General features: G+C 38.1%; 5 protein-coding genes across 12 annotated transcripts; 1 reads left to right on the plus strand and 4 right to left on the minus strand.

The window, feature by feature from the left end:
• Positions 1–20414: 20414 nt before the first annotated feature.
• On the minus strand, positions 20415–49138 carry opa1 (OPA1 mitochondrial dynamin like GTPase). 5 transcript variants are annotated; one of them, XM_087783559.1, is made up of 31 exons: positions 48958–49138; positions 48057–48381; positions 47218–47314; positions 47036–47143; positions 45888–45941; positions 45088–45170; positions 43859–43984; positions 42608–42661; positions 41949–42053; positions 41785–41871; positions 41454–41567; positions 41248–41328; positions 41109–41183; positions 40964–41035; positions 40763–40862; positions 40543–40673; positions 40316–40388; positions 40112–40184; positions 39925–40040; positions 39320–39384; positions 39014–39090; positions 37426–37591; positions 36212–36364; positions 35983–36091; positions 35763–35842; positions 35555–35695; positions 35369–35485; positions 35193–35286; positions 34954–35064; positions 21287–21354; positions 20415–21210 (listed from the first exon to the last, which is right to left on the minus strand). In XM_087783559.1, exons 1-30 carry the CDS (start codon positions 48984–48986, stop codon positions 21290–21292), a joined length of 3081 nt encoding a protein of 1026 aa, XP_087639685.1. In that variant the 5' UTR covers positions 48987–49138; the 3' UTR covers positions 20415–21210; positions 21287–21289. The 5 variants fall into 5 exon arrangements, with proteins under 5 accessions (XP_087639685.1, XP_087639684.1, XP_087639686.1 ...); XM_087783558.1 differs by having other exon boundaries at positions 20415–21354; XM_087783560.1 differs by lacking the exon at positions 45888–45941 and having other exon boundaries at positions 20415–21354.
• A 917-nt stretch (positions 49139–50055) lies between these two features.
• On the minus strand, positions 50056–74548 carry atp13a3 (ATPase 13A3). 2 transcript variants are annotated; one of them, XM_087783563.1, is made up of 34 exons: positions 74362–74548; positions 65711–65782; positions 64023–64109; positions 63772–63945; positions 63333–63566; positions 63175–63245; positions 63017–63100; positions 62547–62616; positions 61854–61988; positions 61676–61748; positions 61380–61511; positions 61000–61176; positions 60746–60903; positions 60091–60279; positions 59932–59993; positions 59525–59675; positions 59277–59396; positions 59184–59201; positions 58924–59077; positions 58693–58813; positions 58477–58601; positions 58089–58249; positions 57750–57878; positions 57572–57651; positions 57393–57435; positions 57205–57314; positions 56573–56669; positions 56399–56471; positions 56119–56296; positions 55843–56021; positions 55678–55766; positions 55479–55559; positions 54778–54870; positions 50056–52481 (listed from the first exon to the last, which is right to left on the minus strand). In XM_087783563.1, the coding sequence occupies exons 3-34, from the start codon at positions 64071–64073 to the stop codon at positions 52284–52286; spliced, it is 3810 nt and encodes a 1269-aa protein (XP_087639689.1). In that variant the 5' UTR covers positions 64074–64109; positions 65711–65782; positions 74362–74548; the 3' UTR covers positions 50056–52283. The 2 variants fall into 2 exon arrangements, with proteins under 2 accessions (XP_087639689.1, XP_087639690.1); XM_087783564.1 differs by lacking the exon at positions 54778–54870.
• A 1848-nt stretch (positions 74549–76396) lies between these two features.
• On the minus strand, positions 76397–86426 carry tmem44 (transmembrane protein 44). Of its 3 annotated transcripts, none has more exons than XM_087783565.1 (10): positions 86169–86426; positions 85971–86088; positions 85818–85902; positions 85430–85587; positions 84512–84598; positions 84241–84411; positions 84009–84170; positions 83071–83121; positions 82880–82990; positions 76397–78554 (listed from the first exon to the last, which is right to left on the minus strand). In XM_087783565.1, the coding sequence occupies exons 1-10, from the start codon at positions 86345–86347 to the stop codon at positions 78414–78416; spliced, it is 1263 nt and encodes a 420-aa protein (XP_087639691.1). In that variant the 5' UTR covers positions 86348–86426; the 3' UTR covers positions 76397–78413. The 3 variants fall into 3 exon arrangements, with proteins under 3 accessions (XP_087639691.1, XP_087639693.1, XP_087639692.1); XM_087783567.1 differs by having other exon boundaries at positions 78495–78554; positions 82870–82990; XM_087783566.1 differs by having other exon boundaries at positions 78495–78554; positions 82870–82990; positions 84009–84411.
• An 893-nt stretch (positions 86427–87319) lies between these two features.
• On the minus strand, positions 87320–94837 carry lsg1 (large 60S subunit nuclear export GTPase 1). The gene is made up of 14 exons (XM_087783568.1): positions 94644–94837; positions 94351–94477; positions 92398–92518; positions 92237–92323; positions 92086–92172; positions 91953–92013; positions 91703–91879; positions 91276–91593; positions 89872–89973; positions 89649–89792; positions 89366–89489; positions 88267–88346; positions 88027–88197; positions 87320–87963 (listed from the first exon to the last, which is right to left on the minus strand). Exons 1-14 carry the CDS (start codon positions 94743–94745, stop codon positions 87784–87786), a joined length of 1881 nt encoding a protein of 626 aa, XP_087639694.1. The 5' UTR covers positions 94746–94837; the 3' UTR covers positions 87320–87783.
• A 3645-nt stretch (positions 94838–98482) lies between these two features.
• Positions 98483–100288, plus strand: fam43a (family with sequence similarity 43 member A). Its single transcript, XM_087783569.1, has one exon. It carries the CDS (start codon positions 98625–98627, stop codon positions 99681–99683), a length of 1059 nt encoding a protein of 352 aa, XP_087639695.1. The 5' UTR covers positions 98483–98624; the 3' UTR covers positions 99684–100288.
• The last annotated feature ends 43891 nt before the right edge of the window (positions 100289–144179 follow it).

Here is a 144179-nt window from a genome sequence, read left to right on the forward strand (position 1 = left end):
CAGAGACTCTGTAGTGTTACTTTGAAAATCTTTGTAGTATTAAGCTGCAAGGCTCCATGGAATTACTTTACGAGGCTCCGTAGTATTACACCTTGATGTTCTAAAGTATTACTTTACAATGCTTTGTAGTATTACTCCCAGAGATTCCGTGGTATCGATAGGCTCCATAGCATTTCTCTTAGAGTACTATAACAGCAGCCCGTAATGCTCAGCTAGGCTATTACAAAGCCACTGTTTCTTTTGATGACTCCAGAAGTCTGTCGGAGTAAAGAAGGAGTGTGTGTGTGTGTGTTGTGTCGTCTCATAAATGAGTCTGGAGTGTTGTGAGTCATGAGGAAGTGTGTGTCGGTGTGTGTGAGGAACGTGGCAGCAGGCGGCTCTCCACCCCCCCGAGGGTCCTCCACTCATTACCCAGAGGTCACAGCCCACGCCTGGCCACTTCCTGCCCGGCCTCCCTCAGGAGACCCCGGCCTGCTGGGCCGCGGCTCACACGTGCGGGTCACAAACAATCCGGCTTCCTGTCCCGGGTCCAGCCGGAGACACGGAGCACGTTCTGGCTTCTATCTGCCGCTCGCTGCGCTCACTTCCTGCTCTCTCACGCTCGCATTCATCAGAACCTTCACCCCAAACCCGCTCGCACAACACTCGCCGCTCGGTCCAGAGCTTTCCTCCCACGCTCCTCCATGTCATCACATGACTCACGGCTTCCAGGATCCGCCGCGGAAAACGGACGTTTTAAAACACTCAGACTGTTGAGTTCAGACAAACCATGACATCTTTGAAGAACAAAACTCCAGAATGAGGAACGTTTGTAAAATAAACCTTGAAATGTTTCTGACAACTTTTTGTTCTTTTGTTAATTTTGAACTTTTGTACTTGTGCTTCATGTTGTGTCTTTCGTTCTGTCGGAAATGTGATCTACTACTCAATTCTTTAAAAAAAAAAAAAGAGTTTAAATTACAAGATAATTACCAGCTAAGCTGACATTATTACCTCTGCCAAGGAGATTTTTCCCCCTTTTTTTAATATGAATAATCAAAAATGTATTTCAAAAAAATCTTCAGGAAATGTTGATTTTTCCATTTAGTAGTTGCATCAGGATTTGAGGAAGTTTCGTAGGTCGTTCACTAGGATGGTTTCTCACTCGCTGCTGCTCACACATGATGTTCAGAACAAAACAAATGGAACCAAACAAACACAATCTAATCAGGAAAAATGAAATCAACTTTTTGTTGTTTGTTTAAGGGTTACTGTGTAAGATTTGGTAGAAACTTATGATAACCTGGGAAAGATTCTCAATGCATTATCATTTTTAGATTCTTGTTTCTTTATGAACATGTACTTTCTCAGTGCTTTTCTACTTTTGATTATCATGGTTCGTTCTTCTAAACACACTAGTATTACTTTGCGAAGCTTCATAGTATTACTCCCTGACACTCCCTAGTATTACTTCGCTAGAATCCATAGTATTACTACACGACACTCGGTAGTATTACTCTTCACCGCTTCGTAGTATTACTCTACAATGCTCCGTAGTATTACTTCGCCAGAATCCATAGTATTACTACGTGAAACTCCATAGTGTTACACCATGATTCTTCGTAGTATTACTCCACAGAACACCATAATATTACTCCCAGACACTCCCTAGTATTACTTCGCTAGAATCCATAGTATTACTACACAACACTCCGTAGTATTACTCCGCAACGCTTCGTAGTATTACTCTACAATGCTCTGTAGTATTACTTCGCCAGAATCCATAGTATTACCACATGACACTCCATAGTATTACACTATGATGCTTTGTAGTACTACTCCAGAACACTCCATAGTATTACTCTACGATGCTCCGTAGTATTACTCCGCAACCCGCCATAGTATTACTCCATAATATTTCTCCGCAACGCTCCTTAGTATAACACCACAATGCTCCCCAGTATTACTACACGACATTACGTAGAATTACTCGTGGCGCTCCGTATTATTACTCCACAACGCACTGTAGTATATCTCCGCAACGCTACATAGTATTACTCCGCAATGCTACATAGTATTACTCCGCAATGCTACGTAATATTACTCCACGACGCACCGTACTATATTTCCGCAACGCTACATAGTATTGCTCCGCAATGCTAAGTAATATTACTCCACGACGCACCGTAGTATATCTCCGCAACGCTACATAGTATTACTCCGCAATGCTACGTAATAGTACTCCACGACGCACCGTAGTATATCTCCGTAACGCTACATAGTATTACTCCGCAATGCTACGTAATATTACTCCCCAACGCACCGTAGTATATCTCCGCAACGCTACATAGTATTGCTCCGCAATGCTACGTAATATTACTCCACGACGCACCGTAGTATATCTCCGCAACGCTACATAGTATTACTCCACGACGCACCGTAGTATATCTCCGCAATGCTACATAGTATTACTCCGCAATGCTACGTAATATTACTCCCCAACGCACCGTAGTATATCTCCGCAACGCTACATAGTATTGCTCCGCAATGCTACGTAATATTACTCCACGACGCACCGTAGTATATCTCCGCAAGGCTACATTGTATTGCTCCGCAATGCTATGTAATATTACTCCACGACGCACCGTAGTATATCTCCGCAACGCTACATAGTATTGCTCCGCAATGCTACGTAATATTACTCCCCAACGCACCGTAGTATATCTCCGCAACGCTACATAGTATTGCTCCGCAATGCTACGTAATATTACTCCACGACGCACCGTAGTATATCTCCGCAACGCTACATTGTATTGCTCCGCAATGCTATGTAATATTACTCCACGACGCACCGTAGTATATCTCCGCAACGCTACGTAGTATTACTCCACGACGCACCGTAGTATATCTCCGCAACGCTACATAGTATTACTCCATGACGCACGGTGGTATTAATCCAGGACGCTCTGTAATATTTTTCTGCAATGCTCCGTGATACAACTCCAACTCTGCGATGCTCCATAGTATTACTTTACAAGGCACTTTTACACAACACTTGTTTGTAATCTTGGAGACACACATCTGTCCATAAGATCAACTCACGGGTCAAAGGCGTCTCGACTACATGTGTCTTAGATTTGAAACCAGCAGCATCTGTCACTAGTGAGTTCAGGACCAGTCGTGAGCTCAAGCGAACTCAACACGTCTTATTGACGGCAGATGGTCTTTGTGAGCTCGGATTCTAACCCCAAAAAAAGGGACCTTACACAAACATTATTGTTTACCGACGACTCGCTATTGTGCGACAACTATCCCGGCAAATTAGAGCTGAGCTGCAGGGGTGTCGCTGACCACCAAGTCTTTCACAGTGGGCCACAATGTCTCCCCAGGAGACTGACCCCGGGGTCCGAGCCAAGAGTTCTGCTGGTCTGACGTGCCGAAGGCTGAGGCCCCGCTCTATGGTTGTTGGTCTGACCCCGGCCCGCTCCCCTCTGACGGGGTCAGTCCCCGGACGACCTCAAGTCTCCCGCTGAGAGCAGGAGACGAGCAGCCATTCAAGGGGGACCCGGTGTCCGGCTCAGCGGTGACCACCGGGGACCAGGCGGGTCAGCCGGGCCAAGTTCCTGCTGCTGGCCCGGGATCAGAGCGTCCAGGCATCTGCGCTCATTAGAGGCAATGTTCCGGGGATAAAATGTGTGAAAAAAGTCCCCAATTAGCTGGAATTAGACTGAGGAGCGAAGATTGATCGTATTGATCAGAAGCTTCACAGCGATTCCTGGCGAGCGGCGAGGCGTGATGCGGTCGAACGACAGGAGCCGTGCGGCACCAACACCTGAGGGAGGCGCAGATGGAGGCTGGAGTTCCTTCACATTCACGGAGACACACTTCCAGATGCTCCCCGAGGACGTGCAGGTGATGGATGAGGCTCCTCTACCTGAACACACCTTTAACCCTCCGTGTGTGTGTGTGCGTGTGCATGCCTGAGTGTGTGTGATTGTGTTACAAGCCGTGATATCAAGTGTTAAGAATAATATATCAAACTTTTTTTTTGTTTTTTACATAAATTTGATATTTTGGATCATTTTCACCAAGAAAATTGACCATTTTCTTCAGGTAAGAATAGATTTATCTCCTAATATAATCATTAAAAATAATTTTCTTTAAAGAATATATTTTTTTTATTATTTAAATGGTACTATTGTCACAATAATAAATGTCTTTCATGTCTTTATGACCATCCCTGCAACACAGACCTGTGAAAAGTGTATTTATGTGGTATTTACCTGGTAATAATTCACAATTTTAACTGTAATTATTTATGTTGAGAACTTTAAAGAGATTTAAGTGAATATAAAATAAAAATATTTTAGGGAAAAGGTCCTTTATTATACATTTTTTTAAACTAACAGTTATGAAAAATACAATTAAATAATCCTTTTAGCATGTTTTGCCTTATTTTATTACTTGATTTTACAGTTTTTGCTACTTTGTTTTTGCTTGACGGCCCCTAAGAACAGCCACTGTAAATAACATGTGGCCCCTGAGGAAACGTCATTTTCCAGAGGGATTAATAAAGTTTAATTAACCATCCATCCGTCCATCTATCCAGGCAATAGCTCATCCATCCATCCAGGCAACAGCTCGTTGATCCATCCATCTATCCAGGTAACATCTCGTCCATCCATCCATCTATCCAGGCATCAGCTCATCCATCCATCCATCCATCTATCTATATATCCAGGCATCAGCTCATCCATCCATCCATCCATCTATCCAGGTAACAGCTCGTCCATCCATCCATCTATCCAGGCATCAGCTCATCCATCCATCCATCCATCTATCTATATATCCAGGCATCAGCTCATCCATCCATCCATCCATCTATCCAGGTAACATCTCATCCATCCATCCATCTATCCAGGCATCAGCTCATCCATCCATCCATCCATCTATCTATATATCCAGGCATCAGCTCATCCATCCATCCATCAATCCATCTATCCAGGCAACAGCTCATCCATTCATCCATCAATCCATCTATCTATCCTGGCATCAGCTCATCCATCAATCCAGGTAACATCTCGTCCATCCATCCATCTATCCAGGCATCAGCTCATCCATTCATCCATCCATCTATCTATATATCCAGGCATCAGCTCATCCATCCATCCATCCATCTATCCAGGCAACAGCCCATCCATTCATCCATCAATCCATCTATCTATCCTGGCAACAGCTCATCCATCCATCTATCTATCCAGGCAACAGCTCATCCATCCATCTATATATCCAGGCATCAGCTCATCCATCCATCCATCCATCTATCCAGGCAACAGCCCATCCATTCATCCATCAATCCATCTATCTATCCTGGCATCAGCTCATCCATCCATCCATCCATCTATCTATCCATCTATCTATCCAGGCATCAGCTCATCGGACCATCCATCCATCTATCCAGGCATCAGCTTATCCAGGCATCAGCTTATCCATCCATCCATCCATCCATCCATCCATCCATCCATCCATCCATCTATACAGACAACAGCTCATAAGCTTCACCTTGACACACCGGAACACATTAATGATCAAGAATTTCAAAACCATATTTTTCTATATCTTTTATATAAAGTAAAGGACATTTTCAGTGTCTTACTTGCTTCATTAGTCGATATGTACCTGAAGACATTCTGAGAATGAACCCTGAAACATTTAATAGATGAAAATCTTATATTTTTAATGTTGGTTGTTTAATTGAGGGAAAGTGTACGACAGGAAAGTGGATAAAGAACATTTAAAAAAAACAAAATAATTAGGTATAAATATGAAGTCACAATTTAATTTGTAATATTGACAGATTCGTGCTTCAGAAAAGGTAAATATACGTCTTAAAATATTTCTTAAAAACATTTAGTTAAAGAATGAAAAAAGGAAAGTGGACTGGATTGTAAGAATGAGCAGTAAGATAAACTTCTCCCATGATGCACTTGTTGTTGATGATAAAACTTATTATCCTTGTTTGGTCGAGTTTTCAATGACTTCCTGCTATGCCGCCAGGTTTCCTCCGGGAGCTCCAGTTTCCTCCCACATCTCAAAAACACACATATGACACCAGAGTATTTCCACTTGTTTTGTTACTTCCTTTCAAAGAGTTTTCCTCCATGAGTCCAGTGATCCCTGGCTCGCTCGCACAAGACGCTTTTTTCCCCAACAGATCGCCTAAGTTTGCCCTCCGGACCCAATGGGCCACAAACACTAGATTTTTCCCCCCGGGGGTCAAAGGTCAGTTTGATAACACAAGAGGACAGTTCGAGTCTTGTTCCAGCACAGAGCCTCGTGTCCATCTGCCTCTCGTCCATCCATCACTCGGCGGCGCATCCGTCTCCCTCCGTCAGCGCCGTGCGGTGACCTCGGGCCCGGCGGAGGAAGCTCTTGTCAAGATAGGGTCCTTATCACGGGGACCCCCTCACCACCATCCATCAGGAGGGCGACCAGCTGGACGACCGTTGACCTTCGTAGAACGGCGAAGAGATAACATTCCGTCGCTCCATCTACAGGGGGTTCTCCGTGATGTCCGCCGACCTCTGGACCCGCTGACGTCTTCCTCGGAGACGCCCCACCTTTCACTTTTGCCCACCTGAGCCACGTCACCTGTTCGTGAAGATCCCACGAGCCCACATTATGGATCAACCGAAGCGCTTCCAGAATAAGTGGCCAATTAAGTGTCCGGCGACCGTGCGCTCTTGTCCCCGTCTGACTGCAGATTAATGACCGGCCGATGGTTTCCCTCCTCGGGCCCATTTATCAGAACCGGCAACTGGGTCAGCCCCGATGATTAAACGTCCGCACCACCGGGGGCCTCCTGGGGCCCGGGTTCCTCGCACCGCCGTGGCTGTGAATTGGATTTAATTGCCGGTCGGTTCTTCCGACTGTGAGGTGGAGACGTCGGCGGTGTGGTGGGGGGGGGGGGCTATTAGCGCGCAACGCTAGCCAAGCCGAGATGTCACACATCTGCACGAGAACCCCCTTTATTAAATCTCACCCACTTAGGTGGAATTGGACTCGGAACGTCTCGTGTGAAAGTCTTGACATGAGACCGAAAAAAAAGTTCCATCAATTTATCTTCATTTATTGCAAACGCCTCAACTGTTATTTTTTCTATATAATTCTTGGTCCCACACTATAGACGGTGGCGTGGTCAGGACTGCAGACTGTCAGTCGAACTGTTGCTCCTCCCAATATTCTTCTTACTTATATGGCCTTGGGGCCTGGTTGCTAACATTAGCAGCTAATGGATGTGGCATGACAAACACACGTACTGCTGTTGTTGATGCAGCTGTTGCATTCTGGGAAGCGTGGCGATACTTGTCAAAATAATGGATTCTGACATAAATGTGAGGCAGATTTCAAAACTTCATTTTGGTTTCATTTCCATTTCCCTAATGAACGTTGAATTGCTTTAACATTCTGAAAAATACAGACTTTCATAAACATATGATTGACGCTAGTGATGTGTTGATGAGGCTTCATGAAACAGCTGTGTAGTGAAGAAACTGTATCATGATACAGGCCACCAGATGAAGCTCTCTGCTTTATAATCTTTGACTCTAGTTGACTTATTCAATGAAACATGATTTTTAAACTAAGAATGCCATCTAGTGGCCTATCAAAATAATACACTGTATCATGAAACAGTTTGGTAACTGATTCATGAGGCCTCAACAACCATCACTAGTGGCTAGTGCTGATACCTCATCAGCTGTTTCATACTGTATCATGATACTCTATTAAACAGCTGATGCTGTATCATGATACAGTATCTTAATTTTCAAAGGGAGCTAGATGTCACTGTATCATGATACAGCATCCAACAAATGATCCTGTATCATGACACAGTGACTTAATTTTCAAAGGGAGCTAGATGTCACTGTATCATGATACAGTGTTTTAATTTTGAAAAGGTAGCTAGATGCCACTGTATCATGATACAGCATCCAACAAATGATGCTTCATCAACCCATCACTACTAGTGGCCAGTGAGGCCGATTCTGGTGCTTCATTTCTGTGTAATTTCCAATTCCCTAATGATTTTTTTCTTAGAAGAATTTTCCATTAACATTAGGAAAAAATAGACTTTCACGCAGTGTTGATGTATTCACTTTGCCCCAAATTAATTCTGGCAGAAAATTGAAAGTTGAAACGTGCGCTAACTTGAAATATCCACTGATGGTCTGATGAAGCTTCATGAAACAGTGTCATGTTGTTTAGAGGTCAGTAGGTGGTGCCATCAGTTTAACAATGATGTTTCATTAGAACAGTTGTTCAAAACAAAGGAAAACAGTGCAGAGACCGCCATCTAGTGGACTCTGAGAATAATGACACTGTTTCATGAAGCTTCATCAGACCATCACTAGATATATTTAAGTAATATTGTGGGCTTTTTCTGCCCAATTTGCGTTACAAATGTGAGAGAAACGTCTCCAGAAGGAATTCAAAAATATTTTCCACAGAAGTGTTGATGTCTGACCAGAAAAAGCTCAGACAGAGTCGTGAGTCCAGGGGCCTCATGATCTGCTGCCGAGTCAGTTTGTGTCGACTCAGTGGTCAAGAACCAAGCGTGGACGTGACCACTTCATTGATCGCTGAGAGTTTTCTTGCTAAAATGTGATTAGTTTTCGGGGTCAATGAGGAAGGTTGGAGGCGGACGGACGCCCGTAATAGAATTAGAGTGTGTGGTGGGACTCGAGGGGGTCACGGAGACTCGCCAGTCTTTAGCGCCGGTAATTGAGTTTCCAGCTCACGAGTGGAAGCGCGTGTTTGGACTGAGGTGCGAATTACTCGCCTGCACACGACACATAAATCAAAGATTCCTACAGATTCTCTTTACATCAATTAAAAAAAGTGCTTGTTTTTTCCATGGGCCCGGTGACCATTATTTCAACTGTAGCCATGGCTCCCTGGGACGACGACGGGTATCGATGGCATCTGAAGGCTCCGGACAAAACCGATCGGACCTTTCCGTCCTCCTGAGCCGATTAGAACCCGAGCCTGACGCCACCCACGTTACACGACAACCCCGGCGACAGGGGGGGGCGTCCCGCGGTCATCGGTCAGGCCCGACCTCTGACCCCTGGCCATGTTTGGACACGTCCGCACACAAAGCGAGTCCAAAAGCATGTGATTAGAATATGGATGGATGAAAGAGGGCAAAGGGCTCCGGACTGTTGCAGGACTTTGTTATTGTGTGTCGTTGTCATGGTGACATGGTCAGTGTCCAGCGACCCCCCCCTCACCTGCCCAGATGTAGAGATCCAGTCCCTGGTCTCTTTGTCGGGGGGGCAGGAGGGAGGAATTACACCAGGGATGATCCCGTATTACTGAGCCGGGCCGCCTTTCAGGTCCAGCTTAGTTTTGTTGCTCTGGTGTGACCCCCCCGCCCCGACTCCCCCCCCCCAATGTCCACTCACAGAGTCCTTTGATCTCCTCAGTACTGACCACAGACTCATATTTCCCTCCTCGCTCCAGTTCTGACTGTTAAACAACATCAACTCTCATCGAGTGACTCAACATGTAACTAGAACCTAGAGGTGTGTATCACGATACGTATCACGATACAGGGAGGATGATATATCGAGATACCGTAGAATATATTTGTAGTATTGCCCGATGAATTTGTTGCAGATTCAAAAAAATCAGCTTTAAAAGCTACTGGAGTCGGATGCATCCTCTCGTCCTCAGCCATTGCCAGACTTGTGTTCCTTTAACTGCAGAGAAAGTCGGAAGATTTCCGCAAAAAAAAAACAAACAAACAATATAAATATTTCCGTTTCAATGGTAAATGAATCCTTTTAAATTATACACACTTTATTGAAATATAACCTATAAAATAAATAATAGATCATTCAAATCAATAATGTTAAAAAGATGATATGATTTGAAAACACATTTAAAAAAATGCTTGTGGGTCGATACACTTATACACTGTAGAATATCGATGTGTTGCCAAGAATATTGAGGTGTATCGATATTTTCTCCCACATCTACTGGTAACAGTATTATGATGATCTTAAAGTAATATTTCAGTGTAATTCTCAGTGGTTTCAATCTTTCACAGAGTTGCAAATATTTCCAAAAATTCCTCAAATGTATTTATATTTTAGGACTTTAGTGAAGAGATGTTGAATTTCACGACAAATGAACAAGAAAACACCTTAATATTGGAAGGAAAAATCAAAATAAGAATTGAGAATAATTATAAAATAAGAAGCTGAGATATTAGAAATGTGTGATCATTCATCATAATACTATTAATTACATCATTTTATATGATTATAACGGAAAAATCTCTTATGAAGCTGTACATTTTTTATTTTACCCAGTTAATATTTGATCATGTTTAAAGTATAACATTTTAATTAATGGTATAACTATTTTAAACCTTTCAAAAAATTGTCAATTATGTGAAAGAACACATAGAAATAACACAAAAAAAAATAAAAGAAAGAAAAATGAAAAATACATATGAATACCTATATTTATAACGGCTACAAACTAACTAATAAAACTAATAACTAATATAGATATTATTTACGACATTCTTGCAGGGTGAAGAAAGTTTAGTGTCCAATGTCCATGTGTGTTTGCTGCACACCTGCGAGACCCTCAATGTATATTAATGTCTTCTGCTTCAACGACACAGCGCCCCCTGTTGGCCTGCAGCTGCGCACTGACCTGCAACCTGTGACTAACCTCAATGAGCATTCGTGTGTGTGTGTGTGTGGGTGTGTGTGTGTGTGTGTGTGTGTGTGTAGGAATATGGCCGGGGGTCTCGCTCTGACGCTCCTGTGTGGACTCATTCTGCACAAAGGTTGCGTGTCAGGGGTCAAAGGGTCTCTCGGGCGGAGGACGAGGTGGTCTGCATGGGGGGGTGTATATGCCTTAAGGTAGACAGACTGTTTTAATTGGACTCTGGAGACCTCAGAGTGTGTGTTTGGTTGTGTGTTTTTGTCGACCGTAAACTGTTGTGTTGATGATGATACTTTTACAATTTACTTAATTATTTTACTTAAAATTCCCCCCAAATCCAGTGTGTGCGTGTGCGTGTGCGTGTGCGTGTGCGTGTGCGTGTGTGTGTGCGTGTGTGTGTGTGTGTGTGTGTGTGTGTGTGTCTTGACTCGAGGACAGTCGCCCACATCAAGCGGTCATTAAGTCGACGGCGTATTTGCCGTCCCTCTCTGGACGTTGTGTGTCCAGCTGATGAAAGGCTGCGGCTCCACTACAGTGCTGAGTGTTGGCAGAGCAAACATTCCTGATCACACGTGTACGCACACAAACACACACACACACACACAAACACACACACACACACTTTAGCATTCATGATCGTCAGGCCTCTCACGCGCAAGGAAACAACAGAAGGAAGAGTTTCGGAAGGATTGAAATATTTATTTGTTTGAAGGCGATCATGAAAATATGTGTGTTACACAAATGATATTGTCATCGTCAGGTCATGATGTTGTGTTGTTTCATTAAATGATTCCTTCACCTACGAATGGTTTAACAGGAAGTCGTTAAAAGTGTGCTTTTATTAATGGAATAATGAGGTCAGGAGGAAGAGTATGAAGAAAAGGATATACTTAAATGTATATAACTATATGTATATAAGTAAAAAAAAAGAAATAAAAAAATAAGAAAATGAGTCTAAAAAATCTGAAACAGGATATAAAAAGGATATAAAGAAAAGTAGATGTAGAAAGACCAAAACAAAAAGGCAGAAGAAACAAAGAAGAAAAAGATGGCGAAGAAGATCTAGAATAAAATATGAAAACAGAAAAACATAGGAAAGAAGGAAAAAGATATAGAAAAGAAAATGGATAAAAAGGAGAAAGAATATCAGAAGAAAAGTAAGAAGAAAGAAGAGGATGAAAGAAGAAGATGTCGAGGAAGACGCTGAAAAAAAAGTCAAAAACTAAAAACATAGGAAAAATATTAAGGAAAATAAAAATGGAAAAATAAAGGAGAAAGAATAACTGAAGAAATGAAGCAGAAGAAAAGTAAAGACAACGAAGAAAGATAAAAAAAGAAAAAGATGCAGATTTTTAAAAAAGGAAAGAAGGAAAAAGTTAAAGAAAATGTAAAAAGGAAAACAAAAGAAATAGAAGAACTGGGAAGAAAAAAGCAGAAGAAAAGTAAAGAAGAAGAAAGAAGAGGATCAAAGAAGAAAAATAAAGCAGACATTTGGACAAAGAAGCCGAAGAAAAACAGAGAAAAAGATGAAGAACAAAGAAGAAAATAGTCTGCGAAGAGGAAAAAAAGTAGTTTTAATAAAAGAAACAAAAAGAAAAATAACAATAAATCTGTAACTTTTTTCCTTTATAATTATTCAAGACAAATTACAGAATTATTTGTTTAATTGACACGAGCGTATATTCCTGCAAAAAAAAAAGAGAATCAATCAAATCAAATGGTTTGCTTGAGACCTTGGCTCCGGCAAGAAAAAGTGTTTTCTAACTTTTAAAATTTGGATTTTCTTCTGGTGAAAAAGTGAGTCGATGTTTTCGTGAAACACAACAGCATCACACACACACACACACACACACACACACATGCTAGTTAATGATATACACACACACACAAACACACACACACACAAGCCCGGGGTTTTGTCCAGACCTGCTGCTGTTGTCCGCGTCTCTGGCAACAGGCGCTCAGAGCAGCCGAGCGTGACTGACTGACTGCTCCAATATTTGCTGCTCCAGAGAGGAGGCGTGTGGAGGCTGCAGCGGGTCAGCAGGTCAGCAGGTCAGCGGGTCAGCAGGACGCCGGTCTTTCAGCGCCGACACCGCTGACCAGCAGGTGAGCAAACATGGTGGGAGGACGACGCACGATCGGGTGTCAGTCGCAGGACGAGGGTTTCATTGTGCGTCTGATCGTCCGTCATCCGAGCGAATCGTCCTCGACGATCAGTAGATGAACCACATCGTCTCCTGTGGACGAGCAGGAAGTGATGAAACACAAACATGTGACTATGAATCTACTGGAGTGGAGGTGCATAGTCGCTCCCTCATTTGACCGGGTTTAACTTCTTTGATATCCTCTCGCATTAGTCGATACAAGTCCATTAGAATTCAGTTCTTTATAGTTCTTTGTTACTTTTTCAAGCCTTTAAAGTCGACTAAAATGTAATTTAATAGTTTTTTACTTGATCACCTGCCAAACCATTTCATTTTCTAAACATTTTTATATACAATGTTTGACTTTAAGAACTTCATTTTCCTGTTTCTGTTCTTTTTAATTTGACTTTTTTTGCTGTTCAAAGATCCACCTGATAACAAATACCGCATTGGTGGCTTTTTTTATCCTAGCTGTTCTAATTGTTTATTTAGTCAGTTTTTCAACATAAAACTATGTGAGATTAGCACCTTAACGTTTCAATTTAGTATATAAGTCACTTATTTAATTATTTTTATTAGATTTGTATTTATTGTTTAATGCTAAATATTGTTACATTAGCATCTATTTAACATACAAGTCATTTATTGTTTTGAATTTTATTTTATTTATTATTTAATGCTAAATATTGTTAAATTAGCATCAATTGAATATACAAGTTACTTATTTTATTGCATTTAATTGTTTTGCATTTTATTTTATTTATTATTTAATGTTAAATATTGTTAAATTAACATCAATTTAATATACAAGTCACTTATTTTATCAATTTAACTTAATTTATTGTTTAATATGCAAGTCACTTATTTTATTGCATTTTATTGTTTTGCATTTTATTTTATCTATTATTTAATTCTAAATATTGTTAAATCAGCATCAATTTAATATACACGTTACTTATTTTATTGCATTTAATTGTTTTGCCTTTTTTATTTTATTATTTAATGCTAAATATTTTTAAATTAGCATCAATTTAATATACAAGTGACTTATTGTATTCATTTAATTGGATTGTATTCATTGTCTAATGCTAGATATTGTTAAATTAGCATCACTTCTCACTTTCGCCCACTTTAGAGTCATGTTTAAAATTGTATTAATGACATTTAATGTTTTTTTTAGATTAATGTCAAAAAGTGTTTTCTGATGCTGATTTTAATCATCCAAGAATTCAAAGTTGTGCGAGTTATACATTTATAAAACCTAATAATGACAATAAAAGTTTAAAAAAAGATCAATATTTTTGTTAATAATATATCACACGATAACAAAACCTTCTGTCTAGAGTCATGGTGAGCATTTCTGGTGAGAAACTAAACACATGGCAACATTCCTGAATAGAAAACAAGGAAATCCTTTCTCTGGGAAAGAAAAGTTCCACATAAGCCAGTTTAGACTTTCGGGTTTTCCCAAAACACGTGTACAAAAACCCTAAATCTCATTAAGCGAGCGACGAGCCACGTATCAACGTATCAACGTCACACATTTCAATCACAAAAACTCCTCTGAACGACACTTTCACACTCGACTGTTTGCTCTGGTGTTAGCGTCGGATCAGGAACTATTGACGACGACGAGTCGCGTCACCAGACTGTCGGAGCTCCGGCCGGTGCCACTCGTGGCCCTGAAAGCGGGTCCTCTAGAGGGTCCTCTACCCCCCCCCGTCCAGAGACGTATCTGAGGACAGATACTATTTCAGAAACACATCTGTGTTGACCCAACGGCTCAGGCAGCAGGTCCTGGTCCTCAATGCATCCCATAATCCCCGCGGATCCGGCTCGTTTCCAAACGCTTTCTGTCCACGACAACTTGAGACATCGGAGCGACGCTGATACAAACATGTACGAGTACTTTTATGAGCTGAAAATATGTATTTAAAAGTTTAAAAAATAATAATTTAAGTGTCAAGAATTACATAAATTGTATTTTAAAGTCATTATTAATATAAATCTACACTTTTACTACAATTACTTTCATAGGTACAGACGAGCAGTATGGAGGTATTTGGATGTTTTTAAGTGTCTTTTTGGACGAATATAAGATGAAGAAAACTGAGCTCCAGTCGCTACATTAAAATGAACAAACGTTTTTGTCTATAACTCTAAAAATGTACAGATTACACTTAAAATAATCCCAATCCTTAGTCAACATGAGGGTGAGTAGAACATGAGTAAAGTTTGTGTGAACTCTTTTTTTAAAACAAGTTTAAAAAAATGTTTGAAAAAAGATACAGGTTCTGGCTATTACAAAGACACTGTTTCTTTACTCAAAACCAAGCCAGGTCTCAAGTAGGCGGATTGATGAATCAAATCAATTCGCCGTGTCTGAAAAAAAACGCTTAAAAAAAAGAAAAATTTGACAAAGGTGGAATTTACACATTGTAGATTAGTTGATTAATTCCATAGATATGAGATTAAAAAACAAATAATATTCAATATTGAATTCTGGAGTTTTTAATGACAGGAAAACATTAAATATTTTGAAAATAAAGGCATGTTTTATGTCTCGAATGGAGCACATTTGGTCCGTTATGGAATCGTAACCCTTGTGTTGTTTCTGGGTCAAAAGTGACCCAAAGGCCTGAAAACAAATGTGTTTGTGGTATCCTTTGTGTTTTCTCCGTGTCAAGGTGACCCAAAAGCATGAAAACAAATGCGTTTGTGGGATCCCTTATGTTATCTCTGGGTCGAGGTGACCCGAAGGCCTGAAAACAAATGCGTTTGTAGTATCCCTTGAGTTATCTCCGGGTCAAGGTGACCCAGGGACCTGAAAATAAATGTGTTTGTGGTATCCCTTCTGTTATCTCTGGGTCGAGGTGATCCGGAGGCCTGACAGAAAATTGTGTTTGTGGTATCCCTTGTGTTATCTCTGGGTCAAGGTGAACATACGCCAGACAATAAATGTGTTTGTGGTATCCCTTGTGTTATCTCTGGGTCAAGGTGAACTATACGCCTGACAATAAATAGGTTTGTGGTATCCCTTGTGTTATCTCTGGGTCAAGGTGAACCATACGCCTGACAATAAATAGGTTTGTGGTATCCCTTGTGTTATCTCTGGGTCAAGGTGAACCATACGCCTGACAATCGATAGGTTTGTGGTATCTCTTGTGTTATCTTAGGGTTGAGGTGAACGACCTCCCTGGCTTCTATAAATACATATGTAGTGGTGGAGGTCGTTGACCTTGACCCTGAGATTTTTGCAGATCCTGTAAGTCTTATTTTATGTTTTTTTATTAAAAATGTAAAAAAAAATGTAAATAGATTGAACTTTTATAACTTATTATCTCTTTATCTCTCGCCCACAAATATATTGATTTAATAAGAAATTGAAAAAGAAAAGGTTTATTTGAGGATCAGCATAAATGGTCAAGATTTTTTAAGATGCATTGAAGGATCTAAAGTCAGATTTGAAGACGAGGTTAACTTCAATAAATAGTGAACGATATGTAGTTGAAGTCATTCTTGTGTCAAATATTTAAAAATGCCTCAAATGAATCAGACAAAGTGTTAAAATGAACCAAACATTACACTCGAGGGTTGAGAAAAAGCACAGAAGCTCAGACTCGTGATCTCGGCGTCAGATGGATTCACGCGTTCAGCGGCAATAAATCCGACCGCAAGTGACAAACTCATGAATGTTAATCAAGTTTATCGGCCATTATTAGTATTTCCCAGACTCGTCGCAGCTCTCTGAAGTCCGCGGCCGACAAAGAAAGTTGTGTATCGGGGAGGAAACGCTGCGAAAATACAGACGGAGCCGCGAGAGATTTACGAGCCGAGGCCGATCCGTGGCAACAAAGGACGGATTCATCTGCGACGTCTCGTGCTGCGAGACGATGAGGTCACTTTATGGATTCATTCAGGCTGGAGGACGACTGGGACGGTGAGAACGCCAGTGATCTTCTGCCCCAACACACACACACACACACTCTCACACACACACACACACAGATGTGTGACGCGTCAACACAAACAGGACCACGAGACCATTCACACGCTCCTGCAATGCCACAAATGTATCCTCAGAAATACTTGATAGCTGACGCTCAACAAGAAGGAGGCTGTTTGTGTGTGTGTTTGTGTGTGTGTGTGTTTTCGGGGTGTGACAAGGCGGGGTCACTGACCTCCGTGACTCGGCTGAAAATCCCTTTGGGCCTAATTCGGCGCAGGAATGGACCTCACAGCGCACTGGGAAGATGCCTCCGACATAATGAAGACAAAAGGCCAATTGTGGACGGGGGTCTCTGTGGGGCCGACATCAGCGGGCCCCGGGGACAGTAGCCGTGTTGTCCGGTCCGACCGACCGCCGCTGAAGCCTGTTGCTGCTGCCAGAGAGTGATAAGAGTGAGTCTCCTGCAGAGAGACTCGCCCTGAGGAGCACAAGATATGCTGGAGACTAAATTCATCAAACAAACTGAGTCTTAAATAATGTTAAATTAAATATATATATATTTAATTTGAAATTAAATGGAAGTTATTCAGGCAAATATTTAAACATATTTCAAAAGCTTGTTAAATACTTAATTATATTAATTTTAATTGATAAATAAAGGGATTTTATGTTAACTAAATGTGTTTAAAATAGATGTTACTGCAGGAAAATCTCTATGAAAATTTCCATAAAGCGTGTCTTCATTATTAAATAATGTTAATGAAGTTACAAGACAAATAATGTTTTAATCGTGTGTACTATTTGAGGCTGTATAGTACTTTATTGATACATTTTGATGATTTACTTTTTTAATAAAGTTTTATAAGTGATTTAAAAAATATTAATACATGTTATTTTACAAAGATCTATATGAAAAATTATTAAATATACTTTTTGTGTCTGTCATTATGCTATTACATAAAAATGGTCAAATAATAATAAAAAAAAAACGTAAATAATCAATGGATTCATCGTTTTTATGATTTGAGGCTTAACTTTATAAATTTGCTTCTTAAAATGTGTACATAAAAGTGATTTAATAAAAAAAAAGGTCATACATTTGATTTCATTTAAATTTCTACTTTAAGTGTTTGTCAGGATAAAAGTCCAAATATATAAATAAATAAAAAAATACACAAGTTTATGATCGTTTGATTTAACAGCCGTATTGAGGAAAAACTTTATGAACAACGTGTGATGAACAAATGTATAAATATTTTTTGATAAAGGCCATTAACTTATTTTTATTTTAATCTCTATGTAAACTCATTAAATGTATTTATAGCGTTCGTTGCGATGCTTGTTCTATTTCGGTGCAAATAATGGATTGAATGAAATAATGTTTCAAGTCAATATGTTTATACATTTAAATAAAAATTGAGACTAAACATAACTAATGGATGAATCCCGAGTATGATTTGATGTTTTTTAGGTGTAGTTCTGTTCATCAAAAAGTGTAAAAAGGTTATTTTCAAGCGTGAGACGGAGGCGTGAAGAGAAACACTTGTTGTGTCGCCGGTGACCTCCATCATCCGCTCGCTCCGGCCACCAGAACAAAGCTGGCAACAACAAGACGGCCAACAAGCGGCGACGCCACTGCTGCTGCCAAAAAACACGCCCGTCCCCTCAATTTATGGCCTTTTCCAAGTTTTGTTTAAGGTTTTCATCATACGGCGAACAGCCTTCCCCCCCCCCGACCCCCGCCGGGGATCCCCGGAATGTGTCTGCGACGAGATGAAGCAACAAGAGCTTTTTGATGGCGGAGAAAAGAGAAGGAAAAATGAAGCTTTGTGCGCGAGAACATTTGACAGGTCTACCAAACGCCGGCTTTTGTGTCTCCGACATAAAGAACACAAACTGGACCACTGTGCCGTTTGTGGCCGCCGCTATTAGTCAACGTGACGGTCTTTGCAGATGCTAATGGAGTATAGTGTGTCCCGGCCCCCCCCCCCCCACACCCACCCACACAGAACGTGTGCGATCTGATAACACAAAGGCTTTGTGCGGGAGGTTGACTTTTCCCCCGCGACGCTTTCACGCCGCTACGTTCTCATTAGCTCCTCCGAGAGGACACGAGGTGGTTCAGGCCTCGGGTGAGGTGTCTTGCCGCCGCTCCCGCCCCAACTCCACCACTCCCCCCAGGAGAGACGGAGGAGAGGACGCCCCGGGAGGAGACGACCTCTGGTCTCTCAGTCTGGGCTGGTTTTTTGCACCTGAGGCGGCAGCACTTGTGAAGTCTGGTCTGGCAGAGAAAAAAACAGTCAAAAAATACCTGCAGGTTCAGAACCAGAGGTGTCAGGGTCACAGCGTCAGGCACCGGCAGAGAAGAAGAAGAAGAAGAAGATCAACTGATGGAGACAAAGTGTTAGCCTTGAGGTGAACACAACAAAAAGTGTGACGTTACCTGCTTTTATACCACCTTGAATAAAAACCTTCAAATGAACAAGTCGACCACGAATGTAAATAAACAAACGTTAGATTATGGAAGCCGGGAGTAGAACCACGGGTGTGACACTGGCTAGCTGGGAGAAAGTTCTCTGTAAGAGATGAGCAACTCAATTTACCATCCATACAAATATATTTAAAAGGACAAAATATTTTCATGAAAGAAAAGAACAATCAGGATATTGGATCAGGATTATAAAATAGAGACCTGGGCCCTAACGTGGCCCTAATGAGGTTGAGAAACTAGTCTCTAAATATGGATGACATTTTTTGCTCCTCATGAAGATTAAAGTGAATATAAAAATATATTCGCTTTTATATCAGATTATTTTTTAGCTAAAGTATATATAAAATAAAAGGTGAGCATATTTAGCTTGATTTCACTTTTTACTTTAGGTTTTGCTTGACGGCCCCTAAAAACAGCTACTGTGTAATATGTGGCCCCTGAGGAAATGGACCTGCACACCACTGGTTGAACATAAATGATAAATTCTTAAATATGATAAATATTGGGATTAAACATGATTTTTAAATTATTTTTTAAACAAAGATACCATTAAAAATAAATATGAACTAATCAGTTGAAAATCTAGATTTGTAGATAAAGTTATCGTACTTAACCGAGACATTTAAAGTCTTCAAAAGAATATAAGAAAATAAAAAACAAGAGAAATGATTAACCCTTGTGTTATCTCAGGGTCAAGGTGACCCGAGGCCCGAACACAAGGGATACCACAAACACATTATTTTTTGAGCCTTCGGGTCACCCTGACCCTGAGATAACTCAAGTTTATTGACTTGTTTCAGTTGACATACATATATATTCATATATCCTCAAGATAAATTATATACATAATATATACAAATATAATTCTTTTAGTTAAAAAAATAATTTTAAAAGAAAAACCTGGAATGAAAAGAATAATAATAATATAATATATAAGGGATTAATCACCACGGTAAATTAATTAATAACAATAAGAATAAAAAACTTGATTAAAATATGATCAGGGGTCGATACTGAACGTTTGTGAGATGAGTGTCTGACAAGAAAAAGTTTGTAAAAAAGAAGAACATTCAAGTGTTGGAAAAAGAAGAAAAAAATCACATTTCTTTAATACGTCGATTTTATTTTTGAACTGTTTCTCTTCTGGAACACAATTAAATAAATAAAACATTTCTGAGGACCATGCAATCTTTCTACAACGTAAAATCTTCTACTTTTCTAACCAACACGCGGACGAGCTTCCGTCAACACTTCCTGTACACGGCATGTATACGTATTTACTCAAATGTACACAGAAGAGGAAGTGACGCACAGGTGCATTCTGGGAACGCTCGATGGGAACAAAACGTTGTTGGACGACGGACGAGATGTGTTGCGTGAGATCCAGATCCTTTTATTATATTACAATAGAATTAAGACCAGGTTTAAATGTTTCCATGGTAAGAGTCTTCTGAACATTATGGGATACAACAAGTGGAGGTGAATGATTTCTGTGGTGAGAATGAGCCACAACAGTCGTAAACCTGGAGGAGAAAGTAAGCGCTGAGGGATAACAAGTGCAACACCACGAACCTACAAATCGGAGGCGATGGAAAAAGTGCAAAAAGAAAATAAGCCGTCGGGATAAAAGATCTGTATTTTCAGTGTTCGGACGATAATATTTTCTTCAGGTGACTTGTGACGAGTGTCCATGATTCCACCCAAATGACGTTCCGCTCCGGATTGAAAGCGTTCCTCAAAAGTAAAAAGGGAGGCGCGAAGAAGAAGAAGAAGAAGCCAGTTTAAGATCCGCCTGCGTCCAATGAGGTGTTTGAAATCGTTGGAAAAGGGGCGGAGCCAGAGACTTCGACCAACAGTGCAGTGAACTGTCGCCAGAAACAATCAATCCATACCTGGGTCTGGAAAGAATCTTCTTGTTTTAAAACCAGGATGTGGTGACGGCAACATGTGGAGATGAAGAAGCCTGATAAATACCTCTCACTTCTCCTTGTGGAGGGCCTCGATGAACGCCTCCAGCTTCTCCTGGATCTCACGGACTTTCTCTGCAAACAAACGCATCTCATGAATGTCAGTGACGCGCATCCACAGTGCAGGGAGCTCATGTACAGAGAAGTCCATGGATTTACTACTGAAATTGAGAAAACGGTGCGAAAAATATGCAGACAAATTAAAGCACTTTTCCTTTGTTCATCCCCATGGATACTCATTTAAAAGAGTGCAGATGAGCTACGGTGTAAAGGTTTATATTTTACATACAGGGTTATTAACGAAATACTTTCTTTACAGACACGATCAGGGGCTTGTTTGAAACATCTTGAAATGGAGTTTAACAAGAATAAAACTGCTTAAAACACTAAGTATTGAGGAATTTGTGAAGCTGCATTTGACAAGATGTTGTTTCACAAGAACGTCTGTGGCTCTTGTAGAGAAAAGACTTTAAGCGATCAGAAAATGATCATTTTTTTTCATTACATTATAAAAACAAGCTCATAATTCCTTTATATTTTTTCTGAATAGCGTGAAATAACTGAGCTGAAATATTCAGTATAAAACAATCAATGTTGTCTTAATAAATACAGATCATCAGTTTGGTGAATGAGAACATATTTATAAGTTTATGAATAATTTAATATCCATTCTTGTAACTACAAACACTTGAGTGAGTGTTCATTTCTGATCAATATTGATCGTTAATGTAACTCTGATGTGAACATCTCAACATGACTGAGCAGTAAATAAGGAATTTTCGCCAACTTCAAACTTGTCTAGAAGTCTGAACTTTTTAAGACGCTTTCATTATTAATACATATGAACTTTGACGTGGAAAAGTATGTCAGCTCGTTTTTTTGTGCGTACGACCTCTTAGTACATAATACTAAAAGCACTTGAAACAACGCATACCTCTGCCAAGGAGCTAATTTCACACGACAAATCAATAGGACCGACAGCTAAAGTTAAGACACTGTCATGGGAACAATTTCTAATCGCAAGTTCTTGATACACCCGGGTGCATGATCGGCAGCGGAGAGAAGCCATACAAGTGAATAAAAAACCTGCAAAATGTTTCAAATATCCAGGAGGAACGACACCACCAAAAACCCACAGCAATTTTTGAAAAAGTATAACTCTTTCATGTTAAAACATACCTCATTGATGGAGGCAACAGGAAAAAAAAGGGAAAAATTATATCCGTAATAGAATATATATTTTTTAAACAATGCCAAAAATGAATTATTTGTTATTATCTCTTTGCTCAAAAAGTGCATTTTCATTGCGCCTTTACCCATTCAAATGTAAGCAAGTAAGTAAGTTATTAGTATTTATAAAGCGCTTTTCAAGACCAGGGTCACAAAGCGCTTAAACAATCAAAAAAAACCAATAAAATAAGTACTTAAAAGGTCAAGATAGCACAAAGAGACGAACATAAGAGTTTCAGAAAATCAAGGAAAAGCCTGCACGAATAAAAGTGAATTAGTTATTAAATGATGAACAAATTAAATCCCAATTTATGTCCAAAATAAATCCTATTAAGCTTCGTTTCTCTTGACCATGTCGTCACACCGATCTCTCTAATGATGTTTTTTCAGGACAACCTTTATTTTGTTACAAAGTTTTTGAATATTTCGTAAATAAACAAGTGATTTCATCACATAATACATTCTCGATTTTGGATATTTCCATCTTTCAGCTTCAAAGCCAAAACTAAACAGGACTGAGATCAACCTGGTGGATCTCGCCTCCACTAAGCTGTGGGTAAAGCAGCCACTCCGGATGTCCAGGTGAGGTTTCAGGAACAAAAGGACATTTATGGAGGGAAGAACAAACCCCTCCTCCTCATCCCCTCTTCTTCCCGCAGAGAAAATTTCCCCCGATATTTCTCGGCAAAACAGCAGATGGTCTGCAGTGACACGCCACCTCTACACCTCCGATGATGAAGTCTCGAGCACCCTCTCACATTTAGGCCACATCAAAGCCGCCTCTGTGAGGCGTGTAGCTGCCGGGCTCTCGGCTGCAGGACAGAAGGAGGCACCGTAACAACAACATTCCACATGAAAGGAGGGAATCCACTGGAAAAAAAGAAAAAGAAGGCTGAATCTCCAGCGAACATGTTGTGTCACACGAGGAGCGTCTTAATCGCTGATTAAACATCGCGGTGGTGGGTTTGGCAGCAGTTCCGGCAGCTTCTCAACGCCCCCCCCCTCCTCCTCAAGCTCAAACTCAAACAGAGCTCGATCAATCCGTCTCACGAGATTCTATTGACTATTGACGAATGTTTTTTTTTCTTCAAGAGGACCAATAAAAACAGCTTTATGTTTCAGGGGGGGATCAATCACGAGGGTCTGGACCCTCCGAGCGACGCCGTCTTAAGTGTCCGTTTCAAGGCTGGCATAAAGGTGACAAAAATATGTGCGTGCGTTAGGCTGAAACCGAATCTGGAAGCGAGGGTCTTTGAAGGCAGCACGACCGCCGAGGTATCATTTTCTTGACAGATGAAAAGCAGAGGTGCAGACACCCACACGTCCTGAAACATTAGTCACAGCTCCTGACCGCTGAAAAACCATTAGCCGCTCCTCCTCCCCCCCGAAAAAAAAAATCTCTTAACACACTCCTTTCGACGGTGTCAGAATGTTATGGCCAGATTATGATACTTAAGTGAAGGCCTTAAGACCTGCAGCCACGACCGACAAGTCACCCGAGCAGGTGCGAGGCCGCGTGAAACTGTAGTCCAGCACCTCCACACGCCCGGCGGCCGCAGGGCTCGACCGTGGCCCGGATTTGAAGGGAGAATCCCTTTAAGCCGATCGGAACATGGATCTCAACATCTGCCGGATGAAAAGAGCGACTGGCGTGCGTGTGAAATAGAGGAGGTTTCTGGGTATCACATCATTAGAACTGGGGGGGAAATCCCCCGCCTGGAGCTTCAAAGTTAAACACGCGGGATGATGAGGTGGTTCCGTGGAGCGGATCAAATGCAACCTGACCTGGACGGGTCAAACATTAATGATCCTGGTAAGTGGTGGGGAAAGTCCAGTTGAATCACCGGCAGTCGGAAGACATAGCTTCTCTGCAGTCAACCGCTGATTCGGTTAAAATTAAACCAGTCAAAATAACAATAGTACATTCATGAATGACTGAGTAAGAGTTAAACACTATCCTAGACAGGACCGTGAAGTTTATAAGCGTCATAATCAACTCACAAAAGCTTCTTTTACTGCTCAGGATATGTCAGGAATATAATCGAGAAACTGCGGCAACAATGACTTTCACACAATGAGAAGCAGGAATCAACAACACAGCCTACCATCACACATTCTTTAAGAAAAACAACAACATATCCTTCGATGAGAGCAGAAACAAACTCAGGTGATGACACAATGTGACTAGAAAGGCATGGAGTTGGCGAATACCTCAGCCAAAGAGCTTCTATCATATATATAGTATAAGATTTATAGAAACACATGAACCAATAAAACTCAATTTGAAAAAAACGTTTTTATTGAAAAAATGTAGTTTTTAATGACCAGAGAATCGTGCTAAAACAATTGAACAACTTAACAAAGCTGGGTGCGTGTGCAGCAGCGATGAGAAGCCACACAAGTGAATAAAGACACCATCAAAACCTTTTTTAAAATCGAGATTTAAACTAAGTGTAATTAAATGAAATATTACAAACTAATATCACAATCTAATTTGATCTTATTTATTTTACATTTTCTGTTTATCTTCCGTTACTCGAGCTTAAGGCTGTGTATTGGCAAGAATCTATCAGTTTAAGATAGATAAGAATCTGAAGAATCACGATACATGTGTGACGATACGATATATTGCGATACTGTAGGAACAACAATATATTGTTTCTTTTAAAAAAAACAAACACATTTTCTGTCTTTTACAACAAACAAATGAGCAAATACTTTGATCAAACACAAAAGTGCTTGGCGAATGTTGCCAACTAGTGGCCAGAGGTTTAATTGCGCCACACAAATGAATAAACCGCAAGAATGAGTTTTACTGAATTGAGTGTTACTGTTGTGTTTATTGAGCGTTTATTGTAAAATAAAACATTGACTGGTTGTCTATTAATCACAAACTATTTAAATATAAACCATAAAATAATTTTGGGTTAAAAAAAAAGGTTAAAATTTGATACAGCATATCGGAAATAAAAATATGGCGATATATCATTATATTGATATTTTCTTACATCCCTTCTTGAACCTTTAATAGAAATAAGGTTTGGGGTTGTTGGACCCTGAAAACAGTTAACAGTATGTAATCTTAGAAAATCGAAATCTATGTGAAGCTTAAAACTATAAATGAATTGCGACGATTAGGTACCAAACCTAATTTCAACACATGCATGTCAAAGAGAACATTAGACAAAAGAAACTCATTCCTAGTTGCACAGTTTAATCTCCATCTTGGTATTTTCCTCCAGGATCTCCGGGACCCTCGCAGCAAGATGATTAATGATTTTCAAATGAGCCCGAGCGGCTTTAAAGAGCACCGAGGGCCACGGGTGACGCCGACTGGCCCCTTTCAGAAGTAAAAAAAAGAGAAAAAAAGCCAATATCCTGTGGGTGAAAACGCTGAGAAACAGACAGTTATTTACCCGGCTGCCATCTGTTTGCCAGTTAAAGGCAGCACAGAAGGAGAAAAGGCCAAAACAAGGCTTTCTTTTGAGCGCGGCGTGGAAGTGAAACAGAAAACAGTGGACGGTCACCATGTTTCTCATGTGCAGTGGGAGCCCAGATCTAAAACTCCATTTAGACGTGTGTTTACCCAAGAGATGAGCCCCCAAAACACAGTCATTCAACCGCTCACCCCTTTATCTCATCATGAATATTCCCATAATCCCTCTGGGGGAGGCCCCCTTCTTTAAGATGTTGGGGTGCTGTGCGGGGTCCAGAAGGTGGAGGGATCCTCGCCCATTGACGGAGAGAGAGGGAGAGAGAGAGAGAGAAGCTTTTTTTCCCCTCCATCAATCCCTTCTTTCACTGCCTTCTATCGGCTGATCTCCACATGAAATGATATCTCATTCAGTCGGAGAAGTCCACTAAGCCAGAGAGGGACGAGGAGCTGGCAGGAGGAGAGCGGAGCTAGAAAGCTGTTAATTGACCTGTAATTAGACTGTGAAGCTGTGAAGCTGCCGGACAAGGAGGTGAGAGGACCATGGGAGGAGGAGGAGGAGGATGCAGAGCCTCACAACTTTACAGGCCGCCTCTAAATAATCCTTCACTGAGCAGAAGATGGCCACATTCTTACTGTGAATGTGAAAGAGAGTCAAAAAGGGAACATTTTCAAGTAGTCTGTAGCGAGAGACTTCGCAGGACTTCATGGCGACAACGACGCTTGAGTGCGGTCACGATGGACAAAGTGTTCCCGTCGGGGTCTGTCAGCGTTTGCGAAAAAGGAATTATTTATATCTCGTAGCAGCCAAGGCCACGGTGTGTGACGCTCTGCTGTTTCCATCGCTGTAAGGAGATCTGCTAATGTAACAAACAGACTCCGCCAAAGACTGGAGCTCTCACACGTTCGCATCCGACCACAGACTCACACAGTCGGAACATTTTTGGAAACATTTTCTTAAACAGTCTTGCGGCCACAGAGTCGCGGGGATGTATTTTTACCCCCAGATTCCAATACCTTGTGGGGAAGCGAGATATTCCCAAAAAGAGAGAAGTTAAAAAGTCAAAACAAAACTAATTTGAAATGGCAAGAATTTGGCGATACAATGTGTATCAGGATATATTGCAATATCTTAGGAAGAACAAGAATATATTTGTAGTATTTTTGTGTTGAGTACTGGACTGGGATGTTGCAGAATATACAGACTTGACGAAGTCGTAACTTCTTTCATTTGTGTCCAAACATCAGCTTATAAAGCCACTTCAATCGACTGTATCCTCTCGTCCTCAGTCATAGCTGAAACCACTCAGGATGTAATTACCATTGCCATCTAGTGGCCGGAAGTTAAATATTAACACAAAAATGAACAAACACTGGGAATATTTGAAAAAAAAAAAGAATTATTTGAATATATATGTTATTGAAATATAAACCATAAAACAACTCTGATACAAATTAAATTTGTTTGTATTTTTTCTTATAAATTTAAAACAATAAAATAAATCGATACGGCGCTGTTGAATATCATCACATTGTGAAAAAAGAAAACATTGCGATACATCATTGTATCAATATACAATGTACACATAGAAGACACTGTATCATAAACCATTAGCTAAGCTGTGGTGAAAGTCCATAATGAGCAAAAAAAAAGGCAACCAAAACCAAAAGACATCAGCAACTAATCCTCAGACCAGATACTGCATTAAAACTTCTGATTAAAAATTGTAAGAACAACAGATAAAAAAGTCATTAAACTACTTTAAAAATGTCAGTGAACGTCAAACAAAGCTTCATGATAGCAATATAGTGAATTGAGACGATATCCTCTCAGAGTTGACCTTATATTAAAGCATCAAACTTCTTTTCTTATTGGGGCAATAATAACAACAAATTAAATTATAGCAGAATACGCAGTTTCAGACACGCATCAGAAACATACGCAGCTGCCAGGAAGGATTCCAGACCCTACAACAAATGCGTTCTGGGCCTGATACTATTAAAAAATGTGACTTAGTTTTCTGCCTGTCAAGTTGTTTTTATTGTGACACAAAACAATTACCAACAAGCCCAACAACATCCCAGAACAAAGTCCTGAACCGGAAAAGGTTGATGTGTAAAACCGCACACGCCATGTTACTACGCCTGCTCGACATAAATCTGTGACGTCGCACCGTAATCCACCGAGGGAAAGACCCGAGGAGAGAAGTTGATGTCGGAAACATGGTCAGCGACACGAACCATAAATCATCACGGCCAGAAAACAGATGTGGGAGCGAGAGTCCAAAACCTGACGAGAGACACGCGAAGCCCGCGATACCAGAGTTAGAGGTTAACCAGAGGGGAAGATGTGGAAAAGAGATCCAAAACCGTGAAAGGTGACGAGCGTTGCCTGGATTTGTGAACAGGTGTCTTGAGTGTATTTGAGGAGCAGATGTTGCCGGGAGTTTGCTGGGAAAAATGTGAGTTCTCGGGGACTCAGCAAGGAATGTTTTGATCAAGAGAACGATGCGGTCGGAGCGGACCGTCGTTCTCATATTCCCAGGGATGTCCACAGTCTATTGATGCTCATCGAACACATGGTTTTCCCATCATGAAACCCTGAAGGATGACACCCTCACCTAGGATGTCATGGGAAAGTGCAGACTGATCCGGCTACACAGCAGTTTGCCTAATAAAACTTGACTTAAAGCCTTTTAATTCAGAGAAGTTGATGATGTCTCAGAGAGATACAAGTGAATGAAAGTGAATACCTTTGTTCTGACCTCCATAAGATTTGGATGACATTTGTATTCATTTAAAAAGAAATTGGAAAAATAACATGAAAAGCTAAATAAACTTCTGGTTAGCATGTAAGTAAGTAATTTTTATTTGTATAGCGCTTTTCGAGACCAGGGTCACAAAGCGCTTAAACAATCAAAACAATATTCAATAAAGTATATACTTTAAAGATCAAGATAAAACTGATAACACAACAGGAGTTCCAGAAAATCAAGGAAAAGCCTGAACAAATAGAAACGTCTTAAGATGTTTCTTAAAGGAGTCAGTAGACTCCATCAAGCGCAAAGAGAGAGGAAGATCGTTCCAAAGCTTAGGAGCAACAGCCTGAAAAGATTTCTCTCCTCTGGTCCTGAACCGTGTGCGTGGAACCATCAGTAGATTCTGATCCACAGACCTCAGAGCCCGAGCTGGGGTGTAAGGCTGGATCAGATCAGTGATGTAAAGAGGAGCCTGACCATGAATAGATCTGAAAGTAAGAACCAGAATTTCAAGTTGAGTGTGTTTGCACTCAACACTTTTACATGCATTTGTTTTCAGAGGAAAATTTGTCTTCAGATCCTGTATCAGGTCGTCGTAGGTTTAACTAAAATTCAATTTAATCGTTTCCATCGTACGTCAGAGATCTCATTTCTGGAAGCTCAAAAGTAAAGCCAAGACGGATCGCTCGCTCGAAAAGCCGATCGTAAAAAAAGACAATTGGGTGATATGAAAATGTTATGACATCTGAGAATCTTCGGCGCTAAAACCCGACAGTCTCCAGTCCTTCATGCTCTTGCACGAGGAATGAAGGAACGTGTCAGTTTTTTGGACGCCGTCTTCGCACGACGCTGAGCAGACGTGATTAGATAAAACACAGAATTAACGGTTTTCGTGCGTGTCAGCGAGAAGGCTGACTGTGGATCTGTTGTTTTTGTTCTCTCCCAGACACGGGAAAAGCGACAGTTTGATAGAAACTTTGGAAGGATGAAGTTTTCACCTCGTTGGGGAAAAGTGTAACACGATGACACGACTCGCAGCCAAAACTATCAAATTGGTCCAATTATTCTGCAGCAATTGAGAATGTGGTGAAGACGACTTTACATCATTTGGGTCAGACGGCAAGAAAACACACCAGAGTTTCTGTATGACTCCGTTTAAGACCGAGAGATGAAGAGGAAGTCTCCAGATCCTGTTACAGACGGCACATAAAACATAAGAAATGAAGAGGGAGAAGAGCAGCATGTACTGGGTGTCAAATTATTTCTTGACGTACATGTTATCTGGGTTTATTTTGAGGTTATAGCTGTAGAGCAAGATCTTAAGAATGTTATAAAAACAACAACAATAGTACACCATATTTCCAATACAAACTTAAATTGACTTCTGGCCTTTTATCATTTAGTTTTCTACAATATAATAAATAGAATTATCAGGCGTTGTTCTAAGATTGTGTGGTAGGACCGATCAACTCTTGACCCATGTGAATCTGCTCTGTGTTTGGTTGGTCCTGCAGCAGAAGAGCTTGGGGGCTAAGGTCACAGAAGTCATGTGATCTTTGACTTTCAGATTGAATCATTAAGATGGTTAAATCATTGGCGACAAGATCATTATTGGGTTCAGTAGGATAACAACAATGAAATGAAGGAAAACTACTGATGCAAATAACAGCTTTAAGACTTGTTGATTTAAAGAACATATATTGAATACATTTTTTTTTATAAAATAAAACAAAGATGGCCCAAGTGCTGGGAAAGTACGATTTAGAATTGTGGGAAGAAAAGAAAAAGAAAAACCAAAAACTGATTGATTGCGATTTTTTTTTACGGCACTGTATCAATCAAACAAAATAAATAATAATATAAAAATAATTTTCAATGTTTTTTTCTCATTTGTTTTAGCTTTCAAATCACACCTCATTTTTTAATTATAGTTATGTGTTGTAAATAAAAAAAATGAAATAAAATCGAATTACTATCATTTACACACAATTATTATTGTGTTGTAATTAAACCTCCGACCACAAGATGGCAGCAGTCATTACGTAGCTAAAGGGACAATGAAATTCAGAGAGATACCGGCAATGACTGAGCATGAGAGGATACAGCCGGTCCCAGCTTCTTTTAAAGCAGCTTTTTGGACATAATTTTGTCTTTCAGTTCTATTAAGTCAACCAAAAATGATTTAAACAATGACGAGATTAGACTAAATTCAATGTCCTCTAAAATCGTTCCGCAAATGATACAAGTCTAGTGAAATATATTGCTATGAATCCTATCGTGGCCTGAATATATCGTATCATGAGATAAGTGTATTGCTTCCTTAGTTCAGACCAGGATAGAGATTACATGGCAAATAAGAAAAGGGCAAAATTAAACGTATCAGTAAATATACTGATTATTTCAAAAATAAAAACTATTTGCTACCAAACTGACAACCCCACACCTGATAAATAAATCGTTCCCAGATGCTGCATAGAAACGTAACACTGCCACACAAGGGTGAAAAGAATGGCAAGGCTTGTGCAAGAGCAGACAACTCTCTTTGCTGCTCCTCCTCTTTAAACGCAGGCACGTGCACACAACACCTTGAGATGATGCGTCATCCCGGCACGACAGGAGCCAACGCGGCAGCACTCGCCGAACGCTCACTAATCACTCCGGGGTACGTTTGCTCAAAAGAGGATACGAGCGGGGCTGGAGATGAAAGGAAACGGTGGGAGAGCGAGGATGAGAGGGCATTCCAAGCAAGCAAGCCTAGACAACTCCGGCGTCATTGTGCTCCTCCGAGGGAGACGAGGGAAAAAAGGGAAGAGGAGAAAGTGATTGCGTGCGCAAACAGGCAAACACTTTACACATTATCAGTGATGTGAAGAGCTGCTGCTGTTGACAACTTAAATACCTTCACCCTCAGATAGCCTCCACTTGAAAGGCGCACTCACACACACACACACACTCAACTTAAAGCCTGGAGGAAGGATGGCGAGGATGTTTAAATGTGGGAAAGTTTCAGATCCAAGCTAAATAAATAGGACAACTGCTAAATAAGCGTGTAAAGACGGGGTAATCATTATGGAGATGATGATAAAGGGAAGAAGAAAAAGTGCCAAGAGGCAAGATTACTGTGGCGACAAAGACACGACCAACACTCGTAAATATCTAGCATTAAAAAGCATTTAAAGGGTGCAAACTACCTACACCTCAAGCATGTGTGTGTGATACGGCTTCACACTACAAAGACTCTCCATCAATCCAACGATCCACATAAACAGCATCCAGCAGGGAAGTGAGGGATGACCATCTTTGCTTCCCTTTCATGAGAGGCCGATTAATGTGACAGCGGAGCAAAGGTGGACGGCTGTGCATCACCGGCGACAGCAGGGAGAATATCACATGAACACACAGTCCAGGTATAGTTTCCACGCCGTCAATGAGGATCCTGAACTAGGGGTCATTTTAGCGATCACAGGTCAAACGCTTAAAACAACAGAAGCAAGTAGAGAGTTAAGTTATTTTGATTTTTGAAGCACAAAATCGAGTTAATCTCAATGACATTGTTTTTAGATTAAACAGTCTGTTTTAGTCAATAATAATCTACATTATTTTCAGTAAAAAAAATATGCAAATGCAAATAGAAATTATACAAATTCTCAGCATTAGTTATTAGCACTTAGCAGATACACAGTTTAAAAGCTTAATACCTTTTTTATTACATGTAACTCATTGAATTAAGAGGGAAGGACTTAAAGTGCATGTAAGTTCCCGAAAGTTTTGTTTTCTTTTACAAACATTTGGTGTTTGGAAAACTTAATTAAACATATAGAAATAATAATATATTATCACATTTGCTGTGTCACATAATTTCTTCTTTTTTGTAATGTACCATATTAGTCTGTGGTTTAACACATGCATAATAAACTCATTATCAAGCCAAGTAAAACATTATTCTTGCCTGGACTTTGGCAACAAAAAAAACACGCTACGCCACAGAGATTTTATCGTAAATTTGCCTTGATTTCATCCTTCTTAACTCACGCGGGACCAGTCCTGGTAACTTGAGCAAGACTGAAAGTGTCTGCCAGAAGAAGCAGGAGAAGCTTAACAGAGCATTGCCCCCGGGAGCACATTTCTGCCTTTGTTAAGTGTGTTTATCCATCTCCCACTTCTAATCTGGCTGTCATGGGCTTATAGGTGAGGACGTCAGGTGAAAGTGGACGGTGCTCTGTTCTCCATCTGTCAAGGTGGAGTAAAAGTAGATGGAATGAGTTGGGGGGTGGGGGGACTTTACAAAAGCGGGACTTAAATCTGGGTAATGCAGCTCGTGGTATTAGCTGCTGGTCACATCGGGTCAGGCTTAAGTCGGGCCCTGAAGCTATATGACCTGTTAAGGTGATGTGACCTTTGAGTCAGAGCATCTCTGTGGGAAGATGATGGATCCAGTCAAGACTAAAACAAAAAAAACATAAGACTTAACAGTTAAATTTAGAAATAAAAAAAGGTAAAGCAGCTATTTATTTGAAAGAAATTATGCTCTGTAGAGATTCTGGATGAACATGAACAAGTCAAGCAGAGTATTAGCTGTATTTGCTGCCAATAAAACGGACTAAAGACTGACTTTTCCAGGCGTACGCTCCCGACACAGCCACTTACACAGAAACTCCAATGCACAAAAGTAGATTTGACTCTTCCCCCCTACACTGAACTTTATTTTACAGACTTTGCTCTAAGTAGCGTCCACACTTTGAGGCGTGTCACCATGTCGAGCCATCAGCCGCCGTAGTTGGGTCTAGACTGACGAACCCTGGCGCTCACACCCACACGGGCCATATTACAGGATGGCCCTGCAAAGTGAAAGTGTCAGACGGCTAATGACCCAGATCTTCTGCTCCACCGCTAACTCAGCCTGACAGATTGACAAAGCTTTAACTCTGGAACTCCTTTTTTTTTTTCAGCAGCAGTGAAGAGAAACTTTGCCTATTCGAGTTCAGCTGACCAATGGTAGCATTAGCACACTAGCATGTTTCAAACGTGAAATAAACAAAACTGTCACGGAAATGTCAAATGTTTCTTTTGTTTTTTAAGTATAATTAAATAACGATTGAAGTCACTAAAATACAAAACCATCATACCTAAATACCTTCTTCCCATCTTCACTGATAATTAAAGGAACATTAAAAGGAAAAAACACAGACTCTTCTCTGTTTTTAGTTAGGATTAATGCCAAAGCGGAGAAGATGTCCCTCTGGGGGTCTGACTCATACCATCCTCATCCGAAAGTACAAAAACCGAGTTGACCAGCACTTGGAATATAATCAAGTGTTTGCTTGGATGTGGTTAACAAAATTAAGATCTCGCTGTGAATGGTGATTCATTGCACAAACAAGAGCTACTACAGTTTTCCATGTAGAGACAGTCAAACCTGTGCTATTGAGAGTCAAGTTTTCTTTCACACGTTGATTCAGCTGCAACTAATAGAAAACTTTGTTGCACGAGCAGATGAGCCGACATTCAGAATAATCAAAAACAGTAATCGTGTGTGTGTCGGCCAGTGCTTTGTTAAAACAGCCTGAAACTGTTTATGTGAATCATAAGAAGATTTTTAAAATGACCTTAAATGTTAACAAATTTAGATGAAGGTGTGGAAATATAGTAAAACTTTGAAGAGCTTAGGAACAATAAAATCGTATGAAATACCAAAAAAACTGTAAAATAAACAAAAAAAAGGTATTTAAAATTTCAAAAGTTCCACAATCCCTGATTTTCTGGGACGGTGTTTGTCTTAAGCGTCTTGACCTTTTATAGTATACAGTTTTAACTGTGTATTGTTTTTGATTGTTAAAGGGCTTTGTGACCCTGGTGTAGAAAGGCGCTTTACAAATAACTATTACTTACTTACTCACAATTAAACTTGCGCTATAGCACGTAAAACGCTACCGAGTTGAGCAACGGCGCCACCTGCTGGCACAGAACGGTACCAGTAAAGAATTTAAAGGGCGACTTCCCCTTTTAACTCAAAAAACTACCTGAAAACAACAGTGGATTCAAATAACTTTTATATAATGTGAGTTAGCCAGGAAATTTAACCCAAAAAAAAATTGTTATCAATCCTTTGCACATAGATTCAAGATTAAATGTTGAAAATGTTTCATGTTTAATCAATTTATGCAGTTTGTCCGGATGTCTTTATGCTACTCCAACGACATAGGTGTTCCTTAGTGACAGAAGAATGGGTGCAAGAGCTTAATAATGACTTACTGAGATCCTCAGCTAGCTGAACTCTACGGCCAGTGATAAGATGAGTCTTTTTCTCAGAGTCTTCACCGAAATCATCCAGCACTTCTTTCACGTTTTTCTCCAGTCGGCGGACTGTTGGCAAACAACACTTGCTCTTAGTATTGCTTAAAAAAAGTGTCATAGCATCGACTGAAATGATCAATTGTTTGCAAACTTAAATCTAAATCTAAATTGATTTATTTGTAACTGATTATAATCACCTTCTGTGTTGGTGAGCTGCTGACGTAGAGTGTTGGCTGTGATGACCAGCATCCTCTGGATCCTCCAAAACAGGACCACATCATTGCACTCCAACTGAGGGGGGGAGGAGATGCAGTAAGGACATCACATGAAACAAATCATTTAAAAAATGCAACAAAGATCCTCGTTTGTTTACCTCAGAGTCCACAAAGTGCCTCTGATAATAGTAGAAGCCTCTTTTGCAGAGGCTGCAGTGAGACAGAGCTTTCTGCAAAAAGTGCCGACGGTACAGCTGATGCCACGTGTCTTTGATCTGCACAAGACATGGACACTTTAGTTCAGTCCGACGATAAAACAGTAGCTGAATGAGTGTCAATCTTACCAGAACGGGGTCGACTTCAACGTTACGAGCCTCCAGGTTCTTCCGGACGGTGGTCACTTCGTCATTGGCCAGATAAGCCGTGTGGTCGTCGTGCAGCTTCAGCAGGCGCTCCAGCTCCGTCCTCGTTTCGTTGCGGATGTGCTGTCAGCGCGGAACATGAAGTTATTGAATCAATCTGCACCTTAAACATGAGGGAAAAGATAGAAACCTGGTCTGGTGTACGGTTGGTCCAGTTCATCCACCTCGACTTCCAGTCTGGACCGATCATGTCCTTGATCACCGACTCAGCTGTGGTCAAGTTAGATGAGTTAAATTTACTTCTTTATCTTTAAAGCTTTAGAACCAAGTTTCTCCATTATAATCATGTGACTGAGGACAGTTTTGGCCTCGTGTTGTAAATTATATTTTAATAAATATGTTTGACTCACTATCTTTGAGGCGGGAATTCAAAGTTTCCTCCATGAACTGGATGGCTGCGTCCCACTGAGGTTTGTCTGTAATGGAACGATCTTCCAGTGCATTGTGTTGGATCACCCGCTGTCACAAACAGAAACAATGAATTCAATATTCAGCTCATATGAACCAATTTTCCAAAGTTTTAAATCAACAAGCGAAACATTGTCTTAATGAAGCTAAAAATATAAATCACTTGTTTACCAGGCTGTCCATCGCCCTCTCGTTCCACTTGTGCCTTTTTATGCTCTCGTCCTTAACGGCCTCTTTCAGTTTGTCAAATATCTCGTCTTGGTCTTTGCCCTTGTATTCAGCCATGAAGCGGGCAAACTCTTCCTGCAACGTCTCCCAGGCAACCTGACACACATGGGAGGAAGAGGTTAGACAGAAGAATATCTAATGAATTATTCTACACATTAGAAATACATAAAAACTTTTAATAACTTTTTCCATGATATCTCCTGAAATTAATAAGTTTACCTCAATAGTAACAGTTTTTGTCATCTAGTTTGTTTCAAGTTTATTTAAAACTTTTAAAGTTATACAATTGTGAGACCAAATGTCTTGAAGTTAACATTCCACTATTATGCTATTCATAAACTATATTACCCTTTTAACTGAATTGTGTCTAAAAAATGAATGGTCCTGCATTATGCAACTTGTTTACTCTAACAGAACAAAACCAGGACAGCATATAAGGGAAACGTTTGCTAAGTATTTATGGAACTCTATATAAAAACATGGCTGAACAAAAAAAAAAAAGTCACTTAAACTTCGTTCACAGCCAAAACTCTTCCCAATAACTCCTTCACAGTCGACAAACATCAACTAGTAACTTAAATAATGTTCTTGAAACACAGTAAATCATATTAGACTGTAATACAGCAAAAAAAAACAAGTCAAAATAGCGTATTTTATCCTTACTCAAAAGTATTTAAATTAAATTCATGTTGGATTGGCTAAAAACAAGCTGATCTATTTCACATTAATTTCAATCTTAAGGTGATTTCGTAAGTAAGTGAGTAAGTAATACTTGTGGAGCGGTATTCTAGACCAGGGTCACAAAGCGCTTAAACAATTAAAACAATACCCTATAAAATATATACTCAAAGGATCAAGATACATAAGACAAACACAGGAGTCTCAGAGAATCAGGGAAAAGCCTGAACCAATAAAAATGTCTTAAGATGTTTCTTGAAGGAGTCAGTAGATCATCAAACACAGAGGAAGAGGAAGATCGTTCCAAAGCTTAGGAGCAACAGCCTGGAAGGATTTCTCTCTTCTTGTCCTGAACCGTGTGCGAGGAACCAGATAAAAGAATTTGACCCCAAATTGGAATAAAAATAAACTTGGCAAGATTTCAAGTTTTTGCTCTGGGCCAATTGAAGCAACACTAACAAACAGTAACTTGTTTTTACCTCTAGTGCCTTGTGTGGAAGCTGCTTGTCCGTCCACTGTTTGAGCTTGATGTCAACGGTGGTGTTGAAGGTACCAGAGTCCATAGTTTGGGCTGCAGGCAGGTAGATGTTCTCGATCACATGTGTTGAAACACGTTCCCACAGTTTCTTTTGCAGCATGGCTTCCCTGAGAGGAGATGGAACAGCATTCATTTCATTTTTTTTAACAGATATAATATGTTGCAAAACAAGTATAGCTTCATATAAGAGATTCTGTCCGACTCAATGGATGAACTTCCAGAAGGACAGAAAACAATTAGGAGAGCACGGATGGCTTAAGCAACATATTTGATTATAGAAAGCACAGCTGCAGTTGCACTTGACTATAGATTCCTCTGCAGATCCAATATCCGCCGCTCTCTTTACATACTCTGACAATGGAACAAAACCCCTCACACTTTCCCCTGGGACCGGAGCCGTGTTGCGGCGCTCTCATTTATCATAACCAAGCGCTCATATTTCATTAAGCGCCCCCTTTGTTCGGGGTAGCACTCCTCAGTGTCAATAAGCGTGATCTCCAATAGAGCACGCTGGCTGCTGCCCGGCTAACAGGGCCACCCCTGTTCCTGTCCACGGACCATTCATCAGTCTATTGATCTAAAACAACTGATTGCATACACACGGGACAAAAACTACACCACACACACACACACACACACCTCATTTAGCAATGTTTTCGGCCTTGAGTCAGGGTGATGAAGTATTTAGTTATTCGATGGACAAATAAATCTCAAAAGTGTTATTTTGAGGCTATTCTGTCTGCATATTAAAAATGTATCTTGTAAAGCTACACGTTAAATACAAATGTACATCCCCCTTTCCTCAGACACTCCCCCGTGGCCACGCCTCTAGAGCTGCACAGCCTTGGATTTTCTAACTTTCTCACAGTTAAGAAGACTTGTTCACAGTTAAGAAAATACATGACAACCTCATTATGAGCTTAAATAAATTAATATTATAATCCTTTCAAGTTACATTTCTCAGCATTTCATGTTAAACCTTGGACTTTTCACTCAAATCTTGAGCACATTTGATTGCCGCGACACTTTAAGAGGACAGAAGACAAATGCAATGGTGACGTTTTCATTCCACAAGTGACATCTTTTATAATTATCATAGTCTTATCATATTGATGGGTAAAAGTAGAGCTGGGTGATATGGCCTGAACAAAAACAAAACAGCTTACATTTTTGAATTTCCCCACATATCTGCGTCAAGGTGACCCGAAGGCCCCGAAAAAAAATGTGTTTGAGGAATCCCTTGCATTGCCTCTGGGTTCAAGGTGAACGACCTGTCTGGCTTCCAGAAGTACCGTTTCACCTTGACCCAGAAACACAAACGATAAGAAAACATCAAATAAAAATGAGCTTCATATTTATTTTTTAAAACTAATATCTATCAAATGTCACACCTGTCACATTGTCCTCAAATAAATTGGTCTAAAAGTGGAGATTAGAGAGTTTTGCTTTCTGGCTCAGTTGAGTAACGATAATCTTGTAATAGCTGCTCCAATAAATTTAATAATCTTACAAAAAGAATTTGACCTTACCAGTGCTGTGGGGTCACTTGGCTCAAACTTAAGACCTCGTCCAAGATCTCATTTTTGACCTTTTCATAAAGTTCATTCTGTAGAGAGAGTAAAGAACAGAAGCCATTTTAAACATTTAAACAGTTTGCACCAGATCTCGACCAAATGGCAATATTTAAAGAAATCCATGTTGAAGAAAGGAGGGGAAAAGAAGAATAATGCTGGCCACGATGGCCACCAGTGCACAGGTACAGAAAAACAAGTCTATTTAATTTATTAAGCTCAAATGTAACATTGTTTTAATTGACAATGAAACCAGTTTCTCACCCTGTCCAGCTCGCGAACACGAGGGTAGTTGTTCTTCCATTCCGTCTCCAGGTTGAAACGAGATGCTGTGAATTGAAATTAAAGGATAATATGATTATTTTATCACAATGACTTTATTCCCCCCTCTATACATTCATCTCGCCAGGCTCTCATACATGCTTTACTGCTCTCTGAGGGCAAGAAGGAAATCAAACATTCCAGATTAAGCTTTGTTTTACATGAAGACTTAAACACACAGCAGGTCAAATGTGCCTTTGCATGGTGCAGATGAAGCTAATTGTAGCACGCCCGGCACCAGGCAAGTATGAAGGCCAGCAGCGGGTGTTTTGATGGGGATACGGGGGGGAATCGATACGCCACACAATGGGCCTGTGGGAACTGAAGCCTCGCTGCAATTAATCTTTGCTTCTGTTAGCAATGGACCTGTGATCTGTGGTCAAGACTAATTGCAGCAGGAAAGTGGAAACTTCAACCAGGGAAAGAAGAAGTATGAATAAGGGCCATATGGCAAGTTCAAACCTCACAATATAAGATTTTAGGTAATTGCAAAACATTATTTATGGATTTTAAACTATGATTACAAGAACATAAATCAAAAAACTGACCTTTAAAAACATCTGCCTGCTGTTCCACAGACTCTCTGACCATCTTCCAGAAACAGTCAGAAACAGCCAGACTCAGGTTTTTTGTGGTCACCTGATGGGCCTTCAACATGCCATCCCTAGTTGCAAAGGCAAATTTAATATAAACAATGCCTACAATTTGGGTTTGCTGGGCTTCTGTGATACTTGCCGCAGTAATCTGGAGTTTTGGAAAAAGTTCTCCTCGTAGTCCTTGATGGAGTCTATACTTTCACCGCTACTTCCTGCAAACAGGTACGAGACACCTTTAGTCTTATGAACATAAAAGTCTTGAAAGGTTAAATTCACACAATAGAATAGAATAGAATAAGGGAATTATGTCTTGTTTTTTTAAATGTATGCAGATGACGTTTACCTTTTCCTGTAACTACAGCAAAGTAGCCGAGGGCCTTCATAGGAAAGAGCTTCCCTTCAACTATCTGCTGGATCTGCAAGACAATGTTTCAAAACGTTTTGAACATTTCCCACTTCTTTTCTCTTGATCTATCCAGGTAAAATTCAAGAACTGAGTTCCCTCTAGTGGAGAAGAAAGAAGTAGCAGAGACAAACAAATTCATCCTTATTTTGCGGAAAGAACGTTACCCTGTTTGGACTGGCCAGGTTCTTCTCAGCCAAGTCGACTTTGGTCAAAACAAAGATGGTCCTCTTTCCATGGGGGTCCATCTGGCTGACCAAGTCAGTCACGATGCTCCGCTCTGCATCGACACTGCCATCTTGGTAAAAATAAAGATAATGTGAGCCATAAGATGATGATTTTCTTCACTCAAATTCTAAATGTAAATAACATTTTTTAATTCCTTACCCTGAATACAGAGAATGATAGCATTTGGGTTCTGCATGTATGCCCTGCTGATACTGAAGATGGTTTCCTTTGTATCCGTCGCCATCCCTGCCGTCACCGTCTGGGGAACAGATAAATGTTATCAAGAAGACAATGACAACAACAAAAACACATTTTGAGAATTTATTATAATCCAAAGTGTTTTGGGCAAATTCAACTCACACTAATGACTCCTGGCAAATCAACCAACACCATCCTCTGGATTCCTGGACCTTTCACACTCAATGAAATTGTCTACAGGACAAAAAAACATGGTCATACGCAAATCTCAAAGTTTTTCTATTGAAGAGTAACAAGACAGCCGAACCTCTGAACTGACGGTCTGTCCATCCTTCACGCTCTTCCTCATCCGAAGTTCAATCTCATGTCTCAAAGCGGCCAACTGTTCAACAACAAACTAAATGTTAGTCAACAGGTCGTCGGAGAGAGTCACATATATAGCTTACGTCTTCCTCTTTTGTGAGGTCAAATTCTCGACCACTGTCTTTGAACATGGCAACGTGATGAGGACCTTCACTCAGAGTCACCTGCAGACAGTGGAGTTGAGATATACAGGTTTAAATAATTAAAACTGATTGAGAGCGTACAATCTCACAGCTTAATACTACAGTATGTTTCAATAAGTCTCTATTAAAAACATTGGAAAGCAAACCTTAACAGGAGAGCGAGTCATCATCTCTCCAGAGCCTCTGGGAAAGATTCTGGCCTGTGCGATCATCTCCAATACGCTCGTCTTACCAGCACTCTGATCACCGACCACAACCACCTGGAAGAGCAGAGAATGTTTTTAAAACTAAGAGATCAAAGGGATCTTCAATAAACCATTGGTTAGATCCTGACTAATTTTCAGAAATTGAGGGGAGCATCAGACCCTTGTGTTTTCTGCAAATTAATTATAATTACAATACAATTCTGCATGCAAAATCTAGCCTTTTTAAATCTCCAAAACCACAAGATAATGACTGACTCGACACCGTACTGACCCTAGGTAGGTGGTCCTGGGTGTTGTAGTTGGCGTCATAGTCAGACAAGATGTCCAGAACTTCAGAGTACAAATCAATCAGGGATTTCTGCAGGTGAGGACATCGAGACTCACTCATCAATGTGAACGGTTAACATTTTCATTCCGACTTCATTACACACCAACCTTTATTTTCCTTTGGTGAATTCCTTTATCGTCTTTCTGGAGAACTACTTTTCTTAACTCTTTGTTCTCCTTCTCCAGCCTCTCCAGCATGCGTTGATACTTGAGCTATAGAAAAATGTGTTTTAACAGTTTTATTTATTTATTTTTAATAATGCCAGTATAGCAGTTCACTAAATATAGCAAGTTATTGTAATATTTTCAAACAAATACATTTTATACATTTATATTTTTACTGAGCAACACAATCAGTGTTAGATGTATTGATACAAACTAGTGATGGGTTGATGAGGCCTCATGAAAAAGCTGTGTAGTATTTTGAAAGACCACTAGATGGCACTCAAAGTTCGAAAATGATTTAATTGAATTAGTAGGTTAAAGCCAACGATTATAATGCAGAGTGACATTTAGTCTGTATCATGATACAGTGTCTTTAATACACAGCTGTATCATGAGGTGTCATCACCCATCACTAATGGAAACCATAAAATCAAATGTATTTAATTGATAAATTTGATTATTAAAACTGCGTTGAGAAATATATAAAACACTAATTAAAATAATGATTTTTCATGGAAATAACGTAGATATGTGTTACAAATGATGAGATCTGGTTAGAATATGAATCTACGTGTACATGACCATCACAACATCTACTGTACCTGAGTTCGAAGGAGTTCTTCTTGTAGTTGGTCAACCTTTTCTTTGTCTGACGGCTGAGGAAATCACACAGAAACACAACAAATCAATTATAAGGTACAGTTCATGCATTTGGTATCCATGATTGACCATCAATAAATAAAACAGAACATGCGATTTCTGTTTTATTCATTGTAAATTCTGATTGGGGAAAAAAAAAAAAAAAAAAGAACTTCACTTCAATTCATCAATTCCGATTAATCATCACAAATGTTAACTCAGACCGAGAATGTCTTTCATTGTCAATTAAGAACATTATTTGCACACTTGACAGGACAGAAACAGATAATGGGATGAATAAAAGATGTGAGAAATAAAAGGAACAAATCAAATAACAACTTAAACTCACTTTTCTCAGCAGTTCTGAGGCAAAAAAAAGTGTCAGTTTTAACAAACCGCAGGCAACAATCGCAACAAAATGACTGTGCGACTTATTTATGAATTTATGACTTATCCTGCATTTTGTATTGATTGTTCTTTAAATGCAACATAATTCACGTTTATATTAATTTTGATACATTCCTTGAAGATTTGAACCAAAAACTGAGTGTTAATATTGTTAATTGAAAAAACAAAATCACATCATAACCAACACAATATGGGCAGGATAGTGAAATTGATTTCATAGATGGTGTAGAAATGTTGCAGCTCCACCCATGCAGCAAAAGTGCCATTCAACAGAGCATCATGCATCTACGAGTGTTGAGCCATGTGGTGAGGAAGAGTAACAACAAAGCCATTAAATGAGAATGATCGTAAAAAGCTTCCCTTAAAGTCTCAACTGTTTCCTCAAACAATCCTGTTGCTTAAAATCCTCTCAAGAACAAGAAAAACAGCAGACAGGTTCTAACATTTTAAAACCTGTTTGTGTCTTCACCTTCATCCTAACCAAAAAGAGAACCTCAACCATCACCTCTTCTTGCCCTTCTTTCCAGTGACGTTTCTTTTGCTTTGTCTTCGGCCATCGTTGTCTCTTGCAAGGCACTGTCATTTTTAAACTTTCCTTTCTTCACTCTTTCTTTCGTGTGTTCCTCATATTTTATCCGTCCTTCTTCATAAAAATGGATGAAGTTGTCACAGCTTCATGTTTCATATGTTCAGTTAAAACATGCCTGAATTCTATCATGTCCTTTGAGGGTTTTTTTCTACGATACAACTTCTAGTCGTCTGTGATTAAGGAGCATCAAAACAGGGCAGGGCTTTGCGGGTTTCACCTTGTGTCGAGGGGGGCTGGGGCTTGGAGGTGGACTGGGAGCACTAGTGGACGCAGCGGCCCGCCGGACCTCCTCCTCGTGCCGCTGGATCTGTTGCTGAATAAGAACGAGCTCGTCGAGCAGACCCTGCTGGGGTACGTCATAGTGAGAGAAGAGGAAGGAGCAGCGACAATGTGAACGGCCGGTCACTTCTGCTGCCACAACGACGCCTTTGTGTCGCAGAATTGTCTCGCCAAATGTTTGCCTCCCACATCAGTGTCACCCAACAAAGTCCGTCTCGCTCATTCACGAAAGACGAGACGCCAAACTTTGTTACACTGAGAGAAGATGAGGAAACTGATACGACAACCAGCTCCTCTCAGCACAAGGCAACGACTCTCATGTTTATCACAGTGTAACCGTCACCTCTGTAAAACATCAGTGGTTAGGGTCGGGACAGCAAGCAAGCAGAGGAAGATTCGTCTAATAGGAGCGAAGCACAGTGATATTTGAGCAGGTATAAGGTAACTTTTGAGAAGTATAAGTGCAGGTAAATGTACATAACTAAAGACTTGTCAATGCGTATGAACTGCCAAGCATCTGAAGCGAAACACACCTGTAGCTCAGCTTAGAATGCATATGTGGTAAATACAGTATGTATCAATCTGTGCTTCGTTTAAAGCCACATTTGTAACAAACAGACAGGAACTAAAAACATGGACATGACATGTAGACAAAAGTGCAAAGACAAAATAAAAATATATATTACTATGTCAAAGGGGGACGAGGACGATGAGAATGAATCATAATGATGAAAGTGTGCAAAATCTTTTGCAAAGCAAGCCTGACACAAATCTTATATCAGTATTTTATAATAGTTTCTGCAAGAATTTCTTTAATTATAACAAATTTTACTTTAATTCTAAATATCAATCATTCATTTTTACATTGTCATATCAAACCTTAATACGGAAACCTGCCGTTTCAAACATTATTTCAAGTGGAGTCTGTGTTTGCTCTTAACCTCTTGCTCTTTCGTTTCTCCATAATCTTATATCTTATCCATATCTTCCTCTCTCAAAAAAATGTACTATTTACCCACGAGCACCTCCCTTAACATTTACTTATTTTAAATGGAACAAGAGCAGTCCTTTCAAATACACGTCTGAGTAAAACTTTTTAACAGGTAAAAATCTAAAGGTTAAACCTCGATACAAAAACTTCCCTTGACATAATTAAATGTAACTTGCCTTTTTGTAATGTTTGTCGCCGGCATCTTGTCCATTAGTAGCAGAAGAATCTGTCACTTTCAGCTGAGGATCAACTGATGAGTCTGTTAAAGGAAAGACAGCAGTGATTTAGATCTTGAGCAACAAGTATGTTGAGTGAAAAAAGAAGGGAGAAAGAAGTTATTGCAATGTAAGCACAAACATGGTGAGAAGATTGAACGGGTGTGAGTAAAGAGCAAATGTTTGGAAAATATAAAAAGCGAAATATTAAGTTCTAAAGAGATTGTAAGGACATTAATAGAAAATAAATCAGCAGTGAAACCGAATTAGAAAATAAAAGAAAAAGGGACTTTTCTAAACATCTACAAAAGGAGCTTCAGGCAGAAGATAAAGGAAGAAACTGTGGTTTGTTTGCACTGCTTATGTAGACCAACAGGAGAGAGGGTGGAAGTCAAAGGAGACAACATTAACAAGAAGAATTAAGGTGAGAATAGTTGGGTAAAAAGTAATGGAAGCCAGATTAAAAGAGAATAAAGACCAACTGTTTCTTGTTGGGTTTTCTTAAACTAATGCTTAACCAAAGGGGGGGATTAGGGGAAGATCTTCGGACAAAAGGTAGAATAACATGATAAACATGCCCCACCTAAATAAGACAATCTACGATCCCAGTTACACAAAGACAGATTTGACTAACAAGTTAAGACACCACCATTTACAGTGTGACAGGAACCCACGCAATCCAAGTCACCAATACTACAACACAAGCAGTCACAATAGTGGACAGAAAGGGAGGGAGCACTTTGGAAAGCAGGTTTACACACCTAACAACAGATGCAGACCAGAAGCTCCTTTGACTTCACTACCCAAACTCACACCTGTGAAAATGTGGAGGACAGAAGGGCACGGGGTTAAGGATAAAGGAGAAATTATACAAAGTTTAAAAGAAGAAAGAAAAAAAAAAAAACATAAACAAAATGACAGATGCAGAGGGATGTGCTCAAGGCAGGAGTGAAAGAGCCAGTTATAAATATTATTATCAGAACGTATAAGAATGGACTTTTTTCAACATCACAAACAGGTTTTGAGTTTAAGTGAATTAAATAAAGTTGTCCCAGACTTCCACCCTACTCTACACATCGTAAAAAAAGCCATAAAATGAAATACATCAAGTGCACAACTTCAACTGTAATTTACCTGCAGATAAAATACCATGTTTCAAATTAATCTATGACTGTGATAAAATAAAGAAAGTAAAAATGTGATTTGTTAATATCCAGATAAATCCAGATTAAAACACACCTCAGGCCTACACAAAAAAATAAACAAAACACTTCAATCAAAAGTTTTTCAAGAGTTTATAATCCATGCATTTGTGTCTTCTCGTTTAGACTATTGCAATGGTTTGTTTTCATGTCTTAACAAGTAGGATCTGTCTCGCCTGCAGTTAATACAAAACTCTGCAGCGATAATTCTGACCGCTCTAGTAGAAGAACTCACATTTCTACGATCCTTAAAACTCTTCACTGGCTGCCAGTTTCTTTCAGGATCAATTACTTTCATCATTCATGGTCAGACCTTCCATCAGTGATATGATCCAGCCTTACACCCCAGCTCGGGCTCTGAGGTCTGTGGATCAGAATCTACTGATGGTTCCTGAACACGCTTCTGGACCAGAGGAGAGAAATCCTTCCAGACTGTTGCTCCTAAGCTTTGGAACGATCTTCCTCTGTGTTTGATGATCTACTGACTCCTTCAAGAAACATCTTAAGACATTCTTATTTGAGCTTTTCCCTGACTTTCTGGGACTCCCGTGTTTGTCCAAAGTGTCTTGATCTTTTAAAGTATATATTTTAACTGTGTATTGTTTTTTATTGTTAAAGTGCTTTGTGACCCTGGTCTAGAAAGCACAGTCTCAGAGGATGACAATAAAATGTAACTTTCTGTCACAAAGAAGAAAAGCTCAACTCACCGGAAGACAAAAGCTTTTTGAGGAAGGAGAAGTTCTCGCCAATCTTGTCCATGTCAGGTAGAAGTTTGGCAATTTCCTCCATTTCTGGTAGTGCTTTGGACAGTTTTTCTGTTAAATTGAAAAGAATGGATGAATTTTACAGTTGTTTATTATGAATAAACAGACCTCGTAACGTAACTTACCAAGATCTATTTGTTCAGTAAGCTCCCGGAGATAGTCAGGAATGACCCAGTCGTATTTACTAAAATCGGGTAGCATGTCCTTCCACTCATCGTAGGTCTAGAGGTAACAAGAAAATTAATGATTTTGTAAGAGAAAAAAATAAACAAACAGTTATTACATGAAACAATTTAGAATAATACTATGGGAAATGAGCTATGAAATAAGCTGTTTGTAAAATAAAAAAATAAAAAAAATGAAATAAAAAGAGATTAATTAAAACACAAGAAATTAAAATAAAATAAGAGACTTTAAATAAAATAGAATATAAATAAATTATATTAAAAAAATACATTCAATTTAATTCAACAATAGAATAAATGGAACAAAAAGAAATAATTATTTTATAGGTGTGATGGTTGTGCATACAGTACAACAGAAAACAAGCACTCTTAAAAATAAATTACTTTTATATAATTTTCAATTTAATATAATAGAACCCAGCCCATGCACTATGCACGTACCATGGGGACATCTCATATAAACCTCCATTTATTTACATAATTTATGGCGTCAAGCACCTTTATAGTTTCAATGTTTATTACTTGTAGTAAAATCACAACATAACCCAACAGCAGGAAATTATTTTTTCAGAATCTAGCAATATACATGTACAATAATGTCATTGAAATGGTAATCATTTCTACATCTTCTTCCAGTTTATGTACAAAATGAAGTATATTTGAGCTTAGTTATTAGACCTATAAGACCCTTTTAAACCCAAATCCCAACAGGAAGAAAAGAAAAATGTTTTAGAAGTACAAATATTTTCAAAATAAGGTTTGGTGCAGTAGACTTTTACCTTTTTAGCAGTGTATCCTCCTCCAACAGCACTGCCAAGTAAAATGTATCTCAGCTTCAGAAGTCTGGCTGCCAGGCGAGCCACCCAGAAGTTACGCTGCTGCTGGTAGCGATGCCCCCCTGAGCCCGGAGGTGGTTTGAGCTGTCGCATGGGCAACCGTGACATAGAGGTGTAGTACCGGGCGGCCGTGCGATGAGGCGGCCGCTGAGGGTTGGAGTTGGCCGAGTAGCGATGGTGGATAGCCCGGGAGAGTGGATGCAACTTCTGGAGAGGGATCCGGAATCTCAAGCCCATGTTGTTGGGTACCAAGCTCTTGCAAGCAAGGCTGATGTGGGAACAGAAGCAGACGATTCATTTCAAAGTCAGAACGATGTTACACATGTGATATTTTTTTAATTTATTATCTTTGCAGGACTTAATTACAAAATAAACAACCCTGTTTGAAACCTGTCATCTATTAGCAATTACCAATTTAAAGTGTAATATTTTACAAAGGCTGGGTGTTTTTGACAAGAGACGTATCTACAATTTATCATGAAATTTCCCTCCAGACAGTGGAATTAAACCTGAATATGTTTACCAGCGATAACGTCTAATAAGTGTAAAGGTCGTGTGAGCACATTTACAAACTGTTAGCTCATCATAAAACATGATTTGTTATCAAGAAGCCTTAATGGACTATCGACAAAACAACAAAACTCGGTGTCAAATAGGTCGACAGTGTTTCGAATATCTTTTATATGAAGTGGTGAACAGTATATTATATTATATATTATTTCAAAAACTAAGATTTCGTGTTGAAAATGTGTAAGATTGACAACATTTGTTGCCCTCGCCTGTCAAACTGCCGATCCCATAAGATGCTAACGCTACCAGCCTCTTGGAATAAATGCTAACTTACCAGGGAAATTTACTTCCGACTCGATACATGGTGGTGGGCACTGAACAAGCACAAGTATTGTTGTCTTTAGTCTCTAGGTACAGTTTAATTCATCTTCCGAGACGGTAGACATTTGCCTGCCTGGTCTGGCAGCTCAATTAGCTTGCTAGCTAACAAGGACAGTCAGAATGACAGTTGACTTCCTGTGCAACCGGTAAGTTAGTCCGGTTAGCCAGACAACTGAGGTAGTTCCGACCTATTTTTTGAACATCAAATATAAGTAGTAAACAAAATTAAAATACTTTATTCACCTAGAATGTGAAACTTAGTAGCTCTGTTAACGCTTTATAAAAAAAAGCACATTTATCGGGTATCAGATTAGTTACACCGTGTCGACGCATGTTTTGGAAAAGCTTTTAAATGTAAAAAAAAGAAAAGAAGCTGCACTTAAACCATTAGATATATCAATGCATTCAATTCTGTTAATCTAATAGCAAAATTTGAGCTTTGATTCCATTAGTTTGCTTTATTGTGTTCCCTCACCGTCTTTGATTTGAGGTTTATTTTTGCCTTTACTGCATCCTGTTATAAAGCATGTTGACCAGATTTAAAATTAATAATATTGGCTGAAACATTGATTGATAAACCTTATTGATCCCTCTGGAGCACTTGAACTAAAATATAGCATAATTGTGCATATGTCGTATCATTTATTATGAATTATCTATCAATGTATTAAACGTTGAGTTTTTTTTTTCTTTTTTTTAATATTCCTGTAATAATTTGACTCTATATATCTACACCTTTCTTTTTAAATAAAGGTGTTATAAAAACAACAACTATTTCGGTAATAGCAATATTTAGTTGGATTTATTTATATAGTGAATTTATTTTTCCCTAAAAAGTGTCCCCTGAGCACATTTCATAGATGCCATCAGTGAGTGTCGCACGTCTTATTTGACAAGATTGTTATCCATTAGTTACAGTTTGTTCCTTTTCTTTAACTTCATGCATCTTGACAGCTGTTCTCACAACCACACTTTATCCAGTAATTCTACTCCAGTATTAGTAAAATACATTGCATTCTGCATTCCAGAAGTCGTAAAAAGAGCAAACGAATGATCCAAAAACATAATTTATTGACAAAACACAAATCAAAATATATTATTTAGCAGGGAAAAACAATAAATTAAACCTTTAAAAGGAGAAATTGCACAAACACAATTCTGCTCCACTGTTCCCAAAGCTGTGAACGATGACCCAAAGATTATAGTAGTACTTTAAATTCCAAACCTCCTTTTAAACAATGTTGGAATATTTAACATTTCAATATCAAAAATGATCCCAATGGTCGTCTTTAAAATGATTGATTTAACCGTGCGTGTTTGACAGCAGATTGAAAACACATTTGAAATCACCAAATGAAATAAGAAACATAAGATGACAGTAGTATAAACAATCGTATTTCAAAATGTGAGCTCAGTCATGTTAACATTTTGCCAAGATCTACTTTTTTTTCCTTTGGCTTTTTAACAGCGGATAATGTGAACATGACAAACCGTATATGTATGCAAAGCATAAAGTTGATAACCAACAAAACAAAAGCTAGATTGATACAATGGGCAAAAGTGATGAAGCCAAAAATCAACAGCATGAGGTAAATTCCCTTGTTTGAGCAGTTTCTTCAACTTGTTCGAAACAAAACCAAACACAATGCCCAATTATATGCCCCCCTAAATAGCAGAATACAAACGCATTAAATAAAATACAATAAAAAATATATAAATTAGCAGAAGACAAGACAGTTGATTTTAACGCAGTACCAAAACTTGTAAAAAAGAAAAAAAAACAGCCCTTTGATAACCCAAAATACACATTTGTTTGGAACCAAATATTTTTTCTATTATATACAAACAGAAATGTACATCTGACATTAACTCGGTTGATTCTGTGGTGACAGAAATACAATACAGACTTTACTTTAACAAATACATGGGTATAAATCTTTGGAGTTTATAACGGTTGCATTTCATTTGGAGAAAAACTACAGTTATGTAACATTCAGTTCATCATTTTTCTCCAAAACATATAAATCCCTGAAAAATAAATAGAAAACAAAGGGAATTTGAAATGCATGTTTGTTTGTTTTTTTGCAAATTGGCACAATCGATGAGAACGGTCTTTGTGTTGTATTATTTAAAGGAAAATCCTCTTTTATAGTTTTGAATATTAAAAAAAACAACAATCGCTTTGTTAAAGCATGGTTCACACAGACTACAAGAGAAGATGATAAAAAAAGAAGACGTGTTTGTACGTCACTGTAGTTGCATTCTTTTATGGAAACACATTTGCAATAATATAGCACACACCTCGCTAATGCTAATAATGATAGTCGTTAATATAAAATAGTTTTGACCTTCAACATTAAACTGCGCAAAAAACCGACGAGTGATTCGAAGAGTTTTTGTACAGAAATCTTTCAAAGCAGACTTGAGAAGCGCATCTAAAGTACCGAGAAGTAAGAAGTTTTAACTTGCATCCAGCCTCAATGCAAAGACTCGTCAGTAATGAAGGATAATCTTTTAGAAGTGCTGTCGAATGAGTATTTGCTTAGAGCAGCAAGCCAGAGAGGTGCATTCAGCCTGGTCTTAGTACGAAGATATCGAGCCTTCCATGGGAAGAAATGTATTACGGAGCTCACCAATATTCTCATGAAAGGCCCAGAATTGTTAACACATTAAAAATTCTATAACAGACGAGCACAATTGCATTTGTAATAAAGCGGGACAATAGACGCGACACTGAAAAATCTTGCATGCTCATAACCTCGGGCGCGTTTTGACGCTATGGATTATCCTAAAGTTGTTTATTCATCACGCCATTGATTTTGTGCTTTGATATCTGGTAGATTTGCTGCGACTTTAGCTCCCAATATTATCCAGGGACGAATCTACGTTTTGACTTTGATGAGGGGGAAGAGTTGTACGATTCCTTCTCCAACTTCAATAAATATGTTCTTCGATTCTTGTTCTTCAGGGTGCAAATCCTTCGAGTGACGCTGCAGCAGGTCAACAATGACATCTGAAAACAGTAGTTAAGACATTTATGTGAATACAACAAGACATATCTGCTCTTAAATCTACGCCTCTCGTCTCAGAGCTACATTCTGGGTAAATCAGAGGGGAAAAAACTCCAATTGAAATCATGCATCAATGTTCAAACGACATGCATCTTTTAACTTCAGATTAACAGTCCCATGATGTTTGGCGTTTACACTGGCGTGCTGCTGCTGCTTCATTTGATCAACAGAACCAGCGCGGCATATTTGACTCGAGGTTCGAGAGATGCTAGGAGTCGATCATGATCTGATAGTTGGCCCCCTTGTCCAGGTGAGGTTTTGCTTCGGTGGTCGTGGTTGGTTTCGGAGGCCAGTCCGGGTCCACGCTGAGCTCCTGAGCCAGGTGCATATAGCGAGCTTTGGGGGCCATCTTGTGCGAGCAACAAATCCTGCTCAAACACTTGTACGTCCCCATATCAATGCCTCCCTGAAACACCGTAACCACACAGAAGAAAGAGTGAGAAAAATGAAGAAATGCCCTCGACTGTAACTGGATGTTTTAGGAAAGACTACTCCACACTAAAGCGTCTCATGCAAAAGATAAACCCATAACAGTACGAGCACTCACAGAGTTCAGTTGCTTGTGAACATTTGCTGCAAAAACAGATTGACATGTCATCTGGATCCACCAGAAGTGAAAGAACACATATACGGATGTAAAGTCTCTTCACCGTTGAACCCATTTATTGAATAAAAAAAATCAATGTGGTAATTAAAATGCTATAACATCATTGTATTGTATGTGTATTATTGCAGATGTGCAACTTTAATAACTGCTGACTCGAGTACATATGATCTTTCACTTCGATCCCTGGTGATGCGTCGTGATTCATGACCACTCGGGAACAACCAATTTGGGCAGCAAAAGATGACTAATGAAATATAGAACTGGTGTTCATAATGTTATGGCTTATCCGTCATCAATGTGTTTGAAACATACAGTCAGTCACAACAATATCAACATTGATGAGATGGCAGGAGAGGGTCACAGATAAAAAAAAAAAAAGCTGATGGAGGATTTTCCAGCAAGTCAAATTTCTAGTTACATTTGAGGAACTCTTCTAAATACACTAAAATACTAAGACATGGTGAGATCCTAAAGCAAGGGGGAGAACAGGGATAGTTGTTCAGCAGGACAGAGGATGACACACAGTGAGACAACTATTATAATTAACAGTCAAATGATTTATTTCATTAATAATGCTAAATGGATGGGTCGTTTTTCTTCAAACTTTTCTTTTCAGTTAAAATTAAACTGGGAATCCAACAAAATCTTTGAAGGATAATAACTTGGGACAGAAACGTTTTTTAATCCTTGCAGAATTGGCTTTTAAATAAAACAGTATATGATATATTAATGATTAATCATTTTGGTTTATACAAATCTAATATTCTTCTCTAAACATGGTAATAAATTACAGTTAAATTACTCCTTCCTACACAGCCTTTTGATTTAAATTTCCCCAATTAATGTCTTACAGATGAAGAAAGTTTTTACTATACATTCTGTACTCAAGTTGCATCTCACTACTGCGAGTGTTGAAGGTTTTCGCTTTAATATTCCGATTGTCACGCTCAAACACAAGATTCATAATCCAGTGTTTAAGATTTTCAATGTTATGGAAATCACTCTTTGAGGCTTACAACTTGCCACAAACTTTTAAATGCATTTGTAAGGGTCAATGTTTCGCCCAAATGTATTTTCCTCTTAAGAATATTCTACCACCTTCAACTGTATGTTTACCAAGTAATATTTAAACAGTAATTTGTATTTTTAAATGCATGTCATAACCAACAGCTCAACCAGCATTATAAGGTCAACAGTTGAGGTTTCATGATGCAATATCTTAAACGGCCACTAGATGGAACCCTGCGCATCATTATCTTTGGCTTCGAACCACCAGTTCATTAAATGACTTCAGATGAACAGAACGCCAGTCTGTTGCAGGGCACACACAAAAACACACACTCATAACTACGGACAATTTCCTCAAGTTCCCAATCAACCTCTGAATGTTTTTGGACTGTGGGAGGAAACTGGAGTGCCCGGAAGAACCCAAGGACATGAGGAGAACATACAAACTCCACACAGAAAGGTCACAAGTGGGCTCCCTCCAGACCTGGAAGCTAACCGACAACCTTCTTGATCGTGTCGCTGTGCACCCCGCCAGCAGTTCAACTTTATTTTAAAACTAAAAGCGCCCCCTACTGAGCACAGAAACTGCATCATGAACCATAATCAACCCATTACTAGAGACTAGAGCCAATACGTTAATTTAATGCATTAGAGCAACAACAACATGCATGACTTTCAGTGTTTATTTCAATCCCATATTAAGGTTTTATTTTCAAAATAACATCTCTAATATTTCTTCTCAAAGTCGAACCAGTCATCTTTAGGTTTAAGAGAAATGAACAACAGTAGCTTTCCTTTTGATGTTTGGTTGCCGACAAGCTGAGTAAGACTAAATGAGCAGTCAGTTAACAAAACTGATGTTTTTTTTTTTGTTTTTTTTAATACATTACGTCTGTATTCGTTTCTAATTTTGTAGCGGGACGAGGGAGGACGGATCAGAGTGAGGTGAAGGTGGAAGGTCTTGTTAGTGGTTTAGTAGAAGCGTGGTGCGTGACGCGACAGCCAGATGAAGGATGAGAAAGAGAGGAATACTGGGTGATGGGGGGAAAATGGAAAAGCTAAAAAGAAAGAGCCAGATTTTCCCAACCTGTGGTGTCGGGGCAGCAGGAGTGTCGCCAAAGCTTCCCTGTTTGTCTCGGCTGAACACAAACTTCCATAAGACGATGTCAATGATGAAGGTCTACGGAGTAGCGCGGTGAGCGGGGGGGGAAAGAAGTACAGAGATGCCAATTTGATTCACAAAGTTTTTTTCTTCTTCATGGTGCTGTTGAAGTGTCAAACATTTTATTCTCCTCTTCGGTGCCAATCAAACGCACAAGTGGTGTTAAAGTGCTCGTTTTTTTTGTGTTAGCAATTTTGAGCTCAAGTACAAAGATTTTGTGGGATCATAATTAAAAAAAAAAAAAAAGCTGAAAGAGATTTGTACTTGCATAAATAAATATTAATGTGTTTTCCTGCAAAGCAGTACATGTATGCAGAGGCAGCTGAGGAAGGCAAAGGTCTCAATGTGCTTTATGACACTTCACAAAGGTGAACAAGAAACTGATATTAGCATAAGACATAATTCTACATTTTAGTTTGTTATTCTATTTCTAAGTTTCAAATTGTGATAAACAAATACTGTCATATTGCACAGCTTCAAGACAAGCACAGCAAGTACTGCACTGAGTACAAGCAGACACATTCATTAGTCTTAGATATACTTTCAACTACATCAAAAAATGTTTTAGATACACGTCTTCTCAGACAAACGGCCTTCTTTTGGACAAATGTACACGTGTGACTCACCTCTACCAACACAGACACAGCAGCATTCGCTATGACGATCAGGAGTAGTTTGATCCTCCAGTCAAGTGGGACACAAACAATCTGTACACAAAGAAAATATACCTTGTGTAAACATGATAGTCTAAAAAAGAAAAGTAAAAGATAAAGAGACAAATGCTGCTTTGAACATTAACATCTTTGCAAATTTCTCGTTGCTCACCTCCAGAAAGTCATCGATAGCTTGGATTGGATGGAACATTATGAACAGAAGAAACGCGTACAACGCTATGCTGGACACAACGAACGGCCCTGGAGAAACAAAAACATGTATACATCTAAATGTCGAGTACTCTTCATTTTCTGTGTGGTTGAGATTTCAACTCACAGTTCTTGTAGCTCGGCTGCCGAAATGGTTTGCCTTTTGAGAAGACGATGGCAACGATGAGGTATTGAAAGCAGGACACATAAAACAGACTAGTGTTCTCGTAGTTTTGGATGTTGTGATCATCCAGTTCTGTGTTGTTGAGGTCCGACATGTTCAAGTGCGATGACCGGTTGCAGGCACTAGGGGGCAAATATAAACAAGGGCATGATAAAGCAGCATGATTTATATACCTTTGAGATTTTAGCAACGACTGATCTGTTTAGTTGAAATACTCACTCGGAAAGTGGGGACCAAACAGTGTACCAAGGCTGGTGTCTGACCCAGAGAAATGCAATGGTCTGGAAGCCCAAACAGATGAGGATTTGGCTCAGGACAGAGAAGAGCAGCGGACCGGAAATCAGTCCTGATGGAGGCCGTCGTGAAACCAGTTCTTCCCATGCTGGGTTCAAGCTCACTGAGGAGGGTTGAAAATGTAAACAAGAATACTACGTCTTGTGCTTTGACATTGAGAATGTTGTTCAAACGAACAGAAACATGTTATATAAACTTCACTTACTGGTGAAAACAACCAGGAGGATGATCGCAAGATCTATGAACAGGAACTGGAAATCTCCAAGATTGCTTAGAATCTAAAAAAAAAAAAAAAAAAAAAAAAATCAGTCATACTTCTTTAGAACAAAAAACACATGGTCATCCTTCTTCAAGATGTGTATATCCATTAATTACGTACAGAATAGAGGAGAGTGACACTGATGTACTGGATGATACTGTAGAGAGCCATGAATTTGAAAACACAGAAGGAAGTGATAAGAGCTGCACGGCCCTCCCTGTGAAGGCACAAAGAAGACCATAGTTAGAACCCAATTTAAACACGGCTGGCAGTTTATTATTAAGCAGAATTTATTTCAGATTTACAGGAAGATAAAAACAATCTAAATGTCTTGTTGTTTTACTGAACTTACATTTACACCAAGCTTAAACAATTTATTTCGAGATTGGTTTAGCAACTATGGGCATTATTGTACTAATAGTCTCCACTCAAAACTTTAGTGGTCACATGGGTTAATGTGTAGGTTGCCAGGGCAAACAGTTTTAAAAATAGTGAGCAAGAAGTAAGTACTTAACCACAAGTACTTAAATTTGGAATTTCCAGGAAGCTTAAACAGTAAACAACCCCAACAAGAGCCTTTATCCGACTTAGAAAAACAAATGCTTGTGCTGCACTTGGCAGCAGCCCTCGACTTAAAATATTGTAATTACACTTTTATAACACTGGGGGGAGCCAGTCGGTTCGACCCTACCTTGTGCATCGTTATAAAAAAATATATTTATCCAAGTCTTTGATCCGAATTAAATGGTCACCTGATGAGGCTGGGCACACACGAGATGTTTGGTGTCCTGGAGGTGAAGGGAGAAGCCACAGAGGCTTCAAGCTCTGACAAGGAGATCCCGCTATGAGCTCTCTTTAAGGCCTGTGAGAAGACAACAACATTCACACAACAGGCTACAATCGACGGGTTAAATAGATATTTTTTAACTACACAACATACCCCGCAGTCGTTTGCTCCGTCTCCACACATCCCGACGTAATAGCTACGAGAGGAGCAAAAGTAATGATTCACATTTTCAACCGTTAACTGAAACATGACACTTGTACTTTGCTCAACATGGCAAGTGTATACTTTAACAAAATAAATGGTCACATCGGTCTTGGTAAAGACATACTCACTCCACATCTTGAAGAGCCTCGATCAGCTGGGTTTTCTGATCCGGAGCCATTCTTGCAAACACAGTTCCATGTAGCACTAACTGCATGACATAAAAACAAAGTTTTAGTTGTGCTCATGAACGTCAGGTTAAACTTAATATTCCCTCTAAGACGAGGCAGAGGATGAATCGGTTCCAACCTTTTGAAGCATGTCAGGAAAGTGCTCTTCAATCACAGCAAAAGATTTTCCGTTCATGGCGAAATGGAAACGCTCTTGTGTTTTGGGTTCATCGATATGGCAAACATCCCCCAGGCTGATGTTGATTTCCTGACAATTAAAAAGTTTTCAATGACACAGAGTTGCTTTTAGGAGACTATCGTTTTCATTTAGTGATTAGTAAAAGCAGTAACTTCAAGACACATTGAAACATCTTTTTGATTCCTACATTCGGCCGTGGGAATTTGTGCAAGACTACACAATTTGAACAAATGCTCTTTTCAGTTCACATTCATTGTTCAATTTTCCATGGAAGTTTACCTCCAGCGTTGAAGCTCTGTTCGGTTTGTCTGCGTATCTCCAGGTGATTTTGGCAGAATGTCCATCATGAGGTGGAAGAGCATCTGCTATGATGACTGTGTCTTTTGGTGGAATCATACCACAATCCCTGGCCACTGATATAGCTGTTAGCATATTGTCACCTAGAAGAAAAATGAAAACATAAATAAATAAAGGAATATTATGTAAAATATGGGTAGCTAGGTTAATGATAATTGGCCAGCAGGCATTTAAAAAAAAAAGAATTATTAGTTAACTCATGTCACTTTTACATTTGTAGATGCACTCACTTTAATCAAGCACAGTTTAATTGGTTATCAAAATTGTTTCAAGGCCTGCGGTTTTGTATGATCGTGGGAATGAAGCTCACCAGTCACCATGACGGTACGGATGTTGGCCTTGTAAAGTTCCTGAAGAACCCCCGGCGTTTCTGCTTTGAGTTTGTTTTGCATGATGATCAGACCAAGAAATTCCATATTCGCCTCGATGTGATCTCTAGATTTTTGGAAAACACAAGAACATTTGAGCTGCAATCAGAAGTTTTTGGTTTTTTTAAAAGAGTAGTGTTCAAAAGATGGATAAATACCTCCCGATGTTCTGTACTTTGTGCCAGGTTAGTTTTGATTCTAGGCGACGGTGAGCCAGAGCTATGACACGGAAACCCTGCTTGGTGAATTCTTCCAATACCACTCCAAAGTTTTCAGGCACTGGAGAGATACAATCAACTCACCGTCATCAATCGAAGGTATAATCGCCACTATAGTCAAAAAGTACTTAATAATATTGACTTGTATCATCTACGATGCTCAGTTTTTACCTGATTCTTTCTTACAGAGACTTGCTATGACTTCTGGAGCGCCTTTCATGTAGGCATCCATGCGTTTCTCTCCAAGAAGACGAGCTACGACACTCATCCTCTGGAGAGCTGAGGAAAAAGGGAACTGGCGGACGATACCGATCTCATGCGCCGACTGCACAAACGCACACACACACAAACTCAGTATTCAAGAATCTGATCCAATAAATAACAATCTCTTTACTGCATGACAGCAGCTTGATATGAAACAGAAGACTCACCGAGAGCTCATAGAGTTCCTGGATAAGAATGGAAAAGGAAAAATGTTAAGAAGTTAAACATCTGCTTTGACATTTTTTCACAAGCTGACTAACCATATCCTGGTCCGGTGACACAGCAGGCTCTGGTGGCAACAGCTGCTTTGGGGGTCGGACAACAGTGGGCATGATGCGGTTGTGGAGGGAAGTTTCTTCCTCAGTAGCCTCCTCCAAAACCTATGTGAAAATAATATTTCTTCAATTTAGAGTTAAAGATTCTAGGTTCATTTCTAGGGGTGTTCTTCCATCACTATGGATTTTTTTTCTAACTTGCCCATTGCCACAGAATTAAAGCATAAACTTACCCAGCCTGTGGCCTCAAACATTTTCAGATCCAGTGGGTCTCCAGACAGCTGCCCCTCTATTTTGGTCAGCGAGTGGCAGGTGGCCATGCAGGCTACAAATTGGGACTTGACGAGATTCTTCTTGTAGGCATTTTCCTCTGACATGAGGAATCTGTAAAAAAAAAAAACAGATGCAAAATCCATCAAAATCTATCCAATTTATTTTTAAATTTAAATAAATCTTAACAATCTGTACATACAAGTCTTATCATGTCAAGTTCAACAACTTTGTTAAGTAATTTCAGGGAAAATTTAGTTTAGTTTCATGGAGTTCAAAGGTTTCATTTAGAATTTAACTCTTTACCACCAAACACTTTACTGAAGTCGGGAAAATACAATAAATGTTAACCACAAAAATTAAGGCTCACCTGCCACTTTCAACTCTTTGTACACCCCAGAGATCCAAACCGTCTTCAGTTAAAGTTCCAGTCTAGAAAGACAAGTAAAAAAAAAAAAGAAGTAGTATAAATTGGTTTCTATGGATTTCACACAGAAATAAAAACATTTAAAACCAGTAAAACAACCACCTTATCGAAGCAGACAAGATTGATCTGACCGCAGATATTAATCCTCTGTGGGCTGATGCAGAAAATACCGATGTGCTTGAGACGTCGTTGGGCATACACAATGCCAGCAGTCATGGCTGCTGGCAACGCTGGTGGAACAGTGATGGTGATGATATCAAGAGACTCGATGATGATGGTCTTGGCTGGCACCTGAAATGTCACATCAAAAAAATATCATACTTATACAATATACAGTTAATTCTGTTAAACCCATGGTGAAAATATTATTGCAACAATTAGTAGAGCATAAGAACAATTGAAATTGTTGAACAGTGACTTGATAAAAATCAGATTTTAAGTGACCATGATTTGAATTTTTTCCAAAGGGATGATGAAAGTTATATCTTATCTAATCCAACTATTCCAAGCCAAAGCTCATCAAAGGGCGACCCTTGGGGCCCTCATCAGTTAATATAAAAAACGATTAAAACATATTTCTGAGAACAATCAATTAATCTAATAAAACAAGACAACTAATTATATTACAACTTAAGCATAGTTCCATGACCTATAAACGAATTTGTTACAAGAGTCCCAGTAGATAATGTTATTAAATAGGGACATTTAATTGCCTTAATCTTCTCCAATTTTTTCTTAGATTCCCACATCAATCTACCTTTTGCATGACGCTGAAGACAATTGAGTAGACAAATCCAATTCCGGCCACAGCAACAAGACACAACAAAAAGAGGTAGGCATCTCGGTACAGCTTGAAGTCGGTCGGCTTAGGGTACAGAATGGAGCGCACTAGCTGGCCTTTGGCTGTGCCGAAACCTGGGTTTGATGGAAGAAAACTTGTGAGTCATTTGTATATTCATAACACATTTCTTTCAATACCAATTGGCAAGATTTGCAGCTTAAAAACCTCACCTGTGTTGACGACAACAGCCTTGACCAGTTCACCTGTGTAAAACCGGGTCTGGATCACATTGGTGCCACAGAAGAGTGTGTGTCTTTTATGCACTTCTGTGTTGTAGGCACTATCAGGCCCATCCCCCACAGATGCAAGGTTCGGGAGGTTGGTTTTTGTGACAGGTACGCTCTCACCTGATTTAGAGGAGAGGAGAGTGTTAGCGTCCCATCACCTGTCCTAGTTCAAGATCCACTATATCTGCAGCATTACAAACACTAGGTGACAAGATGCTCTGGTTCCTCGATACGTAATTGGTGATTACGGAAATTAAATGAGAATTTCTAAAATGCTGTGTGAGCTCCAAAAAAGACTAATTACTGTCAGGGAAGTATCAAACCTGTTAGCATGCTTTCGTTGACAATGCAGGTGCCGCTGATCAGCACGGCATCACATGGCATGATAGTCCCGTTGCTGGGGATTATGATGACATCACCGGGCACCAGGTCAGTAGATAAAATCTCCTCGATATCTGCATCGCAAAGGGTCAAACGTGGCAAGAACCACATTCAGAAATGTGACCTGCTGTTATTAATACATCATGCAACGAGACAGTGAAGAAGTCAACTATCAAAAAATGAAAATACAAGGTGTAGAAAGGGTGATGTGACATGTTTATTAAGCACGACAACAAACCTTTGTTGGCTCTGCAAACGGATACCCTGACAATGCTGTGCGCTGACACCATATCATGGAGCGTGACGTATTGCTAGAGAAAACAAAAAGCTTCCTGAGCCTGATGTTTTTGGTGCCATACATGCAACACATATTAACTCCGTTTACCATTTCAACAGATTTCATATTTTAAACTCACCTTTTTGATGGTACGTAGAGAGGTAGCTATGGATATGAATGACATGATGACGATGGCCACAGCATAGTAATAATACTGGTCTGCACTCCACAGAATCACACTGAAGAGTTGGAAGATATAGAAAGGATTCAGGACCTGAAAGAAGATAGATCGTTTACAAAAACAGGGCTAAAGTCGGTTCATCTTTACACTTTCAAATGTGCGCAAGAACATGAAAAGGAATATTGAACCAAAAATAATTGTGATGCTCAAGGGCCACAAATCCTGCCCCAGGTAGGACATTTGACATCCCTGGCTATGTGGAGGATGAATGAGTGCTTATGATTACGGTCGAGGCCCATTGATGACCGTATTCAAGTTGACAAGGTTGTCCTTTAATAATTATAATCCATCAAATTTTCTGGAAATACAAATACGCTTTACAAACAAAGGCCAAGACTCAAGTACAAATAGACAATTATGAAAATGCATTTCTTAAACAGATGGGTTTTGATGTTGGTTTAAAAACATGTTCAAGTTTTTACTTTAAAGGACATAAAAACATGATTTACTTTTCTAATCCAACTTCCTACGTTTCTAATAACAAACTATCTTGAAAAACAGTTTTTTTCATTGGGTTTTAAATGTATTTTATCATCATGATTATTAAAGTTTTGGCTTTTTTTTTTGTTTTAAAAACAACTATATACCTACCTCTTTAATAAGCAGCTTGAAAACAGAAGGCACTTTCACTCCAATTTCATTCACTCCAAAGAACAGTTTCCTGAAAGAGGTTTGACAGACGACAATAACTCACGTTGTGCTCTACTTGACACTTAACACCCGTCACACAATGAATACGAAAAGGGATACACAACAATAATGTCACATGGCTGAGTTACAGCATTGTCACAAGCCACTTTAACCCGGGCTAGAAGCAGACTCACTCATCAAAATTGCTGAAAACTAAATGTGTTCTTCATAGCAATGTGAAGCAAAAACAATGCTGGGAATTATAGGTCACAGTTTAAAACTGGGCAGAGGCTGCATCCTGCCTTGACATAAGCAAGCCATCATGTGCTCAATGAGGCTAACCAGATTAAAACAAATCAGTTTAAATCCGCATCTTATTCGATAATCTGAGGCAAACTGTAGTGCAGTCCTTTCAGGGTTCCAAAACGTACCTGTACTCTTGCTGGCTCTGAGATAGACCAATGCTGTGCTCTGAATGGATGGCGGAGCAGCTGACCTGCAGGTCCTCCAGACCACTGTAGCAGAGAAAATTATGATCACATTTCTACTAAAGCATGAGAGCGATCATGTCGTTTTAAGGGACACTTACTTTAAAACTTCAAAATTCTGCAAGCGGTCGTTCCAATAATACTTTGTGCTATGGAAGGTAAAATAGCGGATCTACAAGGACAAAAGGGGAGAGAATGTCATGGGCAAATAAATAAGAAAACACATAAATATAGGGTTATACATCTTAAATAAACGTACTTTAGTTGGCTGGTATTCTGCAAATCTTTTAATGAGCTCCTGAGCAGGGGTGCCATTGGAGGGATGGGAGGTGTGTCCATTGGCCAAAGATGGCGAGGCAGAAGAGGGATAGGAGTCTGAGGGGGTAGAGGCAGGGGAGGGGGAGGTGGTCTGGGTCTCCAGGCTGTGGAAGGGGTTGCTTCCAGGGGCTAGCATCACTCGAACTTTGGCCAAGAACCAGCGACGGAACTCGTCCTAGTCAAGATTAAGAAACTCTGGATCAATGTTTTAATACTTTTTTTTTTTACAACACAAGAGGGAACATCCAAACTTAAAAATGTTCCGTCGAAGTAAGAGCGACACAATGAGATCGCTTTAATTAAATATATGACTGGGCTGCAGACATGAACGGATGACGAAATGTATCCACTTCTGTCAAAGTATATTCAATTCAACTCACCGTGGAGCGAAGCAACACTACTTCAGCATCACGGGCTGTGGTGCTGGTGCAGGTCGCCTTGACGCACCACTCTGGCATCCAGTAGAGCAGAAGCAGGAGGAAGCCCCCCGTGCAAACCACTCCCAGGCCGACAAGGGCAAGCTTCCAACGGCATAGCCTGTAGCCCTGCAGCTCCTTCATGACAAAAGTAACGTGTATTAAGACATGAGAAATAATTAATTAAATTGATGGTTAAGGCAGTAAGAGTTTACCATCTCCTCCTCTTCCCCCTTGTTGAGGATCTTAAGGTTTTCCTTCTCCATGATGCACGACAGTTTGCAAGCCCTTCCCCTTCCTTACTGAAAGATACAGAATATACAAGATATCAAACAGTATTCTGCAGAATTTAATGAATTGGGGCAAAAAAAAAAAAAAAAAATTCTATTCACCGTCTCGTTGTATCTTTTTATTCACGGAGAATCATTTATAACATTTAATGAAGAACAATTTGGGATAACAATTGTATAATTATAATATAAATATAAATGCCAGAATTTCAAATTTAGCTGAAATAAAATTTAACAATAAAAATAATAATGTTTAAAAATTGATGATATTCCATTTGGTTTTACCTTAAATTGATTTTGAACATAAATACAATTAAAATACAATGACAAAACACATATACTATATAAAATTAAATAATATTGCTAGTTGAAATAACACTCATGCTTTATTTATGATTATGGGTTGAACCGTTACTGAAGATTATTTATATACTCGATCAAAGAACCATGAGTAATAGTTAACTTAAATTCAAATGTTGTCAAAGTTAGCTCATTAAAAGAAAAGTTAGATTTATTTTTCCCTGGAACTCTTTTTAATAAATAAAATACTAATAAAATGCTATGACATTAAAATAAAACAGTTTAATTAAGACAATGTTTGCCTTTTTATTTTTATGAATTCCTTATAGTAGCAATTTCTTGTTTTTGTATACGCCGAAGTGCGAGATCATCTGGCTGTTCATTTGCTAAACTAAGCGTTACTGATTTAACCAAGTTTTGGGATTGAAAGTGTTATTACACCAAGTGCTAAAGCTTTAGCTGGCCTGGCTTGAACTGCACAAAAATATACATGGAGCAGAGATTTAACAAGAGGAAGATAACATGGTTTGTGGACACAGAGTTCAAAGCAGTTAAAGAAAGGTTACACATACATAGAATTTCACAAACAGCTGATCAATGCCACAAAACCTGCTGATACTCTTAGAGTGTTATAAACAAGTCACGCAGGTCAAAAGTTATGTGAAACCAAGAAATCCATTCATCTTTCAAGTATTTTGCTGGTCAAGATGCCTGAGAGGGGCGTTTGCCCCAAAGACGATCAGTCATTTAGGAATTGTTCAAGTCCACACAATCACTCTTTCAAACTCTGTCTATAAGTTGCCCCCCCTTGACTTGATATTATCTGCAAGCTGAACCCTTGCAGACTTTCTCTGGCACTAAACGGAATATTTTGCTTATGACCAAGCCCTTCCTACCATATTACAATAGCACCCAGTCCAGTCTGCGGTCCGACACGAATACACCCTCTCTAATCAGAAAACTGCAGAGACAGGCACTGATAACAAATCGTTTCCAAAGTGCTGTCTGAAAACCAGAAGATGTGAAGCTGCCAGATTACTAGAAAATAATGCAACAATTCATTATTTTAGTCTTTTTTTTTTTATTTCGAAAAAACAAACCTAAACTGTGCTGATGTTTGAATCTTACCTCAGAGCAAATGTGATAATCTTTTGAATTCATTCTGAATAGATTTTCTTGACAGCTCAGAACTTCGCCTTACTTTTGTTATTTTTGGACTTAACTTAAGTAATCTTGGCCAAGTACTGAGCCATTACGTAAAAACAGGGTTTGCACCATCATGACACGCATTGGCTCCTTTTGATGTTTTGTACCTTGAGAGCCAGGGACTCGATGCCCCAGGCGGTGCCCTTTTAGTTAGCTTGCTCTCTCACCAACCTGGAACCCTGCAGAACGAAAGAAAAATGAAAAAAATAAAAATCAACGTGTGTTTTGAAAAGGTCGATCTTTCTCCTCCTGTAACTGGGGAAAACGTTAAACCGAACGATAACATTTACGGACGGACAACAAACTTTACTAGTTAATGTGTACCGGAGCTGGATTTAAAGTCAACACAACCTCAAGCTGGAAAAATAAAAAATTAAAACTCTTTTGCTATTAGTATTTATCAGTTTTCACCATACATTTTCACATCATATAACAGACATTTTCATTTAATTATTCAACTTATTTAGCCTTAACGTTATTATTAAACATCAACAAATGATTTAACTCTGTCAGGAGTTGCTTTGGATAAACTAAAAGTTCTGTCTAACCATCAACTTCAGCAGTTACAGCATGTACATGAACATTATTTAATTTAAGGTCATTTATTTCATTTTTACAGCACAACGCTAAACATTTATTCAAACTACAGTTTATTGAAGATTGCCGTATGTCTGCCTCAGTCAGAGCTCATACCACATGACACAATAAAGGCAAAGTACACAGTCAAATCAATTAAACCACCAGGACTCAAGAACCGTGTTGGCAGGATGATCATGCTCCTGACCTCAACTTCAACTCAACTCATAGGGATGAGAACTAAATGTTGTAAAAAAAACAAAAAAAAAACAACACTTTATCACTACAGTCCCATAATAGTATATTTATCTGTACGCCTTGTTTTATCAGGGAAAGTTAAAAATGCAGCTGATTTTATTTTGGCTAGTTTGGCATGTGCAGGTCAACTTCAAATTAAATCACAAAAATGTAATCATCAGACAAGAACAAATTCTGAAGGTTCCATTGAAATATGATCCATTTTGTTTAGTTCTTTTCTGACATAAACCTGATGTTTTACATAACTTCCTTGAGAGGAAAACTTGTATTGCCATTTTTAAATAAGACTTTGATTATTTGAAACATCATCTCTCAACTCTGCATCTGTTGCTTATACCCAAACATCCCTCTAAGAGCCATCCTGACATTGGAAGTATATATAAAACTCCTTCAATGAGCCCGATGCCTCATTGTCGTCTGTCGTTTGATTAGTCTACTATTGTATCACTCATGAGAAACATCGCAGGGATTGTTTTGGGAGGAAAATTCTGAGCAACTGCAGATAGGAAAAAAAACAGAACGATAAAATAAATATTTAGAGTAAAAGTAAACCGCGACAGTGAGCTGCATTTATCTTAAATACAGAGCAATTGTCTTTAAATTCCTCATGTTTTCCCCTTACAAAAAATATTGTTTTGTGATTTCCTTCTTTCCACATTACATTCCTGTGATCTCTAAAACCTTATTTCTAACTAATATTTTGATTTTATTTAACCACCTTTGCATGAATCCCGTTCAATGTTGTTTAAAGCAGGTTTAAAATAGTAAATGTAAAAATACGAAAAACTGTTTAACTACTAGTACCGAGATATCTTTAAATAACCATGTTGGTTTTGTTTCGCGAGACATGAGCGATTACTGGACAGGGACTTTCCCGTTTCTGTCTTGTTCCTCGACACAGAAAAAAGGAAAGGCGGAACAATGCACCATGACCTAATGACAAAAGTCTATAATTCATGGAAGCATTTGGAGGAAAAAGCGTTTTGTTGCCATCGTGCTATGCACTCAATGTGCTTTCTTTATCACTTCCCCTCCGACATGTGGGGTATAATAGCCGAGCTTTGTTCCTCATCGTCGGTCAATCAAGCTGTTTATCACTGCATCCGAGTGCTCTTATACAACAAAGGTTAAATCAATGACCACCTGCCTTTTACATTTAGCGTCCAAACAACTACAATCTAAAACAGTATATTGAAATTCGCAATTTCAGCCGACGGAACATTGGATCAAACTCACCTATCCGAGCTTTAATCTGAAGGAAAACCAAAAACATTCCATCTTTTAAAACCATGAATCCTGAATATTCTGTTGAGTCATACGTTTACTAGCAAACATCACAACCGAAAAACAAAAGAGCGGAAGAAAGAGCCGAACTTGGTATGTGGTCTGCAGTTTGAGACGAGGCAAAAATGGGAATGAAAGTGCTGGGAAAAAAAACAATAATCCTAGAGATCAAAAAGTTTAAGTAAGACCACATGCTTCTGGATTAACAGTTTTCTTGACCGTTAATGAAGAACTGCTGAACCATTCGAGAGGTTTTTAAATAAGCACATCTTTAAACACAAGCAGAAAAATGTGAGCATTTTAAGTTGCAACTAATTGTGAATTAAACAATACATGTAATTGTTACACGCAGGCCTCTAAGGAATTTAACATTTAAAAAATGTTTTTGTGTGTGGCCAAGATCATCCTCGGAGTATAACATTTATCTGCTTGCAAATTAAATCACATGTTGTTTGGAATAACCGACCATGACGATGCTCTGAATTTTTGGAATGCGATGGTGGGATTGCGTTTTTCAGCGCAGTTAAGATCTTTCTAAAGATTACATCGAAGAATTCCAACAGACTACAATATGCTGTCTTTCATAAGAGCTACAACACGGTCTTCAAAAAAGGCACGAAAAGGTAGGAGTCATTTGAGAAGGTTCATTATCGTTATGATTTATATTCATTTTTTAGACCGTCTTAAATCCTACAGCAAGAAGGCCATCACACAGTATTAAGTATTTAACAATTTCAGGATTTTTCTGAATCTAGATTTTCAGGATTTTCTCCAATACAACTGCCTGGAGCTGACCCGTGTAAAAGAAATGTAGCTAGTAAATGTGATGTATTTGAGGTGCACAGGGTTGAGCAATAGATGTCAACTGTATCAAGGAAATCCTTCTCTTGTCCAAGATTTTAATTAATTTGATCTTTCTAAGAAACCTAATGATTCAGATGTTATTATAGACCGCGCCAACACATCAATTAAACCGATTCATACGAGTTTTTTGCCGCGGGCGATTTAAAAAAAACAACAAAACCACAACTTTCTTTTTTCTACTGTAGTTCGGAACTGGTTCGGATTTGCGGCGACAGCCGTGGAGCGAGTGTCTGCACGCTGCAAATCTTTCCAAAGCCCTAGCAACGAAATGCCGAAGCACAACAAACGTATTCCAGCATCCGGTCGAGTGTGAGAACTTTCACTCTTAACGAGAGGAACAAGATCGCTTCAGCCAACAAACTCCACTGAAGGCATCACCGCATAAAAGAGGAAAAAAGGGGGTATGATGGATGGACTCTTTAATTAGGTTTTTGAAATTGAACGCTATACAAAGTATAATTTATATAGAGAAAAATGTATTTTTTCAATGGTTACTTTGCTCAGAACTAGATGTAGTACCATGTTAGAGTGTGTACTGCTGTAAGTTGTAGCATTGTTTGATGATGTAAAATATTTTATTTTTTATTTTTCTTCAAAGTCAATAGTAAAAGTAATAGGATGAATTCATGGTTGTAACATTTGTTAAATTATCGATTCAAAATAAATAAAGGTAAGCTCATTTCGAGTCATCTCTCATTTTTTTAATTTTTCTTTTTTAAGAAAACAGGGGTCATTCATTCATTCATTCATTCATTTTCTACCGCTTTATCCCTTATGGGGGTCGTGGGGAGACTGGAGTCTATCCCAGTTTCATTTGGCGAGAGGCAGGGGACACCCTGGACAGGACGCCAGTCTGTCGAAGGGCACACAAAGACACACAACCATTCACACACACACTCATACCTATGGACAATTTCTCCAAGTTCTCAATCAACCTCTGTTGTTGTTTTTTGGACTGTGGGAGGAAACCGGAGTGCCCGGAGTAAAACCCACGCAACACGGGAAGAACATACAGAAACGTCACAAGTTGGCTCGGCCTGGAAGCGAACCAGCAACCTTCTTGCTGTGAAGCCATTATTATATCTATTTAGATATTCTTGAAAGACACATTTATAGAGGTATTTAGATTGTATTTTTTATAATATCTAAAAGCTTTATATATATATATATATATATATATATATATATATATATATTATTTTTTTTCTGTATATAAGAATGATCTATCTATACTCCCATCCATGTTGGCTCAACAAATACAACCTGGCTGAGAGTAAATAAACTTCTGGGGGAAAAAAAAGTTTTCCATGTACCAAACTTTGTTTACCTACACGACTGACATGGTGTCAAAGTGTCCGACCGATTGCTCAAGCTGAAGGACAGATATTTTTGGATGAGTTGGTAGTGCCTTTGAGGGTCAAAATAATTCCATCAGACTATTTGTTCAAAACCGCCGACCTTTGAACAATGACCGTTCTGAAATAAAAAAGAGGAAGATTTCGTTTCTCGCTTCCACTATTTTTGCCAATCACATGCATGGGAAACTAGTATGAGTCAGAGTTTAAATATTGACGTCCATTTAACTCACAAATTGATGCTACTCCCTTAAACGACCAATTAGATTAAACAGCCAAACTTTTACTCGAGGGCAAAACAAACATTTACACTTGACTGAGGTTGAACTCGATGGGCACCAGGGTGTTCAGTTTTTTAAAACCAACACTTCACGGCACATGAAGGCTCATTGAAAATTGACTCTTATCTATGGGACCCTTAAATAATGGCTCACAGGCATGAATGCCAGGTAAGTGCTTCGAGCCAGCATGTGGAGCTCAATAGAACCTAAAACCCAGAGGATACCGTTTCCCATACGGTGAACATTCAAACTGGATTAATGTCGTTAATGTTTTATGTCTCAAGCACTATAACTATGTGCTTAAGTTACAATGGACACTCGCCCAAAAGCACAGTGACACACATCTTAAATAGGGCAGCTTATCTTGCATTAACGGAATTAAGTCTGGATGGCGGCAGCAAATGCATCTAAGCATGTTTACCTGTAGAACAGTATACAATTAAAAAAAAGAGAATCGTAACATACATTTAATTCTTTCTCTTCCAAATGAATACATGTATGTGGCTTAATACACATTCCGGTAAAAATGCTTGACTCATGTGTTGAAAACGTTACAAACATAAAGAGATAAAGGAACTTGTTATCAATTGCTTTAAATGCTTTAAAAAAACAAATCAAATTAAAGCATATAAAGATGCAATGCATACCATAAACTGCTTCAGTTTCAATAGAGGTTATTGATATTAGTAAACTTGACATTGTCTGTAAATATTTGTCTGATGAGAACATTTCAAAATAGAATAAAAACTCAGGAAAAATGGGAGACTTTCTACAGATATTCAGTGTTGATATAAGATGATTGATTTAGGAAAAAGACCAAGAATTTATCATTTTATTGTATATCAACATTTTTGAAGATGACCGTGCTACCAACAATCATCACATAGAAGTTAATTTGTTTTTCTAAAGGTAAACTTGCATCAGTAAACGTGAAACGTGTCACTAATAAAAGGGTTTATAAAATCATGTGAACACTTGCTGCAAAGGGGCTCAACATTTGAAAAAAGCAGACAAAACAAAAGAACAGACTGTCAGAGCACAGCAGTCGCCTCACTGCCAGACTGCTCACCCTTGCACTTCCTAATGGTTTTCTCAATACTCCTGTCACTTCTTCTCACACATCCGACTTCTGACTCAGTTTTTACTCAAGAGAGGAAAACATTAGTCATCCTGGTCTCAACCATTATCTTCAGAATGGTCAAGACTACCAAAAGAGCTACCTCATCTAGGATTTGTGGTGAACTTTACTTGGATGATGTCGATGTTGAGCGGTAAACAAGCCGTTAGCTAACACTGGTAACTTTAAGTTAATGTATAGCAAGACTGTTTCCCCTGAATCTTGGTTAAGAACATGATGCAACTTTATGTAAAAAATGTGCAGTACTAATTTGAGCTCAGTGGAACTTCCAAATAAAAATTCATTTTCTCAGCAGAAATGACTAAATGTCTTCTACTTACTAAAGTAAATTAAAATATTACATTTGTTATCACCTTACAAGTACACACAACATTTATAAAAACAGGTTTGAGTTTATTCGATCATGTTTGCTTAACATTTAACAACTAATTTTGCATTTATTGAAAGGCTTTTTCTACCCAACAAGTTAATAAGAGTCCAATACCAGAATTGGATTTTCTATGGAACTCAAGCAACATAATATCTAAAGCAACTGTTCTGTCTATGTTTGTTATCGTTTCATATATACTTATACTTCACTTATTAGTGTTCTTTTGGAGTGGAAAAGATTTTTTTTTTCAACAAGAAGACAACTTTGAGTGGAAACGTATGATGCGGAGAAAAATACAACGCAAGATTGGTACTATATGTGATGTCATTTTCTTTCTTTTAGAATAGATCTTATGAAACTGGCATTTAAAAAAAAAAAAGTACTATCAAAGCCATACGCGTTGACCATGTCAAAATTCATATTCTCAATCAAACACATCAGCAAACACAGAAGCAATTAAGTCTTTCTGCTAAACAAGCACAATATTGTTTGGTTTTCAAACATAAATCATTAACTTATTTCACTAGGCATAGAGAAAACAACGGCTCCAGACACATGATAAATCAGAAGAAAAACAAATGTGCCTTGTCAATTTTTACTTGCAAATAAATCAAATGATAATAAAAAAAAAATGAATTTGTTTTGACAGCAATACTATACAAGTAAAATGGTTTGGGAGTCAAATATAACGACTATTGTGCATAATCAATTTGACGATCGCTTTACATTACTTAAGTTTTTGTTTAGTTGATTTCTGTCAAAAAGTTCAAGTTAGTTCTTATGAATAAAAATAAGTACCGTAAGTGTGCAAATAAACTGTATTACAGTCACGAAAACAAATACAGCATTAGGGCTGGGTATCGAACTTTGGTTATTTTTGTTACATCGACTAAAAAGCTTGGTTAGTACTGGGTATCGAAGCATGCTTTTTCTTTCGGTGCCTAGTTTTGATGCAAACGGGTGATCAACACTTGATAATATTTTGATTTTTCTTAAGGAAAAAAAGGAAGTGAAAAAAGCAGTGGACATCAGGCAAGTGTTAGTTTTCACCGGAACTAATTTTTTCTGAACGAAAACAACTTGGGAGTGGAAATTTTATGATGCCAAAAAAATACAACACAAGATTAGTACTATATGTAATGTCATTTTCTTACTTTTAGAATAGATCTTGTCATCTATTTCCGGGTTTGTTCTTACATCACTGGCAAAATAACGCCGCTTCTGATTCTAATTCTGATGAAATTGGCATCTAAAAATATGTATCATCCAGAAACTGGAATCAAAGTGAAGGTATCAGTACCAGTACCAGTATTGTTTCGATAAGCAGCCCTACAAAGCATGTTGTCTGATGAGGAAACTTAGGGAAAACAAGGAAAGATAATACATTTTATACATGTCTATTGAATAATAAAGTTAGTAATTTAATGTCGTTAAATATATTTTTATCATTATAACTGTCCCCAAACAAACTAGGTTAATTCAGGTTAAATTACATCACCTATTGATAAGAAAACTACTCAGAGTTTAAGAATGCTGTTCAAGTTTAAGTTATTTTTATTGTCAAATATGCATGTATTAAGAAATACAGCATAAATTAAATTGTGGTCCTCTCTGACCCACGATGCAAAACATGAAAACTTAACAGTAAGTAAGTAAGTCATTTGTATTTATATAGCGCTTTTCCAGACCAGGGTCACAAAGCGCTTAAACAAACAAAATTAAATTAAGTATATACTTTAAAGGTCAAGATGATACTGAGAACAACACAGGAGTTCCAGAAAATCAAGGAAAAGCCTGAACAAATAAAAAAGTCTTAAGATGTTTCTTGAAGGAGTCAACAGCAGACATTAAACACTTAAAACAATTAAAGACTTAACAATTCAAGACTTAAACAGACATTAATTAAGACATTCAAGAAAATAAATAAATCGACAAACTTAAATAATCAACTAATAAACAGAACATAAACAAAAAAACAGAATTAATGCACAGGTAGTGCAAGCGGAGGTGAGCTTGATCTTAAACTGTATCAATATACTTGGAAAAAAAATAGTTTTTACTACAAGAGGGTAATAATAAATTGTATACAATAACTTACTATTGGCATAGAATACTGTTGTTATTTTAGGTTTAAAAAGTAAGTGATTTTTTGAAGATTAAGTAGGTTATTTCGTTCTTGTATTTACTGTTTTTCCTAAAGAAAAGCATGGATTTATCGGTGTAGACAACACTGCCCTCCGTTGCCTACATTCACAAGATAAAAAACAATGTAATAAAAACACAATATGACAGAGGAAGACTTAGAATCGGAGGATAAGAAAGAAAACACTGAACAGTGACAGGTGAACCACTGCTGCAGCTCCTCACGGTCGGATGTAGCTAGTCGGCTAACGTTAGCTCTTGCTCGGTTTAGCTTATAATTCGTTCCCCGGCGACACAACCTTCCATTCGTAAAAGAAAATAAGTCACGAATAAACATATATTTGCAGTAGTTCCGACTTCCTGTGGCTCACAAAAAAAAAAAGCGGCGGCGACTGGTTCCTGCGTTAGCATGTTAGCTTCTGGTAACGTTAGCAACAGACACATGTGTGGCGATGACAGACGGAGAGAGAGGCTGACATGGAGGACTCACCCAGAACCACCTGGACACGCTGAAGATCACCTCCGAGTCATGGTGGGAACGGGGGCCGCCGTTATCTGAAGGGAAACGTCGTCGAAGGCGGACGCGGACCGGCTCGGGCTGAGAACGACGTCCTGGCTACCGAACGAGCGAAAACCTTCTCCGTGTGTGTTGACAGCTCAGCGGGACTGACGTCGTGAACTGGACCGAACTGGTAGGAAGGGACGAGAGAGGAAGTGACGTCACGTGACATCAGCGGTCGACGACGACGTCAGCTGTCCCGCGTGCGCGCTCCCCTCATGTTTGTTTTTGTTCATCTGAATTAATTCATGTGTTTGTTTATTTTTTCTTTCGTTCATATTCGCAGGATGAAGCGTCTCATTGACGTTTTATTTCCTTACGTAGAACGAATGTAATCTATAGAGTTGATTTAAATAGATCATTCATGAACATAATCTGGATTTTAAACCTAACATTTGTCAACTAATTTAACTCAATGTGATATATATATTGTCACATCCTCGCGTGAAGCAGTATAAGCAGTCAGTATCGATTTGAAAGGCTAGACATTAAAGTCAACGATTTGACATCGAAATAAAATAATCTAAACATTAAAGCTTTTTACAATCAAGCAATATATTACTATTAGGGGTTACTCCTCAACAGTTAAAACCACATCTACCTCATGCACTATTTGCACTACTTGTACTTTTGTTGCTCTGTTTTTATTTTTATTTTTATTCGTTTAAATGTATATATAGTTATTTATATATGTATGTATATATATAGATATATATATATATATGTTTATTTTTACTGTGCACTTTTGTTGGGGTTACAAAGTAAGAATTTCATGGTACGTAGTACCTATGACAATAAACGCTTTGAATCTTGAATCACATTTGGGGATGAATTGCCGTTTTATAGATATAAATGGCCATTATTACGTACTATTTGACGGGATCGGGTATTAAATATCGATATGCAATACAAGGAATCATCAAATCAATTCACTAAGTTCCGAAAAAAAAAACCAGCTCCAGATACATGATTCAGAAGAAAAATAAATGTACTTTCTTTGATAATCATCCATTTGTTTTGATGGTAATACTATACACCAAGATAGTAGTAGTCAAATCTGTCAAAATATATGCTATACTATACATGATACTAATAACATCTTGTTTATATTATTGTAACAGTTTATTTTTGTGTCTAAACAAGAAGTAGCTGTCTCGCCTGCTGTTTATACAAAACTCTGCAGCGAGAATTCTGAGCCGTTCTAGTAGAAGAACTCACATTTCCCTGATCCTTAAAACTCTTCACTAGCTGCAAGTTTCTTTCAGGATCAATTATAAAATTCATGTTCTTACTTTCAGATCTATTCATGGTCAGGCCTTCCATCAGTGATATGATCCAGCCTTACACCCCAGCTCGGGCTCTGAGGTCTGTGGATCAGAATCTACTGATGGTTCCTGAACACGCTTCAGGACCAGAGGAGAGAAATCCTTCCAGACTGTTGCTCCTAAACTTTGGAACGATCTTCCTCTCCCTCTGTGTTTGATGATCTACTGACTCCTTCAAGAAACATCTTAAGGCCTTTTTATTTGTGCATTTCCCTGATTGTCCTATGTTTGTCTTATGTGTCTTGGCCTTTTAAAGTATATATTTTACCTCTGTATTGTTTTTGATTGTTAAAGCGCTTTGTGACCCTGGTCTAGAAAGGCGCTTTAAGAAATAACTATTACTTACTTACTTTAAAACTGGAAAAAACCCTTCAGGGAGAGCAAAAATGTGCCATGTTGCTCATTTACCCCCTAATATGAAACATCAATAGCATAGTTGTGTTGAGTTGCTCAATCATTAGAGTATAAAACATTTGGAAATGTACATAATTCATTTAAAAAATGCTCTCACACATTTAATTGTTGCAAATTTAAAGTTATTTTCTGTCAAAAAGTTAAAGTTGGTTATTATAAATAGAAATTATGACCTTATGAAGTGTGCAATACAACTTCATTACAGTACATTAAACAAATACAGCATGTTGTCAGATGAGGATAGAATATAGTTTATTAGACTTTGAGTCAGAATACATTTTAAAGGCATGGCATTATGGTCAACAATTTGACTAAATATATAATAATTGAAGATTAAATCCTTTTACAAGCAACGTATTCAATTACTACTAAGGGTTATGAGTGATTGTCATTATTACCTACTATTTTATATGGTCAGATATTCAATATTTGCATAAGCAGGAAACTCCTCTGCACGTTTTATCAGTGACTATATGACACATGACCACATTTTGTTGAGAATTCCACATAAAAACAAACAAAAAAAAAAGATTAGACCACCTTTGTTTAATATAAAGAACATTTATTTGTTTAATGATTTTGGTTATCCTCAAGAAAACCATAGAACCTGATCAGCCCTAAAACGAGAAATGAATATAATGGAAAACAATTATATTTGTCAAAACCTTCAGTCTTGGTCTTTACATAGTCATAGACAGAAAAAAAAACATTGACTAAACTATTCTCTTCTTAGATAGAATCTGAATTTCTTTTAGGTTTTTGTCCTTGGGCTGTTTCACATTGATAATCGTGACTATTCCTGACTTTTATCACATCATCATTTTCGATTGTGCAAAGGAGGCGTGTGTTGACAAGGTGAACCGAAAGTCACGCCGGCTTAAACAAAAGGTACATCTTCTATGTCATCTGCAGTCGAGCGGTCTCTGGCGTCTGGGCCAAGAAAAACAGCGAAGCCCGGTCCCCCCGGTGGCGTTTCAGAAGTCCTAATCCAGGCTCCTCTTCACTTTTGCAAACAGAATTCCATCTTTTTATGAGGGACGCGACGTGTGTTTTTATTAGGGCCTGGTCTCACAAGGCCAGGAGACTGAACAGAGCTTACTCAGCATGTCTCATGACGTCAGAATAAAACCAACTGCTTTGTAGTTGAGAATACACATTGTAGCTAGTTTTTATATTTATTCACATATTACATCTATTTATCAAAATTAAGAACCAGTTCATTTTTTTTGAAAGCCCTTGTATATTTAAGAAATACATAAAGGCAGTGACTCTTAACCAAACTCTATATGGGATAAACCAGTCCAGAGCTGACTCAGCAGTATAGTCATATTTTTCATGCACTACATTTTTAGATAGATGGACTTCATTAATCCCTCTGGATGTCTACTTTAATAAATTAGGTTTCTAGTTCACAGCAGATGATAGTTTCATTAAAAACAAGAACAAAGTGCAAATAAAATGAACAAATAGCAAAGGATGACAAAGTGCAAATATAAAGAACATTATTTTGTTTGCTGGTCAATTTTTATTTTGCCATCTTTATCTGAAGGCTGGTCACTAAAAAATATTAACTTAATAGTACAAAAAACATTTCCGCCCACGTACATTACTACCTCTTATAACATGTGTTTACCAGCAGATTTTAAAGAATATGTATCAAATTAAGAAAGTAATCCATGAAAAAAAAAGACTTTTTCTGAATGTTTTAAAACCCAAACAAATAAAGCATATTGGTTTATAATCATGAAAAAGCCTCAGAAATGCAACCAATCCTAAAAACTTATGTTTGAAAAGTGTCTTCTTAAAACAAAATCTTTCACTTGAAAGCGTGTCCAGGAGGAGAACCTAATGCTTAATCATTTTTTTTGCTCTAATCTTTGTATTGTTCCACTATCGGACGTCAGGAAGCTCTTTCTGCTAAAAAGGACCAGAGCTTCTTGTCTGGTGTTATCAGGCGAGGCAGAATGATGATGATGGAGGTGGAATCCACGCCGTCCAGTCTCCTGCTTATCTACGCCGCCACTTCTTAAGACTCCTCAGACCCCGATAACCTCGGCCCGACTCACAAATTACAGGATGTGACCCGACAATATGGTTTAAATTGGTCGTCAAGTACAAAGCATCTCAACTGGTCTAGAGTATTTAGTACTTATGTGACAAAAGTACTGGCAAATGTCATTGCTTGAAATTTATTGGCGTCCAAACGATTCGTATTTTTCACACAAACACGTGCAAAACCACCATCTAGGAGTTTAGCGGGACTTCATAATGGCAGGAATTGGAAGGATTAAGGTCATTTTCCCACTTTTTTATGGGTAACACGGCTCCGTCTTGCTCTCCTTTCTTTGCACCCCTCCAATGTGCATTAATCTCCTCAAAATCCCACTAAAGATGAGGGCAAATCAAAGAACAACACAATGTAACACACAGATAAAAACAAACATGTCATAATTGTCTTACAGAAGTTGTAAAGAGAATGTATAAAAACACTTCAAGACTCGGGTTTCTGTCAGGTTTACTCAAAAAATAAACCTGTTAACTAGTGAAAATAAGTGAAACTTATAAGTGAATGGAATTGCTGGGATCTGTTTTTCCTTTCTCCACTATAGTCGTACTTCAACTGTAAAGTGTCTTGAGATAACTTTGTTATGATAAGACACTTTAAATAAAATTTAATTTAATTGAAACACACCTTGTGATTCAGATTTCTCTTTTCATAATAGTAATGCTAAAACAAACTCGCACACACATCAGCACAGACTCTAAAAAACTAGTAGTCACACACATAAAGAACACCATCATCTGCATACAATCAAACATACATGAATGCAAACACACGAACATCTTGTTGTAACCAGTCCAGAGCTCTTGTGAAATGCACTTCATTTAAGAGTTTTTTCCCATATCATGTTTTTTTTAATCTGAAGATAAGTCCGTGAATAGACCCCTGGTCTAGAGTACATACATACATTTATTTATTTTACCCCAATATGATGGCACAAAGTAGTGCAGCAACTTCTTGAGCAACTAGTTTGAGCAGCAAATAACATCATGATTATGGGCTATTTGATCTTATTTTTTCACAGAATACTGAGGTAGAGGGCAGCTGAACAGATCAGAATTAAAGACGGGACAGCTCCTCCTGAGCTTTGAACTAAACTTAGCAAACATGTCCTCAGGACATCAGCCTGGTGTATAACAACATGGAGATTAGAGACTAGATCAAAAGAAAATTAAAGTCAAATAAACACCCATGTCTCTTCAGTTACACCAGCTGATATCAAATTTGTCACAAACCTATAAAGATGTTTCTCAATCTGATCCTTGTTGATTATGACCCCATTATCTTTTTGTACCTCATGTTTTATCGGCCATTTCACGCAACTCAGAAAAAGTTGTGCAGCTATGACAAACCATAACTATATAATAATGAAAGTTGACGGACAGACATTGAAAGGACACTATATACAAAATAAACTCTAAAATAAGCTAAAAATAATAGTCCAAACTCATACATTTGTGTCAGATTATTTTTGTGTTAGAATGATGTTATTAATATTGTTATTTTTTTCATTTATTTTTGCAACGTATGTCTGATCTTTTATGAAATTATGTTTATTCATTCATTCATTTTCTTTGCCGCTTAATCCTTTATTGGGGTCGCATCCCAGTTTCTTTGGGCAAAAAGGCAGGGGACACCCTGGACAGGACACCAGTCTGTCGCAGGGAACACAAGGACACAAAACCATTCACACACACAATCATACCTATGGACAATTTCCCCAAGTTCCCAATAAAACTCTGTATGTTTTGGGATTGTGGGAGGAAACCGGAGTGCTCGGAGTAAACCCACACAACACAGAAAGGTCTCAAGTTGTCTTCCTCCCGACCTGAAAGTGAACCTTCTTTGTCTGTCAAATAATAAATAGTTGCATACAATTATTTTAGAAGCTAGTATGTGGTCAAGAGACATATAAACACAGCTGTAGACAAGTGCTGTGAACCCAATGACCTCATACTTTACTATTGCTGTCGTTTTAAACATTTTACAGTACATACAAAATATTTATTAGATTAAAGACTAGTGGGTGAAATTGTAGGTGATTTAGCATGACAAAGTAAGCACTTACTGTCAACCCAGACAGGTTTGTACAGAGTTGGAAGCCCCTCCTGTGCCCCTCATATCATGGACATTAATGATTAAATAAAAGTCAGAAATAACGTATTTTAATCTATTTTTAGTTCTAATTAATTTCATTTTTTAAATATGTTCGTCCAAAGTTAAATTATTTCTGATGAGGAGAAACAAATCACTGCGCCCCTATTTAAGCTTAATCTTTTCCTTTTCTACTGTGAACCCCCTGGGGTAAACACCCACATTTAGCGCTTTGTGACCCTGGTCTAGAGAGGCGCTATATAAATAGAGATTATTATTATTATTATTTGCCTACTCGGGCACGAATGAAGGAATATCTTTTATTTCAACTCAGTAGGAGCAACTAAAGTTTAAAGCAGACTCTCCAGCACGCATCACAGAACATAAACTCAAATAGAAACAAGGTGTAATGTGGTGGCTGTCGAAGAACAATTCAACACATCAACACCTCCACAGCTGCTGCTGGATCCAGGATCTCCACCATGTCAATGGATCCAGTTTTCTAACCATATTGCAAATTTTTGTATATATGTGAATTTAAAAAGTCTCTAAATTTAGAATTTATTTGTATTGTATTCTTTTTTAAGTATTTTATTCAATCTTTTTTTTAGGTTTGTGCATGCTTTTCTTATTGTATTCTTATTTTTTTTTTACCCTGATGCTGCTGTAGCCAATATTCCCCCTTGTGGGATCTAATCTATTCTAAAGTAATCTAATAACCCTCCATGTACTCTGCTGCCCTACTCTATACTCTCATCTTTTATCACATGGTATCCTCCATCACTCTTTTCTCCATCCATCTGTCATCCACCCATCCACCCTCACAGCAGGAGGCAGTCAATAGCGAGTCTGGTTCTGCTCAATATTTCTGCCTTCTAAAAGGAGGTTTTTCCTTGATTCACTCAATGTTGATTCGCTGGGATTCACTTTTCTCCAATAAAGTTTTACCTAAACTGTAAAAAGTGTCTTGAGATAACTTTACGATATGACACTTTAAATAATTGATTGATTGATGTTCGACAAGACAGGAGAGCAGAACATTTATTTAATCCTATTAACGTCCCTATTACGTTGATGAACATTTATATTGGTCCTCAAAAGGCCTTTAGGCGTCTCCCTGGCCGTCTGTCCCGTGTTCAAACATGTTCTTTGAACCAGGATTAAACATTAAACACGTTGAGAAAGGTTGTGGAATGCACTTATTTATCTAGTTACCTCACTGAAGAGGCATTAGTGGGAGAAGGAAGAGAAGGAGGAAGTTGTCTTAGAACAAACATGAACGAACATTATGTAGTTCATTGATTAAATGAGGGTATTTAGAGTAAGAAGATATTCTGTCATTTTTTTGTTTTGAGAAAAGCAGAAGGTGTTGAAAATAGAAAAGAGAAGTTTCATTAAAAACATTCACTTCCACCAATGGCCGTAAATGAACCCTGAACATGACTGTGGACGCGGCTTTTCTAGGATCACTGAGGTGTAACAAATAGAGTCTTTGGTCTGCCCCAGAGTAACCTCGGTTAGACATCCCACATCTGAGTCATAGATTAACAGTCCACAGTAGACACAGTTGATGTACAAAAATAGTGATTTTCAGACATCCTTAGTAGACTTAGATTAAAAAGTAGAATTAAGGTTTCAACAGTAGCAGCGAGAAGATTAAAATTGACCTTAAATTGACCTTTAAAGAAGTCATCTTGGTGAATCATAGGTATTGATGGTCTTGTGAAGCTTCATGAAACAGTGTCATTATTTTCAGAGTCCACTAGATGGCGATCCATATTGATGGTCTGGTGAAGCTTCATGAAACAGTGTCATTATTTTTCAGAGTCCACTAGATGGCGATCTCTGGACCTTTTCCTTTGTTTTGAACAACTGTTCTAATGAAACAACACATCATTTTTAAACTAATGGCGCAACCTACTGACCTTCTAAAGAATATGAAACTGTTTCATGAAGCTCCATCAGACCATTACCACATAGCAACACATTATATTTAAGGCTTTTTTCAATTCCTGTTGCTGCTGGTGTAATGCCTACACACATGAACTTCTGGAGCTGCTCTTGCTGCCCATAATGTTTGAATAGTTGGAAACCAGAATCACATGTTCATGATATTAAATTAGCTGATGAAATAAGGAATGCAGGACAATTATCCTCATTAATGTTTGATCTCCTCTCGGTATTCATGCATGTGAAGCCAAGTCCACTTTGAAAGAAACCCTTCTGTTCTCCAGCCAAAGAAAAGGTTGTTTGTTGCACCATTTTCGAGGCTATATATATATATATATATATATATATATATATATATATATATTTTTCATGAATTCATGACAAATAAAAACTCTTGAATTTTATCAAATTGAACAGATGATCGCATTTCTTCTTGTTCTTTTATGTTCTTGTGTTTAGAATCTTAGCTCATGGTTTTATATGTTTTTAGTTGTCTTTTTGTATATTATTATTGCCCTCTGTGCCCTTTGAGAATACAAATGTAATGTGTAGCACCTAGTGGTGAGAAGGCAGCGGTGCAGTTTAGTGAATTACCTTAACTCACCTCCAGATCAGAACTGTCACCTGATGATTCCCACGAGGTATTTGGAGAGCAGAAGCCATCGATGTTTATCCCTCTTCCCGTCCGGGTCAAGGGGCGGTGATGAGCCTCCTTCTGTTGACAACAACACAACGTTCCCTTCATCGGATCGATAAAAATCATATGTTGCAAAAGTTCTTATAGATACTGCTTACTTGTAATGCAGATGTGTTGTCCACATCCATGTATCCACCCATGTCTGCTAACTGATGGAACAAAAGTGAATTGATTAAACGGATCAAGCCTTCTGAGAAATCATACTTTCATGCTGTTCTTTGAGCAGCGGCTTCAAGAAGAACATCACATTAACATCTTCCTAAAACTAAACAGAATACAAACACTTCCAAGTCAATTTTTAACAAACCCTGATGATTAAATGACAATCTATGATCATTACAGGTTGAGTTAAACTGGGTGTTGTATTTGACAAAGACATGTCCCTAGTACTACACTGCAGAAAACTGACCAGAAACCGTTTCCTTTAACTGTAAAAAATCTCTAAATTTAGGAAAATTATGTCACAACAGGATCTGGATCTTATAATCCATGCGTTTGTGTCTTCTTGTTTAATACCAAACTCGACAAAAACTAATTCTGAGCCGCTCTAGTAGAAGAACTCACATTTCTCCGATCCTTAAAACTCTTCACTGGCTTCCAGTTTCTTTCAGGATCAATTTTAAAATTCTGGTTCTTACTTTCAGATCTATTCATGGTCAGACTCCTCCTTCCATCAGGGATCTGATCCCGACTTACACCCCAGCTCGGGCTCTGAGGTCTGTGGATCAGAATCTATTGATGGTCCCTGAACACACTTCTGGACCAGAGGAGAGAAATCCTTCCAGACTGTTGCTCCTAAGCTTTGGAAGGATCTTCCTCTCCCTCCGTGTTTGATGATCTACTGACTCCTTAAAGAAACATCTTAAGACATTCTTATTTGTGCTTTCTCCTGATTTTCTGGGACTCCTGTGTTTGTCTTATGTTGTAATATTGTTTTTGATTGTTAAAGCGCTTTGTGACCCTGGTCTAGAAAGGCAATTTACAAATAAGAAGCAGGTACAAAATGAAGGGAAGGCTCTGCTGAAACTAAAAGTACCTTTGCGTTGGCAGGTAAACAATCTATAGCTGCCATCTTTATCTCCGTGGCAACCGTCCTCTTGGAAGCGATGCCACGTTCGCCCAAAAGACTTCTTGCCTCCGAGGAAAGTCTCACAGGTTCCTGCTGGTTTCCTTTTTGGCACCAGCAGATGAATACGAGCTAGAAAGTGAAGGTCAAAAGACACACTCGTCCGTTTTCTTACAGCGTCTGCTGTCACTTTGAAGGATACCAGGAGATCCAAGGTGGCCGAGCCCACGGCAGACAGGAGCCACGGCAGAGCCCTGAGAACAAACCCCGGCCTGCTGTCGTGGAGCAGGATAGCAGCTGCGTAGAGAGCAGCAGACAGGGATCGCAGCGCTCCAGACAGCATGTGAGACTTTGGCACTGTCTGTCCTTTGTGCTGCAGGGAAGGGGAAGAGGGGGGAAGAAGATAAACGCTGCACTCTCCAGGATGATTTAGCAAAAAAGGGGCAAAAGTTAAGTGAAAGCAAATCACTCACTGCTGTGAAGATCGCTGGGAACCTGGAGGTTGCGGTGATGACAAAAGAAAGCAGACCCAGGACGTAGCCCAGGATTTCATTGTTGTCCTGTAAATAAACTGGATTCGGGTCAAATCCATCACGTTTTAGGAGATTTCATGAACTTCAACACTGGAAACAGGATCAACGGATCTCGTTGTATTAGGATTAAATCAGTATTTAGTACAACAATAATAAAATAGAAATCGTTATATTTACTTGCTTTTAGTAAGTAAGTAATTTTTATTTGTATAGCGCTTTTCTAGATCAGGGTCACAAAGCGCTTAAATAATCAAAACAATGTTCAATAAAGTATATACTTTAAAGGGCAAGATAAAACTGATAACACAATTTAAACCTTTTTAAACACAATTTAAAGAGAGAAAAATAATTCTCAAGCTCAGCAACCAGATAAAAAAAAAAAGCAACACATATTTCTATGCTGAAAATTTGAAATAAATCTTTATCGAAAATGGATCAGAATAAGGGAATCGCAGTTCCTCGTGCACCCAATCTAACACGCACAATATGCAGCACCAAAATAATACTGACAGAACTTAACAAACTTATTAAATAAATATTTAAAAACATTTTTTTATATAAGAAAAAAGCAAAATATTTGAGCAAAAAAACTAAAGTTTGCATGTTCTCTATACTTTCAAGCACCAAGTTTCTACTTTTATTTATTTTGCAAAATTAACTTCTGCACAGTAAATAGTGAAGGATTAAAAATAGACCCATATCACAAAAAGGAAAAAAAAAATAGTTGATGCCAATCCCTTTCTTCATGTCAAACCGTTTTTAGTTTGCATTTCTCTTTTCTACAGCAAAAAAAAATATCTCTACCATCCGTTTGTAAAAAAATTTTGTGTTCTGACAAATGTATTCATCAAAGCTGACCTGTAGCTCCACATGTAGAAGTCCTCGCCCGCTCTTGTTCGTCTGTACTTGTTGACCGCTGAACCCCGATGTCAGAAAACCACCAGCTACCACCATGAAGACACATGCACCCAGAAGATACTGCTTCTTCTGTCGCCTCTTCATCTTCCTCCTCTTTTCTATGGGAAATCAGATAAAAGGCAAAAGAGAAAATTCGATTAACAAAATAACAGGTGGTTTATTGGTAAGACACTGCAAATAAACCCTCTATTTGAAGGACATGATAACTGTGAACGTCAATGATGGACTATTACTTAACAATAAAGTGTTATCAACTCCTGATTTTTAGAGGTATTATGGATTAAAACTGTTTATTGTATTTATTGTTTACACATATTTATAAACTCACCCTTTTTCGAGCAGAGAAACACTTGAAGACATCCGGAGAAAACTTTCAAGGCGCTCAAAAGAGCCGAAAATATTCCCATAAAAATCTAAAAAATAAAATAATTAATGGCAGTGATCACTGACAATGATTATTGATTATTTAAAAAAAATGTACCTGAATTTCAAGTTGTTTTGACAGTAGCGCTCCAACGGCGCCGCATACGTCACCCAGGAAGCAATAGGTGAACGTGGTGAACGCGTGACCCGGATGTTGGCGCGTCTGACAAACGGTGCTTAAAAAGATTCATTTTTTTCAACTTTTAAGCTCAAAATAATGGAAATATATGAACCAAGAGTGAAGTTCAGAACCTACCGAACACATGCCAGCAGCAGCAGAACGGCCGAGAAGGCAGTGACACCAACAGGGACACAGGATTTATCTGCGTCCAAAGAAAGACAAGAGTTGAAAGAATCCACGCAAAATCCGAGTAAACTCGAAGGGAAATTGTAAAGGTTAGTTTCAGACGGAATTTTGAACAAAAACGTGCTCATGGCGTTTGTTTGAACACAAACAACTGACGCCGTCAAACTCCAGTCAACTGTGGCGCCAAAACGTTAAACGTGATGAGGGCGGAACTCACCTGAGCTCTTCTTCAGGTACTTTTGTCAGTGTTGAAAACACGATATTTTATTGTGGTGGTATTACGGCTAAAATAATTAAATTGTATGAATGAGAAAGAGATAAAATAAATAAAAACAAGATAAATTAACATGACGTAAAAAATGAATATTTAATTTAAAAAAATCTGACAGCAGATCGATAGAAATAGTTATTGACATAATAGAAATTCTCATTCTCGTAACTTATATATATTAATTTTAAATATTTTACCATGAAACAAAGTTAAAAGGAAATTGAAGGTTTTCATTGTTAAGTTTTTCTCCCATACTGAAGCGTCACAAAAAAAAAAATTTAAGTGTGTATTTTTGTTGTGAGATTTCATGTGACTGTTTTTATAGGAAAATATATAATCCTTTTTTTTTACATTATCTTCTGTAAAAACAATTTACACATGTAGTAAAATTCTACCTTATTTTTCTTTGAGTGAGAAATAGTCGAGTTACATGTATATATTTAGGGGAAAAAAATAGGTTTTAAGCAAATCCAATTTCCCACATTTAAAGTGGCACTGATCGAGAACATTTTTGTAAAAAACCTTATCTTATATATAATTATATAATGACATTTGAATTAAACGTATTAAGGGAAATAGGATTTGCAATGAAAAAAATAATTGCAAAAAATGCATTACATTCCTTAAACTTGTTAGAATAAATCAAGTATTCCAGTAATATGAAATGTCAATAATATAATTTAAAATGGACCAGTTTAATTTAAACATTTAGGTGTTTAAGTATCAAAGTATACTGATGTTTAACTCAGTTTTATGCAATTATGAGCTCTCTAATAAGTGAACAACAGAACACTAGTAGTTCAAGATGGTTGCAATTGAATTAACAACATTCACAAGCAAACAACACGACTGTTTTAATCAATGATTTTGAATTGTCACAAATCATCAGTTTAATAATGTTACAACCGACATGATCCGTCCTCAAAGATGTATCTTAGTCATAGTTAGAATATTTCATATGCAGGGAAACAATCCAAACAAACATGTGGTTTGACTTGTGACACGCGAGTCATGTTGATCACCATCGATGCCTGAAATGTCGTATTCATAAAAAGCTCAAAATTCTCGGAATCACATGAGTAAATTTCCCACCAGTACTGGGGGGATCTGATGCCCACCGTGTGACCCGTCAGAAAGGGAACACACAAATGTGATGCTCGCACCAGATTATCCACTGATAATTATGAGGCCAACCTCACCCTTCAGGATTAAGAGGCCTGACATTTAACTCCTCTGGAGTCACATGTAAATCTTCCTGCTGCTGAAATCATTTCAAAGTCCTTCAAAGAGTTCTCAGGCGTCCAGATGCTTGTTAAGCCGCCGCACTTTCTCCTTCTTATTTCTGTTGCCGTGTTTTTTCCAGGGTTTTCCCTCCGCGTTTTCGGTGGCGGCTCGGCCCAGACCGACGGGCCCGAAGCCAGGCTTGTAACCCATGACCGACTGGACTCTTTTGGAAAGAGCTCGCACGTTATCCTAAGAGACAAACGACAGTTAAAACTCTAGGCGTCCGTGCACAAGTCAAACTCTTTAACGTACCGCGTTGAAGAAGGTCTTGTCCACAACATTTTCTATCCTCTTCACTTTGGTTCGGTTGGTCGCGGAGGAGAAGACGGTGTTGTCGATGTCATCCTTTTCAAATCTGCCGTGCTGAGGCTGGAAGTCCTCGGGGCTGATGTGCGGAGGCGGGTGGCAGTAGAGGAGCTTTCCCTGCACCAAGACGGGAACATCAAGTCCAGGAACTCGAGGAGACTTTTTACACCACAGAGAGAAACCTACATTGACGTAATCTTTCAGGATGTAGCGAGCAGATCTGGGCTGGTCCGGTTGGCCGTGCGCTGTCATGAATCCTCTCATATCTGAAAAGACACTGATTTTTACTATTTTTCTTGGCTCGTATTGCATAGATCAGACACTGGTAAAGTGCTGACCTTTGACTGTATTTATTACTGATGAAACATAATTTTTAAATTGATGGCGCCACCTACTGACCTCTAAACAACATGACACTGTTTATGAAGCTTCATCAGACCATCGCTAGTATTTATGTGTGAAGGTATGATCATTAGATTAAATAGACTTAATTAATCCCTCTGGACATCTCCTTTAGAAAAATTAGATATCCAGTACCATGTAGAAATTCCTTTAAACTTAGATTTTTATTTAGAATTTATTTATATTATTCATTTTAACATACAAGAAGAATGTAACATGTAATTTTGTTTCAGGGATTTATTTCTTTATTCATTCTTTTTTTGGAGTATTTATTTTTCCTCAAATATACTTTTGAAGTAAATATTATTTTTTAAATAAACATGTAGCGTATTAAGCTTCATTGTGAAATGTCATGGCATAATATATTCGTTAAAATATATATTTTTTTTTTACGTTTTGTTCCTTCTTTCTATTGGCTTGACGGCCCCTAACAACAGTCACAGTATATAATGTAGTGATGATCTGATGAAGTTTCATGAAACAGTGTCATGTTATTTAGAGGTCAGTAGGTGGCGCCATCAGTTTAAAAATTATGTGATTTTTCATTAGAACAGTTGTTCAAAACAAAGGAAAATAGTGCAGAGACCGCTATCTAGTGGACTCTGAAAATAATGACACTGTTTCATGAAGCTTCATCAGACCATCATTAATATAATGTTGCCCCTGAGGCCCTAGAATATATGAATAAAGCTAAAGGCCACGTAAAATAACTTGTTCAGTGTTTACGTGTCAAACAGATTTAGACAAAGTTAGTTCTCGTATTGTATTACAAGTTTGCAACCTTTAACCTTAAATTGATAACATAAATAAATCTAATCCAAATAAATAAAATCATTAAAATCATATTAATGTGGATCATCGTGTCAAAGTATCAAGTCCTCACATCCATATGCCATGAGCAGCTCCTCGGAGGAGGGGGTTCTGTCGGGGTCTTCGTCTTCACGTGGCCGGATGATGTTGATCCCGTATGTGCCCTCGAGGACGTGCCGCGGGATCGTTTGACACACTTGACTAATCCGTTAAGGACATTAAGAGGAACGTTGGACTGGTTTAAGCCGGGAAACACTTCCAATCTGCGGAGCTCAGACACATCTCGACACACACACACAGTTGAAGTGTTGATGCAGCACTGAGAACCTCAAGAGTGAGTCTACGACGAAGGATATCAGAGAGGCGGCTGGAACGTGATCTCTCATCTGGTCGATGGGCAGAATCCCACAGCAGATCATCTCAGCTTTGGTGGAAACGAACGAGGGCATGACCAGGCCAGGACAGTCGCAGAGACACAGGCCTGGTTCCACGTACAGAGTCTATGGAGGGAAACACATTAGTCCCGCTGGTCGTCGCGTTGCATTCAACAGTTGGATTGGCAGCAATTAAAAAAAGTACCTGGAAGTGCTTGGTGTGTCCGGGAGTGGCCGAAACCGAAACCTTTTTGTCCCTCAGAATAGTGTTGATGGTGGAGCTCTTTCCCACATTAGGATAACCCACCTTTGGAGAGACACAATCATGAGTCGTGGTTGAAGAATTCATGAGTAAATTGATTAAAAACTAAATTGGTTCGCTCTGATGCTGTAGACTCTGGTGCTGGTAACAACATGTGGCCCTTTTAATCTATTTATGTGGCCCTCATGAACTCCGTTTAACAGTTGAAAAACCACCAAAAATTTCGTACAATGTTTCTTACCTTACTTTTTCTCTTCTTCATCAAAATTGATTTCAAGATAATTATTTGGCGAAGAAATAAAAAGGTGCCACGAATGCTCATCATTAATTAGAACAAATATAAAAAACATGGATAAAACATTGTGCTACCAATGCATTTGTTTTCAGTATGTATGCCATGTATAAAGTTTAGACCATTTCTGATTTCATTTATTATTTGAACTTAATCGATTCAAAATTCAAAAGCACAGCATTTTTTATTTTTTTATTTTATTTACAATTAATTACTTTTGGCCTACAAATCATGTTTTATTTTTATTATATTATTTTATGATTTATATTTCTATGAGTGTAAAATAAAGTGTAAAATTAAATGTGACCCTTTATTTACAAGTAACATGCAAATGTTCCCGGTGTTTTTATCATTTGTGTTGCAATTAAACTTCTGACCACTGGATGGCAGTTATTCCATCCCCGCAACTAAACAAAATCCCACAAAATACAGCAATGACTGAGAAGGATGAGAGGAAACCGTCACCTACAGAAGCTTTTAAAGTGGACGTTTGGACATATAATATATATATATATATTTTAATGAAAGCAGTTACTACTTTGTCAAGAATCATGTGGTCTGGAAATTCTGCAACGCGAGTCAAGTACTTGGAAAATACTACAAATATTATCCTTGTAACTACGGTAACGAAATATATCGAACCGTTGCCCATGTAAGCACACATAATATTTATACATCTTACTTTAGTGAATGTTTTAGATCCGTTTTTAATAAACTAGGTCTTTATACAAAACTTATTATGTCCATTACATTGGCTTTGTTGTTAAAGTATATCATATCATACAACTACTCAGCCCAATTAGAAAAGAAAAGTATATTTTCCCACATCTTCAAATTCTATTCTAATGTTAATCTTAGAAGTTGATTTTCAGTAAATCAATAAAAAAAATGTAAACCCTTTAGTGTCTCGTTGCCCAGACTCAGTTTAACCACCATAGATGCTGTTTGATGATTGGAAAGTATGTTGATGTGTTCAAACTTAAATTAAACTATAAATAATTCAATGTTTAAAAAGTCATCATGACGTGTCAAATGAGTAAAGCATTGTAACCCACCAGGCCGACGGTCAGCTCTCCGTCTCTACACTTTGCTCCATCGTGAACGGATTTGAACACGGCCAGCAGCTCATCTTTATGCAGGAGACGACTGGAATTCCTGAAGGATGATTTACAAGATTCCGCCTCTTCATCTTCCCCCTCAGAGCAGGTTTGCCAGTCCTCTTCTTCCACCGTGATCTGTTTTTCATAAGTGCTGTCTAAATACTCCTCATCGTCATCTTCATCATCCTCTTCCTCCTCTGGCACTATGTCTTCATTGTCTGGTGTTTCTTCTTCTTGGTCACTCTCTCGCTCTGGATCCTCCACCGCTTCTCCCTGAAGACGGGACACTCATGTCACACATGCATCATTTTTAAATCAAAAATGTGTTAAGATAAGAGCTTCTTACTCATTGGACGGCGTGTCAAATGTTACTAGAACGTACCTTCTCCTCTGCATCCAGCCTGTTGGCTTCAGCGAGCGCAGACCAGAACACTGCCCTCAGTCCTTCTTTCTCAAAGTATTTAGCCCAGACTCGCCGCTGGCCTCGGGTCAACAGGTCGGCTTTGTTCACCAGGATCATGTTCACTTTGTCCGGGGACACCTCTTTAACGTACAGTTCCTAAAAAAGCATACACAAAGATTCTCTACTAGAAAATGTCCATTTTTATACAATAAAAGCATCAATAATCTACCAGGTCAGGACATCTGAATAGCGAAGGATTTCTGGCATCCACAATTTGCACGACAACGTCACTAGAGGAAGGAAAAAAACATTACGTTGACGCTCCTGAATTTAAAAATAAGACACACAGTTGTGGTCTGTACCTCCTCTCAATGACTCGCCACAGTTGTCGCCAAAACTCCAGGTTTCTCTCAAATGGTGTCAGGATCAACTTTTGCTCTTCCTCAAGCCTGACAAGATTACAGAATTAAAACCAAGCACACAAGATGACGTTAAGTTGTGTATGCAACTCACTGAGCAAGAACTCGTCTCCACTCCAGAAAGCTGTCTTTCTCTGCCAGTTTAAGAGCCTCAGCGCTCGTGCTTTCATCCCAGTGAGGCCTGTCGGCAACAGACATTCAGAAGGGATAGTAAACAAATGCATTAATAAAAGCCAAGAGAAACTACTCCACTACCTGCGTGGTATCCGGAGGAAATTCTTGTTCTCTTCATGCAGTTTCTTCAGCCTGATTTTCTCCTCAGCCGTTAACAAACCCGCTCTGGCTGCTGCTGGTACGAACCTAATGTTGAGTTTCTCTGAAAAAAAAAGAGAAAAAGGAAACAAACAGATCAGATTTTAATAATACAACCCAGAATAAAATGATAGGGGGAATTTGAATCAATAGCTCAACATAATGACATTTTGAGAGTGTAGACATGTTTCTACCACGCCAATAGATGATGCTTCCTCTTCTATAACATTTCATTTTTATTTACTCTTTCAGGTTTTAAGTGCAATTTTTTCTATATAACTGATCTCTCTTTTGCAGAGTTGATGTCACTCAATTTGACCCATTCTTATGCAATAATTACCTATTCAATACTCTAGATTTATTTTTTTCATAATGAAACTTTGGTTTTCTGTGCCTAAATCCAGCCAACCACAGAAGGTACCACAAAATAAACAAATCCGTTAGTTCTTTATTAATCATAAAGTCATGAGCCGCACATAGCTCTGGAGTGCTTCTTCCCACTTAACTCTACGGTTAATTCCCTAACGCTATTCAGAAGTAGGAATTGTTTTTTTAGCCTCGAAATTAAGAGCAGAGCATCAGTGCAACTCTTAGTCTTCCTTGTGATCCTTTATCATCACGGTCACTCGGTACCGTTTAATAATAATAATAATAAAAAAATTGTATTTAAAAGCGCCTCAAGGTCACTTCACAATAAAATAACAAAGTGGTAGGGGCAGGTGAGAGGGTTTACAAGAGGTATACGGTGCGGAACTGGTGGGTTTTGAGTTCAGATTTGAAGAAGGGGCGAGAGTCTGGCCAGAAAGCATGTTTTTTTATATATATATTTATTTTTTGTGATTATTAATTATTTTGTGCCGTATCTAATAATTTTTCAAACACATTTAGATAAAGACTTCCACCCAGTTACAATCATTGACCGTAATATATTTTCTATAGGATGTAGATTACCATTTCACAAAATATCATCACATTAGAAAGTACAATTTTAGAGAATTTGATCATAGAAACATAATATTTAAGCCATTATTCTTATATAGCATTAGCACAATATTTTGATGTAGAAATGTTAGAGAAATTAACAATTAAATCATCACATTTTAAACGTCACAGCCATATGTCAAAGATGATTAGATTTACGATGCCATAAATAAAAAAATATGACGGCCATGTATCTCTTATATGAGATCTAGATCACTATTTAAAACAATATCATAACATTTGAAGGTACAATTTTAGAGAAATTGTTCAAAATTGATCTTAAAACATAATATTTAAGCCATTATTCTTATATGGCATTGTCCAGGATGACATGTTTATGGTGCTATAATTAAATAGTTATTTCAATCAATGACTGCCATAGACCTAGATGTAGAAGATGTAGACTACTATCCTACAAAATATGTTAATATTACACTGTAGAATTCTAGAGAAATTAACAATTAAATCAACACATTTTAAACATCACAACCATAGGTCAAATATGCTATAGATCCATAACCATCCCAAGTTACTATCAATAGTAGTAAGTAAGTAATTTGCTTTTATATAGCGCTTTTCCAGAGCAGGCTCACAAAGCACTTAAACAATCAAAACAATATTCAATAAAATATATACTTTAACGGTCAAGATAATACTGAGAACAACACAGGGGTTCCAGAAAATCATGGAAAAGCCTGAACAAATGAAAATGTCTTCAGACTTTTTGAAAAAAAATAAAAATCTCACAAAATATGATAACATTCCAAATTTAGAATTCTATAGATAATAATAATTAAATCGTTATATTCTAACCATCTGAGTCATATGACATTGTCAATGACACGTTTATGCTTTTGTAGTTACAGTGATTGTTGTTCCTTCTTTGTTTTTTACTAAATAGATAAGATTGTTCACCGGCGGTAAATTCAGTTCCAGCCAGTTCAGCGGTGGCCAGAAAGTCGTCCATCGAGCTCTGCTCCGTCACCGACTGGAGGTTCAGGCGACCCCAGTCGTATCCATCGTTGAGTTCACTCGTGTGCAGCTGAGGGGAAACCAAAAGTGATTTAAAAAAAGAAAACAATGCAGACTTTTCAGCGAGATTCACGAGGTTCTCGTGACTTCTTTACGTCTAACGACGACAACAAACCACAGCAACAATGTTGACAGATCATCGATGGAGAAGTTTTAGTGGATGTTTCATGTCGTACCCAAGAGTCTCCGCCTTTCCTGTGGCCTCGGCTGGACTGAAGTCTCTCCTTTATCAACGATCTTCCGAGAGCACCGTTCGCGGCTTCTTTTTTCTTCCCCATGTTACCAACAAGACGCTCTAAATGTCACCTAAAGAGTATTAAAATGACGCTTCGGGAATCCGCACAAGTCGACACATGTGCACGCAGGGATGTTGTTAGATGACCGGATGTGGAGCAAACCAAGTTGAACGAATATGTCTGACGATTCAACGCCGTTTTACGTTTGTTTTTTTCGGGGGGTTTGTCTTGCAATTATTTATGGAGAAACTTTATTTCATCCAGAGTTATGAAATTAATATAAAAACACCTTGTTGATTTGTTTAATCGTTAAGATGTTTGGTACAATCCAACTTAAAGCGCTACTGTGAAATCTGTCCCTCAGAACAGATGAACGGACGACACTAGTTCCGCCTGAGCAACAAGTAAGCAATGTGATAGTATTGAAATAATAATAATAATAATGATGATGATTAAGGGGAAAAAAAGAAAACGATTTTTTAACATATAAAAGCAAACAACGAAGTAGAACTAATTGTCAAAATAAACTCGAAAAACCCCTGCGCTTAATTTGAAATAAAGTGTATGAATGCGTGCAACAAAAAAGACAACCACCTCTGGTAATACATTTTATTTAAAAAGTAATGGTTTAAATATGTAAAGTTTATCTTTCTATTTATCTATCTATGAATCCGTTTAAACAAGTAAATACTGCCAGTTCTGTTAGAAACCCCTAGATGGCAGTATTGTTGCGCTTTAAGGATCATCTTCTCCTGGCACCAGATGCTCTCAGGTGCTCTAAACTCTTCTCCTTTTTTTTGAAACTAAGAAAACAGGTCTATTTAATTTTCATTTGTTACCTTTTTAAACTGCCCCTTATCCTCTTCACCATCTACACACCAGGAGTCTGATACGTGTCTTTGAGGACTGGAGTGAGAGGAACAACTTGCAGCTGAACACCTCAAAGACCAAGGCGCTGGTCTTGGACTTTGGCAGGTCTAGGACAAAACCATGTCCAGTGTCCATCATAGGCGATGAGGTGGAGATAGTTAACAACTATTAGTAAGTAAGTAAGTAAGTCATATTTTTTATAGTGCTTTTCTAAGCCAGGGTAATAAAGCGCTGATCCACAGACCTCAGAGCCCGAGCTGTGGTGTAAGGCTGGATCAGATCAATGATGTAAGGAGGAGTCTGACCATGAATAGATCTGAAAGTAAGAACCAGAATTTTAAAGTTGAGCCTGAAAGAAACTGGCAGCCAATGAAGAGATTAAAGGATCGGGGAAATGTGAGTTCTTCTACCAGAGCTGGTCAGAATTCTCGCTGCAGAGTTCTGTATCAACTGCAGTCGAGACAGCTACTTCTTGTTAAGTACCTCGTGTGTGGCTGGACAGTAAACTGGTCCTGCAACACAGACCATGTATATAAGAAAGTTCAGAGTAGACTGTACTTTCTGAGGAGGCTTCGATCATTTAACATCTACAGGAAACTCCTCTGCATGTTCTACCAGTCTGTGGTGGCCAGTGTCCTGTTCTATGCTGTGGTGTGTTGGGGTGGGAATGTGTCCAAGAGGAGTGTCAACAGGTTGGACAGGTTGATCAGAAAGGCTGGCTCTGAGGTTGAAGCTGGACTCACTGGTGACAGTTGCAGATTGGAGATCATTGAACAAACTACTGTCCATCATGGATGATGACAGTCATCCTCTGAACACTGTCATCAGTGAACACACGGATGCAACACTAATAGACTCAAAGACTCATTCATTCCTCGGGCTATTAGACTGTTTTATTCTGAGTTTGGGGCAGGAATGGAGTGAAAGTATCTGGACATTCTGTTCTATGTTAATCTTTGTATACTTTGTTTTTGTTATTTGTATTAGAACTATGTTCTTTATCTTGGATTTTATGTTCTTGATCCATATTCTTTATACTTGCAATGTGTCATCCTTTGCACTTTGTTCTTTGTTTGCACCTTGTTCTTGTTCTTCATGTTATGATGTCTGCTGCGAACTGGAAACTCAATTTCACTAAGGAGACTCTAGAGGGATAAATACAGTCAACCTATCCATCTAAATACACTGTAAATGATATAATAGTAGAACAAATATACATGTACCCAGTTCAAATGTCTTACTTTATTTTGCACAATATTATAAAAGATAATAAAGTAACACATTTATACCTGTCTTTAGTTTCTTGGTGCTTTGTTCCGTTTTTCTATTGATTATTGTGTGTGTCGTCATATTTCATTCTTTTCTTTTAACTATGTACTGCCACCACAACAAATCCTATATCCTTCATAATAATTACTTTGATAATAAAAAGTAGTTACCTAAAAGTACATTCTCAAAATAAACTCTAAAACACCAATGGTAAATTTAAAATAAAGTAAATGAAAAATAAGACACATACAACTGGCAATAGGTTTTATCAAAAAGTAATGGTTTAAATATGAATCCGTTTAAACAAGTACTGTCAGTTCTGGTAGTAACTCCTAGATGGCAGTATTGTTGCACTTTAAGGATCAGCTTCTACTGGCACCAGAGTAAGAATTGATAATAACAAATGAAACTCCCAAGAGGCGATCCTCAGGGGCCCACAACTCTTCTCCTGTTTTAATGGAAACTAGGAAGAGGATGAACTGATAGTCGGAACCAGAAAAACAAGTCGATATAATTTTTCTTTGCATTACATTTTGAAACCCACTTTTAAAGCGCAAATTTCTAACTTAATATTGCATCATGCGTCATGTACGTCCATCATGGACGATGACAGTCATCCTCTCAGCACTGTCATCAGTGAGCAGAGAAGCAGAATGAGTGCACGAATGCTCCTACCCAGGTGCAAAACAAATAGACTCAGGGACTCATTCATCCCTCGGGCTATTAAATTGTACAATTCTGAGTTCGGGGGCAGGAGTGGAGTGAGAGTATCTGGATGTTCTGTTCCATGTTAGTCTGTGTATCTTTGTCTTTGTTGTTTTTCTTTCCTTGACCTATGTTCTTTGTCTTTGTCTTTAGACTTAGATTGTGTCATCTTGTTCTTCCTCTTTATGTTCTTCTTATTTTATTTTTTATGTATTATTTTTTATTGTTTATGAAAAATTGCTGGCTATTGTAAAAAAACAATTTCCCAAAGGAGACCTCCTGAGGGATCAATAAAGTTTTACCTTACCTTACCTTATGTTATTTAAGTTTTAGGTTAATAAAATAACAGATGTTCCTTTTGATTCATTTTTACTTAATTTAGACATTTATCTCTTCTTGTTCTTTCTCTTTATTTCTCTTTCTTCTTGTTCCTATTTTATCTTTAATTTTTTTTTTTAATGAAAAATTGCTGTATTTGCTGTGGCTAATTGGAAAAAAAACAATTTCCCGAAGGAGACCTCCTGAGGCATCAATAAAGTTCTACTTAACCTAACCTAACCTTATTTTTTTTATACTTTGTCTTGCAATTATTGTTATTAAATATAAGTATTATAATGGTATGTTCCGTATTTAAATGGCATATTGACGTGTAAGTGAATTCTTCTCTGGTTGCAAAAAAACACACATATTAAACGTGACTACACTCAAAACATAAACATCATAACTAAGGCGTAAACATTTGTTCATTGTGATAAAATCATTAAAGCTTAGAAAATTCTTTTGTAAAATCCTGTATTGACTTTGTAGTTCACCCTGGTCTGGAAAAGCGCTATACAAATAAAAATTACTTACTTACTTACTTGGTTCAGTCCGTAACCTCCCCCCTCGCAGTCACAATGGTTCCGTCCTTCATATAAAACCCCAGCCTGGACTCGCGTAAAAGGAACTCGACTGTGAGACAGCGACTTGCTCCCCGGGATGGACCAGAGAACTTTACCGGACGGACTTACTTAAAAAAAAAAAAGTACGGAGTATTTTAAGAGTTAAGAACAGGTTACAGTTGACACAGAAGCCAATATGCTGCCCTGGAAGAAGAACAAGTTCGACCTGATCGAGGAGGACAAGCAGTCCAAACCCAAAGGTTACGCGGTGAGTCTCAACTACTCGGCGCTCACCTCCTTCGCCAAGTCCTGCCCGGAGACGGCGCTCCACCGCATGGGCAGCATGTTCAAGTCCAAGCGCAAAAAGGTGAAGATCACCGGCGAGGACCCCACCTACACCGTCCTCTACCTGGGCAACGCCACCACCATCCAGTCCAAGGGCGACGGCTGCACGGACGTGGCCGTCAGCAAGATCTGGGGCAAGAGCGAGCTGGGCAAGAACGGCACCAAGATGCGCCTCACCGTGAGCGCGCAGGGGATCCGCATGGTGCACGTGGACGACAAGGCGCGCCGACCGGGACACCTGTACCTGCTGCACCGGATTACCTACTGCGTGGCGGACCCGCGGCTCCCCAAGGTGTTCGCCTGGATCTACCGGCACGAGATGAAGCACAAGGCGGTGATGCTGCGGTGCCACGCCGTCCTGGTCTCCAAGCCGGAGAAGGCGAAGGCCATGGCGCTCCTCCTGTACCAGACCTCCGCCACGGCCCTGGCCGAGTTCAAGAGACTCAAGAGGCGAGACGACGCCCGGCACCAGCAGCAGCAGCTGATCGGGGACCACACCATCCCTCTGGTGCCCCTCAGGAAGCTCCTGAACGGACAGTGTTACTACAAGCCCCCCGTGGAGCGCAGCAGGAGCGCCCCCAAGCTGGGCTCCATCACCGAGGACCTCCTGGGCGAGGAGGAGGAGGAGAAGAAGGCCATCATGCACTTCTTCGAGTGCGAGGACGTCCTGGACAATCACTCGGACGACGGGGTCGCCAACGGGAGACACCTGTCCCAGATCATCAGTGACCTGGGGGAGATGTGCATCGGGAACGACGTGCAGACCCTCAAGGCGGACCTGAGGGTGACCCGGCTGCTGTCGGGCGAGAGCACCGGCAGCGAGTCGTCCATAGAGAGCAACCAGGAGCCCCTGAACCAGAACTATCTTAACAACAACCTGGAGGAGGTGAAGGTGCCCGAAACCGCCTGAATGTTCCCCCCGATATCTGAACTTTTTAAACTGTGCCTCCACTCCAGAGACTTGAAAGAATGTCTGAGAGAACCCAACAGAACACTTGCTCTAATTCTCCTCTTATTATTTAAGAGGATTCGTGGCGGCCCCCCCGAGCCTTGTTTACCCTGCCGTGAAATAGCATTTTCTTTTGAGAAATGTTGAGAAAACGAATTGTTTTTTTGTCCCTTTATCGAGGCGACATCAGTCCGCTCCAATATTTGTCTTTTTGCACCATTGTGCAGTTTACACAAGTGTTATCGTGGCTGTAGAGGACGGGGGTCCGGGGGGAAAAGAACTGTGAGAAGAATAAGAAAGTGGTTCTGGTCCAGAATGGATCTCAGTAAATGGAAGGTGTGTGTAAGTTTCTGGTGTCCACCTGGTTTAGGAGGACGCTCCGGTTTAGGAGGACGCTCCCTGAATACACAATGTCTATTCATGTCGTCGGGAAAACACAAAAAGTCTTTATCTTTGCTGTGCAAAGACCACTAACTTGATGCTGTACAGTAAAGATGTTTGTTATTTTTATGAAAGTCTGGTCTGTGATGTGAGCCTCACATCATGATCAATAAAAAAGTCAAAATAATATTCTTCTGTGGTGTCGTATGTAGAAGCGTTTCCATAACCATTTCCAGCCACCCTGGGCCAGATGTAGGGGGAACATCGGTCAAAACTTTACATATTGATGGACAACTATTCACACACTCATTAAAAAAACTTTAGACTAACCAATTATCCTTTCTGACTCATGGAGGAAACCAGAGTTCCAAGTGGAAACCCAGACAGGCAAATATAAAAAGTGAACAGGGCCAACAGAAAACAAATGTATATTCATATTGCATCATCGTTTGAGTATTCCTTACAAAGTAGTGCACCATATTATCCAGTAATTAACATCCATAATAAAAAAATAGTATGTTCTTTGTGATGTTTTTTAGAAAATATTAGAAAAATGTAGCGATTATTTGGGAGAAAGAATCCTTAAAAAATAATTAATATTTCACTTAAAAACAACAAGTTATAGAAATATTAAAACTTTAATTAAGACAATTATCTTCCCTCTATTTTAATATTAAAAATGGTACATATAAAATAAGTATATTAAGACAGAGTAATAGGCAAATCAAATCATTTATATTTTATTGTAATTTTCGATTCAAGTCAAATACATTCTTCTACAAGATTAAAAGTCATTCAGAATAATTGTCTATGAGATTGAAGTTGTAAAAAGTACTTTATTACAAGACTAAAGTCATTGAGAATAATTGTCTAAGAGATTAAAGTTGTAAAAAGCACTTTATTACAAGATTAAAGTCGTATAAAAACATCTCCACTACCTTAATGCCACTATAACCATTTGATTGTTCAATTTTGTAGATAATTATACGTAAATACAGCAATTTATATAATCAGGTACATTTTATGGGGAAGTTTTTTCAATAAATGATGTCCTTCAGGTTTCTGGTTCAACTCCAGTTTGAGGCAACCTGTGGCCTTTCTGTGTGGACTTTGTATATCCACCCCGTTTACTCCTGGTGCTCCGGTTTCCTCCCACAGTCCAGAAATAAATCGAGGTTCTTAGAAAAGCTTTAAATTGTCGTAAAAGTGTGTATGTGTGAGTGGTTTTGCGACACTCTGGCGACCTGCTGAGGGGGTCCCCCGCCTCTCGCCCTAACTAGCTGGGATTGCCGGAGCCGCTCCGTGAAACTCAATGACGGAATCATGGGTAGAAAATGGATAAATGAATGTTACTACAGCAACATGAAAGAGACTAATATGCTGAGATGATCAAATGAAGATTCGATAGTTACTTCCTGGTCATAATGTTTCAGCTGATTCCCTGGTGGACTTGTTGAGTTGCTGGTTCACTAACTACCTCCTCTATACTTACACTTTGTTTATTCAGAGGTGTTTTAGTGACAGCCAGCGTCAAGTCATTGAGTTTAACCGTCGTTTAAAACCGAAACCAACCACATAATCACTCGTCTACATCTGACTCAGCAAATAGAGTGGAGCGTCTGATCTGAAAAGAGGTGGCTGTGCGGGTGCCTGCGTCTGCTTCTGTGGCGTGTTCTGGTCGTCGTGGCCTGCAGCGAGAAACGTCATCACATGACGGGTTTAACGACAGGGCGGCACTGATCCTCCCGTGTGAGCTGTTCAGGAACATCTGAACCCAGTATCACATGAGAATAAAAGATCATCTACTTATGATCAGAAATTCAATAAACTTGTCAAAATAAGATGATTTCACATGACTCAAATCAGTATAAAAAAGAGTCTGTACCAGTCGTTCTGAACGGTGTGTTAGCAGCAACGGTTAAAGGCCATCCAACTGAAGTGGAGGTCATGTGACTTCTCTGCCAGACCACAGCAGATAGCTGGTTCCAGACACACTGTTCAGTATCATCCAACACTCACTCTTATCTGGTCAAAGGTGGTCTGGACCTTTTAGACCATGAATTCATCTTCAAAACAATGCCTGTCAATTTTCCTCGTTTATCCCTTGATGTCCTTACATATAAACACAATATAACATACAATATACATACAAACATAATGGCATCTGGTTGTATTTTTTTACACTTTAAATGGATGTATAGTTATTTGTTAAGACTGTATCAGATGATTGATAAAATACTTTACCTTTTCCTATAGAACTATATATATATATTTTCTTTATTTAAAAGTGATACGTTTGTTTTCAGAATCAGAAACTTTTATTGCCGATGACACATGTTTTTTTTGGGTTTCGGCATCACAGAGTTACATAATAAAATAAGATTTATAAGAGATAAGAGATTTTTAAATCCCATCTTAAAACACACTTTTATTCTCTGGCTTTTAACTGAGCATGAGACTTGGAGCTGTTTTTAGTGTTTTTTAGTCGTTTTATCTTTGTGTGTTTTAACTGTGCTTTCTTAGGCCTTTCATGTCATTTTACAGCACTTTGTATCGACTGTTGTTTTTAAAGGGCTTTATAAAAAAAGTTCATTGAAGATCAATACAAATAAAGTAAATTAAAATAAGACATTAACTTAAATAACAAAGTTATTTGAAATACAAATTTATAAATATGACATTTTTTCCTCACTTTACTTAATTATCTTATACGTCATGTTTTTCTTTGTGTTATTTCGTTTGATCCATCCATCCATATTACATATCTGGTGGCACCATTAGTAAAACAAGTGTGTACCTCTACTACTTATATTGAATAGTTTTAATCAGATTTTAGTCTTTTTAAACCGTTTAGAAACTACTTAGCTCCTGAAATTAATGATTTAAAACACAAATAAACTTGACTATTAACTACAGAAGGTTTAAAAAAAAACAACATATATATAACTTGAATCTAAATAAAACCAGAACATCCACATCATAACATGCTCAAATTGTTATGGAAATCCTCATAATTCAAGAGTTTCAAGTTTAATTCACCGATTTACAGCCAAAGTTCATTCAGTTTACACTGCATGTGTCTAGGCTGCATCTTCTGCTTATTGTGAGCTGAAGGTTGACTTCATCATGTCTGTTGTTGTTGTTGTTGTTTCTTGTCATATCTGTCGTCATGTGACGGCGGCTCTACTTGTGAGCGTCGCTGGACGCCTGGTCAGTGTCCGTCACCGCAGGAGCTGCAGAGAAATGTCTCAGCATCTGAACCGGAGGCAGCAATTATGGAACATGTCACACACAGAGTCCAACTCACCTCTCGTGACTGAAACCTGTGGTCAGCGACAGCAACCTGTGGTCAGCGACAGCTTCCTCTTCCTTCACACGTCGATAGCATTTTTTGCTTCTAAAGGCACGGTAAGTCGCAGACAGTACAGACTATCTGATCCGAAAGGATGTGAAAATATTTAGCTGGAGGAAAAGTTAGGACGTGAGAGACAAAGATGACCTACATTTATTTCATACTGTGGAGCAGAGGCGTCAAACTAAAAGTGAAAATTCACCCAAAATTCAAATTTAATTTTCTACTCACCCTCATGTCAATCTGTTCCTATTTAGAGTTATAGACAAATGCTTGTTCATTTTAATGTGTCTGACTGGAGCTCAGTTTTAATTAATTAAGTGAGTAAAGGTTATTTGTAAAGCGTCTTTCTACACAGAAAATGTATAAAAAGCCTGCACAAATAAAGAAGTCTTGAGATGTTTCTTGAAGGAGTCAGTAGATCATCAAACACAGAGATCGTTCCAAAGCTTAGGAGCAACAGTCTGGAAGGATTTCTCTCCTCTGGTCCAGAAGCGTGTTCAGGAACCATCAGTAGATTCTGATCCACAGACCTCAGAGCCCGAGCTGGGGTGTAAGGCTGGATCAGATCAGTGATGTAAGGAGGAGTCTGACCATGAATAGATCTGAAAGTAAGAACCAGAATTTTAAAATGAATCCTGAAAGAAACTGGCAGCCAATGCACTGAGTTTTAAGGATTGGGGAAATGTGAGTTCTTCTACTAGAGCAGGTCAAAGTCTTGCTGCAGTGTTTTGTATTAACTGTATGTCTTCCTCTTCATCCAATGGTCATCATCCAAATACCTCCATACTGCTCGTCTGTAACGTCCCTCTTGTATTGAAGCCTCGATAAATTGTTTACAAAAACTTAGTGGCTTGCTAAAGTATTCATACTGGACTTCAACTTTTCCACATTTTGTCACATTACACACCACAAACATATATATGTTAATAGAATTTCATGTGAAAGACCAACACAAAGAGTCACACAATTGTGAAGTACAAAGAAAATTAAACATGATTTTAAAAACATGTTCACAAAAATAAAAAACTGAAAAGTGCTCAAAAGTATTCAGCCAATACTTTGTGGAACCACCTTTTGCTGCAATTTTAGCTGAAAGTCTTTTGGGGGTATGTTTCTACCAGCTCTGCACATCTAAAAACCGAGACTTGCCACAGATTCTTCGATGGTATTTAGGTCTGGACTTTGACTGGGTCATTCTTTGTTTTAAACAATTCCATTAGAGCCCTGGCTTTATGTTTAGGGTCGTTGTCCTGCTGGAAGGTGAACCTCGTCCCCAGCCTCAAGTCTTTGTCAGACTCCAACAGGGTCTCTTCCAAGATTGACTATTTACAAAATTGAACATATCAAATGGTTAAACTGTTCCTTGGACTTTATGGTCCTGTATGCTCCCCAATATTCTCTCGACAAACCCCTGAGGCCGTCACAGAACAGCTGTATTTGTACTGAGATTAGATTACACACACAGGTGGATCTATTCAGGCATTATGTCAACATTCAATCATACAGCAGTGATCAACGCCTGAAGGCAACTAGCTGCACTCCAATAATGCACTCCAATAATGCTCTCCAATAATGCTCTCCAATAATGCTCTCCAATAATGCACTCCAATAATGAACTCCAATAATGCTCTCCAATAATGCTCTCCAATAATGCACTCCAATAATGCTCTCCAATAATGCACTCCAATAATGCACTCCAATAATGCACTCCAATAATGCACTCCAATAATGCACTCCAATAATGCTCTCCAATAATGCACTCCAATAATGCACTCCAATAATGCACTCCAATAATGCTCTCCAATAATGCACTCCAATAATGCACTCCAATAATGCACTCCAATAATGCTCTCCAATAATGCACTCCAATAATGCACTCCAATAATGCTCTCCAATAATGCACTCCAATAATGCACTCCAATAATGCTCTCCAATAATGCACTCCAATAATGCACTCCAATAATGCTCTCCAATAATGCACTCCAATAATGCTCTCCAATAATGCTCTCCAATAATGCACTCCAATAATGCACTCCAATAATGCTCTCCAATAATGCTCTCCAATAATGCTCTCCAATAATGCACTCCAATAATGCACTCCAATAATGCTCTCCAATAATGCTCTCCAATAATGCACTCCAATAATGCACTCCAATAATGCTCTCCAATAATGCTCTCCAATAATGCTCTCCAATAATGCACTCCAATAATGCACTCCAATAATGCACTCCAATAATGCACTCCAATAATGCACTCCAATAATGCTCTCCAATAATGCACTCCAATAATGCTCTCCAATAATGCTCTCCAATAATGCACTCCAATAATGCACTCCAATAATGCTCTCCAATAATGCTCTCCAATAATGCTCTCCAATAATGCACTCCAATAATGCACTCCAATAATGCTCTCCAATAATGCACTCCAATAATGCTCTCCAATAATGCTCTCCAATAATGCACTCCAATAATGCTCTCCAATAATGCACTCCAATAATGCTCTCCAATAATGCTCTCCAATAAGTCCATATTTAATAAAAATTTTTGCAGCTGAAGCTACAATCTGATCTTACATCACTGATCTGATCCAGCCTTACACACCAGCTCGGGCTCTGAGGTCTGTGGATCAGAATCTACTGATGGTTCCTGAACACGTCTCAGGACCAGAGGAGAGAAATCTTTTCAGGCTGTTGCTCCTAAGCTTTGGAACGATCTTCCTCTCTCTTTGCGCTTGATGGATCTACTGACTCCTTTAAGAAACATCTTAAGACGTTTTTATTTGTTCAGGCTTTTCCTTGATTTTCTGGAACTCCTGTGTTGTTCTCAGTATTATCTTGATCTTTAAAGTATGTACTTTTTTGAGTATTGTTTTGATTGTTTAAGCGCTTTGTGACCCTGGTCTCGAAAAGCGCTATATAAATAAATAATACTTACTTACTTACTTACAAGTCTCTCAGCTCCAACTGCAAGTTTATCCTCATGGAAACACAATGAAGATGCGCTTGAGCAAGATTTACGCAGATGGTCTAAGATCTTCTGCTCAAAACAAGCCTTAAAATTGAGATTTATTTAAGTTTTTATCATAACAATTCCTCATATGGAGGCTTCAATACAAGAGGGACGTTACAGACGAGCAGTTTGGAGGTATTTGGATGTTTTTTAGTGTCTTTTTGGACGAAAAGACGAAGACAACTGAGCTCCAGTCGCTACACTAAAATGAACAAACATTTTTTTCCACAACTGTAAAAAGCGTCAGAGCTCAAACGTGATCTCCCTGCTGACACACATATACACGTGGTCAGATTCAATCTGGGGCTTAATACTCGTGGCCTACTTTTCCACATCACCTCCCTCGTGACCTACCTTTTCCAAGAAAAAAAAAAAAAAGGTCGCCGCAATCTCATCATCAGGCTTTTCCTAGATTCACAACGCTTTCGGCCAATTTAATACAATCAAAGACCGAGAGGTTTGTGGAGGAAGACGGGCAGTTAGTTGGCGAGAGACTCACGACGTCCAGGGAAATACAAGAGGAAATACAAGTTCTGCACAATCACAACATTGTATACAATATGTACATCACATGCCGGTGTGAAGAAAAATAAGTATAACTGTCATCCTTGATATTTGGTACTATTTAAAATATACATTAAAAACTTGAAAAGAGGTAAGAAAGACCGTAAATATCTTTCAAAAAGTACATTTAAATGGCTGTTCACTGACCTACTCTATAGCTTGTTTTTAACCCTTGTGTTATCTCAAGGTCAAGGTGACCCAATGGCTTGAAAACAAATGGGTTTCTTTTATCCCTTGTGTTGTCTCTGGGTCAAGGTGAACGACCTCCACCACTGCATATGTATTTATGGAAGCCATGGAGGTCGTTCACCTTGACCCAGAGACAATACAAGGGATATCGCAAACACATTTCCGTTTATTGTTTTTTTTTAAAGATGGGGGGATGATCAGCAGCATGTAATTATAAATTAATTTGAAAGGCAATTTTTTTAGATTGAATTTAAAAGGCATCAGATATAAAACGTATTGAATTTTGAAATTAAAATCAACCTGAATTTGTTAAAAGTAAATAAAATGTAATATAATTAATTTAGCAATAAAAAATTATTTAATTTATTTTTGAGAAATTCCTCACATAAGTTAACAAACTTAAAAAAAAAACACACAAAAACGTCTATGCTGATGACGGTAATACTTTCATAAGTATTTATTATTACGTGATATTTAAGCAAGAATTCTTAGATTTCAATGCTCTCTGCTCATCTTAAATTCCACAAATTTGAAAGTTGTACCAGAAGTTGCAGCGTATATTAATAATCTTAATTTTTTTGTTTTTCTTTTCCACTAAAATTATACTATCCATTTATTTATTTAAAAGAAACTAAAGGAGGGATGGGTGAGAAGATTATTAACGCACTGTGATGGAAGCGTGGATCTGATTCCAGCGGCAGCAGAAGTTGAATCCCAGCCCAGACACACACTGACCTTCTCCGTGGAGACAATCGCAGGAGCTGTCGTGTCCCAGCCTGTCCCGGCCTCTGATTATAATGAGATAGCAGGGCTCGTGGTCTGACCATTTGTTACATAATAACGTCTAATTAACCGTCTGTAATTGAAGAAGATTGTGGTGCCGCGGATGGATCCGACTCTTCTGCACCAACCCCTCTGAGGAGCTTCCTTTCATGGCTAATTATATATTAATTAGAGGCAGAATAATAAAGTGTAATGGAAACTATCTCAGCGACCAATGAGGAGGGAGACATGTGAGCTCAGAAGGTATGAAGGTTGCATGAAAGTCTTGACTGTAACTGGAGAATGTACAAAGTCAATAACTGCGAATGTAAAAGTCACGTAATGTTATACCCAGAGATGTAGTTGAATTCCTGTCGAGCTCAACATAACCAGCCCAGAAAGTTCTGAAAATATATTATATAAAATATAGTTGTGTAGAATTTTGGATTTCTTTATAGAATTTAATATATTTGACACATTATTTAAACACATTATTTAAATACAAAATTCCTTTAATTGCCATACAACGACTGTTAACCCTTGTGTTATCTATGGGTCAAGGTGACCCGAAGGCCCCAAAAACAAATGTGTATGTGGTATCCCTTATGTTATCTCAGGTTCAAGGTGACCAGAAAGCCCGAAAACAAATTTGTTTGTGGTTTCCCTTATGTTGTCTCTGGGTGAAGGTGACCGGAAGGCCCGAAAAACAAATGTGTTTGGTGGCATCCTTTGTATTGCCAAGGTGAATACACATGCAGTGGTTGAGGTCGTTCATCGTAATGGTGACCATTCCTATGGATAATTACTAAAAGTAGTATCAATAGATTCTTATATGAAATCTTCTTTCCTGGGCATGCCTCGGTGCTTGGTTTTGTTTTTCTATTTAAGTTGTTTCTCATTATTCAATTGTATCTGTTTACCTTTTTCTTTTCTTTTTTTCTTTTTGCAACTAAGGTTTGGTCGTAGCCAATAAGAACACATCATCTACCAAACATGAAGCTCCTGAAATAATCCAGGTGAGCAAATTTATATAAAGTATAAAGTAAGAAAGTAAAATAAACTTAAAATTCAATTAAAATGAAAAGGGTTCATTTTTTCCAGTATACATTGAAAAAAAGAATCAGAAATATTTTACAATAAAAATACAATATTAATTTCGTTAAGGCAACATTCACCAAGGAAAATAAAATAAACAAAAACATTTGAAAGGATAATTCACCTAAAATTCCAACATCATTCATCTTCTACTCACACTCATGTCGACTAAGAGTTTTTTTGATTATTTTCAGACTAATTTGTTCCTTTTTAGAGTCAAAGAAAAAAATGTTTGTTCATTTTAATGTAATGACTGGAGCTTAGTTGTCTTCATCTTGGTCCAAAATGACACTTAAAAACATCCAAATACCTCCGTACTACTCGTCCGTTACGTCCATCTTGTATTGAAGCCTCGACATGAGGAATTGTTTCGGAAAAAAATAAACAAGTCTATATTTGACACTCATTAGTGCAGGTATTGAAAGACTCACAGTGCTATAAACCGAAGGTATTACTACAGTACTCTGGGTAAATATATAAGTGTTCATGATGAAGACGAAGACAACTGAGCTTCAGTCGCTACATTAAAATAAACAAACATTTTTGTCTATAACTCTAACAAAAGGACAGATTACTCTGAAAATAATCCCAACTCTAGTCGACATGAGGGTGAGTAGAAGATGAGTGAAGTTTGAATTCTTGGTGAACTATGACTTTGAGCACCAGAGCAGCAGATGATCGACTCGACACTTAAACCTCCCAAACAAACACATGTAGTTGCAGAAGATGTCATCATGCTTCTCTCAGGCTCCAGCGAGCGCTCCGACAACAGATCCGCCTCCAGCCGGCATCATCCACGCCGACTGTGAACGAGGCGTTCGTCTCATGTAATGAGCTCTGTCTGCCTCTAAGAGGCCAACCCCCATGTGGCCTTGGAAACTGTAGATCTCACAGGGTCCTATCTGTCCAGCCACTGCCGCTCTTGTTTTCCACTTTGCTCCAACACAAAGCCTCTCCCCCTGGAGAGTCATACATTTCAGCCGGGTTATTTCAGTCTTTCCGCTCATGGAGAGGAAATGGAATAATAACAGACCAGAAAGAGAAAATCACAGGGTGACCCTCTGACGGTCTCATCAGAACCCAAGATCCCTGTTTGAGACCTAATCAGGCAAACATCAGCGGGTCCATAATAAACCACAGCCTGGGCTTTGAAAAATGTTTTCCTGATGGGGAGTTTTCCAGCGTCAAATATGGACATGAAGTGTCCAGAACATCATGTCTCAGCCTGGTCTCTGAGGAGGATCTCAGCTACAGCCAGTGTTTGCAGGTGTTTCTTAGTTCACTTAATGGATGTCAGGCAGTTTCTTGTCACATCTTCATTCCTGAGAAACCATTTAAAAGCAACCACTAACTACTGGAACAAACTACTGTCCATCATGGATGATGACAGTCATCCTCTGAACACTGTCATCAGTGAGCAGAGAAGCAGAATGAGTGCAGGAATGCTCCTACCCAGGTGCAAAACAAATAGACTCAGGGACTCATTCATTCCTCGGGCTATTAAATTGTACAATTCTGAGTTCGGGGGCAGGAGTGGAGTGAGAGTATCTGGATGTTCTGTTCTATGTTAGTCTTTGTATCCTTTGTCTTTGTTATTTTTCTTTGACCTATGTTCTTTGTTTTTATCTTTAGACTTAGATTGTGTCATCTTGTTCTTTCTCTTTGTTTTCGTTCTTATTTTATTTTTTATGTATTATTTTGTATTGTTTATGAAAAATTGCTGGCTATTGGAAAAAAAAACAATTTTTCAATAAAGTTTTACCTTACCTTACCTTACCTTAAGAGTAACCACTTCTTATTGATCTTGATCAAATTGTAAAAAGCATACCCCAATATATTCAGCAGTCACAAAACTTTGTAACATTTTATTTCCATGTTTAAACAAGAAGGAGCTGTCTCGCCTGCAGTTAAAAAACTCTGCAGTGAGAATTCTGACCCGCTCTAGTAGAAGAACTCACATTTCTCCGATCCTTAAAACTCTTCACTGGCTGACAGTTTCTTTCAGGATCAATTTTAAAATTCTGGTTCTTACTTTCAGATCTATTCATGGTCAGACCTTCCATCAGTGATCTGATCCAGCCTTACACCCCAGCTCGGGCTCTGAGGTCTGTGGATCAGAATCTACTGATGGTTCATGAACACGCTTCCAGACCAGAGGAGAGAAATCCTTCCGGACTGTTGCTCCTAAGCTTTGGAACGATCTTCCTCTGTGTTTGATGATCTACTGACTCCTTCAAGAAACATCTTAAGAACTTTTTATTTGTGCTTTTTCCCTGATTTTCTGGGACTCCTGTGTTTGTGTGTGTCTTGATCTTTTAAAGTATATATTTTAACTGTGTATTGTTTTGAGTGTTAAAGCGCTTTGTTACCCTGGTCTGAGAAATGTGCTTAAGAAAAGAAAATGTCACTTACTCACTATATATCAATAAAATGAGGTCAGAAAAGGTACATATTTGCATCTAAGATCATGTGTAGAAGTTTGGATACAAAGTTAGGGAAGGATGGTTCAGATGGTTTGGACACTAGTAGAGAAGATATCGAAGTTATTAGAGTGAGCAAGACCCAAAGTAGGTGAAGATTAATGTCTGATTGTAGCTTTTAGAGCAGTGAGGCTCAACTGCTCTGACTCTCTGGACACCAATAATGAAATGTTTTGAAAATAATGAAGGAAAAAAGTTATAGTTTTATAGTCGCAATAATATATATTTTTTCTTATCGCAGAATCATGATCATTATTTAACAGTTTACTGTAACAGACAAGATTAGTCAAATGTTTTTCATGCCCAGGAAAAAGCTTGTGACCCCCCGAAAAAAATGTCTCACTTTGAGCTTAAAAGTTATACATTTTTTATTTTTACTTTGTTTTTATTTTTTAACCCCTTTTCTTTTTACATTTTCACAGCATATATTCAATATAATACATAATATAATTTAGATATTCTTACATGGGTACATTTCTCCAAGTCATTTTGTTTAAAATGTTGATGATCAATAGTTTCTTTTATCGTTACACAACCTGATTGTTATCAATGACTTCCATTGAAGAGCATTTATTAAAGTATATATTAAATCAAATCATACAAAAATCTACATTAAACATAATGCATTTCGTTGTTGAATCACACATATTGATTTTATTTATATACATATATATATATATCTTGACCTGTTTGTGAAGTCAAGTTCATGAAGTTCAGTTTCATGTAAAAAAAAGAAGAAAAATAATTGCACCTTTATTACTAAAATGAATGGAATGAAAGTGGTTTTGTGGCGTTACATTAATCACAACCAAACCCCATGTATTCTCCAGTACATTTCCAGCTGCGCCGACCACAGCCGCCTGGGTCATCGCGTGGGAATCCAGCCAAGAGCCTGTTATAACACTGGTCGGTCCAGGACCTGGCATGTGACCCGACAGCTCGTAACCGTTGCCCCCTCTTCGGACCGGGGAGAATGAAATTGATCTGATAGAAACTCAGTTTGACGCTCAATAAGAGTGGATGTCCAGCTCAATCGAATCATGGTGTCTTCTGTCGACACAACAAAAACAATATTCTTGTCCTCAGGGGAAAAGGCATGAACCCTGGGGAGGCGGCAGAAGTTGAAATAATAGGATTTACAGCGAGAAGTGAGGTTGTTTTTTGTGTGGACAGAATCGAATCAAATACAATCAGCTGTAAAGATGTGAACAAAGAAATAGACGAAACAAAATGGTGGACGGTAAAACTCATGGATCCATAAACATGATCCAATCTAGCGGGTGGTCAGTATGAAATAACATTTTAAGGTATAATTACATGTTATTATTGTCCAGATAAATATGTAAATTATATGATTAAGCACAGAAAATATATAAAGTGTGTTTTCTTCATTTATTTATTCATTTGAATGAGGATAAAGGATGAATTAAAATTCATTTTATGAAGGTTATGAAATAATAAAAAGGGTCACTAGTAAGTATTAATAATAATAAAAAGATTAATTTAAGGGTTTGAACTTATTACTTTATAAAGTTCTCCACCTTCTGAAATCTGGGCGAACGAGAGGTTACGAGAGCGGATTCCATTATGACGTAATAATGACTTCACTCCTCCTCCAGCCAGCTGTAATCACACCGCTTTGTTTATACAACGAGTCCCTTGGAGTTGGAGACTTCTAGGATTGAAGATGCGCGGTGACAAACCTCGATGTTTGACCAATGACAGCAGAGTGGATGTGGTTATGGTAAACAAGATTTAATTTCCAGAAAAACAAAGTGTTTTCAGTGGGCGGGGCTTAAGATCATTTTCTAATGTCAATATTTCAATGAAAAGAGAGTTTTGTACAAACAGACACTGATGATACAATAGAGTCCAACATCTATTTAAGACACACATCAACACATTAGAACTGTTTCTCAATAGAAGCATCTTTACATTATAAGAATAGAGGATAAAAACACACAGAAACTGATGAAGGAAGACTAAAAAATAACCATCATTGAATTGTAGCAGCAAGTCTGGCTCTGACCCCAAAACGACCACATAAAGACAGTCAAAGGGCCATAAGAGACCCCCCCGGGCTGCATTTTACCGAAGTCTGATCCAATCCGTTTTTTATTTTTCCACTGGCATCACAAGCTTCAGACAGACCTTCTCGCTGACACACGTTCTGACCTCTGCCTCTGGACCGGTTCAGTCCAGGGCATGGTGTGCCGGCGTGCAGCCGCCTGCTTTGGACGAGCTTCAACTTAAACCAAATAAGCTCATATTACTTCAGAGAAAATACACTATTTATCATTTTTTCAAAAAAAAATGTATTTCAGTAAAAACAAAAACAAATGAAATCGTGTTAATTTTTTTCTATCTGTGTTGGTCAGTGTCAAATACCTCACAGAACAAACCCAGACCTGGGCCTTGTTTGGTCTGGGGAACCGGTACCAGTTGATGAGACTATTGTTAACGGAAAAAAATAACTTTATATTTATTATTACTGCCTAAAAAGAAAAAGAAAACAGGTTTTAACTGGAATCACATTAGTTTGTGACTCTCCAAAACTTGCATGTTTTAGAGTACTCATTCCATATAGATATAATAATAAATAATAAATATAGCTAAAAGTCTCTTAACCAAGAGTCACACACATAAAGAACACCATCGTCTGCATACAATCAAACATACATCGATGCAAACACACAAACATCTTGTTGTAATCAGTCCAGAGCTCTTGCTGATTCAGCGTTATGATGAGATGTTTTTAATGTAATTAATCGTGTTTTTTTTTTCAAGTTTGACATTGTATTTGTACTAGTTTCTTTATAAACATCGTCCCATGTACGTATATAATCCTGATATTAAACCAATTTGTGGTACAAAAAAAAAATGGGGACACCTCAGACACCTGATCGGTCCCTGGTCACATTCTGAATCAACCCCCAAAATGATGATTCTACAGCGACATATTTCGACCACAAAAAAAAATGCTTCCGATCCGACTGGTTCGACCAGTTCCTCTGACATTTCACAGTACTTAACGCACATGATGTGTGAAACTGTATCTAAACAAAAGCGCTCGTTGAAACCTGACAGTGTTTTTATCGTCTCGCAACGACGAGAGTTAAAAAATAAGTAGAATCATGAATACTTTATGAAATGAACAAGCATGTGGGGGTTCTTCTTTAGTAACCCCAAAACAATGTCAAACGTACAAACAACCCACTTTGGCACCAGATTTATTTTACATTTATTTGATTTTAGACTTAGTGAAATCTTGTTTTTTCTCCTTTATATGACCACTGTTTTTGAAAATAACAGAGTCAGTGACACATTCTTTAAAATACTCCAGAGTCCAGATGGTAATTTAGATCCATTGAAATCTGTTTATAATGGTCAGACGTCAGCAAATAACGTGACCTCAACCGAAAATTAAAGTTAACAACGTATTATATTGATATAAAACAACAATAATTGATCGTATAATTCAAAGGGGTGTAAAGGAGCTGGAGCTACAACATGGCTCGTCTTGTCACGCGACACTAATCACTACACAAACAACAACAACAACAACAACAGTGTCTGTACCTTCCTAACGTTTGCACGACACTGAGCCAGATGGTTGCTCATCTCAAGCCTCTTAAAGCCTCTTAAGACTGAGGGCATGAGCTCTGGGCCACAACACCGGACCTGCCGGACCTCCAGCTCCCCCCCCACTCCCCCCGACTCTAATCTCCCTCCAGCGTCTCCATGGAGTTAGCGAGGCACCGGGTCCCAAGTGCCAGACCCCGGTTCAGACCCTCCGCTGGTCGGTAACCCTGGAGTTGGATCTGTTACGCATCACAGGCTGGTAATAATAATCTTATCTTGCTGTTCTTAGTGAATAAATCATGGTGAATTGTGGGTAAACGTGTCTGCTTCAGTGACTTTTAAATAAAAACTTTTTCCTGAAATACATTTACAAATTCCAAAACAAATTTACAAACTGTGAAACAAAGTTACAATTTCCTGAACAAATGTATAAACTCTTGAAACAAATTTAAAAACTATGAAAAAAAGTATCAAAACTCTAAAAGAGATGTATAAACTTTCAAACAAACTTTCCTGAAAACAATTTCCTGAATCAAATTTACAAACTCTGAAACAAATTCCCAAACAAAATTGCAAATTTCCTGAAAAAAATGTATGAACTCTTAAAACAAATGTATAATTTCATAAAGAAAAATGGATAAACTGTTAAAACACATTTTCAATTTCCTGATACACTCTTACAAACTTCCTAAAACAAATGCAAAACTTTGGTAAAAACTAGAATTTCCTAAAAATACATTCAGAAAGTTTTAAACACAATTACAAATTCCTGAAATACATTTACAAATTCCAAAACAAATTAAAAACAAAGTCACAACTTTCTGAGCAAATGTATAAACTCTTGAAACAATTTCATGGAACACATTTACAAACTCTGAAACAAATCCATAAACAAAATTGCAAATTTCCTGAAACAAATGTATGAACTCTTAAAACAAATTTTTAATTTCCAGAAAAAATGTATAAACTGTTAAAACACATTTTCAATTTCCTGGTGCACGTTTACAAACTTCCTAAAACAAATGCAAAACTTTGGTAAAAACTAGAATTTCCTGGAATACATTTAGTAAGTTTTAAACACAATTACAAATTCCAAAGCAAATTAAGCAACTGTGAAGCAAAGTTACAATTTCCTGAACAAATGTATAAACTCTTGAAACAAATTTAAAAATTGTGAAAAAAAACTCTGAAAACTCTAAAACAGATGTATAAACTTTGAAACAAACTTTCCTGAAAACGATTTCCTGAATCAAATTTACAAATTCATAAACAAAATTGCAAATTTCCTGAAACAAATGTATGAACTCTTAAAACAAATTTATAATTTCCCTGAAAAAATGTATAAACTGTTAAAACACATTTTCAATTTCCTGATACACGTTTACAAACTTCCTAAAATAAATGCAAAACTTTGGTAAAAACTCAAATTTCCTGAAATACATTTAGAAAGTTTTAAACACAATTACAAATTCCTGAAATACATTTACAAATTCCAAAACAAATTAAAAACAAAGTCACAACTTTCTGAGCAAATGTAGAAACTCTTGAAACAATTTCATGGAACACATTTACAAACTCTATAACAAATTCATAAACAAAATTGCAAATTTCCTGAAACAAATGTATGAACTCTTAAAACAAATTTTTAATTTCCAGAAAAAATGTATAAACTGTTAAAACACATTTTCAATTTCCTGATACACGTTTACAAACTTCCTAAAACAAATGCAAAACTTTGGTAAAGCTAGAATTTCCTGGAATACATTTAGTAAGTTTTAAACTTAATTACAAATTCCTGAAATACATTTACAAATTCCAAAGCAAATTAAGCAACTGTGAAGCAAAGTTACAATTTCCTGAACAAATGTATAAACTCTTGAAACAAATTTAAAAATTGTGAAAAAAAACTCTGAAAACTCTAAAACAGATGTATAAACTTTGAAACAAACTTTCCTGAAAACAATTTCCTGAATCAAATTTACAAATTCATAAACAAAATTGCAGATTTCCTGAAACAAATGTATGAACTCTTAAAAACAAATTTATAATTTCCCTGAAAAAATGGATAAACTGTTAAAAACACATTTTCAATTTCCTGATACACGTTTACAAACTTCCTAAAACAAATGCATAATGTTGGTAAAATAATTTTCTGAAATACATTAAGAAAGTTTTAAACACAATTACAAATTCCTGAAATACATTTACAAATTACAAAACAAAATAAAAAACTGAGATAAAAAGTAAAAATTTCCTGAACAAATTTGCAAACTATGGAATAAAAAAATTAAAAAAACTCTAAAACAAATGTTTGAAACAATTTCATGAAACACATTTACAAGCTCCTAAAACAAAATTGCAATTCCTGAAACAGATTAACAATAACCTTATAATTGTAAATGTGTTTCAAGAGGTAAATTTGTTATGTGCTTCTCGGCCACTGTACAAAAAAGAAACTGCTGTGTCATAGAATAATGACCGACTGGCCTCTAATGTCCGTCATTTTACTGCTGACTCACTGTCGTAACTCCAGGCTTCAGGCCGACTATCCAAACGTTGCTGTTATTAAAGAAGTGTCTCCTTCGGCATCTGTGATCAACCACACCCAGAGGTGTGCGACATAATTGTGGTTCACACACCTTCGTGATCTCACACACTCATGTCTGACTCACGTAGAAATTACACAACCGCATTTGTTGACGAAGCAAACCAACACACTGTGAAATGTTTCTTTGGATTGAGTGTATCACGTGGATTTATAACACTTTGGGTAAAAGTGTAGAGTTTACGTCATATTTTCAACGTTACATGTTTTCAATGTTTACGAAAAGACAGGTGACTTTGTCTCTTACTTTTATTGTAAATGTGCTGGCATATGAAACAAGAGAGACACACTTTCATTTATGCTTACAGGTGTGTGTGTGTGTGTGTGTGTGTGTGTGTGTGCTGCACGTTTGTCCACAAATATGTGATAACCAACATACCGATGACATTCCTGCAGCGACCTTTGCCTTTCCTTCGACATTCCTCTGTTGTTTTTGTCTCCGTCTTCGATGACGACTTGAGTTGCAACACCTGAGGAACAAAACCAGTTCATGTATGTGTTAATAATAACAAAAACAGAAATGATTTGAGACACACTTCCATGACCAAATATGTTGTATCGTATTGTAGCAAAACACTGATGGTCTGATGAAGCTTCATGAAACAGTGTCATTATTTTCAGAGTCCACTAGATGGCGGTCTCTGCACTATTTTCCTTTGTTTTGAACAACTGTTCTAATGAAACATAATTTTTAAACTGATGGCGCCACCTACTGACCTCTAAACAACATGACACTGTTTCATGAAGCTTCATCAGACCATCACTAAGAAACAGGGTTACCAAGCATTATTTTCGCAGTTCAATCTTAATGTTGGGATAAAAATGTGCGTGAAAAATACATCTCAACCTAACGCTGAGTCAGCAGAAGCTCTGGACCGGTTTCTCTAAAATGAAAGGGGTCCATATAAGGTTTGTGTTTCCACTCATTTTTGCTAGTTTAAAGGCTTCAATTTTGAGTAATTTTGAACCAAACTAATGTGTTGACTTCTCAAGAGTCACACACTAATATCACCTCTAAGAAAACCTATTAAAAATAAAGATAAAACACCTGTTTCGAAAGTAATACAATCAATACAACATAAATTATATACAATTTCTTTCATTCTGTCCAGTTGGTATCAAATCTTGGGGAAACCTTTGTATTAGTGATGGTCTGACGAAGCTTCATGAAACAGTGTCATGTTGTTTAGAGGTCAGTAGGTGGCGCCATCAGTTTAAAAAGGATGTTTCATTAGAACGGTTGTTCAAAACAAAATGAAAATAGTGCAGAGACCGCCATCTAGTGAAAATAATGGCACTGTTTCATGAAGCTTCATCAGAACATCACTAGATATTACTACAATACTGTGTCTGGTTCATGAACTCTTGGAAATGTAAACATGTTTCAAAATAAGTTAAAGTCTTGTGATACATGATGCATTTTACGACATTGCCCTAGGCAGCTGGGATAGACTCCTGACCCCTGCAAACCTGATAAGGAAACAAGTGGTGAAAAAAAAGCAAATGAATGAATGGAGTCATTTTTAGCAAGAAAACTCTGGAGTTTTCTTTAATCTTTTGTTAAGAAAACAGTTTTATTGGATGGAAACAATCAAGCCCGAGCGTCTAAAGCACCAGAACCCGAGGAGACGAACAAGAGACGGACTGAAGGAACAAGACAGTTTTGTTCGCAGCTGACATGGACTACAGTACGTAAGTCTTTATGAACGACTCAGGACTGTGGAGCTTTGTGTCTGCGAGGACTGAGAACTTATTCATGCATTTCATGACCCGATGTCGTTCATGTCTCGATTTAAAGACTCATTCATCACCGATTCAGTGCTGATCGACATCACATACTGTACTTTGATGGAAACTATTCATATTTATCTCATCGTCCTGTTTAAATAGACGGTAAATGTATAATTAGAAGAAGTATTTCACGTTAAAAATCTTTTTATGCTTATTTAGAAAAGAACTAGAGGAACACAGAGAGAAGACATACCTCTGCCAAGAAGATCATTTCACATTAATTTAAAAACACAGAATAACAAACTTACAGTACATTATCTAGTGAGAAAGTTATCGCAGAATTTCTACGTAGCAGCCCTAAAACAATGAAGAAAAATTAAGCAACGCAATTTCTGCCACGTATGATTTGAAAAATCATCATTTCTGTTTTTAATAGTAATTTTCATCTTGAACAGCCTTATCTTTATAACCAAAGTAGTAGATAAATGATGATACCTTGTGGGGAAAATCCTCTGCTTCACAGCCACAGGGACTTGTGTAAGTGCATTCTGACTTCATTAAAAAATACCTTTTTAAATACAGTGTAGCATCAATTTTGACAATTCAATTATAATGATTTATTATTTCATATTTTGATTAGTAACTTTGGTTAATTACATGTTTCTGGACATTTGAAAACTACAGTCGTTCAGAAATGGGTTTTTTTTGTTTTTTTTTACAAAATCTTGTAAAAAATGTATAAAATCGGAGACAAATGTATAAACTGTGGAAAAAAAAACAAATTCCATGAAACAAATGTATGAGCTCAAAATTACAAATTTACAAACTCTAAAAAGAATACAACTGAAAAAGGATGACACATTCTGAAAACAATTCTTACAAAATCTGAAGGAAATTTGTAAAAACTCTGGAAAAAAAATGTACAATCTCTGAAGAAATTTGTAAAAACTCTAAAAAAAAAGGATGACAAACTGTGGAAAAAAATGATAAACTCTAAACTAAATATGTACAAACTCTGGAAAAATGTACAAACTCCGAAGGAAATTTGTAAAATCTCTGAAAAAATGTACAATTTCAGAATTAAAAAGAAAAATGTGCAAATGTCATCATCTAGGAACCAGGTCTTCGCCAAGAATAAGAAAATCCTTCTCTATCACTGAACTCTCACCACTAGTGAACCCTAAAACAATGATGCAAAATAAAGCAACACAATTTGCCTCAACAGTCACATGATGTTGTTTACAAGTCAACATTTTTTACATAGTTTTCTCCCTTTTTTTTTAGAAGACTCCGGCACATGAGCAGCAGCAGTGGTGTGAAGCCATCCAAGACATTTTCAAACATTTCCTTAACCACAAAGAAGCTCCAGAACACAATGTAGCCATTAGTTCTGTCCTCAGTGCTACTACCTAAAAAAACCCCGAAAAACACAATTAATTCAAGGTCTGAAACCTCATCACTAAAATGATGAAACCTAAGTCCTGTAACTCTCTAAAAACTGGTTCTGAATGGTGTAAAACTGGGTATTTCATGGCGGCGCGTCGGAGGATTCTTCCTCACAAACAGAGGATTGTGTCGCCACTTCTTCTGCCCTGAAGGTTATCGTGAGCGCAGAAGATCAGGCTTCCTCTGCGGCCCAAGTAAACAGCCATTAATCTTGGATCTGGCAGCTGCTGCGCTGTCACATATTCCCTCATTATCCTGTTTGCAGATCATCCAGCGACTTCATCAAGAGCTGATGCATTCTGGGATCCTCCATTATTGAGGAGACTTGAGAGAGTCTTCTGGGCTTCATCCCTTTCTTTCTTCGTCTGGCTCGTCTCTGGAGCCCCCGGTTTATCAAGATCCCGGATCCTGTGGTACCACTTTTTTTCATCTTAGTCACAACAACAAGCGAGTGTGTAACTTTCCGTAAAAGACGACAATGGGAGAGAGAGAGAGAGGACGCGCCACAGTGTGCGAACCAGGCCTTCGTCATTTCCTTTCCGTTTCCTTCGTTTTATTCGCTGACCGCCGCCGCAGGCTGCCCCCTCTTTCCTCCACCTGGAAATGAACACACAAAGACACACACACACGCACACACACACACACACACACACACACACACACACACACACACACACACACACACACACACACACACACACACACACACACACACACACACACACACAGGATTTCAGACACACTGTTGGAACAAACCCAAGCAAACCTTTTCACACCTGCACATGAATGTACGTACAGAGAACAAAAGCTGATTCAATACAGGTTTTTTCAGAGCAAGAACCTTCTGTTCGGACCAGAACGTGAGAAACACAACATTCTTTAGCCTGTTTTCTTCCTGAAAACAACTTTGTTTATCGAGATACTTTTATTAAACCCTTGTATCTTTCGATGTAGTGAGAAAAGTGGTTCAAGTTTCTGAAAACACTTGGTTTTTCTGGAGATTAAATCTTGTTTACCGTAACCACACCCACTCTGCTGTGATTGGTCAAACAATAGTTTGTCACCGCGTTATATCAAACCTGGAGGTCTCCAACTCCAAGGGACTCGTTGTGTAAACAAAGCGGGGCATGATTACAGCTGGCTGGAGGAGGAGTGAAGCCATTATTACGTCATAATGGACTCTGCTCTCGTAACCTCTTGTTCGCCCAGATTTCAGACGGGTAAGTAATAAGTAATACGTAAAGTAATAAGTAATAACTAATAAGTAGTAAGCATTAAGTAATAAGTAATTAGGAATAAGTAATACATAATAAGAAATAAGTAATAAGCAATAAGCAATAATTAATTAGTAATAAGTAAAGTAATAAGTTAAATTAATAAGCAATAGGTAATAAGTAATAAGTAAAGAAATAATAACTAATAAGTAATAAGTAAAGTAATAAGTTAAATTAATAAGCAATAGGTAATAAGTAATAAGTAAAGAAATAATAACTAATAAGTAATAAGTAAAGTAATAAGTTAAATTAATAAGCAATAGGTAATAATTAATAAGTAATAAGTAAATAAATAATAAGTAATAAGTAAAGTAACAAGTTAAATTAATAAGCAATAGGTAATAAGTAATAAGTAATAAGTAAAAAAATAATAAGTAATAAGTAAAGTAATAAGTTAAAGTAATAAGCAATAGGTAAAACGTAATAATAAGTAAGTAATAAGCAATAAGTAATAAGTAATGTAATAAGTTAAAGTAATAAGCAATAAGCAATAAGTAATAAGTGATACATAAAGTAATAGGTTCAAAACAAGAAACTTTCAACAGACATTACCATAATATATAAATAAGTAATTTAAATGTGTAAAGCGTTTAACAGACACATGGTCACAAAGCACTTCAACAACAGAACAAAACACAAGATAAACCCTTTATCTAGAAATGTTCATCCTCTGAACACGGTCATCAGTGAACAGAGAAGCAGATGGAGCACGAATGCTCCTCCCATGATGCAACACTAATAGACTCAGGGACTCATTCCCTCCTCGTGCTATTAGGCTGTTTGTGTCTGAGTTTGGAGGCAGGAGTGGAGCGAAAAAATGATGATATTCTATGTTAATCCTAGTATCCTTTTATATCTATTTTCTTTATCTATTTAGATTGTGTCATCTTGCACTTTATCTTTATTGCCCTTCGTTCTCGTTTCATGAATCTATCGTCTGTTTTGCTGTGAGCTGGAAAAACAAAGTCCCAAAGGGATTAATGAAGTTCATCTAATCTAATCTAAAATTAAATACCAAATAATTACATGTTAACCTGTTCGATATGAAATTATAATGACATGTTTACGACTCACAAAGGACGAGCCTCGAATGCGGCGTGAGAAGAAGCTGAGTCAGCATATTTTCAACACCTTCCGGAATGAGGTCCGTCAGGTGCGGCAGGTTATGATGCGTCTCTGAGTCGACGATGTGGTTCTGGGACTGTCTGCGAAACACATGCCACTGAGCCGTGACCTCTTCCCTTAAACCCCCGGTGGTCTGCCTTCATCATACGTGTGCTACCGTCCTGCCGGGACGTGGGAAAGGGTGACCGGTGCAGTGGACCGGACCTGAACGCGACCCAGTGTAATCCGTCGCCTCACGAAGATGAGATGGACGGACACCGTTGTCGGCTCCGGGAATGTGTGAATCCGTGTGAATGCATGCACTTACATAAGTCCCTGTGGCTGTGAAGGAGAACGTTCTGGTTCGGAAGCCGAACGAAAATAATCCAATAAAAGCTTCGTCGAAGAGCATGTGACGAGAACAAAGAGGGAGTTTATTCCACTTGATGAAGCTGTTCGGAGGCAGAACAACATTGTTGTCGCACAGTTGTGTGAGACACGACAGAGAAAGAGTCGTCGGTTAATCAATACATGAGATTTGATTCAAACTTGTTTGGAAATAAAACATGAAAACAGGAATCATGTGAGATCAGTGAGGACGACAATAAAGTCGAGGCGACGTCTTCTTAACCCTTGTGTTGTATCAGAGACAAGGTGACCCGGAGGCCTGAAAACAAATGTGTTTGTGGCATCCCTTGTCTTGTCTCTTGGTCACCTTGACCCAGAGGCCAGAAAATAAATTCTTTGTGGTATTCCTTGTGTTCTCAGGGTCAAGGTGACCCAGAATAACAAAAACAAACGTGTTTGTGGTATCCCTTGTGTTGTCTCTTGATTAAGGTGACCCAAAGACCTGGAAACAAATGTGTGGTATCCCTTGTGTTCTCAGGGTCAAGGTGACCTAGAGGCCTGAAAACAAATGTGTTTGTGGTATCCCTTGTGTTGTCTCTGGGTCAAGGTGACCCGGAATGCCATAAACAAACGTGTTAGTGGTATCCCTTGTCTTGGCTCTCTGTCACCTTGACCCAGAGGCCCAAAATTAAATGTGTTTGTGGTATCTCTTTTGTTGTGTCTAAGTCAAGGTGACCCAGAGGCCTGAAAACAAATGTGTTTGTGGTATCCCTTTTGTTGTGTCTAAGTCAAGGTGACCCAGAGGCCTGAAAACAAATGTGTTTGTGGTATCCCTTTTGTTGTGTCTAAGTCAAGGTGACCCAGAGGCCTGAAAACAAACGTGTTAGTGGTATCCCTTGTGTTGTATTTGGGTCAAGGTGACTCAAAGGCCTAAAAACAAATTTGCTTGTGGTATCCCTTGTCTTGTCTCTCGGTCACCTTTACCCAGAGGCCCAAAATTAAATATGTTTGTGGTATCCCTTTTGTTGTGTCTAAGTCAAGGTGACCCAGAGGCCTGAAAAAAAAATGTGTTTGTGGTATCACTTGTGTTATCTCTGGGTCAAGGTGAACCTCAAAACATTTGTTTTCGGGCCATCGGGTCACCTTGACCCTGAGATAATACAAAGGTTAAAAGATCAAAACAAAACGTTTTTTAACAAAACTGTAGTTATTAATAATATCTTAGTGAGTTTATAATAACTACTATTACATAAACTCACTAACTGGTCAGATCAATCTACCGGACATAACATTACGACCACCAGGGGCGACATGACGTGATCAGTTTCACTGGTGGTCGTAATGCTATGCTACATTTATGTAAATGCAGCGAAGCTAAGAAACACACAAACACATTTAATCTGCTTATTTCAAAACACACACTAATAGGATCAAGCTTTTCAAACTTAACCTCAGAGAGACGTGAGAACCGTCAACGACCGTCTTTCTTCCGCTCAATGTTATGACCTTGAAAAAAAAAAAGTGTTTGATTCAATCATGTTATCTCGTGATATTAGATCTTCTCCTTTCATGAAGGGAGATCCTTTAGTAAAGTAAATCGTCGACTTGAGTCTTTGACACTAAAATGTCTAAACATGTACTTCATGATGTCGACGGTTCACAGTCGTTGTTATGGCAGAAACCAGTGGAATTGGGTCGAGTCGGGTCGTGAGAGGCCAGAGGCAAATTCCTCCGGGTCCAGTTCCCTCCTGTCACCAGAACATCATGAGCTCGCCTGTGCAACCTGCAGCCTGGAATGTTGAGCTGCTGCTCCACAGAGTCACGGAAGAAACATGAAGACAGTCATGAAGACAGTCATGAAGACAGTCATGAAGACAGTCATGAAGACAGTCATGAAGACAGTCATGAAGACAGTCATGAAGGCAGTCATGAAGACAGGAAGTCAGATGTGCTTCATGTAGCTGAAGATACACAAACTCACTGTGTTGATGTGACGCCAATGAAAGTGGATTTATTATTCAATTTACATTTTTACAGCCTGAAGTCACACAGCATCCACCCGTTCTTCCTTTCTTTTTCATTTATATTTCAGTTTTTTTTTCACTTTTCTTCTTTCTCATTACAACTTTTTTCATTTTTCTTTTCCTCCTTTAATCATTTTTTTTCTTCTTTTTTTGTTATTTTTTTCTTGTTCTCCTTTAATTTTATTAATCTTTTCTTTGTATTCTGTTTTATCTACTTTTCCTTTTCTTCTTTTTTTTCTTCCATGATTTGTTCATATTATTTGTTCTTTTTTTATTTTTATTTTTTCTTCTTGTTCTTCTTTTTCTTTTATTCATTTCCATTAATTTCCTTTTTTTCCTTTTTTTTAATTTTCTTCTTTTCTTTTTTTTTCTCATTATTCTTATTATTTTCTCTTTCTTTTATTTCTTATTTTTCTCTTTTCTTCTTGTTTCATTTTAATTAATCTTTTTAATAATTTTCTTCTTTTCCTTTTCTTTCTATTTTTGGTTCTTATTATTTGTTCTTTCTTTCATTTTCTCTTTTCTGCTCGTTCTTCTTTTCCTTTTATTAATCTTTCCTTTTATTCATCTTTTTCTGTATTTCTTCGTTTTCTTCTTTACTTTAATTTTCCATTTTTCTTCTTTTCTTTTTTTTCTTCTTATTTTCCTACTTTTTCTTTGTTTTTTTGTCATTTTTCTTTTCACACTGCATTTTCATCTAGAACTGCACTTCTTCTTTGTCCATTGTATAAATAATTATCATACACTTACTGTATTGATCAAGACACTCTGGTTTCCTCCCAAATAGACGTTGATTGAATTCACTTAATACCATCTTAAGTATTCGACGAAGGCTTGATTTCAGGGAAAGTTGAAGAACTTTTCATCCAAAATATAGCTCACACTGCTCTGAATAACATCTACCCCTCCTTTAACTGAATGTGGATCATGTTGGATTAAGTGAATCGACACAATTTGTCTGGATGTAAAATATGATTAGAAAAATGAATTAATTTATTATTCATTTAAACGCTATTCCGCTGACATTTGAGTTCTCAACGAATCATGCCCATGAATTCTGATTGGCGGTTTAAAGTTCGACAGCACGAGCGTCAGGTCGAACGATATCAGACGAAGACGAGCGACAGTCGAATGAGATGAACGAGTACAGAAGGAGAAACTGGGTCAGGGAATATGTAGGAACATCTCAGCTGAGTTAATGACTTTAAGACAAGAATCCTTCGCAAAACATACTGTATTGTTGCTGGTCAGCTTTTGAGTAGTAAGTAAGTAAGTAAGTAAGTAAGTAAGTAATTTTTTTTGTATAGCGATTTTCTAGACCAGAGTCACAAAGCGCTTAAACAATCAAAACAATATTCAATAAAGTATATACTTTAAAGATCAAGATAAAACTGATAAATCAACAGGAGTTCCAGAAAAACAAGGAAAAGCCTGAACAAATAGAAACGTCTTAAGATGTTTCTTAAAGGAGTCAGTAGATCCATCAAGCGCAAAGAGAGAGGAAGATCGCTCCAGTAGTGATGGTCTGATGAAGCTTCATGAAGCACTGTCATTATTTTCAGAGTCCGCTAGATGACGGTCTCTGCACTGTTTTCCTTTGTTTTGAACACCTGATCTAATGAAACAACACTTTATTTTTAAACTGATGGCGCCTCCTACTGACCTCTGAACAACATGACACTGTTTCATGAAGCTTCATCAGACCATCACTTGTATGAACGATACAATCACTCCTCATGAGGGCCACATATATACTATCATTGTGCATCAGCCTTCACCATCATCTATAATCTTTGATCTGAGATCTACATTATAGGAATTTCACCAGGTATGAAATCAAGGTCAAGTCTCAATATAACTACCAGTGGAAATTCTCCAGAGTTAAAACTTTCTTTTGTTTTGTTTTTTTATCTTCAGCAACCATGACAAGCGTGCGATTCCCATAATCGTCGACACCGTTAATCGAAAACACCTTCTTTGTCACCATGACCTCGATCTGTAACCAGCGCTGATTCTAAAACAACATTTTTTTTTTTTCTTTTTTGTTCGCCTATAGTCTATTTTCATTCCCGAATCACCCGATTTAAAAATACTCCATCAGCAGCTCTGGTCTAAAAATGACACGCAGGCTTTGATGTTCCCAGATGAATGTGTTATATTTGTGTGTGCATGGGTGAAATGCGCATCCATGCACACACACACTCCAGCAGAAGAATGAGCCGCATTGTTTCCCGTCTGGCCTCTCTGTGTCTTCAGCATTGTTGGTGAGAGAAGCAGCTTCCTGTCAGACACAGCGGCAGAAAAAATCTCTCTTATCTCAGCGCCGGGGATGTGAAAAGTGGATTTGCGGCGTTTGTGTTGCAGAGCTCGACGCTAAGAAACGCACAAAAGCTGACTTAGACCAGAACAAGTTTAAAAATAGAGGCAAGCGAGGCAGAGGAGAGTCGGACACTGAGCTTGTGTGTGTGTGTGTGTGTGTGTGTGTGTGTGTGTGTGTGTGTGTGTGTGTGTGTGTGTGTGTGTGTGTGTGTGTGTGTGTGTGAGGGAGGGGATTTACAGGGATTGTGTGTGATGTTGGGGTGATCCTTACGCTGTGTTTTTCTTCTCGGCCTCGGCTCAGTCTCGGATAATTGATGTTCTCCAGGTCAAAAGTCAACAAGTCCTGCTTTAGGTAACTTCAAATTTAGTGTTACTTCTGAAGACACCGTAGTAGTGCTCCATGAGCATCATGGTATTGTTATCTGAAGTGACATGGTCTTGCTCTGCCATGCCCCATGGTAATACTCCCAGAGGTGCAGTAATATTTCTCCTGAGACACCATAGAAGTAATAATCCAAGAGTAGCTGTGGTATTACTCCACTAGGTGTCAGTAGTCCATTTGCTAGGTACCGTAGTTTTACGCTGCGTATTACTAGGCCAGACGCCGTGGTAGTACTCCTCACAATGCCCGAGTAATGCCCCAGTATTACTCCCTTGACACTGTAGTAATAATCCACGCAGTGCTGTAGTACTGCTCCAACATTTATTTATCATTTAAACCTCTTAATATTACTCCTAAGCGTGTAGTATTCCTCAAGATGCTTTAATATAACTCCTCAAGATGGCGTTGATTTACTCCTCGGGAGTGGGCAGCACTTGTGGCATTGTTATCTGAGGCGAGTATTACCTTTTCAGACATTGTAGTATTACTCCTCAGGACGGTATAGTATTAGTCCACAAGATGACTTATAACTACTCCTCAAGACGCCGTAGAATTACTCCTTAAGATGCTGTAGAATTACTCCTCAAAATGCCTTAGAATTACTCCTCATGATGCCTTAGAATTACTCCTCAAGATGCTGTAGTATTGCTACTCAAGATGCCTCATAACTACTCCTTAAAATGCCGTAGAATTTGCTTCTCAAAATGCTGTAGAATTACTCCTCAAGGTGCCGTAGGATTACTCCTCAAGGTGCCGTAGAATTACTCCTCAAGGTGCCGTAGAATTACTCCTCAAGGTGCCGTAGAATTACTTCTCAAGATGCCGTAGAATTACTCCTCAATGTGCCGTAGAATTACTTCTCAAGATGCCGTAGAATTACTCCTCAAGGTGCCGTAGAATTACTTCTCAAGATGCCGTAGAATTACTCCTCAATGTGCCGTAGAATTACTCCTTAAGATGCTGTAGAATTACTCCTCAATGTGCCTTAGAATTACTCCTCAAGATCCTGTTGTATTGCTACTCAAGATGCCTCATAACTACTCCTAAAGATGCCGTAGAATTACTCCTTAAAATGCCGTAGAATTTGCTTCTCAAAATGCTGTAGAATTACTCTTCAAAGTGCCGTAGAATTACTCCTCAAGGTGCCGTAGAATTACTCCTCAAGGTGCTGTAGAATTACTCCTCAATGTGCCTTAGAATTACTCCTCAAGATCCTGTTGTATTGCTACTCAAGATGCCTCATAACTACTCCTAAAGATGCCGTAGAATTACTCCTTAAAATGCCGTAGAATTTGCTTCTCAAAATGCTGTAGAATTACTCTTCAAAGTGCCGTAGAATTACTCCTCAAGGTGCCGTAGAATTACTCCTCAAGGTGCCGTAGAATTACTCCTTAAGATGCTGTAGAATTACTCCTCAAAATGCCTTAGAATTACTCCTCAAGATGCTGTAGTATTGCTACTCAAGATGCCTCATAACTACTCCTAAAGATGCCGTAGAATTACTCCTCAAGGTGCCGTAGAATTACTCCTCAATGTGCCGTAGAATTACTCCACAAGGCAACGAGCTTAATCTACCTTAAACTCTTTTGTGACTTGTGTATGAAAAAATATACCTGTTCATTGATATTGCGCTTTATACTAGATAAAAATACAGAATACATAGATCAAATCTTACGTATTGCTGTCGATGAATAACAATAACACAACTTGAAACCACAGCCACATATATCTTGTAGCTTTTAAAGTCTGTCAAATATCATCACATTTCTGAGATTGTTTTGAGAAAATAAAAGTCGATTCCAATGCGTTGTTGCAGAAACTGAAGGGAAACAAAGTGAAGAACGTGCCGCGGTTGTTTGAAGGCTCACAGACACAGGAAGTCGGACAGATAAACAGGCGTCGGGCCTGACGACGCCGTGGCTCGCACTGACTCCTGCGCTCAGATGTTTCCCTCGATTCATCCAAGACCTTTGACCCCAATCCCAAGATAGAACGGCGGCGACACTCTGGACTGCTCTTAAAGTCTGCAGAAGAATGTATGGAATTTTTTTTTCTTGAGGTTGATTTTTTTTTTTGTACACATTATAGTCTTTAAATACTTTAGTACAGAGAAGTCCAACAAAATATAGATGGAGGATTTAAAAGACAGACTTCTGTTTATTAGATGCACAACGTCAGTGAAGATCTTTCACTTGAGAGATGGTTTGTAACTCTTGCGTCACAGAGAAGAAGAAGTGCAAACGATGACACGATAAAATGCACTGTATTTATAAATACTTTTTTAAAGAAATGATCCTCTGACAAATGTGAAGAAGCAATTTAGATTAGAAAAGCACTGACACTGTACATACCTCTGCCAAGGACCTTATTTGACAATACTTTATGAAAGCAATACTATGTAAAATTTGACGCAAATACCTTTTGAATCATACTGTCCGTAATGATTGGTTTAATTTTCAATAGTCATCTAGAACTTTCTAAGTATTATTTTGACGATGTTCTTCACTACGTTACTTTCCCTGGATGACATCACCAGGAGAGTGTCATGTGATCAACAAACTGCTTCAGAGCAGTGGGTCAGAGTTATTCTCATCATATGAAGTAATGAGAGACTTCCTGAACTTACAAGGAAGATAAAACCAGAAACATCTTGTAAACATGTCTACTGTGGCAACGGTGCAAAGAAGTAACTACGACCCTGCACTTTGGGCTGCAAGAACTGCAGGGTGCTGTAGTATTACACCTCAAGACGCTGTATAACTCAATAAGGCCCTGGTGTATTACTTGGCCATTCTCCATTGTATTACCCCACAGATCTTTGTAGTATTGCACTTTGAGTCTCCCCGATATTACTCCGCCAGTTTCCTTAGTGTTACCCAGTGAGTCTCTGTAGTATTACTCCACAAGTCTCCTTAGTATTACTGTGCGATTCACCGTAGTATTACTCTGCAAGTCCTCTTATTATTACTCCACGAATCCCATATAATTACTCAACCAGTCTCTGTGGTATTTATCTGCGAGTCTCCGTAGTATTTATCGGCAAGTCTCTGTAGTTTTACTCTGCAAGTCTCCTTAGTATTACTCTGCAAATCCTCTTATTATTACTCCACGTATCCCATATAATTACTTGACCAGTCCCTGTGGTATTTCTCTGCGAGTCTCCGTAGTATTTATCGGCGAGTCTCCGTAGTATTTATCTGCGAGTCTCCGTAGTTTTTATCTGCGAGTTTCCGTAGTATTTATCGGCAAGTCTCTGTAGTTTTACTCTGCAAGTCTCCTTAGTATTACTCTGCAAATCCTCTTATTATTACTCCACGTATCCCATAGAATTACTTGACCAGTCCCTGTGGTATTTCTCTGCGAGTCTCCGTAGTATTTATCGGCGAGTCTCCGTAGTATTTATCTGCGAGTCTCCGTAGTATTTATCGGCGAGTCTCTGTAGTATTACTCTGCGAGTTTCCATGGTATTTTTCCCCGAGTGTCCTAAGAACTACTCTGCGAGTCTCCGTTGTACTACTCTCGATTCTCCGTAGTATTACTCTGTGAGTCTCCTTAGTATTACTCCACAAATCCTGCAGTATAACTCCACCACTCTGTGGGTTTTCTGTTTGAGTCTCCTTAGTATTACTTTGCGAGTCTCTGTAGTATTACTCCGCAAGTCTCTTTAGTATTACTCCATGAGTCTCCTAAGTATTACTCTGTGACTCTCTGTAATATTACTCTGCAATTCCCTAGTAAGGAGTATTCAGAACCTTGCACAGGGGAGCCAGACGTTTTTTTTTTTAATTACGAATTACTGCTTTAAAGCTACAGTATTTCCAATGAATAACAAGAGCACAACTTGTCACCCGAATCTCTTAGTAATTAAATTAAATATAAATACAGTTTTTTTACCCTTCAAGGCCACGGCAGCTCTTCCCAGCAGCAGCGCATGAAAGCTTCAGTGCTAATGGTTCGTAAATCCAAATGAAAAACTACCAAGATGTACACAGATAACACACTTGCACACACACCGTTCTATTTTTAGCAAAGAGGAATGAAATGTCCTTCTCTTTAAAAACAGGAAATGCAGGAGAAATGTTTTCCAGTCAAAAGTGTCGGCAGGTTCACAACAAGTCCATTGTTGAACCCGAAGGCCTCCATGTGGACAATAGCTCCACTTTGTAAACAGGAAACTCCGTCAAAGTTTTGATTCTGTAAGGAAAGAGCAGACGTTGTTTTGGCTTCATCACCTCGGTTATCTCGGCGTCGCTCTCATCCATCACTCCTCTCCCAATTGTCAGATAAAGAGAGTGAATCTTCCCTCCCGACAAAACTTGATCGGATGAGGCGCTAAACTCTTTGAACGGATCACTTGCTTCCGCTCATATCTGGGGCTCATAATGGAAAAACAAGCCGGATAATGAAGTGATTCAACGGCGTCATTAGTAGGATCAAACACCCCTCGTGGAGCGGAGCGTCCAGCAGGGCAGGAAGTGTGACCAACTTCAGTCAATGAACTTCTGTTTGTACTTAAAGTCATCTGGCTCTCAGTCTTATGAACGGTGACTCTTGGTGGTTCAGACCCTGAGGGCGGGGCCTCACACACACAAGTGATGTCATGTTGCTTTAAAGTTACTTTACATCGATCGTTTTGCATGTTGGTCATGGAATGAGTTCCAGGTGAGAACATTATAATTAGTCATTATTACACGTATTAAAGTTGTTTTTACTGATTGTATTATTAAGATTACAAAAGTCAAACATGAAGGATTAAAAATAGTTGAATAATCCAAGAATTATTTGTAATTATTTGATTTTCTTGTCAAAAGCTTTAATTCATTTTGATTATTTTTTATAGATGTTCATGCTTTTAAATTAAAATAACAATGATATAAAAATAGAAAAATAACTGCTATTCGTGATGGTCTGATGGAGCTTCATGAAACAGTGTCATTATTTTCAGAGTCCACTAGATGGTGGTCTCCACATCATTTTCCTTTGTTTTGAACAACTGTTCTAATGAAACATCATTTTTAAACTGATGGCGCCACCTACTGACCTCTGAACAACATGACACTGTTTCATGATGCTTCGTCTGGCCATCACTAACTGCTAACATGTATAACATTTTAAACGTTCGTGTAAACTGTGTTTCGGAATTAGATGCACTTTAAACAACAAAATCCACAAATCAACAAACAATAAGTAAATAGTAATACGCTTTAATTACATAACATTGTCATGAAACAAATACATTTTAACAGAACAAAATCCACTAACACAAATAATCAAAGTCCAAAATAAACACAGAATATAAAGAGTCCAATATCTTAAATCACGAATCAATGTGAGTCCAAAACCTCACACATTTTTCTACCTAAAATGTCCGTCAAATGAACAGGAAACGGGAAATCTAAAAGAGAAACAGACGATACAGTGTTTAAACACTAATTTAAAGCGATTGAAGAGTTAAAAATAATCGAATGTAAAGCATTTAATTTCAGCCAATATCTGTTTTTTAATGTTTCAACACTCAATTTATGACTTTTCTTCAAGGTGAAAGAATAAATCAAAGGAAAAAGTTGATGAAATGTATTTATTTTTTGATTAATCTATTTGTTGCTAAATTTCCTATTTAAGCTCTTATTTTCTATTCCAATATGTTTAGTTTTTTTTCATTTATAATAATAATAATAATAATAATAATCTCTATTTATATAGCGCCTTTCTAGACCAGGGTCACAAATACCAATTTCTTTTTCTATACATCTTCTACTTCTACTTTCTAAAGTATAGTATATTGTATTTTAAATTAAGATTAATAGTCAAATGTTAATAATGTGCATCAACACGACTTGATAGTCGAGAACTAATTCATCAATTAGAAAGGTTGGTTCAGGGCGGAGGATCCTGCAGAGACGCTCTTCACTTGACTGACAGAACGACTCAACTTGGCATCTGTGGTGATAATAATTGTCGGTTGATGACGTCCATTCAATCCACGACGTGCTTTGATCATTTTCAACTGCGTCATTCCCGTTGAGTATTTAATTTAGAGTGTGATTAACATTCTTTTCAACAATGTTTATATTAATTATTTTTTCTTTGGGTATTTAGTTTCGATACAGTAAAATGAAATATTTATGCACAAATACAAGTCAATCTGTTTTCTGTGTTAAATTATTTTTTATTTTAATCTCTTTATATTTTGGTGTAAAACTTCTTGGTAATGCAGTTAAGTGATGATAGTTTAACAAGAAAAACAACAATAATAACATGATAATAATAATTTTTGACAGATAATGCAGATAAATAAATTAATCAATATATTTAATTTTACAAATCACAAGTTGTCGCTTGTCGCTTTTCTGCAGAGAAATTAGTAAAAAAGTAACTAAATACAATAAAATATATTAAGGTAAGGTAAGGTAAGGTAAAACTTTATTGATCCCTCAGGAGGTCTCCTTCGGGAAATTGTTTGTTAATTATTGTTTGTTAAATTATTAATATTTATAATTAAATAATATAATTAAGAATAATATAATTAAATAAACAGAAACAATAGACTAAAAAATGTGGATTTTAATTTATAATATTGATGTAATATAATGTGACTTTTGGATCGTTTAAAAGAAATAAATCTAACTCAAACTAACAGCAGAACCTTTTTAGGAGATTCTGTTTCACGAGTACAAAGACACAACAAAGCATATTTTTTCCCATATTTTGAATTTGTCCTCAATCGGAAGCAAACTTGTTCCGACAACTGCAGCCGAGCAAATAGAACTCGGAGCAACGTGAGCGTCTCTGTGACGGCACCTGAACGCACCTGAACGCACCTTCATCACACGTTAGCAAAACAAGTCTGTGTGGTTATGATGGGATGACGGCAGGATTGAAGAACACACACGGTCACGTTCATACCGTGTTTACCTTTGACAAGTGACTTTATAGACACACAAGGGTTTTTCTTAGTGTTTGGCAAAGAGAAAGATGTTTACACATGTGACCAAGAGTCACTTCAGCAGAGACGCATCATTACACTGAACATGTTTAATCTTTCTTAAGATGCGGCCCTTGTTTTCAATGGTATTAAACCAGTCATTATCCATGAAACATTAACGGACGGATGGATGTAGTTTCACATGTCGCTTACACTCAAACAAACTCGACAGACGCCACCATGTCCAGAGTCGCTTTATTGACCGACTTCTCTGTGACCTAGTTAACATACAGAGGCCCTGTGTCGTCACATGTCATACATAAGGACATAACATGTTCACTTATAGTTTCAGAGAGAAGTCTATGTATGATAATGAAGTACCTTTGTTTGGTATAACATTTAAAAAACGTAATACGATAATAATTGAAGCAACTAGTTGTACACGATACATTTTTAGAACAATAAAATCCTTAAAGTTCTACCAATGTGTTGCTTTAAGTGTGTCTTAAAAAGTTGTTGGACTCTATTGTATCATCAGTGTCTGTTTGTACAAAACTCTCTTTTCATTGAAATATTCACATTAGAAAATGATCTTAAGCCCCGCCCACTGAAAACACTTTCTACTTGAGATGAAATATTGTTTACCATAACCACACCCACTCTGCTGGGATTGGTCAAACATCGACGTCTGTCAACGCATGTCATCAATACCGGAAGCCTCCACCTCCAAGGGACTCGTTGTATAAACAAAGCTGGGTGTGATTATAGCTGGCTGGAGTGAAGCCATTATTACGTCATAATGGACTACGCTCTCGTAACCTCTCGTTCGCCCAGATTTCAGACGGGGGGGGGAACTTTATAAAGTATTTAGTTAAAAACATGGTCATGATGAGGGACTTACTGCATCTTGGAGAGGAAGACTTCAACATTTGAAAGATGAGTGAGTCAGGAGAGTTGGGTTTTTATATTAGTTCACCTTTAAACAACAAAACACAAATTTATAAATCCATGAATAAATGACAATAACAATTACAATTACAATGATAATGATAATAGTAATAACAATAATAAACTTACACAACTGCAGGACATTGTCATGAGACAAATACAATAACGTACATTTTGCAAATACAAATAATCAAAGTCCACAATGAAGACAATATATAGAGTCCAATCTCTCACAAATGTCAAAAGTCAAAACGTCCACCAGGGGTTAAAAAAACAACAGGACCAAAAAAAGAACAGGGAACCTAAAAGAGAACAGAAAATACTGAGGTCAAAACATTCACAGGAAATAATTAAGCAGTTAAATACTCAGACAGGAAGGCAAAATACAAAAATCCAGAAAAGACACAGAATAGAATAAATAGAAAAATTCAGCCAGTTATTGTACTTGAATAAATGTGTAAGAATAACTTTGATCTTGAATATATTCGGCAGATGGTTTCTTCATCAGCTACAACGGTTGACCATAAGACAAGATCATGTGGAGACAAGAAAGAAAACAGGAAGTGACAATGCAAAATAAAACCAAAGTAAAAGGAAGCATGATAAACAAAAGAGTTATTATTGCAACATACTTGAAACTACCTTATTTAACTTATATCAGCAGATTTAATTTGTCTGTATAATTTAGACTTTAACTGAACAGGTATTTGAGATAAGTAAGTTAGTAATTATTATTATAAAGAGTTTTTCTCAGAGCAGACCAGGGTCAATACACAGTTAAAAAACATGCTTTAAAAGGCCAAGATAACACAGAGATGTTGATATCAGTTTGAATGTACCATTTGAGGGATTCCACTGTGCAAAGAAAATATACAAAGAGTAACTGAAAAGCCTAAATTTGTCTGTTAGGAAGTTCTTTGTCATACCTAGTTTTGCACATTAAGTACAGGCTTAGAATAGTACCAGCTGAAGTTGGCTTTGAATCAAAAACATGATGAAACAAAAGAATATTGGTGTTGAAATATTAAATATTGGTTGAAAGAACATCATTGAAATAGAAAATAAAGGTTTTACGAAGAAATAGGCAAAACATATAAATCAATATATTTAAGTTCTAGTCAAGAACTTGTGTTCTTCAACGTGTTTCTGTTTTTGTATGCATTGCGAGGACAGAACGAGGCGAGGAAAACAATATGTGATAAAAAATATTTTTAGGATTTAAATTTTTACTTTACAAAAGTAGGAAAAATGCATGGTAATAAAATAATAAATCACATTAAAAAGTTAAAGAAATTAATAAATTTCATATTTTCTGTTCATTGGTTACTAAATTTAATATCCAATATATATATATATATATATATATATATATTTCTCCCTTTAAAAAACAAAAAAACAATTCTTTTTACCCCCCACAATATTGTAAACTTTTTTTCAATGCCATATTTAACTGTTCTAATAATAATAGTTGTTAATAATAATAATAATAATAATTATAATTTCAAGGAAAATTAACAGGCAAAAGAGAAATAATAAAATCACATAAGACAATTAAATCACATTATCTAATAAAAATAGTATAAAATGAGCATGATATTTATAATGAAAACACTGTAAAAGTGAAAGTAGGAAACAAGAGTCAAAAGAAACCAGTTACACTAAATCAAGCTACAAAGTTGTTCAAGTATTAAATCCGTCTCCACTGACTCCAGAAATAACGCAGCTTTCAGACCAAGCCGAGGAAAAAAAGCGTCAACGCTTCTGTGACACCTGTCTCTTCGCTTCCAAGTGCACAATGTCACACGTGCGCATGCTTGTGTAGATAAGCACTCCTGTCCAGATTTACACCCAACATTCCACCTCGCAGACACTCTCCTGTCTCCGGCCTCGCCCTGATCTCGCCCGTCGCTCAAAACCTCGCTGCCCGTCTCTGCTGATGCGAGCGAGTCTTGCGGGAGAGACAACACCTCTTTTAGTTTGACTCGGCCGGCGAGTCGAGAGGCTATTTTCGTCTGCCGCCCTGAACTCAGGATGCAGCCCAGAGGCAGAAATCAGGTGATCCCGACTCCCTCTGGCCGCTGGCCTGGGTTCGTGTCCTCAGCGGCTCCGGATCTTCCTCCCAAAGATGTCGGAGGCGGTCGACACAACAATCTGCTGGCAAACCTCAGCGCTTTGTTCAAGAGTGCAACAATGTGGCTCACAAACTCAAGAACTTGTCGTGTGTGTGTGACTGGATATTCTAGTTAACAGACTCGTCCTAAGGGGGTCCACGAATCAGGGGACAGGTGAGGAAGGTGAGGTTTGGTCGGCTGGTAAAGAAGGGAAATGGAACTTAAAATCAATGGGTAGACGAAGGAGAGACTACAGGATATTTGTCGGGTTCTTACACTGTAAAGTTGAGTCGGTTAATGGAACAGAAGGCGGCAATATTTTACAGTCATCGTGAGTCATCTGGGTCACTTCTCTTGAAACCGACAAACCGAGCAAACACACACTTTCAATTGAATTTCAGTGCTCGCTTCAGTGGTAATTCATAATCATGACAATAATACAATATACACTAAACACAGTGACAGTCATGGGAGCAATTTTTGAACTCTTATTTCTTAATGTCAACTGTAAATCTATCTATCCATCTATTTATCTATCTATCTTCCTTTCCAAGATGCAGGAAGTCCCTCATCATGACCATGTTTTGAACTCATTACACATCCTCTGTCTGAAATCTGGGCGAATGAGAGGTTACGAGAGCGGAGACCATTATGACGTAGTAATGGCTTCACTCCTCCTCCAGAAGAGTGGGCGTGGTTATAGTAAGCAAGAGTTATTCTCCAGTAAGACACATGTTTTCAGTGGGCGGGGCTTATTTTCTAACGTACTATTTAGACTTTGCAAAATCACACTGCCTCACCAGAGCCCATAGAATTCTGTCCGACCCCATCCCGACCCCCTCTATGGACTGATCTCTCTCCTGGCGTCTGGCAGAAGGTTCCGCAGGATCCGATGCAGAACAGAAAGATTTAGAAACAGCTTCTTTCCTCTGGCCATCAGACTGGACAATATGGACGTAATATTCACTGACAGACCTTCATACAAAAACATTCTTCCACTAGTTTTTTGAGTAAACTTGATTGAAATAAGCATCTTCAGGCATCATGTCAAAAGTCACAGGATAATGTTACTTCAGAGAAAAAAACATGTTTTTTTAAAAACAAAATGCCTTTGATACACAGTAATAATCAATAGAACAGAAATAATATCAATTATTTTTTCTTTCTGTGTGGACTGGGGGTTGGGATGATGTTCTTGATGTTCTTATGAATCTCTCGAGGAAACAGTCCATAAAAAGACTGTGTTTGTAGGTATAAACAAATGTGAATATGCTTTTTTTAAAAGATCTGTAAACAAATCGTCTACAAAATAACGGATTAAAACTCAAAACATTAGCAAAATTATAATAAAAATGCTTTTATAAAAAACATTTACAAGTCACACAAAGGTCACAGGCATTATGTATCGAGCCAAGATACAAAGATTAAACAGCTGCAAACCAACACAACACCAGGTGTTATGTTCACTTTAAGAAACTACTTCCTGCTTTAGAAATATGTGTTAAAAGAATCTCAGCAATTTTCAGGTCAAGTTTAGTTACTTTTGCGTCATTGTTTCTTTTGCTCGACGTTTAATAAAACAGACTTTTGTGTTGCTCTATGATTCATTTTTTACAGTCAAATGTCCGTTTTCTGGTCCGTAATCATGAAATATTTTGGTTTTGCTTTCAGTTTGCAACATTTATCAGGTTTTGCACTCAGAGAGATTGGACTCTTTATACATTGTCTTCATTGTTCATTGTTTGTATTCGCAAAATTTAATTAATTGTATTTTTTTCTAATCTATCTAGTCCACAAAACCACAGACAAACACATAAACACACAGTGTGTCATGTAAAATCAACAGAAGATATTTAATGAATAACTTATATATATTTAAACTATACTGAATTCTGACGTATTCCAAGTTGCCTTCAATGTCCTTTCGTCTTTCGTGCGCCCTTTTCCTCTGATTTATTATTCTCTAAAAGGTTTAACTGGCATCCGTCCAGACCTCCAATCTGTCCTCACCTGCAGACCATTACTTCATCTTTGTGTTCTCTTTCTGCAGAAGTCTCGTGTTTACCCTCCTCACAGGAGTGTCTACCACAGTCTATTCCCTATTCTTAGCAGGAGATTTGAGTCGAGATCCATCAGTCAAAAGTGCTAAACCTCAACTCCACAGCGGGAGAGAGAGAGAGAGCGAGAGAGAGAGAGAGAGAGAGAGTCCTCCTGACAATTGTTGATATGGTCTCCATGGAGGAGAAACTGGCCTTTGAAAGGATGATATCCGGGGGGTTGACGACTCTCCCCTGAGACTAAATAGAAACTCTCTCACTTCAGTGCACGTCTCATCTGATACAGTTGCTGGTTTGACACCTGACGTTAAGTTGTCTGATCCCGGAATCACCCGAGGTTATAAAGTGACAGTTTCATTGGCACACTTTCACTCAAATGGGTTCACAATTAGACTTTAAATAAACACGCTTTTGTGCTTTTAAAAAAAAAAAGAAAAACACAAGTGTTTCCATTGTTACTGTAGACTCATGGTGTCAATCAAACCCTGGCGGGGGTTCAAATCTGGCTCAGTCTTTTTATGTGGTCTGCAGGATGGTTTGGTCAAAGTAGATTAATGTTCATAGTGAAATATAAAGATGACAGTGTTTTAGTCAAGATAAACCACAGAAATAATTAAAGTAAGTAAGTAAGTAAAGGTTATTTGTAACATTAACATTAACATTCCAAAACAATATACAGTTAAAATATATACTTTAAGAGGCACATAAGACAAACACACTCTAGGTCAATATCTATTAGTGTTTCAACTCTTAAGATCATTTAAAAAAGGAAATGTTTCATTTTGGGATCACATTTCAAGTCTTAATTAATGGTTGCATTTCAAAACAACATCGAAATTTCATAACGACAACATAATGTAGCAAGAAAATTAGACTCAAATAATGAAGAATGTTTACCTCATCTATAAGTAGTATTAAGTATTAAGTATGAAGACTTGAAATTTGGTCTTTAGAGTTGAACTACTTATAGATATTGACATAGAGTTCGTTTGTCTTATGTGTCTTGTTCTTTTAAAGCATGTATTTTAGCTTTATATTCTAAGCACTCTGATGGCACAAACCTCTGCCAAGGAGCGGAATCCACATAACATTAGAAAACAAAGAGATTCCATGATGAAATAATTAGTTTGACATTCAGTAAAATGTAAAAGTTTTGAGTCTTAATAGAGGAGTATTTTCATGGGACTCTCATTTTGCTCTGTTAACCTGGTTCACAGTGTGAGTGACTTGTATCTGTTGAATTGGTTGAGTCGGACAATTTTCGGATTCACAAATCCGTCCTTCTCAGCAATTCCACCGGTTCAGTTGTGGATTGCGTAATGTGTTTATGTATCAATGATGTAAGAGAGTCATCAGAGGAGCTCGTGTGCCCACCAGGCTGCCCCCTGGTGGGCACAAGCGTATTTTAAATGTATCGTTCATCCGGCGGGAGAAAGTATTCAACACTGATTGTATTTCACAGGATGAGTTTTAAAAAGTTTTTAGATTTGATAAATAAAAGTCTTATCATCTCAGTAGGAAAATATCTGTTGCTTGTACCATCATATCTAATGGTAGCAACTCAACTTAAAATCAGTCTTTAAAAGAAACATCAAACGTTCAAGTCCTTAGTTGGAAAGTCAAACTGTTTCACTTCTGAATTCTTGTTCCTAAGTTAAGGGGAAATTGCTCATCAGTTACTCGTCAATGTGAGTCACTGACTGATAACAAGCCTGCTGACAGGATTACCTCGGAATTAAAGTTTGGTCACATTCATGGAAGTTATTTATAATCGACGGGTCGCGATTGTTTTTTTGTCGCTGAACTTCCAAATTGTAGGTCAAGAACCAATAGAAGCTGAATATTTTACGACACCAGGTTAATAAAGTTCATCCTGAAAGTGTGAATTGAAACATCTCAGGAGCTTTAGCTCTTCACTGGAAGATGACGTGTCCCATCATAGGAAGTTCCCTCTTTCCAGATGGAACTTGTGACATCTCGTGATAGACGGTATGATGGTCTTACTCAATTGGTGATGCGGTGATTTCCTTTATTATAAATGGAACCATTTCCACTTGAATATGACGTAAACATTCTTCATTTTTAAAGTGTCAGTTTCATGCTACATTATGTTGTCGATGTTGTTTTGAAATGCAACCATTTCCTCCCAAAATGAAACATTTCTCTTTAGTGAGTTGAACTACTAATAGATCGAAAAAAGGAAGCTGTCAGAATCTTTCCTACACGATCAGTTATATGGATGAAGTACCCAGTTTTGCACAGATCAGAGGAAAAAATATTGACCTCAAGCTTGCATACTTAAAAGTAAATCAAGTAAATCAAGATGATGGTTTTAGCCAAACTAGACTTTAACTTTGAGTTCTACATCTGTTGATAGTGAAAGAGGAACAGCAAATGTGAAAAAACACTTTCAGAAAAAGGGAACCTAGACTAATGGCGGGATCAATTACTGCTCTTCAGAGAACTGTGCTGTGTCTCAAATCGCATACTACTCTTAGTATGCTAGAAGTTAGTATGCATCAGTTTAGTGTACGTACTAACTAGTACGCAAATTCTCCACAGATAGTATGTCTCAAATCAAACACTGCTGCTACTAACCGGAGATCACATGACAGCTTCTTCTTCTACTTCTATTTAACGATGTTTCAACCAGCTGTTTGAACGCTATCGCCAACACCTGCTGGCAGCACGTATTGCAACTTTGGAAAAATAAATAAAGAAAAAATATGAGAATCTAAATAATCGCGAGATATTTAAGCTGGTATCAGCAGCGAAGACGTGTTTATCCTCCTACTGCTGCTGAAAATGCACCTGTAAGTATATGAATATATATGCATTTATATATGACGTAACTTCCGTTTAAAACGTCACTAAGATGGAGGCTGTTTAGGGTGGTTAGTGTCCATCGAACCATACTCAGTTTTGTGGGCGTGTTAGTACGCCAATTTAGTGTGCATGGCGCATTAAATTTCGCATACTAAGAATTGAGACGCACTAACGCACTAAAAATACTAACTTTTAGTACGCTAGTATGCGATTTGAGACACAGCACTGGTGTGGCGGTCGAGTGACCGGGACCGAGAAGATGCGTCATCACGCTCGTGAGACTGAGGCCGATCCAGCTGTGACTAATCTGATCTAATTTAGATTTCATCAAGAGGCCGGTGAAACAGGAGGAAAAATGTCAGTGTGTCTTGAGTTTCCCCTGCCTGAAAAAGAAGTTTTCATTCAGATATTCTGTTTAATTATACTCAAGAACCTCCTCGTTTAAGCTCCTGTAAAATGTCTTCTCTCATTTAGGAATCATACGATGTTCCCGCGGCAGACAGGAAATCAATGACAACCCTCTTAGTAGGAGGTGGAAGTGACTCCATCCCCTACTTGATGGAAGATTGTACTGCTAACAAACGTAGTATTCCAAACCTTTCCTAGAGATGGATCCATGTGGACAGAAGTTTTCCCAGTGGCCAAATGGAGAACTTTGGTGGTTGAGGGCAAAGTTCCAATAGGTTGGAAAACAGACACAATTCCTAGTTAATTTATTAGGATTAAAAACATTTCAATTCTGGATGTCCTGTAGAATAGAATCATAGTTCTAAAAAAAACCCCCTATTTTCCCGCAATAGCTTTTTATACAGTATTTTCTACCCAAATTCCAAATAACTTCTGACAAAAATCAAAATTATGACTGACAAAAAACTGGATCAGTTTGTTTGCAGGGCCATCTCTTGAACTCAGGCCTTCAGTATATGTACCAAAAAAAGAAA

This window comes from Callionymus lyra, chromosome 2 (assembly GCF_982586985.1).
Source record: "Callionymus lyra chromosome 2, fCalLyr1.hap1.1, whole genome shotgun sequence".
Classification (NCBI taxonomy): domain Eukaryota; kingdom Metazoa; phylum Chordata; class Actinopteri; order Syngnathiformes; family Callionymidae; genus Callionymus; species Callionymus lyra.

Excerpts from the sequence above, each read along its gene's own strand:
- atp13a3 (XM_087783563.1), bottom strand. The coding sequence starts at position 64,073 with ATGGAGAAGGAAAACCTTAAGATCCTCAACAAGGGGGAAGAGGAGGAG. Across the intron at positions 57,315-57,392 it reads ACGGAGCAAACGACTGCGGG|GCCTTAAAGAGAGCTCATAG; the intron begins GTATGTTGTGTA and ends GTCTTCTCACAG. Across the intron at positions 56,022-56,118 it reads GTTTGGTCCCCACTTTCCGA|TGCCTGCAACCGGTCATCGC; the intron begins GTGAGTATTTCA and ends TTTGCCCCCTAG.
- fam43a (XM_087783569.1), top strand. The coding sequence starts at position 98,625 with ATGCTGCCCTGGAAGAAGAACAAGTTCGACCTGATCGAGGAGGACAAG.
- opa1 (XM_087783559.1), bottom strand. The coding sequence starts at position 48,986 with ATGTATCGAGTCGGAAGTAAATTTCCCTG. Across the intron at positions 40,389-40,542 it reads ACCTGGCCAGTCCAAACAGG|ATCCAGCAGATAGTTGAAGG; the intron begins GTAACGTTCTTT and ends ATTGTCTTGCAG. Across the intron at positions 35,486-35,554 it reads TTGAAGTCGACCCCGTTCTG|ATCAAAGACACGTGGCATCA; the intron begins GTAAGATTGACA and ends TGTCTTGTGCAG.
- tmem44 (XM_087783565.1), bottom strand. The coding sequence starts at position 86,347 with ATGAGCACGTTTTTGTTCAAAATTCCGTCTGAAACTAACCTTTACAAT. Across the intron at positions 84,412-84,511 it reads TCCCAGCGATCTTCACAGCA|CACAAAGGACAGACAGTGCC; the intron begins GTGAGTGATTTG and ends CCTTCCCTGCAG. Across the intron at positions 83,122-84,008 it reads GTTTACCTGCCAACGCAAAG|TTAGCAGACATGGGTGGATA; the intron begins GTACTTTTAGTT and ends TTGTTCCATCAG.
- lsg1 (XM_087783568.1), bottom strand. The coding sequence starts at position 94,745 with ATGGGGAAGAAAAAAGAAGCCGCGAACGGTGCTCTCGGAAGATCGTTG. Across the intron at positions 92,324-92,397 it reads TTCCTCCGGATACCACGCAG|GCCTCACTGGGATGAAAGCA; the intron begins GTAGTGGAGTAG and ends TGTTGCCGACAG. Across the intron at positions 88,198-88,266 it reads TCCTGAAAGATTACGTCAAT|GGAAAGCTCCTCTACTGCCA; the intron begins GTAGGTTTCTCT and ends GTCTTGGTGCAG.